General features: G+C 61.7%; 9 protein-coding genes across 12 annotated transcripts in view; 3 read left to right on the top strand and 6 right to left on the bottom strand.

Moving 5' to 3' along the window:
* Positions 1–5057: 5057 nt before the first annotated feature.
* On the top strand, positions 5058–6514 carry UTF1 (undifferentiated embryonic cell transcription factor 1). The gene is made up of 2 exons (XM_020880006.2): positions 5058–5759; positions 5900–6514. Exons 1-2 carry the CDS (start codon positions 5078–5080, stop codon positions 6385–6387), a joined length of 1170 nt encoding a protein of 389 aa, XP_020735665.2. The 5' UTR covers positions 5058–5077; the 3' UTR covers positions 6388–6514.
* Positions 6515–15637: 9123 nt separating this feature from the next.
* On the bottom strand, positions 15638–19098 carry LOC139035881 (basic salivary proline-rich protein 1-like). Its single transcript, XM_070469822.1, has 2 exons — positions 19006–19098; positions 15638–16465 (listed from the first exon to the last, which is right to left on the bottom strand). The coding sequence occupies exons 1-2, from the start codon at positions 19096–19098 to the stop codon at positions 15638–15640; spliced, it is 921 nt and encodes a 306-aa protein (XP_070325923.1).
* A 6446-nt stretch (positions 19099–25544) lies between these two features.
* Positions 25545–32429, bottom strand: LOC110128939 (uncharacterized). The gene is made up of 6 exons (XM_070469823.1): positions 32291–32429; positions 31646–31825; positions 30616–30812; positions 29877–30478; positions 29694–29796; positions 25545–27916 (listed from the first exon to the last, which is right to left on the bottom strand). Exons 1-6 carry the CDS (start codon positions 32427–32429, stop codon positions 27743–27745), a joined length of 1395 nt encoding a protein of 464 aa, XP_070325924.1. The 3' UTR covers positions 25545–27742.
* Positions 32430–32862: 433 nt separating this feature from the next.
* Positions 32863–44715, bottom strand: ADAM8 (ADAM metallopeptidase domain 8). Of its 2 annotated transcripts, none has more exons than XM_070470532.1 (24): positions 44524–44715; positions 43392–43495; positions 42443–42519; positions 42270–42348; positions 42106–42182; positions 41791–41974; positions 41468–41527; positions 40846–40914; positions 40400–40569; positions 40223–40304; positions 39733–39881; positions 39397–39574; positions 39080–39169; positions 38807–38996; positions 38638–38719; positions 38183–38345; positions 37683–37760; positions 37105–37189; positions 36359–36473; positions 35704–35881; positions 35227–35292; positions 35023–35073; positions 33684–33761; positions 32863–33328 (listed from the first exon to the last, which is right to left on the bottom strand). In XM_070470532.1, the coding sequence occupies exons 1-24, from the start codon at positions 44567–44569 to the stop codon at positions 33296–33298; spliced, it is 2484 nt and encodes an 827-aa protein (XP_070326633.1). In that variant the 5' UTR covers positions 44570–44715; the 3' UTR covers positions 32863–33295. The 2 variants fall into 2 exon arrangements, with proteins under 2 accessions (XP_070326633.1, XP_070326632.1); XM_070470531.1 differs by having other exon boundaries at positions 35023–35076.
* Positions 44716–46693: 1978 nt separating this feature from the next.
* On the bottom strand, positions 46694–68341 carry TUBGCP2 (tubulin gamma complex component 2). Of its 2 annotated transcripts, none has more exons than XM_020880022.2 (18): positions 68238–68341; positions 65614–65795; positions 62634–62729; positions 61851–62027; positions 60884–61043; positions 57818–58025; positions 57435–57634; positions 56954–57143; positions 56630–56775; positions 55082–55262; positions 53295–53475; positions 51527–51699; positions 51251–51379; positions 50921–51041; positions 50315–50458; positions 50031–50159; positions 49220–49383; positions 46694–46939 (listed from the first exon to the last, which is right to left on the bottom strand). In XM_020880022.2, exons 2-18 carry the CDS (start codon positions 65761–65763, stop codon positions 46804–46806), a joined length of 2685 nt encoding a protein of 894 aa, XP_020735681.1. In that variant the 5' UTR covers positions 65764–65795; positions 68238–68341; the 3' UTR covers positions 46694–46803. The 2 variants fall into 2 exon arrangements, with proteins under 2 accessions (XP_020735681.1, XP_020735680.1); XM_020880021.2 differs by having other exon boundaries at positions 62634–62762.
* On the top strand, positions 68338–71774 carry ZNF511 (zinc finger protein 511). Its single transcript, XM_070470536.1, has 6 exons — positions 68338–68545; positions 68734–68807; positions 69099–69300; positions 69445–69569; positions 70689–70823; positions 71462–71774. Exons 1-6 carry the CDS (start codon positions 68393–68395, stop codon positions 71538–71540), a joined length of 768 nt encoding a protein of 255 aa, XP_070326637.1. The 5' UTR covers positions 68338–68392; the 3' UTR covers positions 71541–71774.
* Positions 71775–78270: 6496 nt separating this feature from the next.
* LOC139035882 (homeobox protein MSX-3-like) lies at positions 78271–83486 on the bottom strand. The gene is made up of 3 exons (XM_070469824.1): positions 83296–83486; positions 81453–82783; positions 78271–81226 (listed from the first exon to the last, which is right to left on the bottom strand). Exons 1-2 carry the CDS (start codon positions 83484–83486, stop codon positions 82195–82197), a joined length of 780 nt encoding a protein of 259 aa, XP_070325925.1. The 3' UTR covers positions 78271–81226; positions 81453–82194.
* A 15516-nt stretch (positions 83487–99002) lies between these two features.
* LOC139036009 (uncharacterized) lies at positions 99003–106613 on the top strand. The gene is made up of 2 exons (XM_070470533.1): positions 99003–99085; positions 100383–106613. Exon 2 carries the CDS (start codon positions 100412–100414, stop codon positions 101651–101653), a length of 1242 nt encoding a protein of 413 aa, XP_070326634.1. The 5' UTR covers positions 99003–99085; positions 100383–100411; the 3' UTR covers positions 101654–106613.
* A 408-nt stretch (positions 106614–107021) lies between these two features.
* CALY (calcyon neuron specific vesicular protein) overlaps positions 107022–109901 on the bottom strand; it is a 10723-nt gene continuing 7843 nt past the window's right edge. For both annotated transcript variants that reach the window (XM_070470534.1, XM_070470535.1), the window contains exons 3-6: positions 109714–109827; positions 108987–109100; positions 107764–108128; positions 107022–107370 (exon numbers count right to left, since the gene is read on the bottom strand). In XM_070470534.1, coding sequence (XP_070326635.1) covers positions 107790–108128; positions 108987–109100; positions 109714–109827 — 567 coding nt within the window. In that variant the 3' untranslated portion in view covers positions 107022–107370; positions 107764–107789. The remainder of the gene's footprint in view (positions 107371–107763; positions 108129–108986; positions 109101–109713; positions 109828–109901) is intronic.

Below are 109901 nucleotides of genomic sequence, written 5' to 3' on the forward strand. Positions count from 1 at the left end.
GCAGGCTTCACCCTAACTGGAGAGGGGGTCAGCACCACGGCCCAGCCTGCAGGCATCGTGCGCCCTAACGTGCACTAAGCAGATGGCACATCACTTCTGGGGTCTCATCCCAGGCCCTCGAACCGCGGTCTAATCATGAGAAGACACTAGACAAACCCAAATTGAGGCGCAAGCCTCAAAATACCCACCAGTCTCCTCAAAGTGTCAAGTACATGGGGAAAAAGATCCAGAGGGGACCAGGGCCGGGGGCAGGCCGAGGGCACAGGATGACTAAACGCAGCTGGAGCGGACGAGCGGTGTGAGCAGAGAGCCTGCGGCCCTGCGGGTTAGTCAGGAGGATTGTGCAACCATTGACTTCTCGGCTTTGCCAAAGCTCCACGGCCGAGAAAGACATCAGGCACTCTTTGCTGTCTGTATAACCCAGGTGCAGACTTAGAATTATCCCACACCAAGGAGTTTTAAGAATCAAAATGGACACGAAAGGGAGAATTTAGTTCAGATGACCATTATATTTACTGTGAGCAGAATCCCTTAGAAGAACTGGAGGAGCCGTCAGAGTCAATTAGGAGTCCGAAACGCAGTGCTCGGGCGCAGTCTCAAAAACGACAGAAAATCTCAAAAACGACAGAGTGATCTCGGTCTGCTTCCAAGGCAAACCATTCACTATCACAGTAATCAGAGTCTATGCCCCAACCGCTAATGCAGAAGAAGCTGAAGTCGAACAGTTCTAAGAAGACCTTCTGGAACTAACCCCAAACAAAAATGTCCTTTCCACCATACGGGATTAGAATGCAAAAGTAGTAAGTCAAGAGGTATGTGCAATAACAGGCAAGCTTGGCCTTGGAGTACAAAATGAAGCAGGGCAACAGAGTTTTGCCAAGAGAACATGGTCACGGCAAACACCCCCTTTCAACAACACAAGAGACGATGCTATACATGGACATCTCCAGATGGTCAGCACTGAAATCAGACTGATTATATTCTTCGCAGCTGAAGATGGAGCAGCTCAGCAAAAACAAGATTTGGAGTTGACTGTGGCTCAGATCAGGAGCTGTTTACTGCAAAATTCAGGTTTAAATTGAAGAAAAGTAGGGGAAACCACTAGACCATTTAGCTGTGACCTAAATCAAATCCCTTATGACTATACAGTGGAGGTTACAAGTAGATTCAAGGGATTAGATCTGGTGCAGACAAAGTGCCTGAAGAACTACAGAGAGATTCATAACACTGTACAGAAGGTGGTGACCAAAACCACTCCCAAGAAAAAGAAATGCAAGAAGGCAAAGTGGTTGTCTGAGGAGGCTTTACAAACAGCTGAGAAAAGAGAAGTGAAAGGCAAAGAAGGGAAAGATATATCCAACTGAATGCAGAGTTCCAGAGAATATCAAGGAGAGACAAGAAAGCCTTCTTAAGTGAAGAATGCAAAGAAACAGAGGAAAGCAATACAATGGGAAAGACTAGAGATCTCTTCAAGAAAATTAGAGATACCAAGGGAACATTTCATGCAAAGACGGGCACAGTAAAGGACAGAAATAGCAAGGACCTAACAGAAGCAGAAGATACTAAGAAGAGGTGGCAAGAATACACCAAAAAACTGTACAAGAAAGGTCTTAATGACCCAGATAACCGCGATGGTGTGATCACTCATCTAGAGCCAGGCATCTTGGAGTGCGGAAGTCAAGTGGGCTCTAGGAAGCGTCACTACAAACAAACCTAATGGAGGTGATGGAATTCCAGCTGAACTATTTCAAATCCTAAAAGACAACGCTGTGAAAGTGCTGCACTCAATATGCCAGCAAATTTGGAAAACTCAGGAGGGCCACAGGACTGGAAAGGGTCACTTTTCATTCCAATCCCAAAGAAGGGCCATGCCAAAGAATGCTCAAACTACTGTACAGCTGCACTCATTTCACATGCTAGCAAGGCAATGCTCAAAATCCTTCAAGGTAGGCTTCAACAGTACATGAACTGAGAACTTCCAGATGTACCAGCTGGATTTAGAAAAGGCAGAGAAACCAGAGATCAAAAAGCCAACATCCAAGAGATTAAAGAAAAAGCAAGAGAATTTCTGAAAAATATCTACTTCTGCCTCATTGACTACCCAAAAGCCTTTGACTGTGTGGATCACAACAAACTGTGGGAAATTCTTTTTTTTTTTGGATTGGGCTAAGCGGTTTTATTAGAGAAAGTCAAGATGACAGAGGACTGAAGAGTTGCATCGGGACCTTCTTCTTCCCTAACGTGGGCACGACAGTGGCAAAGCGCTGGTTGCACTGCGTGTGCCTCTCGATCCGGCCCGTCTCCTTCTTCTTCTCCTGTTTGGCCACCTTGGGAGTCTGACCTCTTGCTTTCCTAGCACGGGCCGGGGAACCATGGGCTTTACCTCCAAGCATGCAGCCGACTACCTCTGGAGTGCTCAGAGCCTCCACCTTACACTGGCCCAGGGTAGTTTCATCCTCTGGGGGTGTACCTGCCAGGAGCAGAACTTGATTTTCTGGAGGGAAGCCCTCCAATGAAGCTACCTGAGCGGTGATCTGGGCAACAGTCTCCTGGTTGGTCACCTCAACTGTGTAGCTCCTGGGTGCAGGCAAAAAGTTGCATGTTGGTGACTAGATCACAGACACCATTGCCGTTACTGCGAAGATGGGAGTCAAGACAGAGCTGGAAAATTCCTAAAGAGATGGGAATACTAGACTGCTCTGCCTGCTGAGAAACCTGTATGCAGGTCAAGAAGCAACAGTTAGAACCAGACATAGGACAATAGACTGGTTCCAGATTGGGAAAGAAGTGCGTCAAGGCTGTATGCTGTCACCCAGCTTATTGAACTTCTGTGTAGAGCACATCATGGCAAATGCCAAGCTGGATGAATCACAAGCTGGAATCAAGATTGCTGGCAGAAATATCAATGTTGGACATGCAGATGACACCAGTCTAACGGCAGAAAGCGAAGAGGAACTAGAGCCTCTTGAGGGTAAAAGAGGAGAGTGAAAAAGCTGGTTTAAAACTCAGTATTTAAAAAACTAAGGTCACGGCATCCAGTCCCATCACTTCATGGTTAATAGATGGGGAAAAAGTGGAAGCAGTTGCAGATTTTAATTTCTTGGGCTCCAAAATCACTGCAGATGGTGACTGCAGCCATGAAATTAAAAATGCTTGTTCCTTGGGAGAAGAGTTTTGACAAACCTAGACAGCATATTAAAAAGCAGAGACATCACTTTGCCAAAAAAGGTCTGTCTAGTCAAAGCTATTGATTTTCCAGTAATCAGGTATGGATGTGAGAGTTGGACCATATAGAAGGCTGCGTGTCTAACAACTGATGCTTTCAAACTGTGGTATTGGAGAAACCTCGAGAGTCCCATGGATGGCAAAGAGATCAAACCAGTCAATTCAAAAGAAAATCAATCCTAAATATTCATTGGAAGGACTAATGCTGAAGGTGAAGCTGCAATATTTTGGCCACCTGGTCTGAAGAGCTGACTCATTGGAAAAGACCCTGATGCTGGGAAAGACTGAAGGCAGGAAGAGAAGGGGATGACGGAAGATGAGATGGCTGGAGGCACCACGGACTCAATGGACGGGAGTTTGAGCAAGCTTCTGCAGATAGTGAAGGACAGGGAGGCCTGGTGTGTTGCAGTGCATGGGGTCTCAAAGAGTGGCACACGACTTAGCAACTGAACAACAACGAGGAGTTTTATTAAACTACTGTAGTTAGCATGCTGCCGCTGCTGCTAACTCACTTCAGTCGTGTCCAACTCTGTGTAACCCTACAGACGGCAGCCCACCAGGCTCCCGCGTCCCTGGGATTCTCCAGGCAAGAACACTGGAGTGGGTTGCCATTTCCTTCTCCAGTGCATGAAAGTGAAAAGTGAAAGTGAAGTTACTCAGTTGTGTCCCACTCTTAGTGACCCCATGAACTGCAGCCCAAGAGGCTCCTCCATCCATGGGATTTTCCAGGCAAGAGTACTGGAGTGGGGTGCCATTGCTTCTCCGTAGTTAGTAGACACTAAATACAACTGATTTTTGTTCATTTTTGTATTCAATGACCTTGCAAAGCTCATTACTTCTGACTGTGCCTGTAGATTTTGCACTTTCCACGTGTACCACCATATCATGTGCAAGGAGAACTGTTTCACTTCTTCCCTGGCTATATACTTCCCACACCTTTTTGTTGGTTTATTCTCTGGCTAGGACTTCTAGAAGGCTGAGCAGAAGCTGTAAATTTGGGCACCCTTCTCTTACCCTTAGTATCTCAGGGAGTAAGGCTTAACACTCTAGTAAACAATGTTGGCGGTGGCCATTCTTTATCAGAATAAGAAAGTCCCTTTATGTGCAATGTATGTAAATTACGACACCAAGTTTTACCAATGGCCTAGCTCTCCATCAGATCCAGCAGACAGCGGTGAACACTACCGCCTCCGCAAACTAAAACCTCAACGGTGTTCGGGGGTCTGGTAGAACCAGAACACGACTGCATTTAGGAATACCTAGGGTGCACCAAGGAGAAGGCAATGGCAACCCACTCCAGTCCTCTTGCCTGGAAAATCCCATGGACGGAGGAGCCTCTTGGGCTGCAGTTCATGGGGTCGCTGAGAGTCGGACAACTGAGCGACTTCACTTTCACTTTCATGCACTAAAGAAGGAAATGGCAACCCACTCGCGTTCTTGCCTGGAGAATCCCAGGGATGGGGAAGCCTCGTGGGCTGCCCTCTATGGGGTCGCACTGAGTTGGGTACGACTGAAGTGACTTAGCAGCAGCAGGGTGCACCATGCACCAAAGGAAAAAGGAGCCTTTGGAACCAGAATGTTCCAGGGCTTCCTCTACGCAGCGGTGAAAGGGCACGGCACATGCGTAAACACGAATGGAACCTTGCGCGGCCGACACACGTGGCCTTTTTCTTTGGACTTGATCCAGCGGTTTAATAAGTACAGACAAGGCGGCTGGGCGGGCGCTTTCGCGGTAGGCGGGCGGGGGCAGAGCCTTACTCCACGAGACCCAGGAGCCCGAAGACTGGCCCGGAGACCAGGCGTTGCCGCGGTCGGGTTGAACTTGGCGCGCGGGGCGGGGCGGGGCGGGGCAATGGGAGGGCCGTGTAGACCCGGCGGGGCTTCCGCGCCAGCTTCAAGCAGGGCGGGCGCGTTGGGTCTTCCGAGCGCGAACGGGCGGCTTCTCCCGGGCCTCGGCCCCGACCCCGCCGGCCCTGGGATGCTGCTGCGCCCGCGGCGGCCGCCCCCGCCCGAACCGCCATCGCCCGCCAGCCCGGACCCCGAGCCGCGGCTGGCGGGGGGCGCCCCGGAGACCCCGCCCCGAAGGCCTGCCTCGCCCGGCGCGCTGGCGGCGCCCGCGCCCCCCGCCTCGCCCGCGTCCCCCGGCTCGCCCGTGTCCCCGGGCTCGGCTCAGCGCACGCCCTGGAGTGCGCGCGAGACGGAGCTGCTGCTGGGCACGCTGCTGCAGCCCGCCGTGTGGCGTGCGCTCCTGCTGGACCGCCGCCAGGCGCTGCCCACCTACCGCCGCGTGTCGGCCGCGCTGGCCCGCCAGCAGGTGCGGCGCACCCCTGCGCAGTGCCGCCGCCGCTACAAGTTCCTCAAAGACAAGGTCCGCGACGCGCACGGCCAGCCGCCCGGGCCCTTCGACGCGCAGATTCGCCAGCTTATGGGCCTACTGGGTGACAACGGGCGCAGGCGCGGACGCCGCCGCTCCCCCGGGCCCGGACGACCCCCGCGCGGCCGCCGGCCGGCCTCCGCCGCGCCCGCCGAGCCGGGTAGGTGGGCTGGGGTGGGGGAGGGCGCGCCGCAGACAGAGGAGCGGGGAGAGCGAGCGGAGCGAGCTGTGGGGAGCGCGCCCCAGATGGGGGAGTGGGGGGCGGGCGCGCCCCCGGCAAACCGCAGCTCCGCGTTCCAGGCGCCCCGCCGCTGCCCGCGTCCCGAGAGCTCGACTCGGATCCCGCGTGGACGCTCAGGTTCAGTCCGTCCCCGCCCAAGTGTGCGGACGCGCCCCACGCCCCAGGCTCCCCGACGGCCGTCTGCACCTTCACGCCGGCGCCTGGCCACCCGGAAGAGTCCGAGTCCTTCCGTGCCCCTGGCTCCCCGCCACCGCCGTCCCCGGGCCCCGCCCAGGAAGACCCCGACTCGCCGCCCGGCCGCCCGGAGGACCACGCGCCCCAGCAGCCCGCGCCGCCGCCGTCTCTGAACGCCGCCCTCGTGCAGACCCTGGGGCACCTCGGCGACATCGTGTCCATCCTGGGCCCGCTGCGTGACCAGCTGCTGACCCTGAACCAGCACGTGGAGCAGCTGCGCGGCTCCTTCGACCAGACCGTGTCCCTGGCCGTGGGCTTCATCCTGGGTAGCGCCGCGACTGAGCGAGGCGTCCTAGCCGACCCGCGCCCGTGAGGCCTGCCCCTCGGTGCTCCCCGCGCCGGAGGGCCGCCCCCTCAGCCCTGACCCTGCCTGCTGCCCTCCCCGCCCCCTCCCCCGAACCTAGGTGTGTTCAATAAAAAGATTGCTTTTTCTGACTCAATCCTGTGTGTGCAGGTTGCGCTCTGGGTAGGAGCGTCGGGCGGGAGATAACCGGGAGGTTGAAATGGCCTCGGGACCCCGGGGAGGGGCCCAGTTGGGATTCTGCCCGGCCCCACCAAGCCTAGGAGGCCCCTCTCCCGTCTGGAGAGGGCTCGGGGCCCTCATCGCATACTAGCCTTCTCCAGGTCTCCAGACCCTGCTTACCAAGACTTCCCACCAGCGCAGACCGGCCACCGTGGGCGAGCCCCTGCGAGCTGGGAGGAGGCCGGGCGCCACGGGGAGGGCCCGGGGAACCGGCGGGGGCCGGGTTCAGCCGGAACTGGTGGGGGAGGTGTGAGAGGTCTCCCGCTGCCCCCCGCGGGCCGTCCAGGGAAGAGCCTTGGGCCTAGCAGCATCCAGGGAGGAGGTTCCCGGGAAGGGGGTCCCCTCCAGTCCACAGAGGTGCGTGGACTGGGCGGGTCCGGGGCAGCAGGCGTGGCGGATCTGAGCTTTTCCACCTGGGCGGAGGCCTGGGTTCGTGAAACTTTAAAAGGACTTTATCGAAATCGCCCCAGGAGCATTTTCCAAGTCTTGACTGAGGGCCCCACCCTGCGCTGGGGGCTCAGACCCGGCAGGGACGGGGCGGGGCCGGACGTGCTCCCAGCCGGGTGGGAGGAGGAAGCGGCCAGAGGCGCGAGCCCGCATAACAATAAGCCTTCGGGCTGAATGCCCGGCGGCTTTTCAGCAGCTAGGGGCTCATTCAGAGGCTTAAGTGGTTGCTCTGGTCCGCGAGGTAAACGGGAAGCCTGTCTCCAAGCGCCCTGCAGTCCTCGCCCTCCGGAGGCTCCAGGCGGCCTAGCACTCAGCCCCTCCCCCAGCCCTTTTCTGGAAAAGTCTTCTAAGAGGCCCCGGTTGGGCCCCCAGCCGCAGGGACCCGGCAGAACAGAGTTGCACCCATCGTTCGGCAGGACTGGGGGCTGTGTATGGAAGGTTCCGAATCCTCGACGACACGGTGGCCTCCGCTGCCCCCTTCCAGTCCACCGAGGGCAGAACCTGCGGTGGGATTCTTGGCGTTTGTAAACGCCGGCACACCCTACACACTCCCAAAGGTAAGAGCCAAGGGTGGGGGGTCCGAGACAGCCTTGGGCCGCTTCCCAGCAAATCCCCAAAGCCCCGGGGGCAGGGGGTGATGTCACCGGGACCCTCTGCTCTGGGAAAGGGCTGTTTGGGGGTTTGAAGAGATCCATGTAAGCCTCTGAGTCTTTGGGGACCAAGGTATTGGGGTGCACCAAGGAGAACCTGTCTATCTTACGGCCCATGTTGCCTTGCGGTCTGGGGGCCATGTCCAGGGCCTTCTCCTCGGGGCCTGATGACCCTGCCCACCCCTTCCCAGGCCTTGCCAAGGTCTTCCAGTCTGGGGAGGGGCGAGCCTGTCTCACTCCAGCGCCTCAACTTGGGGCTTTACCTGTAACTTCAGCCATTCCTGACGCGTGGGAATGCTCAGATCCTGTCTCCCCGCCCTGCCCGTGACCCGCCTCATCTGTAGCTCTCCAGGGCTGGGGGGGGCGGGGTTAGGGTTAGGGTTAGGGTTGGGGGCGGGGGAGCTGGGTCTTCTGCCGGCCATCCTGGGTTTGCCTCAGCACGTGTACAGCGCACCTCCCAGTGGGGATGGAGGCCTGGCCTCGAGCACCTCTTTCCTGTCCCTCTGTGGGCATCGACCCAGCCGGCCTCCCGGCCTATCCTCAGGGGCCCCTCAGCCAGCAGGCTCACCCCTTCGCTTTCACTTGGGTGTAGCACATGGAGCGTTAAGTCTTCCGTCTAACCCATTTCAAGTGTGCAGCTCCGGCGCCAGGGGCGTTCACGTTGTGCAGCGGTCACCCCATCAGCTCCGGAACTCGCTCTTCTCAGACTGCACCACTGGACACTCACTCTGCAGCCCCTCCCCCGCCCTGGCGGGGTGCTCTGGTGTGTGCCCTGTCGCTCAGCCCTTCCGACTCTGAGACCTCGTGAACTGCAGCCTACCAGGCTCCTCTGTCCGTGGGATTCTCCAGGTGAGGATACTGGAGTGGGTTGCCGTGCCCTCTTCCCAACCCAGGGATCTAACCCACGTCTCCCGCGTTGCAGACGGATTCTTTACCATCTGAGCTACTGGGGACCTCAAAAGTGGGATCAGGCAGTATATGTCTTTTTGTATCTGGTTTATTTCACCTAGAATAATGTCCTCCAAGCTGTGAATAATGTACACAGAATCCTGCGGGTTTTCTTTCTTTTTAAAGACTGAACGATAGCCCACTGCATGGATGGACCACATTTTGCTTGTCCATTGACTTGGTGAACACTGGGCTGCTTCCACATTTCACCTATTGTGAATAATGCTGCTGCGAACATGGGTGTGCGAGTATCTTTCAAGACCCTGTTTTCAGTTCTTTGGGGTGTGTAAGTGGAATTAATTGACCATATGGTAATTCCATTTTTAATTTTTTGAGGAACCTCCATACTATCTTCCAGCCGCTGCCCCATTTTATATTGCCACCAACACCGAACAAGGGTTCCAATTTCCCCACATCCTCAAGCACACTTCTGTTACTTTTTTAAATCTCAGTCACCCTAGGGAGTGTGAGGTTCGTACCTTTAACAACCGGTGTTACAGTGCGCGGTCAGCAGTGTGACCGTTGACCTGCCGGTGCCCTCCTGTCCCAGTGCTCGGGGACCCATCCAGCTGCCGCTTGTGTCCGCACCACGTGAACTCACCGCACGCCTGTCCTGTGACACGGAGACCCTTGCACAGTGGCCTGTGGCCTCGCTGGCCTGGATGATCAACAGCGGGGACTGCAAGTGCCCCACTCTGGGCCTCGCCCCACCCCAACCCCGGCATCTGCAGGGCCCTGGGGCTGGCTTTGCTTTCCCCTTCGCCCCACACCCGGCTGGCGCTCCTGTGTGTGTGGACTGCCCTGGGCCCTCAGCCTCGTCCGCCCCGTAACACAGGGCTGCACCCGGCTGGCGCTCCTGTGTGTGTGGACTGCCCTGGGCCCTCAGCCTCGTCCGCCCCGTAACGCAGGGCTGCACCCGGCTGGTGTACCTAGCTCACCCCTGGCCCCAGTTTGTTTCTGTGTGGACCGCCAGGGGCTGGAATCCAGCTCCCAGCTAATTCAGCACCCTCGGCCTCCCACACCAGTTCCCTTCCCTCTGGGGCTGGGGCCAGAGAGAGCGGTTATCACAGCACGTTCATCAAGGGTCAATGCTGTTGAGCCCTAGAACAGCTATTCCAGTGACATGGGACACCTCATAGGGAATGCATTTTCCCCAAAGAGGCATTTGATCCTTTCAGTCCAGGGGCTCCCACACCCCGGACAGGGCTCCATTCCACCTGGTTAGCTCTGCCTGAGCTCCCTTGGTGTCCAGATGGTCCCTGAATGTAACTGAAGCGAGCTTCCCATACACCTTGTATTTCAGAACTGCCTGTCCTGATTCTCACGGCTCATCTTCCAGACCCCGTCTCTCCTACACATGCTCCTCTAACCACACCGTCCATACGAGGCTCTGTCCGTACGGGCGGTGTAAACAGCCTCCTCCCCGGGGACTCGAGGGGCGCCTGGCTGCAAGCCTGCACCTTTTTCCAAGTCACGCAGCTGGGGCCTGAGGACCTTAGGCGGAGAAGGAACTGAGTGGGCAGACGGGTCTGTGCTCTCAGCTCAGCGTGGCTCCCTCCTGCGTCTCCTCCACACCCTCACCAGAGGCCCCCGGTCTGCGTGGTTCTCCACTGTCTTCACGACACCACTGCGTCTGTAGTCTCTCCCCCACGTTGTGGGGGCGCAGAACGGGAAGGGGTGCCCCAAGAGACACAGTCGCGCTGCCTTCCTCCCATCCCTGTTCTGCGCTGGGCCAGTTTGCCAGAAACCACAGCGCTGAGCGTTACAGACCGAACGTGTCCTCCTAACTCCGTGCTGAGATCCCAAGCCCAGGGTGGTGCAGTCAGGAGGGCCCCTGGGAGGCAACAGGCCTTGAGGGTGGGGCCTCGCAGTTGGGGTTAGCGCCCCTGACCCCGATCCCCCCATGGGAGGCCACGGCAAGGAAGCAGCCGGCGTCTGCCCCGCAGCCCCCTGCCTGGCGTCCCTGTAGCAGGACAGACGGGACCCTGCCACCGGTGCTGGCAGGGTCTCCAGTGGACACCAGGTGCTGGCCTCTCCCAGAGCTGTGGTCGCTGAGGATCGGAAGCAGCTACTCAGGCGTGCAGCTCACCCCGCTCACCTGGCCCAGCCCCAGGACCTGCTGAGTCGCTGGTGTGGGCCCTGAGGGTGGCCCGTCCTCCATCGCTGATCAGCGGGAGCATCCGGGCCCATCACCTTTGGCCATTTATCTGCGTTAGCACCTCTGTGTGTTTCAGTCGGGTTTCTCTGCTCCTCGGGGGTCCTGCACCTTCAGGAGGCCTGCGGGCGCTCCCCTTTCCTTTGTTTTCTGAGTTCTTGGCGCTGACCTAATCCTCCAAGGACTCTCCTGACCTGCAGAGGCCCCTTCGTGAAGACCTCGGCAGTCATTGTTCCTCCTGTTCAGCAGGAGGTGCTTATCCGACTTCGCTTGGTTCATTCTTTGTAATGACAGCACCAAGCAGGAGCACTCTGGAGTGACAGGAACGTTCCAGAACGACTGTCCCACACGGCCGCCACCAGCCACAGGTGGCCTGTGCGACTGAGACACTGGATGCTTTATCTGAGTTAGTTTATACATGCTCAGAGCTCCACATTTAGTCCTTACATAAAACTGTTTTAGTTCCGTTGATTTCAGCTTCCTAGCTTCAGAGTCTGTTTCACCAAAGACCAGGGCCTGGAGTTAGACACTTCATAAAGGTTCCTTCCAGGGGCCCCTTTCAGAGTCCCTCAGACTGACGGGGGACCCACCCGCACCCCCAGTCTCGGCGGGACTGCTGCAAGGCCGCAGGGCCTGGCTATGGGTGGGGGCTTCTAGTTTGTCCATCTGTGGGCCTCCCAAGGCACCCCAGCCTGGCCCAGCCCCTCCAACCAGAGGTCTTCACGAGACTGGAGGTTGGCGGGGCCCCACCTGCCAAGGAGACATCGTGGGGGTCCCCAGGTGCAGGACTCGCCTCTGAGCTTCTGACCAGAGCAGGGCCAGTGAGACCTGGCCGGTGGGGAGGAGAGTGTGAGGCGAGGGGGCTGCAGCCTGGATGGGAGGCGGGGGTCTGCCCCCTGCCTGCCCACTCGGCCTGCCCTGCTGCCGCCTCTGCAGGTAGGACGGAGGGGCCAGGCCGGGACTAAGGCCCCTCGCACAGCAGCAGGAAGCTCTCCAACCTGACCCCCTAGGAAGGAAGGGGCCTGGGGATGGCACCCACCCAGCCGACGGGGAGGCCAGTCCTCATGGGCAGCCCCTTCCCTGACTCCACAGCTGCAGCCTGTGACCTGACCACGCTCTCGCACCGGCGCCCCCCTGCTGGGGTGGGGCATGCCCACCGCACCCCGATTCGCACACCTCTGTTTTCCCCGCCAGAAGCCCAGATTCTCCCTCTGGGCTTCAAGGAGGGGGGTGAGGGGCATGGTGGCTGCAGCCCTGACTCTGAGCGCAGCGGGGCGCGCGAGACGGGACTTGGGGGCCCTGGGACTAGGGGGCAGCGTCGGAGCCTCATGGGGCCTCCTGGCCTCTCGGCAGTGGGGGACGTGGACAAGGAGGACCCTCACTCACCTGTACTAGTCACGGCCTGATGGTGAGGGCCCAGCGGGTCCAGGGATTCAGACAGCTGGGCCGCTGGGGGAGAAGGAGCCCGCTGTGGGGGGTAGTTGGCAGGTCGCGGTCGAGTCGCAGCCTCAGGGCCCTAGAGTGTAGACGGCTGCAGATCGCAGGTGCCCAGCCCCCGCTCGCCCCCACCAGCCCCTGCCTGTGCAGTGGGACGTGACTCTGAGGGGCGCAGGTGCGGGATCCAGTGGGAGGTCGGCTGCCACCTGGGCCTGGAGGCCAAGGGCCCAGAGCCACTGTCACACCTGGATCCCGAGGAGGGCAGCATGCAGCCCGGAACACCAACACCAAGTGAGGAAGCTGAGGCCCCTCGGGGCGACAGCCGTCACAGAGCTGCCCGGGGTAGACGGAGGGGAGGGGAGGGGAGACCCCAGGAGCCCAGAGCCAGGTGAGGAGAGGGGGCCCAGCCCTCGGCAGTGCTGCAGGACGAGGAGAGTTCACACACACACACAGGAACTGGAGAGAGGAGCCGTCTGACCCGCGAGGGGAGGTCGGGGTGGGGGCCAGGAAGTAAAGGTGGGGTGGCTGTTAGAGGTGGGTCCCCTAAGAGAAGGGGTCGCCCAGCAGACTTGGGGTGGGGTTGTGGCAGATGGTGCCCTTGTGGGGCTGAAAGGCCAGTGGACAGGCCCTGAAAAATCAGAAGGAAAGAAATGCTAACCCTGTCTGGGTTTTGAAAGGCATGGTACATGTTAATGCCTGACATTTCACAAAGTACTGCTTTTAGCACTCAATGCAGTAATTCCCAACAAACTCCCCTTCATCTAAGCCAGTAGTCCCCAACCCTTTTGGACCAGGAACCAGTTCCAGGGAAGACAGGTTTTGCATGGAGGAGGCTGTGATTCGGGCGGTACCGCGAGGGATGGGGAGAGGCAGGTGAGCTTTGCCTGCGTCCAGCCGCCACTCACCTCCTGCTGTACTACCCAGTTGTAACAGGCGGCTCTGGTACTGGCCCATGGGCTGGGGGGTTGAGGACCCATGACCTAGAGGGTGTCTGTCCCGCGGGTTCTGTGAGCCTGGAGCAGTCACAGGGCTGCGGCTCCCTCCCTCGACCAGGCTGGGGAGGCATCGTGGCCGGCCCAGGGGCTCCAAGCCCCCGCAGCTCGGCTGCTGTTGCGGTGGCAGGACACCCACATCCACACCTGCCCACGAGCGTCCTGGGAGCACCCTGGGCACACGCAGCTCGCAAGACATCCTGGAGTCATCTCAGGAGACACCCCACCTGACACGGTGAGGGATTTAAATCCCAGCCTCACCCAACCAGGTCAGGGACCAAGCCGGCTGAGCCTGAGAGGCTCGAGGGTGAGACTGGTGTGTTAATCTCCCAGGCGGGAGGGCGTGGGCGGGGGGCGCCCCTGGAAGCCCAGGCTGCAGACTCACCCTGTCTGTTCCAAAGCCTTGGGGCTGGGGGCCATGTCTGCCTGAGGGAGCGGCTCCCCAGATGGGTCCCTGCAGCAGTACCTTGCCAGTCATCTAGGATGTGCCATGTATCAGTCTGCCGGTGGCATGGAGTGGGAAGACACGGGCCTGCCAGGGTTGGGGGAGAGAGGGCTGCCCCTAGATCTTGCCACCCCCTTCCCTGAGGCCAGCTGCGCATCAGGGACACGGCCGCATCCAGTGGAGAGTGAAGCACTGGGGGCACCAGGGGCGACCATCGAGTGACTGTCCATAGAGCAGCCCCTGCACCTGCCTTGCTACTGGGGGCAGGGGGGGTGCTGGGTAGCGGCCCAGCAGAGCAGAAGTTCAGGAGACCCTGTCCTTCCTCTCAGCTCGTCCCAGGAGCCGGGCACAGACATGTCCTTGCCCTGAACCAGCAGACTCCCTTCCTTCCTGCCACTCAAATCTGGGGGCAGCTCCTGTAACCAGAGTGAACCTCGGCAGAGCGTGTGGGCGGACCAGCCCCTCCCCACCCTGCCTGGCTCCTCACGGCTCACGTTCCTGCCGAGGCAGACACTGGCCGAGCCCACCTGTCCCAGGAGTGACAGTGCAGACCCCGGACTCCCTCGGGTGGGCAGACCTCCAGGGCGGGTTGGACAGCAGGGTGCTGGAGGGCTGGACCACCCTCACCCTCCAGCAGTCCCGGCCACGGGGCCAGCAGGGCAGGGGCAGCAGAGACCACGTAGCTAGTCCTTAGTTGCCGCCTCTGCTTTCTTGGCCGCAACCCCACCCCTCCCCCAGACCTCACGGAGCTGGAGGAGGTGCAAATGGCTTCCTTTGTCCCTCTGAATTGAAGGTAGTTAGGTGCCGTTTATCTGGGGAGGGAGGATTTGGGTCATCTAGGTAAACCCTCCTCCCACCCACCTCCTGAGCTTGTAGGTGCAGCCCAGCCCTGCCGAACGCTGTGCTCGACAGCCCCACCCAGCCAGCTGGACCCAGTTCCCAGGCCCACCGTCTGTCCAGAGCTGAGTCATGAGTGGGGCTGCCTCCCGCCTCCACCCTTCACGGCAGCTTCAGCCCGGTGGACTTGCTCTCCCAGAGCAGCTGAGCGGGGCAAGCGCACAACCAGGCCCACTGAGGTCTCCTGGGTGTACAGCGGGGAGCCCCCCAGACCGTGGGCACAGGGGCGCTGAAGTCCCCAGGAGTGTGTGCCCCGGGGACGCCCACACCTAGTGGATGTGCAGGGGGCCCCCCTTCCCCAGGCTGGGTCGGGAGTTGGGGCGGGTCCGGGAGAAGAGTCACCCATCCGTGTACTCCTGTCGCAGGGGGGTTCTGCCCAGGCCTGGGGCTGCCCCTCAGGCCCTTGGGACTCTTTCCCCCCACCCCCACCAGGAGCTGCCCTCACCCTCCCTGTGAACCACGGCCGACATCAGGGCTTGGTGCCCGTGTAGTCCAAGCCCAAGTCCTCGGAGCCCACTTCTGCAAGAGGGTTCAAGGTTAGCACGTCTTGCGCCTCATGAAGCCCGCTCAGTTTGGAGAGGTCACCGCGGCCCCTCCGCAGCGCCCGGCAGCTTCTTTCGGCCTCCAAACTCGGCTAGCTCACCGGCCACCTGGCATCCGGCGGGTTCGCCTAGGGGTGGCCGTGGCCCGGTGCCGTTTGGATTCTGTTCCCGTGAACATCCTGTGGCTTCAGAACCCCGAGGAGCCTCTGTCCGCAGCGAAGGAGACTCAGCCTGTCGCCCAGTGACTGACCACTGCGCTTCCATGTCAGGTCCTGCGCGGCCAAAAGTGCAGCTGGTGCTAACTGTATATTTCCATTTTTTAAAAAGTTTAAATAAAGAATGTGGAGACGTGTTCACCTCACGGGGGAGCTCGGTGCTGCCCCGTCTCCTACCTATAAATCAGAACAGACCCGCTGGACACACGGCGGCGGTCATGGAGCCGGGGCGCCCGAGGACGGGGCGGGAAGCGGGGTACGGGCTTGGCCTGGGTGGGCTTCGGGCCCCGCGGCACCCGCCCCGCCCCGGGGTCAGAGCTCCTCATCTACAGGTGACAGAAACTGCTTCCGGAAGGGGGCGCCTGCGTGTTGTGGGCAGAGGGAGAGCGGCCGCGTCCACTCTGTCCTTCCCCCGGCGTCCGCGCTCCGGAGCCCGGCCCGCAGGCCGGCCGAGGGCGGGCAGGAGCGTCGCCTCGACCCAGTGGGAGGCCGGCGGGCGGGCAGGCGGCTTTCCCGAGGCCCTGGCCTCTCTGGAGCTTCCTCCTGGGGGGCAGCCGTGTCCCTCCTGGGCGGCGCTTCGGCCGCCTGGACGTGGTGCCCCCCGTCCTCCCGCGGAGCCTGACCGGGAGGCTGAGGGGGCGCCCCGGAGCGCTTCTCCGCCCGGGCCGGCGGGAGAGAGGGCGGGACCGGACGAAGGGGACGCGACCGACGGGGGCGGGGCGGCCGTCCTCTCCGGCTCCAAACCCGTTCCTCGCGGGAAGGGGCGGGGCCGGCCTCTGGGGGAGGGGAGGGGCGGCATCCATGGGCGGGGCTGCTGGCGCCAGAGGGGGCGGGGCGACGTCCGGGGGCGGGGCGGGGCGGCCGTAACCTGGTCCCCTGTCGCCGTGTGAAACAGCTGCGCCCCCTGCAGGACTCCCGGTTTAGCGCGCGCCCCGCGCCCCGCGCCGCTGCCGCTGCGCCCCCGGGCCTCTGTCTGAGCCCCCTGCCCTGGCTCAGCCTCCGGGATTCTTCCTTCCGAGCGGAACCAGCCCTCGGCTTTGGCGTGGGCCTCGTGCGGCGGGCAGCCCCCAGCTTGCTGCCTCGCAGACGCCGGGACGGGGGGTGCCCGCCGAGCCGGCCTTGTCCTGGGGCGCCCGGGGCCTATAGGCCCCTCCAGAGACGAGGTCGCCTTCTAAAGGACTGTGGGCGCCCGGACGCCCGCAGCTGAGGCCGGCCAGACACCTGGGGTGTGCGGGGCTATGCCTGGTGTCTACCTGCAGAGACCGCGGTGCCTGGCGGTCTTGCAGCCCCCACTCCTCTTGCTGCTGGGACTGGGCCTTCTTGGCCTCTGGACTGTGGACAGTTTATAGTCGAGGATGTTTTAGAGCTGCTTCCTTCTTGAAAACAGCCAAAGGGTTGTGTAGGAGGGGACGGTCAGCGAGCCACCAAAGGCCAAGGAGGACAGGGCTGTGCTGGGCCCTCACAATCAGGGACAGCTTATTCCACAAAAGGTGCTGGAACCTGGCCTTCCAGTCTGAGTAGATTAAGGCAGATTCTTGTGCTGGGTGCTCCGAGCTTAATGCACGAACGTGAAAACCAACAGGATTAGGAGGAAGTGAAGGTGTTTGTCATCCTGGGTTTGAATCAATCTTAACAGTGACCACAGAGCTGAGGCCCAGAGGTGCCTGCCCTGCTGCGGTGGGGGCGGGGCCTCCGGGGGCTGCGTCCCCCGGCCCTGCTCCCCCCTCGCAGGGAAAGTGTTGGGAGCCAGGACCTATGCCTGCCCCCGCCCTCGCCGGCCCCGAAGTTCTCTGTCCTTGCTTCAGGACAGTGCCCATGGGGCAGGGGAGGGGCAGCAGGCTGCCGGAAGGAAGGCCCACGGGCGCGGCCGCTGTGCAGGGTTCCCACAGCACCAAGTTCAAGTGCTCACCCTACCCACCCCCCGCCAGCCCTGTTCCCAGTCTCCTTCCCGTTCTCATCCCAGGCTGTGACCCTGGGGGTGGGCGCCCGGCCCAGCCCTGCCCTGTGGAGGTGGACAGGCCATGACACAGATTCTCCGTCCTCCAGTTTCAGTGACACCTGGTGGCAGAGGACCTGCCATCCCCGACCATTGTTTTCCAGGGGTCAGGACCCCAGGGCCGCATGGCCTCCAGGGCTCCTGGCCTCTGCAGATGGAGGGCTGCGTGTCACCGCCTCCCCAGGCAGGTGAGACCCTCGTTCCCAGCCTTGGTGGTGACTGCAAGTGGCCAGGCAGCAGGTGGAGGGAAACCTCCCCAGGAAGCCACGCTGAGGTTTATGGGGCAGGATCATTCCCCCACCCCACCTTTTACAGGACAAAGCCCCGCAGGACTGACAGCCTGTCTGGCGTCACCTGGCTTTCCCAAAGGCCTCCCAGCCCCAGGCCTGACCCTGCTGCCTGTCCGTGCTCCTCTGGTGGGCTCAGCTGATACAGGACACACTGGCCTGCTCTTCTCCGCCTCCTGGTGGACACTCCCAGGCCTGTGTTCTTGCCCGGGGAGCTGCCCACGAGAGATGCGTCCCCTGCAGCTGGGACAATTCCAAAACGCAGAGGGAGGGTATGCCTGGCCGGCTGTGGTGAGTCTGCGGGGTTTCCCGCCCTGTGCCCAGGAGCCGTTCCCTGCAGCTCTGACGGGAGGATAATGATGGAGTACAAGGCACAGCCACTGACGGCCTGGATCCAGCCCTGCCTGCAGCCCATCTCTCTCCCCGTCACAGAAAACACAGGTGTCTGGCTCAATGCCCCTGTTACTCACGCACTGAGGGTGTCATACCTGCTTGCCTTCAACACTCAAGCGTCCCAGGGGAGCTAAGCCCACCCCAGTCCCCTGGTGAGGATGGACAGAAGGGAGCACGCGCTGGGGGTGGATGTCTGCCTGAGCCTGGGGCCTCCAAGAGCTGCAGCCCCCTTCTCCCACCCCCTACAGGACCATCCTACAGCTAAGCCTGGGACGAGAGCTGATAAAGGGCGTCTGTGAGCTGTGTTTGCTGGGCCAATTAGCTAATAAGCCCGACAGTCGTTGGACCCCCTCTGCCCCTTTTCCAGCCGCCCTTGCCAGGGAGCTCCCACCACCCGGCAGGTGCCCCGGGCAGTGCTGGGGGTGGACTGTCTTCACTGCAGCCTTGGGCGTTCTGGCCCGCCCGCCCCACCGTTTGGGAGTGCCCTGTCCCCGTGACCCTGGTTATCAGAAAGGTCGTCAGAAAGCTCCCCACCCACCGCCCTCCCAGCTGACGTGTCTAGGAGTCCTCTCACTCCCTTGTGTTTTTTTTTTATTAAGTTTTATTTTTATTAAGTTCCCCCAAGACCACTCTTACTGCTGCATGAGGGAAAAAACCACATGACGAGGGAACTTTGCTTTAAATGCACCACATCAACACTCTCCACACTGAACTCTACATGAAGTTACCTTTATTTGCATTACACTCATTATCACAGCACGATGAGCGTGGAGAAGCAGCCCCATGGCCACCCCGGCTGACACGTCCCACCCCTGGGCCGTTCCACTCCTGTTCCCGCATCTTCCATCCCCAGGGCCGCACCCCCACCATGCTCCTGGGTGCAGACCAGGAACGGGGCCTGGACCACACCCACAGCTCTAGGCACCCATGGAAGTGAAGGTCTCCCCATCCTGTCCCACAGCCCGTGACCCCCCCACCCCAAAGCAGAGGTCAGGAGCCCTGACCTGGCGTGCGGGATGTGGAGGCAGGTCTCGAGGCGGGTGCCCGGCGGGGAGCAGGCTCTGGCGCAGGGGAACCTCGGGGCCCCATTTTCCCATGCTCTACACCTCTTTAGGCCAGACCCTCAAAGAAGTATATGCATAGGAAAAAGGAACAGCGAGTGGCGTGGCTGCAGGTCCGGGGTCCGTGCCGGCTCGGGTCAGTCTGAAGGAGCTGCGGTCGCGGCTGCAGGGGTCCAGGTGTGAGCAAGCTGGGCAGTCAGCGGGCTGTGGGAGAGACCAGGAGGACCGTGTGCCTTACCTGGTCACGGTCGGGCTCGGTCTGGGGTCCCGGCGGCAGGCGAGCAGGGCAGCGTGGCGGAGAGCTCTGTGAGGACCGCGGCTCTGCGACTGCAGCCGCCCGGTGCCCTTTTATGCCAGGCGGAGACCTTGGTGGGGCGGCCCGGGCAGCGGCCGTCACGTGCGGTCACAGGCATGCTGTGCCAAGGACCCCAGCCGCCCCCGCACCTGGAAGGTTGGGGCACAAAGACCTGCTCTGAGCAGAGCGCCCGGCCCTAGCGGGCAGGACCCCAGCAGGCCTGGGACAGGGCCAGCGCTGGCCCAAGCCTCCTCCGGGCCTTATCTCCCTGCGAGCGGCCTGCGTCACGGCCCGGAACACGCGCGCGGGGGCAGCCTTCAGAAGCAGCATCTCCCCTCCTGCCTGGGCGCTGAGCCCCAGACCCGCCCCCCGGGAGCCCAGAGGACCCGCAGGCCGCCCCGTGCTCAGCTCTGCTCCCAGGACCCCAGAGGTCTTGGGGCGACACACAGGGACAGGTGAGGGAGTCGGCACCCAGGGGGGCCGACCAAAGACCCCAGGCCGCCTGCACACAATGCACTCTCCGCCCCCAGGCCCAGGGCCCCAGGAGGGCTCAGCTTCCTGCCCCTGGACGGGGCTGCAAGTCAGTACCATCTAGCAGGTGGATAGCTGATCTACGTGGATGGATGTCCACCGCCCTGTTCACAGACGCTTCCCCCCGTGGGGGATGACAGAGGGGTGATCTGAGTCTGAAGTGGACCGGCCATCAGGTGTCCCCACGCGCCCCTCCACCCCCACCTCATCCTGAGTCCCAGGGTCCTGCTGTGTAGCCCTCACGCCCTCTGCCCCCTCGGCCCTGGGGTGGCCTGCGCCCCCTGCACCCAGGATGGCCCCCTCCCTGCCCAGAGGTCCAGAAACGCCCCCAGCCCCACCTTGCTTTGCTCTGAGGTGGCTCTGGTGTGCATCTGTGCGTATGTGTGTGTGTGTGAGTGCCTGGTGTCTGTGTGCAGCAGCCCCTCACACTCACCCGACCAGTGGGCCTGGGGGCTGAGGGCTGGGCTCCAGGATGCCAAGGTGAGCCGAGGGCACATGTGGCCATGCGAGGGAGGCCAGGTGAGAGTGAGCACCCCCTGTGAACGTGCCAGGGCCTCTGCCATCCTGGCCCGGACCTTGCTGACACCCCACTGGGGCCTGGACCCCTCAGGGCCGGGGGTGTAGCTGAGAATCTGCAGACGCTGGGCTGGATACAGGGGGCCAGTGCCTCCCCCCAGGAGCCTGTCCACAACCCCAGGGCCTCTGGGGGGCCTTGCAGCCAGGCGAGGGGCCTGCCGACCCCAGTGGGCGGTCAGTTGTTCAGGGGTCTCCTGGGCAGTTGGAACGGGCCAGTCTCTGGGCTAGAGGGGCCACAGAGGGGGTGTCAGACCCCCGACTCTGCTGGGGAGGGGGCACCTTCGGTGGAAGAGGAGCGCCCCTTCCTGGGAGCTCAGAGGCTCGAGGGGGCCCCCTGCTGAGTGCCAGGCAGAGGGGTGAAGCCCCAACTCGAGCAGCGGCCCTGGGGCCATCTCCGTGGGTTCCTCATTCTCCAGAACCACTCAGGGTCCCCCCATCCCTGGGGCTCCCCATCCTGGCCCCCACCGCCATCAACCCTCCCCTTCACAGCTGCCTCCTTCGGCTTCTGGGGAGACATTCCTGCCCCTGCTCTTCGCTCCTCCGGCGGGCGGCAGGCCTGCGGGAGGGAGGCGGTGGGAGGCAGGTGGACAGGCAGGGAGGCCAGGGTGCGCGGCCTGCGCCCCAGAGCCCTCCAAGGCCCTCCTGGTCATCCTCTGACCTGACTGTAACATCAGTGCCTGCTGATTATAAGCCACACGAGGAACCAGAGAGGCTCGGCGAGGAGGCGGGGTGGGGGCAGCGGCTCTAGGCCTCGGGTGTGTGGACCCCGCTGGCCCTGCTTGGATGCCGGGGTAGCTGGCCCCCTACCAGCTGGAGCCTGGGGATCCTGGTGGGCTGCCAGCAGGGAGCAGGGGGCCAGGCCCACCGACTGGTTTTCCCCCAAGGCCCCTAAGAACCAGGTGCTGATCCGGTAGAGTCTGTGTGTGGAAGCCTCCCTCGGGTTGCCGGGTAGAGCTAGTCAGAGGGAGGCGGTGGCTGCGGGCTGGGCCTCCCACAAGGAGCTTAGTCCCAGCCAGCTTATCTGGCTGTGGCCCCCGGAGACCACAGCCCCTGGAGTCTCAGCCCCTGGAAGGCTCTCTTCTCTCTGTGGACTGGGGACGAAGGGATGGACGCAGGGCCAGCTTCCACCCAGAGTGGCCACAGGCAGGAAGGCCCAGCCAGGGAATGCTAGGGCGGCTCCCTGCCTGATGGGTGCACCCGAGCACCACCCTGTTGCCAGGTGCTGCACAGCCCCTCGGCAATTGGAGTGGGCCCCAAGCTCAGGGCGGGGACCTCGGCCCCTCCCTGCACTCTGGCTGTGGACCCTGCTCCCACCATCCCGGCACCATCAGACTAATGGGAGCCGCCTCCAGCCCCCTCCCCAGGCGGTGAGGATGGTCCCCAGGGGCAGGCACAGCGGCTGGCTTTCAGGCAGGCTGGCCTGGGACCCGGGCTCAGCTCAGGCAGAGTCCTGCCCCGCAGTCCTGCGGCCGCCAGCAGACACCCAGGGAGGGACACTGCACACTCGCCGACTCTGTGGCATCCACACAGGCCCATGCGGGGTCCTGGGCCCTGTCGCTGTCGGCAGGGCCCCCGCGAGCGGCCCCCGGAATGCGGAATGTGCTGGGCTGGGCTCCCCCTCTGCCCGCAGGACAGAAAGTATCTCTGCCGGCCCTGAAGGACGCGCTTGGCACACAGCAGGCCCGCGATAAGGGGCATCCTTCGGGGCCGCTCACTCCCTCCCTGCGTCCACTCCCGGTGGGGGGCTGTCCCTGCAGCTGTCTGCCCAGCTCGGCAGCTCCCAGCCCCAGAGGTGGCTGCGTTAACCCCTGGCGGGTTCCCAGACAGCGCAGTCTCGCCCTCTCCCAGCCGGCCCTGCACCCCGACCCGTGGTTCCCTGGCTTATGAACTGCGGGCGCTCACCACCCCGAGGCCGGGTCAGGGGCCTGTCCCATGAGCGGGTGGTGCCCCCCACCCCCCGGTTCAGCTTCCGCCGTCAGGGAGACACTGAACTTGGCCAAGCCCTCGGGGGCAGCAGGCCGAAGGGTGTCTGCCCGCGAGGTCTGTCCGCCCGAGGGGAGCTGCCCCAGACAGACTGGAGACCCCCGAGGGCCCTCGAAAAGCAGGGGGTGGGAGGCCCGCGGCCCGAGGTCCACAGGGAAGAACACACGGGAGCCAGGGGCACGCGGCCGCGGTGGACGCTGTGCGGTTGGTCTGAGCCCAGCCTTCGCCTGGCTGTCCGCGGTTTGTTGCTAAAACAGTGTCCCCACACCTGTCGGTGCAGAGGACAGGGGCCTGGAGTGCTGACGGAGAACCGTCTGGGCCGAGCCCCCGGCGGCTCCCGGGACCTCCTGGGCTGGGGGTGCCGGCCGAGAGCCTGGCCCAGGCTGTGGGCAGCGTGAGCGCGGTGAGCGGCCCCCGTGGCCCGGGGTGCCCATGGGCAGCACCTGTGGGTGCTGGGTCCCTGGGCAGGACCTGCGTGTCAGCCGGGCCGGGCCTGAAGTCTCTGAGGCAGGGAGACAAGGGGTTAAGGCTGGGCCCGGAGCCCCCCTGCCTCTGCGGCGGGGGTTTCAAGGCTGAGTCTGTGTGACTCCCTTACTGGGAGATAATCCTCTCCCTCCCGGGTGGATCAGAACGCTAGCCTGGCCATGGGAACTTCCCTCCACTCTCAAGGCCATGGCACGGGCGGCCTCCCAGGACATCTTGGCCTTCCCAGATCCTCCAGCCAGAAGAAGAATGTGGCCCCTTTGTCTGCACGACTGACCCGGCAGCCCCCACCCCAGCCATGGGGAGCCCCCTCTGCGCACCTGGACCACTGGGCCTTCACACAAGTGTGCACACGTGCCACACGCCTGTGCACATAGGGCTGGCCCCGGCAATCGCTGTTGTCCCTAACCCAGAAGCCCGGGTCTCTCTCTCACTGAGGGCCTTGGCCTCCAGGTCTGGGGAAGGATCTGTCACCTTCAGGCCGCCCCCCTTGGCAGCTACTGCCTCTACGGCCCTGAGTCTTCCAGGGCCCCCCAGCCTCCACGGCCCCTGGGGTCTCCTGGGTCCTCGGCCAACCAATCCACAGGCAGATGCTCCCCCTGAAGCCAGTTCAGTGTCCCTGAACCGAGGCCCCTCCGGGTCCCCACAAACACCAAAGGCCCCTTTGTAGAAGCCTGGGGGTCAGTTAGGTGCTGGGGATGCGGGGCTGGGCGCGGAGTCCGAAACTAGCCCCAGCCACCTCCATCAGCAGTGTTAGGGGTCAGTTAGGTCCTGGGGACGCCGCGAGTGGGCACAGAGCCTGAGACTGGCCCCAGCCACCTTCATCAGCAGTGTTGGGGGTCAGTTAAGTGCTGGGGATGCGGGGGTGGGTGCAGAGCCCGAGACTGGTCCCGGCCGCCTCCATCAGCAGTGCTCACCCCCATGGGAGGAGGAAGCAGGCCCAGAGCAGCAGGTGAGCTGAGCTTCCCAAGGACAAGAACCTGTGAAGCCCCAACCAACATCCTCCTGGCCCCAGGTGTTTCCCAAGGAATCCTCCCCATCTCCTGGTGGACAGAGAAGCCCATGACCTGGCTGGTGGGGTGGGGGCATGGGGTGGGGGCGCTATCCCCCTGGGAGCCCTCCGTTGAATGCCCCTTCACTCCTTGCCCCGGACCAAGCTGGGGCCTGGGAACGCGGCAGGAGTCCTGAGACCTCCTGCTGCAGGCAGCCTCAGATCGCAGAGAAGGCTTGCTGGAGCCCTGAGCGCTCAGCCTGGGGGTCAGAGCAAGGGCCCACAGGCAGTGCGAACAAAGGGGGGGAGCCCTGGGGGCTGAGTGTGAGCACGTGTGTGAGGACCCGTGACCTTGCAGTGGTGAAGGGGGTCCAAGGGGCCAGTGAGGAGCGCTTGGTCTCTCCTGGGGCCCGGCCTGGTGGGAGCCCAGAGAAGGCTCAGCACCGACCAGCCAGCTGCCTGGTGTGGCTGAGTGTGGGGGGGCTGGGTGGGCAGCACAGTGCCCCCAGGCTGGGGGGCTGGGGGCCGTCAGTCCAGGTGACTGCCGCTGTGGGGGTGTCCGGACACGCCCCCGCCCACCTTCTTGGCCTCTGCGTCCGCCTTCTGCCTGGACGGCCACTCCGCTGACTCGAGGGTGGAGTCGAGGGCACTTCACCCCACGTGGCTGTTACACTGGGGGACTAAGACCAACAGAACGTGCAGTGGGGGCAGAGGGGACTGTGCCTGGGGTCCTCTCGCCTCCCCTGGGGCGAGGCCAGGGTGCTCGGGCCCCCAGGGTCCTCACAGCGCCCCACAGGACAGCGGCTCTGCTTTTGCCGAAAGGCGAGAGGTGGAGCGTGCCTTTAGCTGCCGTGTTGGCTGGTTCTCTGGGGGGGGGGTCCTCTCTTTGAACAACGTGTCCTTTTCAGGGTCTGTGAGGGCACAGGACAGATGTCCAGTGTATGCATGGCCCAGAAGGACCGTGTCTCAGGTGAGCTTGCCAGAAGCATCCTTCTCTTTCCTGATTGTAGAACGCATTGCTCCGATGGAGCTGTCAGCAACACGGACGTAACCGTTCTCCCACACAAGAGCCATCGCTGTGAGCCGATGGGCTTCTGCCAGCCTGTCCTCCAGGCATCCTTTCACCGCCTTCTGCAAGTGAGCAGGTCCTGTCCAGGGCAGCCCCACCCGGCGGCAGTGGTGGGCCCCTGGAGGGCTGGAGCTGCCCCGGGGGGCACGGAGGGCCCAAGCCGCCTCGGGACAGCAGCCAGTTGCTATTCTTTCCTGTCTTTTTTCTGGGTTTTCATTTCTACTCTCGGTCAATTGCAATCTGCACTCATTTACTACCTGAATTTAATCCAAGCTTTGAGCTAAACAGGACTTCCCCGGTGGTGCAGACAGTAAAGAATCTGCCTGCAATGCAGGTGACTCAGGTTTGATCCCTGGATCCGGAAGATCCCTGGAGAAGGGAATGGCAACCCACTCCAGTATCCTCACTTGGAGAATTCCATGGACAGAAGAGCCTGGCGGACTACAGGTTGCAAAGAGTACCACCGGAAAAAAAACAAAAAAGAGTACCACTGAGTGACTAACACTTTCCCTTTTTGAGCTAAACAAACTTTACCTTCTGGGTGAAGCTCTAGGTCAGTTTTTTAATATGCTTTTTATTTGAAGAGTGATTACAATACTGCGACGGTCTCATGGAAGCTGTCACCAGTTCACTTTTCACACACTTTGTGCAGCCAGGGTGCTTTTCCCCCGAAAGGTGTTTCTCACGTGTCAGAGAACACTTAATACATCCACACCACCAGACCAGCTGCTGCCCCTTCTGGCGCAGAAATGCAGCCTGGTTCGCTCTCAGCATGATGCCAGGGAGCAGGAAGCCCAGAGTTCACGTCCACCCCACCCTCCAGGATGGCTCTGTGGCATTGTGGTCAAGCACCCGTGCCCCTGCCTTCTGAGTGAGCCCTAGCCGTGCGGCATCAGCAACGCCCACGAGGTCGGGCCCGCCTCCCAGGCCCGGTAGCCAGGGTCTTTGCAGCCTCAGCCTCGCCCCCGACGCCCCATGCGCCGCGTCTGAGCTGCAGCCCCTTGCTGTCTTCACACCTTTGCTCAAAAGTCACCCTTGCTGGGCTCCCAAGGCCCCGACTCCCATACGTCCGCCTGTTCTCACGCCCCCTCCCAGCTCTGTTTCTGGGCTCGCCCCGTCCCTGGCCCCCCTTCCGGGCAGGTGGCAGCCCCGGCCCAGCTCGCCCCCTCGGGAGGACCTTCCAGTGTAACTGAAGCCTCGGGAGCTTTGCGGCCGCATGGCCCCCGCCCCCACCCCGAGGCGCATCTACGGCAGCACGTCCAGCTCGCCGCCACCGTGGTCAGCATCGCCCCAGCGTCGGTGGCGCGCACTCGAAACCCATCTGGGAAGGAAAGGCTGCTTCAGAAACCACGGAAACAGACGAGCCAAGGTGGGGAGGGCGCCCTGGGGGCCGCGGGGGCGGCCACTGGCGTCTCTGTCTACACTGGGGCCCCGTGGCACAGTCCACGCCGCTCAGCTGTGCTCACGAGGGTCCCGGCTGACATGGGAATTAGCATGAAGCCCTCTGCGCAGGAAGGTCAGGAGGGCCCCAGGCCCTCATCACAGCCTCTTGCCTTTTTAAGGGAGGTCAGCAGGGCGTGATTCTGGCCCTGGCCACACGGGGCGTGCTTGGACCAGCCCGGGGCACTCCGGGGTGGTGAGGGCGTAGCCTCGCGGGCACCTCCTTGGCGTTTCCGGAGGAGACTGGCGAGGCCCAGGGGCCGGCAGCCTCTGCCCTCCCTGACGCTGGAGCGGTGGGGGCTGCTTGCAGCTTGGATCCCACAGCGGGAAGCCCAGACCCGCCCCCAGACACACATCCTGGGGCTCCTCTCCAGGGGTGAGGGTGTGCCCAGGAGAAATCTGAAAGTTGGCCCCTCCTAGGCAACGCCCCCCTCCCCAACCCAGCCTCCACAGCCCCTCCTGGGGAAGCAGACCCTCTGCTTCAAACCCCGGGTCCCTCCAAGCCTGGGGGCTGGACCCGTGCTATGGGGCCAGGGCCACATGTCTGACTCAGGGAGGACGTGGGCTGACTCAGAGCAACTCCAAAACCGACGGAGGTTTCTGCTCTGACGCTGCTTCCTGAAATCCTGCAGGGGCCCGGGGCGTGTGCGAGTATCGGGAAGGGGGCAGTGAGTCAGTTGGGGGGGGCAGTACCCTGGATGCTGGAGCAGGAAGGCGAGAATGCCAGGACACAGGACAGATAGGACACAGCCCCCTGCCCCCCAACCTCAGCATCTCAGGGAACCCTGGCCCCCACCCCGATGCCCCCCCCCAGGGCCAGGGCCCCACATGCACTGGGGGGAGCCCGTCCTGCGGGTCCTGGCTCTGCTGACCCCCAAAGCCTCTGGAGCAAGGAGGGGTGACTGGCCATGTTGGATGACCGTGAGGTCCCCACAGGTGCCCTTCAGGAAACACAACCTCCCACCGAGCCGTTTCCGCGGGGCCCCCAGGACAGCAGGTTGGCTGACTCGCGACGCTGCCCCCACCCCGGACCCCCCAGCACACAACTGCCTGCAGATATTCCGCGTTCACAGTGACGCCGGGACAGCTCAGGGGCTCCAGGGAACCAGGCCCGTCTTCATATCCAAACTGGTCTTGGTGGGGGAGGCGGCAGGGGGATGGGGGCAGCAGGGGAACCTCAGGCCGCATTGGCTGGGCACCCGGGATGTGCAGTCAGGAGGGGCCAGGGCTCTGCTTGTGGACACGCTGGCTCGGGCCCTCCTCGGCACTCCGAGTCTGATGGACAGTGCGTGGCCACTCAGAAACACCCAGTCTAGGGGATTTCCATGTGGGCTCGGGGTTGGAGTCTGGTGGACAGGGGAGGGGGCCCTTCAGGCCCCGGAGTACCCCCTCCCCGGGGCTGGTCCCCCTGTCGCATGAGCGCTCCGATCTGCTGATCCTTCAGTTTCACCAGGTGCTCCAGCCTGGCCACCTTCATCTGCAGAACCTGCAGGAACACACACCCGAGGGACGCCTGTCCGCGCTTCTGTGGCGGGCAGCTTCAGCCCCAGGCTGAGCGTCCAGCCAGCCCCCCTGCAAGGGCCACACCATCAGCGATCAGACCAGAGGTCCTCAAACAGGCCACTCTGGGTAGAAACAACATGGGTCCCTGAAATGAGTCTGAGACCCCAGGTGATGGAGGGCAGGCCAGGAGAGGGAGGGGCTGCCCTAGACCCACGGAGCCTCCTGGCCGGTTCCCTCTGCAGCCCTGCCCAGCGGCTCAGCCGGGCTGGGCAGGTCCTCGGAGCAAGCCTGCCAAGGAGACAGCCTCACGTGCCGGGGTCACTTCTGAAGGGAAACGGCCGAGAACATGTCCCTGTGCAGACAGATGGTCAGGACCACCTGCCTGGCGCTCCTGCTCAGCTGTCCTCAAGCACAGCCGCTGCTCCCCAGCCTCCCCCAAGCAAGGCCAAAGTCCCCCAAGCAAACTCCCCTCCTGGAAGGAGAGTGCCCACCATGCCCCAGCAGTAAGAGTGAATAGATCTGGAAGTTCGTCTGCCCCTGAAAGCCTGTCCAGAGGACAGACGGCTCCCGCTGGCTGAGGCAGGGAGCTGGCATCTCAGACAGACCCTCCGAGGGCCCTGAGCATCAGCACACCACCGGCCTGGCCGCACTGCCCCTTGGCAGTGAGCGTGAAGGGCAGGGGCATCCCGAGGATGGGCGCCGCCTTGTGCTGCCTTGTTTCAGCTGACGCTGCAGGCTTGGACCCCGACACCCCCCCGGGTCAGCTCCGGGAAGCTGTCCCTCCGCCCCCGCATGTTTTATCTGACGTCAGTGACAGTCACGGGAACAGAACTCAACTGTGTCACCACCAAACAGCAGGTGAGCTGTCTTGCCCTCTGGGTTTCAAAAATCAAATGAAGTTGGTCCTTGATCAATGTGGTAGTGTGGGGGGCCACCAACCCCTCCCCCAAGTCAGAACCAGACGGTGTGGCCATCGGTCTGCAGCGCAGACGGCAGCACTGTGGTGCCCACCTAGTGGAAAACACTGTGCGGTTCAAACGGTGTTGCTCTGCGGCCCACAGTGGCCGTGGCTCCGTGTCAGCACAGGGCCCAGATGGGCAGGGCGTGAAGGCCGCGACAGGCCTTGCTGAGACAGGGCTTCCTCCCTGCCGCCCAGCAGATGCAAACCACAGGATGACGCCACTTTCCTGCTTCCTCAAGAAAACTGCGTCAAGATTCGCAGAGCCAGCAGGAACCGCTTTGTCATCACCATTTCTACAGCTCCTCCGACCCCGAGGCCGTGTGGCCTGCACACCCCACCCCCACTGTCTCGGGTCCAAAAATGCAGCCTGGACGCCCAACGGAGCACGTGGTGGTTGCTACACGGCAGTGACAGGACCCGAGCAGCTCCTGAACCCCGGAGTGCTGGAGACCCTCAGCGAGAGGGGGAACAGGCATACACCCCCAGAACTAGGCTTGTGCCTTAGGGAGCTGCCTTCTGCTCCCCGACTGGGCCCCAGGGCCCTCAAGCCTGCCGTCCAATATGTCCGGGTACCAAGGCCTGTGAGTCTGCAGCCCCCGACTCGTGGTCTCTGGTGTCTGATGACAGGCAAGGCTGGGTGGTCAGTCTCCGAGGGGTGGAGGCTCACTGTACTCTCCCTCTGCTTCTGGGTATCTCTGGGATGTGCTCACGGGCTCCCCCGGTCAGGGGCCCTGCCTGGCCGCCCCCCGCCTCGCCACATGCTGGTCCAAGCTGCCTGGAGGGACGGCCAGGCCTGTACCTTGATGGTCTCCTGCAGGACTGCCAGCGCCTGCTCCTTTTCTTCCAGCAGCCGCTGCGGCAGCCCAGGGTCCAGGTGGTGCCAGGGCTCCCCGGCTGGGCAACTGAAAGGTAGACACCGGCCTTTAGCGCGCGGGTGGGCGGGCCAGTGGGGGGGTTGCAGAGAGTTCGATCCGGAGCCCACCCTCTGCATGCATAGTGGCCCATCTTCTCCGGAGCTCTCTGACTCCAGTGGGTCTCCACCCCAGAGCGCGCCAAGGGGCTCCGCAGGCCTGTGAGACCATGGGACGCGTCAGCTCCGGCCTTCAGTGCGGGCGGCCCGGCCGGCCTGAGCTGGTCTGCAGGCGAAGCCCGCCACACCTCTGAACGGCTTCCTCGTTCGGAGAAGCCACCCCTGAACCTGAACGATGGCCATTTCACGTGGCCTGTGGGCAGGGCCCCTTGCGGGGGTGACGGAAGCGGGGCTCCCTGAGCGAGGCGCGCCTCGCCCGCTGGGTGTCGCCCCAGTGGGGGACAGGGCGGTCTGCTGGGCGCAGGGCCCCACACGGGGTGGGGGTTGGGGGGCGGTCTGGACACCCCCAGCCCGTGCAGGGGAGGCGAGCCCCACCCACCAGCGTCACCACTGGAGCGTCCTGCTTCCTGCAAGGGGCTCCAGCGTTGGGCCCTGAGACTCCCAGGAGGGGCTGACCCAATCCTTGTCCGCAGGCCTGCGGGCGTCTCCCCGTCACAGACGGGCAGGGGGACGGGCTCCCTGGAGGAGGCAGCACGGCCTGGACCTGAGCGCTTCTGAAAAGGGATGCAGGCGGGTCGGGCACAGGGATACAGGGCTTCGTCCCCACTTACTTCCTGGTTTTACTCTCATCGGCAGGCAACAAGCCCGCATCCCAACACAGCAGAGGCCGTGGCCACGCGACGGTACCCACGTGTCCAGCCGTGCCGGGTGGGTCCTCACCGGCCTCCACCTTGTCCCTCACTGCACACAGGATGGGCTCAACGGCCCCAGGGGTGTTGACGACCACCTTTCGGATCTCTTCCTCTGAGACACTGAGACCCAGCTTGTGGAAGACTTTCCTGCAGAGGCAGCGGGTGCAGCCCTGAGACCAGAGGCCCAGTGGGGACACTCACCTTGTGCAGAGCCGCTGGACTGGGGTGCCTTCCGGCCCCTGTACCCACAGAGGCCCGGGGCCATCTCTTTCCCAGTCACCCCCCGCGGGTCATGGGACACAGTGGGTTGTGTCTTCAGGTCAGCTGAGTCCCAGGCTCACTGCCGCCTCCCTAGGTAGCACTCATCTTCCTGAGGCTCCTCTGCTCTCTGCAGGTGTCCTGTGCGTTCACCTCCAAAGTGCTCAGAGCCTGACCTCTCACACGTCTGCCTGCAGCTGCCATTCTCTCCAGGCTTTGGGGGTGGGGGCAGCCGCCCACCCCGCTTCCGTCTCCCCCAGTCTCTCTCCCCTCCGAGTAAGTCCCACTAGAACCTGCCAGGCCTCAAGCCAGCTAAGACACTGTCCCCTCGGGCAGTGTCCTGCAAGGGCCCTGGGTGGCTCGGCAGCGCTCCCCACTGCAGCCTCGCGTAAGACCCAAGTCCCCCCCTCAGGCTGCTCGCTTTCACTTCCTGTGGTCCTGCCTCAGTGTCCTCACGAGACTCGTCACAACTGATACTGGCCCCATCTCCTCATTTATCCGTCTTCCCTCTCGACTCGCTGGGCCCACTGACTGCCGTGTCTGCTGGGCCTGAGCAGTCTGTCACCCAGAATTTTTGGTGGGTGAGTGCATGAGAGGCGAGGTCAGTGGGCAGAATAATGCGCTGCAGAGCGTGTGTCATGCTGATTGTTGCTGGCCTCTTGGCGGGGAGCCCCCAGGAGCCTCAAGTGGAACTGGACAGAGTATCAGGGAAGCCCACGCAGGGACACAGCCTGAGAACCTGTCCCCGGGGTGGAGGCCACCCATGCAGGCCAGCCTTGGGGTGCGAGGAGTGGGCCCAGCAGGGAAGGCAGGGCGGGAAGCCCCGCTTGGAGCCCTGCCTGTTGAGAACGGTCCAGTTGCTGCGCTTCTGGCCAGTGTTGCAGGTGGGGACGTAGTTGTGCAGGTCCACTATCCGGGGGCGAAAGAGCTTCACGACCTCCGCCAGCATCACTGGGGTGAGGCGGGCAGGGTCGCAGGTGAGCCGAGGGGCCCCGGATTTTTGCATCATTCGTCCCCCAGGGCCTCCACATGGAGGATAGAGAGGGGTCCCGGGGAGTCCCCGCAGGGTGTGGGCGCCCCGGCGGGAGGACCGTGAGGGCCGGCGGGCTCCGAGGAGCTGCTAGGGGACCCCCGGGCAGGCGGGGGTGGGGCGTGAGGAACTCCTGGGCCCCCACCCCGCTTGCCGCCCCACTCCTCCTCCCAGGGCCATCTAGGCAGCGGCCCTCCTGCCCCTTCCCGGGGGCCTTCACGTCACGGCTTCGCAGGGAGCCCAGGGCGCGGAGACCTTGCCCGGGCCGCGGCCTTTGCCTGGCCGTCCCGCCAATCAGGCCCCGGGGCTCCCTCTGGCCGAGGAGGACGAGCGCTGGGCTCTCGGCCTGGACCCCTGGGCAGGCCCCCCGGCCCCCGGCCCCTCACCGCCGTCACTAAAGTCCCGGGCCAGGTGGCGCTTGCGGCGGCTTAGCGGCAGCGCGTCCAGCCAGGCGTAGAGGCCGTGGAGGGCGCCGGGCGGCAGCGGCGGCGGGGCCGGGGGGCGCGGCCGGGCTGTGTTCAGCATGGCAGCGCCCGGCGCGGCGCGGCACGACACGGCCGGCTGTTGGGCAGTTGCCGGGAGACGACGCCGGAAGCGCCTGTGGGCCCGGGATTCCGGGCGGGGTCGGCAGGGCCGCGACCGGAAGGGCGGGGCGCGCAGGTGAGGGCGCGGCCACGCTGGGCGCCAGCTGGAGGCCCGGGATGGGGAGCGAAAGTCAGACCCGACGCAGTGAGGCTGGGGGTCCCCGAGACGGTGAAGGGCCGGGAAGCCCGGCGCGCTGCCGTCCAGGGGGCGCAGAGTCGGACGCGACTGAGCGACTGAACAACGTTGACAGTAGGCTTCTATTTTAACAAGCGTTGAACTCTTAGGTCTTATAAATTAAATTCCATTGTTTCGCATGCAACACTTTACACTCATCTAGTAAAAACTTCCCGTCATTTAAAACTTGATCAATAAGTTAATCGTAAAATATAAACATTTTATTAAATTTTTGAGCCCTGCTAAATGTGCACCTGAGATTTTTGAGCCCTGCTAAATGTGCACCTGAGGTTTTCAGGTACCAGATAAGACACCAGTGGCGGTCTGAAGACACGCGGTGGAGGAGGGGCTGGCCTCCCCCAACCTCCTTCCCCAGGTCAGGACAGCAGCCGATGGCCCAGCTGGGAGTCCTGGGCCCAGCCAGGGAGTCCCGGGTCCGGAGGCGCTAGGCTGTGACCTTGAGACACGGAAGCGTGGTCTTGGCCCTGGGGAGCTGGCTCTTCTCTTAGGACAGTTCAGAGAGGACTCAGCCCCTGAGCGGGTGGAGGGCCTGGGGCCAGGCGGCTGCATCTCGCTGCTGCTGGCGAGGTCACGGGACCACACCCCTCAGGGTGCTTTGAGCTTGGGCCCCATCACCTCCTCTGGACAGGGGGTTTCAGAGCAACCTTGGGGAAGAAAAATGATAGTAAAGACCATCTGCTACAAAGCGCACAACTGAATCTAACTTCCTTTTACTTTTCTTAAAATTTGGATCCTCATTTCATCAAAAACATGACTGTGCTCAGAGCGGCGACAGCCCTGGATATTAACAGCTGATGCTTTATCAAGTCTATTCTCTATCCAAAAGCAGTAGACTTCTGTACTTAAACCAGTGCAGAAAAAGATGTTAGCAGCCAGAAGCAGCAGTAAGCATTGAAAAGTCCTCTGACAGAGTGCAGAGCAGAGGTTATGGCCTCCCCTGGGGAAGCGAGTTCGCTCTGCCCCAGCCGGTGGGCGCTGCTCTGGCAGTGAGGGCCTCACCTGAGTGGGTCCAGGCTGGGCCCCTCTCACTCCAGGCTTGACGGGTGGCACCGGGGGAGCGCAGGTCGGCTTGATGACCTGGAAGGACGGAGACACAGCTGATGGCCGGCAGTGCCCGGGCACTGTCTGCCCAGCACTTCTAGAAAGTTCCCTGGGTGCTGGGCTCAGCCTCGGACTGGCCTGCAGGCTTCTCTGTGCTGAGCGCTCTCTGCAGAAAATTGCCTTGACACCGCCCCACCCTGGCTGGTACCACCCTTGAATGAAACCCAAACATGGCAGGACACCATTCCTGGGCCTGTCGGATTACCTCACCACCCTGCCCTCTCCCTTAACTCCCCACCTCACCCCAACATTACCCAGGAAAAGTTCTTAAATTGCCAGAATGTGGGTCTTTGGAAGGTCTAAAACCAAGGATTCGCCACTAAAATGTGCGTTTGTTTGCATTTCAGCTTTCCAGGGGCAATCTTGGCTGGGGTGGGGAAGGAAGGTCTCTAGCAGGAGTCCTGCTCAGCCCAGGCCAGGGTGGGGTGCAGCCCAGCACCCAGAGGGCCCTGCTGAGTGGGGCTGGGGCGGCCTGCACTTTCTTCTCCAGCACAGTTCCCTGGCTGCCCCCACTTCCTGGACCGGAAATGTTTGCCCAACCCCTGTCCTTGTTTGGCCTGTCAAAACCCCTCCTAAAACTTTAATTAAAGACTTTTTTTTTTGTAACTTTACTATAATTCTAAAATTAACTCAAAATAAAAAGTAAAAAAGAAAAGAGAAATAGGGAATCTTCATTGAATAAATACTGCAGTAACGGTTGTCTCAGGAGAGATCCACCCACAGAGGCCCCATGGGTTAGCTTGAGGAGGAACCAGGCTGGCATCTCTCCAAGCACCTCCAAGCTTTGACCACAAGGGGAAGAGGGCCCTAACAGTGATTTCAAGTCCCCACAGACACCACTGCAACCAGTGATGACTCCACACCACCGGGGACAGACAGGCTGACACGGGGCCCATGGGACGCCTGGTGGGTGAAGCCGTGCCCCAGGAGGGGAGAGAAAGCCTGGTCTTCCAGGCCTCACCGTCTGTCAGAGTGGGGGAGCCCCCGCCTGCGGGGAGGTGAGAGTGTGTCCAGGAGTGTGTGGGGCCCTCAGCAGTGCTCCCAGCAATGGAGGCGACCCAGCAGAGCCGGACCTCACGGTGGGCAGAAGGGCCTCCCACACGCGCCCCAAGGCAGAGGGCCTGCTGGGGCGCCAGTGCCTCGCGTCTGGGAGGGATGGTTCCCAAACTGCAGAAGCCTCAGAAGGATGGAGTGGAGCCCACAGCGCCCCTGAGCTCCTCCCCCACGGCCCTCTCACCTGCTTTGGCTTCAGCACCGCAAGGGGCTTGGCGGGAGGAGCAGGTCTGAGCTGCTGGGAGTGGGGAGGAGTGGTCAGAACCCCCAGGCCTCGCTGGGTGCTGTTCCTGTCCTCGCTGCGCTGCGAGACTGGGCGCCTGGCCCGCCAGGCACAGCCACAGACCCTCCTCCCCTGGGGCCCGCCCTGTGCCCCCTCCCTGCTCACCTGGCCCGGGGCCTGCGGGGGGTACACAGGAAGAGGGGACGGCGGGCTGGCCAGGGCGGCTGGAGGCTGAAGGGAGCAGGTGTGAGCCTGGGTCTCCCAGGGCAACCGCCCCCAGAGAGGCCTGGCTCAGAGCTGCTTCCCACCCGCTGAGGACCCGAGGTTCTGGCCCCTCCCAGAGTGGGGAGGAGGCCCCAGGTGTGTGCACTGCGGGGGTCCCCCATCCTGCTCCGCACTGGGCAGGGCCTGAGCCACGACCCCCTCCCCCAGCCTTGGGTCCACATGGAGGTGCCGGGCAGCATCCTGGGATGGACGCTGCGGAGGCTTGAGCCTCAGGTTTGAGTCTGCTCCGGGCTCAGGTGGGTGCTCAGACCCCTCGTCCTAAAGCCTTGGTTTCACCTGCAGACGGTGGTCACTCTAAGCCCCATGGACCTGAGATTTGGGGGTAGCCAGGAGTCTGTTGGGATGGCTGGCGCTTACGGCAGGGGGTGGTCGCTTAGAGATCACTGAGGAATCTGTGGGCTTGGGGGGCTGGGAGGGAGGGGCCGGCTCTAGGGGGCCCCTGGGGGGAGCCTGAGCCCCGCCTTTCGCAGGTTTGCTGAGCCCTTCGTGGAACAGGGGGTTGGAGAGCCCTATGGCAGTCTTGGGTGCCACGTTCCTAGGAGAAATAAGACGGGTCAGTGCATTTTATTGTGAATCCCTTAGGATTCAGCCCAGGGAATTGAGGCTCCCGGGCATGGGGACCCTGGCCCAGCCCCAGATCGCTCAGCTGCAACCGCCCCAGGGGGTGTGCGGGCCACAGCCACACAGGGAGAGCTCTGGGGTCAGGCCAGGCCCGGGGCAGGGGGACTTGGAGTCCACTGGCAAGCGTGTCCTACTGCAGCCAGCACGAGGCGAGGTCCCCATACAGCAGGCTCAAGAGTGCAGTGTCACCCCCGGGCGGTGGACCGGTGCTGTCTTCTCTGAGCTTCCTCGTCACCAACCTGTCCCCACAGCCCAACCTGCTCCCACGGCAGAAGGCAGGGGCCCAGGGCAGGGCCGCCAGCATGGGGTCCCCTCTCCCTGCAACAGCGCCAGCAGGCGACTGGCCGTGCACACGCTGACGTCCTGCGAGCCCAGAGCACAGCTCCCCCACCTCCTTCGGACTGGGCTCCGGGCCTTGCAGTAGATGAGAACGCCCACCAGGATCAGCACCAGCACCACCAGGGCGCCCACGCCCGCCAGCACATGTGTTCGGAGGCTCCCAGGGGCTGTGGGAGCACAGAAGGCCAGGCATTACTAGGGCTGGACCTGGCTCAAGGCAGCAGGGACCGGCAGGGCCCGCCGGCAACTCAGCCCTTGCCAGGCCAGCCCGGAGCTGAGGAGCGGCGAGGAGGGGACCACCTCCTCAGCGAAGCCGACAGCCAGAGCCCTGGCCACACACCCCCACAGCCCAGACCTGTCTGAGGTGCTGAGACCCGGTACGTGACCCCGGCACTCTGGGCTCTCAGGGGACCAGTCGGGGGCTTGGTGGCGGGCGGCCCTCGGCCCTGGTGATGCAGGCGTGGCTGGGCCAGGCCCCGGCTGCCGCAGGTCTGTGCATGGCCTTGTGTTCAGTGGGGGACAGTGTGGGGCTGGGAGGCCAGTGTCCCGGGCCCAGGGCGGGTTAAGGCTCCAGCAAGGAGCAGCCCGTGCCGCCTGCAGCCCTCCTTCTGGGACAGGCCTCCCTCCCTGGGGAGGGCCGCCCTGGACTTGGGTCAGGCTGCAAGGCCACACCTCCCACAGGCCCCGCATGGCTCAGGGGCACACAGCCTCCTCCCAGCCCTGCCCAGGACCCCTGACCAGACCCCGTCAGGCTTGAGAACGCGTGAGGGGGCACCCAGGTGCGGGGGCCGAGCCTACCTGCGTGCGTGTCGGACAGCAGCTCTGCACAGTAGGGCGGGGCCCAGCCCGGGTGGCAGTGGCACTGGCCCTTGTGGTTGCACTCCTGGGGGACAGCCGGGAATCAGGGCCTCTGGACCTCCATGCGCTGTGCTGCCTGAGCCCCCCGACAGAGGATGGGTGGGGTGTCTGGGACCACCACCACCAAGGTTTCATCACAGGTGCCGAGAGCTGCAGCCCTACCAGACACTGTGGGGCTTTCTGAGCAAAGCAGGCATCGCCGCAGGAGGCAGGGCGGTCTGACAGTGGGCTGTCCTCCCCAGGAAGGAACACAGGAGGGCACAGCCCCGGAGCCCTGGCCTTCCCAGTGTCAGAGCTCAGAACCAGATGCTTCACACCTGACTATCCTGCCCACGTGCCCACCGGCTCTGACACCTGGGAGATCCCCGACAGTCCCCGCCTCGGGAGGTCCCGGCAGCTCCCGACGTCCCAAGGGCACCAGCCTTGGCCCTGTGTCTGCCTCGGGGCGGGGGCCAAGCATGGCCGGCGCATATGTCAAGCCCAGAGGACTTGGTGGGCTGTGCCCTGGGCCCACGTACCCCGTGGCCGTTGCACCGGGCAGAGCAGTTCCTGGATCTGTACACGTGCAGGTCCTGGCAGAAGCCATCCCAGCAAACCTGGAGGGCGGCGGGGTCTCCTGAGAAGGCCAGTCTAGACCCCTGCTCGAAGCACCCACTCTCCACCGTCAGCCAGACCCGCCCCCCAACTTGCATCTGGGCTCTGGGGGGCAGGCCATGGCCCCCACCCTCTCGACGGCCCCGCCTGCAGGTCATCTGCTGGCCAACCTTGGCCGTGGGGAAGGACCGTGCCCAGCCAGCCATCTGCGGCCACCAGGGCCAGAGGACCCCCCCAGCCCACCCCCAGAGCCCGCAGACCGTCTTCAAATCTGCTCACTGACGGGGGGCTTCTCCCGCAACCCTGTGCGCCTTCTGACTCTCTACCCGGGGCAGAGCGCTCCAGCAGCCGCCAAGGCCCTGCTCTGGGCCCTGCAAGCTCGCCCCGAGCCCAGCGGCCTGACAGGGAGGTGTGTCCGGCCCACCTGCTCCTCGCCGCACTTGGTGCCCTTGGGCACCGGCTCGTACGCGGTGCTGCCGTCCTGGACGGCAGCCCAGCAAACGCCTGAGGAGGTGGTGAGGCTGCAGTATCCGCGATCCGGGGGCTCCTGCCCCGCCTCGCAGAAGAGAGTGCCGCACCTGTTGACCCTGGGGACAGAGGGACGAGCGTGGGGCCGCTCTGCGGGGCCTCCTGCTCCAGGCTCAGCACGCCAGGAGCTCTGAGGCCACAGGCATCCACACCCCAGCCCCAGGGGCCCACCCTCCTACAAGGGCAGCACCTGAGGGTCCCGCAGGGCAGGATGGCCCCCTCCACCCCTGCCATCCGAGAGGCCCCGACTCAGCCCCAGACTCCTTTGTGTAGAGGACCTTCTTGTGGCCCCAGGGAGGGGGACATCCCGGTCCCTGGCCCTAGGGGAGCTGGGCCACGAGGGACGCTCACCTGCCGGACTGCAGGGGGACCCCAGCCCGACAGCCTTCGGAGATGCTGTAGCGGAAGCAAGTCTCCACAGCCACCCGCGAGCCTGAAGGCAGGAGTGGGTCAGTCCTCTGGCTTGGGACCCGCTGCCACCCTCGCCTCCCTGACGGTCCTGTGGCTGTGCCCGCCTCACCTGGCCCCCACAAGTCCTGGCAGCGCCGGGCCAACGTCGGGCAGGCCCCGTTGTAGCAGTAGCCCCCCGGGCAGGGCATGCCGTTCTCCCTGAAGGCGTCCTCGGGGCATGTGGGCCACCGGCCGTCACAGTGCTCGCCGAGGTCACACTGGTCCTTCGCGGGGCGGCACGGCTCTCCAGCCGGCTTCACCTGGTTCCAGGGAGCCAAGATCACCATGGGAACGGGAGGCCCCCAGCCTGCACGCCTGCCCTGAGCCCAAGCCCCAGGCTCACCCTGCACTCGTGGCAGCAGGCGCCATGGGCGCACTCAGCCCCCTCGGCCAGAAGGCATGTGCTGGCGTTGCAGCAGCGATTCTGACAGTCCTAGGGGCAGGGGCGACAGCGAAGGTCTGAGTGGGCTGCACGCCGGGCCCCCCGCCCCCGCCATGGGAGGACTGGTCACTCCCACCCAGCAGCCTTGCCGGTCGTTTTGGGAAGCATGGCCGTGAGTGCGCAGGGCACCCAGGGGTCAGGAACAGATGCCCAGCCTGCAGAGGCGGACTTGGCCCACAAGCACAGACAGCGGAGGGCGGCGGTGTTGGGCCCTGTACCTCCGGGTGGCCACAGTCACACTGCTCCCCGCGCTCCAGGAACCCGTTTCCGCACACAGGGCCGCCCACCAGCCGGGCAAGGTCCGGGGTGTCCACCAGGCAGGCCGTGCGGGGCTTCTCCACGAACGTCTCCAGGTCGGCCCGGCTGCACTGACTGAACTTCCTGGGGTACCGGGAGCTGTGGGGAGGGGCCCTTCCAGTTATCAGGAGGGCTCCCTGGGGTACCGGGAGCTGGTGGGCGTCCCTGTTATCAGGAGGGTGGGTGGAGCCGGCTCTGCTCACTGACAGCACCTCCCAGCCCCGGGCCCTGGGCCAGGCTGGACCGCCGAGCCTCACCCGATGCTGGCCGCCATCACGCAGCCGCCGCCCTCCCGCGGCACCGGGCAGTAGCAGCCGGCGACATTCTCGTCGTGGTCCATGCCCAGGTTGTGGCCCATCTCATGGGCCATGGTGCTCGCCACACCGATGGGATTCGGGCTGTGGTCCTGCGGGGGGGCATCCTGGCTGGGGTTGCTCCCAGGGCGGATGCCCCACCTCACTGCCCACTCCTCCCCCACTGTCCACCCCAGGGAGGCTGAGGGCCTTGGCGGTCCTCCCGCCAACGTCACTTTTCAAATAGTAGATATACGGCAATATTATTACAAATAACAGTAACAGTGTCAGTGCTGCTCAGCCTGCCAGAGCGCAGCAGGGGTCGGAATGCTGGACCTGAGTGCCCTGCCCCCCGCCCCCACATGCTCTGCACCAAACCCCAGGCCTCGTGACCACCCCTGCCCCCCGGGCCAGCTACAGCCTCGGTCCAGCACACCCGTGCAGAACCCCGCACCTGGTTTACAGCCCCCGAGTTCTGGGAGCACATGGCAGACACCTTGGCCAGTCCCACAGTGGTCCCGGTGAAGTCGACCCCGCTAGGAAGGAGAGCAGTGTCGGTCGGGGCCACCCCGAGCCCGCGCCCCAGGCCCCTCCCCGAGGGGTGGTGTGGCCCCGCCCCCAGCTCGCTCACGTGATGAGCTGCACGTTGTCGTGAGCCTCCCGGCCCACCAGCTCTCGAGTTCTCCAGGCCAGGAAGCTGTCCAGTGTGGCTTCGGGCTGGGAGCTGACCTGAATTTTGTCCCCACCATTCCACATCTCCAGGCCCACGAGCACCACGCGGAAATTGAGCTCCTGATAGAGCTGCCAGAGGACAGGGAACCGCGAGGGCCAGGCTCGGTGGTGAGGCTGGCGGAGGGCCTGAAGCCCCTCAGTGTCCACTATGATGCGAGGGGTCTCGAGGGCTGGGGCAGGGTCCCGGCTCCCCCTTTCCCCTGGCGGGTGGCTCTACCTGCAGCCAGCCCACCACCACGGGCGCCCCAACCCTCCACTCCATCGGGGTTTGTCAGGCTGGGCGTCAGCTGCCCAGGGGTCCCGGCGGCCCTTGCTGGAAGCCCCCAGGGCGGAAGTAGCGCCCACCTTGTCCACGTGGTTGACCACCTCCAGCACCCGCTGACGCACGGCCTCTCTGCTCCCAAACCGCTGGAACTGGAGGACGGCAGACCCTCAGCGGCAGCCTGGGGTCCCCGCCCGCCCATCACCCCTGCACCCCACCCCCCCGCCCATCACCCCTGCACCCTGCCCCCCTGCCCATCACGCCTGCACCCCCTGCCCATCACCCCTGCACCCCGCCCCCTGCCCATCACGCCTGCACCCCGCCCCCTGCCCATCACGCCTGCACCCCCCGCCCATCACCCCTGCACCCCGCCCCCTGCCCATCACGCCTGCACCCCCCGCCCATCACCCCTGCACCCCGCCCCCCTGCCCATCACCCCTGCACCCCGCCCCCTGCCCATCACGCCTGCACCCTCCGCCCATCACGCCTGCACCCCGCCCCCTGCCCATCACGCCTGCACCCTCCGCCCATCACCCCTGCACCCTGCCCCCCTGCCCATCACGCCTGCACCCCCCGCCCATCACGCCTGCACCCCCCCGCCCATCACCCCTGCACCCTGCCCCCCTGCCCATCACCCCTGCACCCCGCCCCCTGCCCATCACGCCTGCACCCCCGCCCATCACCCCTGCACTCCACCCCAAGTACCTCCGTGCTGTCCGTGACCACGAACAGCTCCACGTAGCGGGTCTCTCTGGGTTCTGACCACTTTTGAAAAGCGGTGACAAGAATCCGGTCAGCCACCAGCCACAGCCCTCCTGTCCTCAGCCTGTCTGCACATGCTGACCATCTCCCGGGCCCTAGAGCTGGCGCCCGCTCCCACCAGCGCTGGGTGAGCCGTCAGGGGTTGGGGACTCTGCCGCCGCAGGGCGGAGCCAGGCGCAGGCCCACCCCTCCCTCACTTAGCAGCCAGCAGCCTGGGGGTGCGCAGGCCCAAGCAGAGCAGCAAGAAGCGTTGGGCCTCCACTCACCCGGGGTCTGAGGGCTGCAGATACCCGCGGCCCCAGGATGCTCTCCAGGCTGCTGTCGTTGACGCCGCAGGTGCCAGCCTCCTGCTGCAGGTGCTGTGCCAGGTACAGGGCGTGTGGTCCTTCTTCCCCAGCCCCCGCCAGGGGCTCGATCAGGTGGATGACGGGGCCCGCCTGGAAGAAGCCCCTGAGGCAGAGGCGAGCGTGGCTCTGAGGCTGTGGCCCCAGGGACCCCTCTGCCGCGCCCAGCCGACCCCTTCCTCCTGGGCCCCGCTCACTCCTCTGGAAGGCGAGGGGCGCCCGGCCTGCAGCACCCACCTGAGGCCGGCACAGGTGCTGAGGCTGGCGGCCGAGTGTGGGTGCCCCTCCACGTGGCCCTGGTAGAAGCAGTGGTCCTGCGGGAGGAGGGTGTGAGGACCCCGCTCCCGCGCCCGGCTCCCCGCGCCCGCTGCTGGCCCAGGGCAGGAGCACTAGGGCCGTACCTGTCTCTGCAGCTGCTCTGTCACCTGGGAGCCATTGGCGGCTGTGTAGGTCTCTGTGTAGCCCGAGCCCACCAGGTCCCTGGAAAAGAGCCACCGTGGTGCCCTGGCCGCCCCTGGTACAGAGGAGAGGCTGGAGATGGCGCGGGGCGGGTGGGGGAAGGGTGGGCCCTCACCTGTTCTTCCGAAGGTGCAGGGTGAAGGTGTGCCCTCGGGCCCCCAGGATGTAGCTCACACTCTCTGGGTACAGGCCCTGGGCAGAGGGCAGGGAGGGGTCCAGGGTGAGGCCCTGCCTGGCCACGCTCACCTCTAACCTGGAGGGGTGGCGGGTCTTGGGCTGTACCCAGGGGTGGGGCAGGCTGGCAGCTCCACCCAGAGCTGGGCCTCAGGCCTCCAGGAGAGGACAGTGCCCCTCCCAGGCCACGTGTGGGAGGGGGACCCCGGCCCGGAGAGAGGACGCGGGGCCGGGCTGCCCTCCCTGCTCCAGCGGACTTGCTCCGGCGAAGCCCTGCCCCTTCCAGCCCCGGCCGACCGGAAGGGCGCATCCAGGCTGCAGCTGACGCCCCCCGCCCCCCCTCCCCGCCCCCGGACTGTGTGCAGGGCGCCTGCAGAGGGGGCTGGGGGCCCAGGGCAGTGGGCGGCTCCTCCTGGGACAGGGAGGTCAGGTCAGGGCCTCTCCACCCTCACAAGCAAGAATGCCCCCAGGCAGCCCCGGGGAATCCCAGCCCGGCCCCGCCTGTGGAGCCACCCCACGTCTCAGAGTGAAACCGGGCCGGCTGGCGGGCTCCAGAAAGGAAGACGGGGCTGCGCCAGCAGCCAGCCAAGACCACCCAAGGTTAGGGTTAGGAACCCTAACCCAAGGTGGCCCTGCCTCCGGGGTGAGCAGGACGGAAGAAGGTGAGGTCTGGGAGCGGGCGGGGCGGGTGGGGGCAGGCAGGCTGCTTGGGCGGAGGTGAGCTCCTAGGAGTCTGCCCAAAGGCCTGGAAGCCCCCGGCCCTCAGCCCCCTTACTACGATTGGGGCACACAGGGAGCTGTCACTCTGCTCAGAGTCGGAAACAGACTCTGAGGGCCCAGGTTGGGGCGGGTGGGGGGGACCCCCAGGCCAGCGTCCCGCCGAGACTTACCAGGCGGGAGGGCAGATCCCGCCGAGCGCGGGCTGCAGGCAGGCGCCGGGGCTGCACCACCTCGTACTGCTCCACGTGGGGCAGGGCGGCCCCCGGGGCGACCTCTGCGGGAAAGGGGGGTCAGCAGTGCACAGCACACCCTCCCACCCCGGGAATCCCTTCCCAGCCTGCCGTGCACGGCCCCTTCTCTGGGGGAATCACCGCAGACCCTGAGGTCTGGCTCCCCAGCCCGAGTGGGGGCCCTGCCTTAAAGAGACCACAGGACCCCCACCCGGGCAGTGCCCAGAGGCACTGCCCAGCACCAGCCTGTCTAGGAGCTTACCAGCTGCCACCTGGAGCCCAGGGTGGCCTGGATACCACCCCCCTCTTAGGGGTCAGGACGCACACAGGCCCTGGGGGGTGGGGGGAAGCGGGTTTGCCCGCCCAGCACTCAGAGCTGACGCTTTTCATCTCCATAATCACACAACTGCATCTAAAGGCAGAGCGAGAGCCCTCTTCCGCAGGATTCACCCAGCCTGGAGCTAGAAGCTGCCCTGTACCCGACCAGACAGTCCAGACCCAGAACTGACCACCGGCCTCACCCCTGAGAGTCTTCCTCTTGCCAGTGTTAGTGGTCGTGCCCCCGTTACACCGTCTGGCAAAGCTCCAGGACTGAGAGGTCGAGGGGAGGGCGCCTGCCTAGGAAGTGCCCTCACCCCAGAACCCCAGGAGGCTCTTGGGAGCCAGGGTGGGGGTAAAGGCTAGCAGCATGGCCAGCACCCCCAAAGAGAGGCAGGTCCCCAGGTGGCCGGGAAATTCCGCGGGGTGTCCCCGCCCCCCCAGCTCCAGGTCACCGCTCCTCATCCTCCCTTCCTCGCCAGGCTGGGGGGTCCCAGCAGAGGTGGGCAGTCGCCCCCAAGCCCTGGAATGGAGCGGGGGCAGCCGGCCCTTCACGCTGAACCTCCGGCAAGGCCCTCCTTCAGCGCAGGAAACGCCCAGGTGACCGTTTACCCACACAGTTCCCTTTTGCAGGTTCCCTGCGTCCACCGCCCGGGCCTCCCCGCTGACTGGCCGACTCCCCAAGACGAGCCCAGAGTTCCGCCCAGGGAGCCGCGGGCGGCGGCGCAGGCAGAGCGGTCCCGCTCTCACTCACCCTGCAGCCCCAGCGCGGCGAGCAGCAGGAGCCCAAGGCTGCGCATGGCGGGGATCCGACGGGCGTGGGGCGCGCGCCGGCCTTCTGGGGGCCGAGCGCAGGTATCCGGGGTCCGGGAATGGTGGTGAGAACAGGTACCGCCACTGCTGCGCCTACACTGAGGTTCGTCTTGCGCTGGAGTCAGGCTCGTTCCCGCGCGCCCCACCCGCAGCGACCAGCCCCCCGGTCGCGGCCAATCAGCGCCTCGGGTACCGGGAGGGGCGGGGCCCCCACCGCCTCCCAGGTCTCCCTGTAGTCCCCTGGGTTCCCGTCAGCGACCATAGCCAGTGCTCAGCACTGGGAAGTTTCCTAAATGTGAGCAGAATTAACCTGGGTCAGGTGGTCGGACTAACACGAGTCACCCTGCAACGCTGCGTCCCCCAGGCGCGTGAGGGACAGGCCGGGACTGCCAGGTGCCTGCTGGGATGGTGGAAGTAACTGACTGGGAAGGGCTGTGTGTGTGTGCGTGGGGGGGGGGGGTCTCTTGGGAGGGCATTCCCTCCAGCTTCCTGGGAACAGGAAGCCCCAGCGGCCCCCTGGGCAGCCCTGCGCCCAGGCCCTGAGGCCTCACCAGGGAGCCTGGCACGGGGCGCACCCAGGGGCAGCTGCTTCACTCAGGGCACAGACCCTGCACTATGGAGGGTGCATGCGAGGCTGCCTGCCCGGTGGGCGGCCCAGTAGTGGACCGCGGTGCCAGTGCCCTGCATGGTGGCTGGAGGCAGCCTGCCCGCAGGCGGCTCCCCTGGTTTCTGCCAGTCCTGCCCTCCCCTGTCCTGCAGGGCGGGGCTGCCCCCCTTTGGCCTCGTACCCAGGGACCCAGGCTTCCTGCAGCCGAGCCGTCCACGGCACCCACGTCTCCTTCTGGACGGGCTCTCCCTGACATGGTCAGACATCGGGTCTTGTCAAGGCCTCAGGTGAGATGGTGTGGTGCGAGTGGTTCCAGAACAGAGGTCAAAGTTCACCAGGCCATCACTTCCCCCCGAAGTGAATGGCAGGAAAAGGAATACAAGGTGGGACGGGCTCACACACACTTTGGAGAGTCCTGGGCGCAGGTGACAGCGTGGGGGCAGAGGTGGCTTCTGTCCCTGAGCTCACATCATAAAAACGACGCGTGTGAAACGCCCGAATCATCTGGCAATTTTACTTCTCTTCCTTGGTATTGCGTGTTACCTGATAGCAGAAGTTCAAAGGCAGCCTGACCCTATTTGGGCAAAAACACCAGCTGCTGGTACTACACGGCCCCCCAGCGAGCGGCCCAGAGCACAACAGGCGGTTCAGCAACAGGGGAAGCCCCGCCCCCTCGACGGCCCCGCCCACCAAGCCCACCGGTGTCCCCGGCCCCATGTGCCCCAGAGGTGTCTCAGGAGAGCCCAGGACAGGGATGAGGGCCTCGGGGCCAGGTGGGAGGCCAGCAGGTGCCCTCGGGCAGACCCTGTGCTGCAGAAGCCCCACGGGGACTGGCAGATAAACCTCCTTGCTCCAGGTCACGCCTACACACGACACAGCTCAGAAGAGGAAGCCGCCTTGGCTTGTCCAGCCCCCTGTTCAGAGAGCGCCGGGCTGAGTACCGCCCCCACCCCCATCCCTGGGGAACCCGGGCACCCATCCTCTGAAACAAGTGGTCAGAACTGGATTTTGAAAATGAGACACACGGAATTCTGCAGGAAGGGGCAGCTTTGTGGGGGGACGGGGGGCAGGGCAGCAGGAAGATGCTCACCACCAGACACACCCAGGATGCCCGGCCGGGCGGGGCCTCCCCTCAGGCGGCAGCCCCAGGCAGCTCTTGCACCCTCTTGGCTTCGGGCTGGTGACTCACCCGCACCCAGGCGGCTCCCGCTGCAGACCAGGAGCTATGCTGCCCCCTGCTGTCCAGAGCCAACCCCAGCCTGAAGGACCAGTGTGGACACCACACCTGGATCTCGCCCGTGCCCAGCACCTCAGTGACCATCCTAAAATTGTTCTAAGGCCATGTGTTTTCACTTTGCCTTATCTGAAGGCAAAAAATCCTTCCAAGTGAGTCTGCTCGATCTGGGAGAGGACGGCAGAGACCACGCCTGCCCTGCCCCGTGCCTGCCCAGACCAGCCGGTGCTCTGCAGAGAGTGTGAGCCCAAGAAGGAGACGAGACACGTACAGGTGTGTCAACTTTATGTTTGGACAGAACACACGGCACACACATCCCAGAGACACCTGGCGAGGCCTCAGCACACCCACCGAGGCTCAGCCGGGACAGGTGAGCAGCGTCACTGTGCGGGGACAGCCACTCTGGGCGCGGGAGCGGGGGGCCCCCGCGGGCTGGGCACGGGGGCTGCCACCTTCTGGCTCCTCTCTGCAGACAGGCGCTCCAGCCGCTCCGTGTAGAAGCCATTGAAGTCCAGCCTGTGGGGGAAGTGGGCAGGGTCCCTAGGGAGGCCTCAGTCACCCTGGCGACCCCCTTACCGCCCACGCGAGGCCCAGGGCACGCGAGTCACCAGCACACGTGCACACACACCCACACAGGCGCCACCTGCTCCAGCACCAGTGATGGCAAAGCTTGAAGACACAAGAAAACACCCAGGTCAAAGGGGAGACGAGTGTCTCCTGCCCCGGGGCCCTGCAGCTCTCAGAACACTGGGTCCCAGGACATCAGGGCCCTCAGGCAGAACAGAGCAGTCCCAGCGTCTGGCTGAACCGGAGGCCACCCAACAGGAGCTTCTAGATCAAGGACTGCCCCTCCTCCCCAGACCTCACTCACGGAACCCCACATGAACGGGCCCACCACGTCCCTCTGAGGAGCGGAAACTGCCGGCCCAGAGCCGCAGACCCCGCTGCTTGGCCCACGGGCCCCCACTGCCTGGGCCTCGGGCCCCGTGCTCCATCCTCCCCAGTCCTCCCCGCTGCCTGGGCCTTGGGCCCCATGCTCCAACCGCCCCATGGTCCTCCCCACTGCCTGGGCCTCGGGCCCCATGCTCCATCCGCCCCATGGTCCTCCCCACTGCCTGGGCCTCGGGCCCCATGCTCCATCCGCCCCATGGTCCTCCCCACTGCCTGGGCCTCGGGCCCCGTGCTCCATCCTCCCCAGTCCTCCCCACTGCCTGGGCCTTGGACCCATGCTCCATCCTCCCCAGTCCTCCCCACTGCCTGGGCCTCGGACCCATGCTCCATCCACCCCATGGTCCTCCCCACTGCCTGGGCCTCGGGCCCCATGCTCCATCCGCCCCAGTCCTCCCCACTGCCTGGGCCTCGGGCCCCGTGCTCCATCCTCCCCACTGCCTGGGCCTCAGGCCCATGCTCCATCCACCCCATGGTCCTCCCCACTGCCTGGGCCTCGGACCCATGCTCCATCCACCCCATGGTCCTCCCCACTGCCTGGGCCTTGGGCCCCGTGCTCCATCCGCCCCAGTCTTCCCCACTGCCTGGGCCTCGGACCCATGCTCCATCCACCCCATGGTCCTCCCCACTGCCTGGGCCTCGGGCCCCATGCTCCATCCTCCCCAGTCCTCCCCACTGCCTGGGCCTCGGACCCATGCTCCATCCACCCCATGGTCCTCCCCACTGCCTGGGCCTCGGGCCCCATGCTCCATCCGCCCCAGTCCTCCCCACTGCCTGGGCCTCGGGCCCCGTGCTCCATCCGCCCCAGTCCTCCCCACTGCCTGGGCCTCGGGCCCCGTGCTCCATCCTCCCCAGTCCTCCCCACTGCCTGGGCCTCGGGCCCCGTGCTCCATCCTCCCCAGTCCTCCCCACTGCCTGGGCCTCGGGCCCCATGCTCCAACCGCCCCATGGTCCTCCCCACTGCCTGGGCCTCGGACCCATGCTCCATCCTCCCCAGTCCTCCCCACTGCCTGGGCCTCGGGCCCCATGCTCCATCCTCCCCAGTCCTCCCCACTGCCTGGGCCTCGGACCCATGCTCCATCCTCCCCAGTCCTCCCCACTGCCTGGGCCTCGGGCCCCATGCTCCATCCTCCCCAGTCCTCCCCACTGCCTGGGCCTCGGACCCATGCTCCATCCACCCCATGGTCCTCCCCGCTGCCTGGGCCTCAGGCCCATGCTCCATCCTCCCCACGGGCCCCACCACTGCCTGGGCCTCGGGCCCCATGCTGTCCTCCACAGTCTCCCCACCTCCACTGCTTGGCCTATGGGCGCCCCCCGGATTCCACACTCCTGCTGCCATCACGCCTGCTACTCACTGCTTTTGGGGTCACAGGCAGCACACCCCAGGGGAGCACCGTCATGGCCCTGGAGGCGTGGCCAGCCTCACATGCCCACCATGGCAGGTGGGAGGGCACCACCCTGGCCCTGCCTGTGCTCCCAGCACCTCCTCACTGCCTGTCTGGGGACAGGGTGGTCCTTGTCTGGTCCTGGCTCAGGGCGCAGTTGCCAGTGCAGCTGACCCTAGCCTGGCCCTCGGAACACAGACCAACTGGGCTGGGGGAGGTGCTGACGCAGCAGCCTCATGCGTGCTGGCCCACATGTGCCCATGTGAGCACTCACGCGAACACACCCTAATGGATGTGCACACACACAGACGCGCACACACGTGTGAACACCCAGATGGCCTTCCTTCAGCAGGTGACGGGGATCAGCAGCAGCACACGGAGGCCAAGAACGTGGCCTCGGTCACAGCAGCTCTGGGGCGGGGGGCGCAGGGCAGTGCAAGGGCTCAGCGGGGCGGGGGCCCACCTGGAGATGACACTGGCCATGCCGTGCTCGCAGTCGCTGGTGCTGTAGACGCTCAGCCGGGCCAGGAGGTCGAGCAGGTGGGCTGAGAAATTCTTATCAAATTTATTGATGGTGGCCTCGAAGCTGGAGGCCAGCTGTGGCGCATCCACATGCTCAGCCAGGCACTGCAAGACACGGCGCCCAAAACAGCTGAAACCCCACTCCTCCTTTTAAACAGAAGAACGCATCTTAGAAAGTCACCAATAAAAGGTAAAAAGTTAGGGCATTGTACAAATTCCTGAGGGGGAGGACCTAGGTGCATCCGGGCAGGTGGCCCTGCGTCCCCAGCACAGGGAGCCAGGAGCCAGGACGTGGACCGCGGGGCTTCCTCAGGGAGCTCAGATTTTCAAGCTGCCCCTCGGCAAGTGGGCAACCTGGAAGTGCCCACCTGGGTCACCTTACCCCACCCCACCCCATAGGACACACACCTGCACCTGGTCAGGTGCCCAACTCTGCCAACTAGACAGACTCTGCTCAAGGGCCACAGGGCCCAAGCTCTGTGCCCACCGGGCCGCAGGCCTGTGGGATCTCCCCACGGCCCGGCCTAACCACACAACCTTGGATGACACGGCCCTGCCCTGGGAAGCTGGGAATGGAGATTTTCCATGGCTTGTGTTTGGAATGTAATTTAAAGATAGTCTTTTTATCAATCAAAGGAAGACAGGAACGGAAGGATGTAGCAAGCTGGTTTCTAAGCGCCGTGACCCGAACACTGTGTCAACTCCGAGGTGAGAAAGGAGGGCCTCGGGGACGGCCACTCGGCACCACCCACCTTGCGGGCGAGCTCCTTGCGGGCGCGCTCCTCGGCCCGCTCGGCCTCCGTTGGAGGCCCCTGCATCGTGCCATGCTCCAGTGTCAGGCGGCCCAGCTCGCTGTCCAGTTTCATGCTCTGCGTGAATCTCTTGGGGATCGGGAAGAATGCTCATCAGCCACGACCAACCTCCGCGAGGAAACGCAGCCCCTGTGCGGCCAGGATGGGCTGCAGACTCGGATCGTGGCTCCCGCCCCACGCCCGCCCCCGCCCCACGCCCACCGTACGCCAAGTCCCGGCGGCACCTGCATGCAGTTGGTGAACATGACGCACACAGACATGAGCTTGGAGAAGACGCGCAGGAGCTCGGGGTTGGTCAGCATGCAGTCCTTCAGGCAGCTGTCCAGGAAGCTGGTGTGGTGCCCCAGCACATCATCGATGTTGGAGGCCTGCGTGGGAGGCACCGATGGGGGGCGCCCGAGGGGATGGCACCACGTCCCCACGGGGCTGCTACGTGTGCTGCTCTGCTCCTCTTTTAAACAACCCTGGGGCCTTTTAGGGAAAACCTTTAAAATGTTGCTAAAAGAACACATTTAATGTGCCCCACAAGGTCTAAGATTTTGGTTTTAAAAGACAGAAAACAAGCAGAAAACACTGATCGCTGTACTTTTGGTCGTGAAGTTTGGTGACATGACCTTCTTGGCTGAAGGGCCCCAGGGCCCTGGACGGGGTGCCAGCGCCGAGGCTCTGAGGGAAGGACGTGCTCCTCCAGCAGCCTGAGCCCAGGCTGTGCGTCCTGGGAGCCCTGCCTCCCCTCCTGGGAGCTGTGGGGTCCGGGTCCTGCCTCCCTGACCCCTGACCCCGCTCTGCAGAACCCCCGCAAGGCATGTGGCCAGCGGGACTGAACTCACAGATCTCAGGTTTTTCTCTAGGACATGCCAGGTCGGCTCCATCACCTCAAACATCATGTAGTACTGGATGTTTTGCACGAAATTGAGCATCCGCTGTCGCAGGGTGAAAGCACCCGCAAACCTGCGTGAGGTGAAGGCGTCAGCATGGGGCGTCCCAAGTGCCCGGGCCTCCTGCTGCACCCACGCCACCTGCTCCACGCCCTGAAGGGGCCGGGGGTCTGTCTCGCGTGCATACAGCACAAACACGGGGCAGCGGAGGCTGCAGGCGCGTGCCGCGGGTCTGTGCTGAGTGTGCATAGGGCCTGCCCCACCCCGGGCGCCGGCACGCACCACTTGGCAGAGTGCAGGGAGTGCTGCTTGGCGGTCTTGTTACTGATCCAGACACTGCAGAGCTGCCGCTCCACATGCTTGCAGTAGAACATGTGTCTGAAGAGCATCTGGTAGCGTGTCAGGGCTTTCCTGTGAATACAGGACAAGGTGGGCTCCAACGGGTGCCTGGGAGCTGCTGCTGCACCAGACACCCCACGTGAGGCTCATGGGACAGAGCACGACCCAGGCAGCCAGTAACCCCCAGGGGCACGAGCAGGCATGAGAGCCCGACCTCACCTGTTAATGATCAGAGACAGGGGCCACTTGACCACATAGTCGAAGGAGAAGGCCTCCAGGCCGCTGAGTGTGAGCTCGGTGGGGTCGGCGTGGACCATAGCTTTCTCCTGCTTGGTCTCAATGGCCAGGACCCGCAGCAGCTGGGTGATGAGGTCGTGAGGCATCAGGTCAATCTTGGGGAAACAGACAGAAAGCATCATATCCTGACCACACCCACCCCTGCATCATGACTGGAAAACTTGAGTCCAGAGCCAAAGAAGCACCTCCAGACACAGATTCTAAGTCTGGGAGATGGCTTAATGCACCAGACATCCACTGACAAACTAATTAAAAAACTAAACTACTTCCCAATAAAGCAGAAAAAAGAGTACAGAGAAATTACTTTACAAACACCCCTGAGGGTATCGATGAGAAACAAGGGCAAGGGAGAAGCCCCGAATGGTGAGTTACCACCCAGCCCCATGCGCACAGGCCCAGCGGGGGGAGGGTGTGCTGAGGTGGGCATGGCCGCCTAGGCAGGGAGTGCAGCCCCCCACCTCTGCCACACACACGAGGGCCTCCCACGTGCCAGGGATGGCGGGATGGTAACTGGTAAGAAGGCTGAGAGGACAGAGAATGACGGACAAGAAAGAGAGGGAAGAAGCAAGCAGGAATTTCAGGTGAGCACACACATCTCCTGCAGAAACAGCCCTGGAACAGCTGTGCTGCCTCCCACCTGGGCTGCAGCCCCACTCTGAGGGGAGACCCGACAGCCCGCTATCCACAATGCAGACAGCCAGGCAGGCCAGGGACGGGGCACACAGTGGGCTGACTGACCCCGCAGGGCACGGCCCAGACACTAAACGCACCCAGAACACGCCCCACGACAGACCACAGGTGAAGCCACAAAGACCCAATGAGGCTGACAAAACAGGAATCCCACCATGCCCTCAGACGACAGCAGGGTGACGTCAGAAATCAACATGCTAAAACCAGAAAACAGAAGCAGAGAAAATGAAACACGCTCCTAAAAACAAACAGGTCAAGGAAGAAATCACAAGAGAAATTTAAAAACACCGTCACACGAATGGAAATGGAGACACAACAGCCAACACCACCAAAGCAGAGCTGTGGGAAATCCAGAGCCACAGACGCCTGTCAAAAGAAGAGCCTCGAGTCAACAGCCTCACTCCACAACTCAGGAAACTAAATAACAACAAACTAAACCCAAATCAGCAGGAAGAGAAAGACAGTAAAGATTAGAGCAGGAATAAATAAAACACAAGGAGACAAGAGATGAAACCAAGTTAGCTCTCGGAAAGATTAGTGAAATTGACAAGTTTTTAGCTATATTTAACTAAGAAAAAAAAGACACAAATTATTAAAAAGAGAAATCAAAGTGGGGACACTGTCAACCTCACAAAAATAAACAGGATTATGAGAACTAACTCCTACACAAATTCCTAGGTGCACATAAAGTACCAAAACAGACTCAAGAAGAAACAGAAAATTGGAACAGACCTTAACTGTGGAGGAGACGGAGGTAACAACTAAACCCTCACAATACAAGAAGCTTCCAGGAAGAATTAGCATCAGCCCCCCTGAAACTTCCAGAAAACGGAAACAAGCACCCATCCAGCTCCACATGAGGCCAGAGACGCTACCGAAGACGAAAGCCAGTGTCCCTGCCCAGAGCGGATGCAGAGGCCCATGGACAGTCAGAGGATCGACAGCCCAGGGGGCTCCTAGGAACGCTGCCCCCGCACGAGCAGCGCTCGCCAAGGCCCACCTTGAGGTCGTCTTTGAAGGGGTCGGTGTTGGCGGTGCTCATGCGCAGGGCCAGCTCCAACAGCGCCTCCAGGCGGGTGGGCGTGATGTCGTCCACCGGCTTCTTCAGCTCCTCCTCTGTGAGGTCCATGAAGTGCACGAAGAAGTCGCCCTGGTCCATGAGGAAGTAGCGCTTGATGGACCTGCGGGCGGGGGAGAGCCCAGACTCACCCAGTGCTCCCCACGGTGGGTGCCAGGTCACGAGGGGCTGGGTGGGGCAGGGAGGACGTGAGCGCCCCCACCAAGAAACACACTCACACGCGAGTCAGAGGCCGGCTCACAATGAGCGCAAAGGAATGGGGGGCACAGGCCTACTGCGCCAGGCTGTGCAGGAGAAGCTGCCAGAGGGCACGAGGGGGCTGCAGACAGGCCCCTGGAGGGCAGGGAGCCGCCGCAGTCGCGAGGACACGGCAGATGTGTCTGGGGGGTGCGTCGCTGAGACGTCAGGTGGGAGGACCTCGTGGGTCCCCAGCCGGCCAAGGCCCAGCGTCACGTGAGCCGAGCCAGCCCCTGACGCGTGCGGGCCATCGAGCTCGCACGCCTCAGGTGGGCCACGAGCCACTTCTCCCCATGAGGGAGCCGTGCACTTCAGATGGGCCGCAAGCCCCTTCCCCCCACGAGGAAGCCGTGTATCTCAGATGGGCCGTGAGCTGCTTCTCCCCATGAGGAAGCCACACACCTCAGACAGGCCACAAGCTCCTTCTCCCCATGAGGGAGCCGTGCACTTCAGATGGGCCGCAAGCCCCTTCCCCCCACGAGGAAGCCGTGTATCTCAGATGGGCCGTGAGCTCCTTCTCCCCCAGGAGGAAGCCACACACCTCAGACAGGCCACAAGCTCCTTCTCCCCATGAGAAAGCCACACACCTCAGATGGGCAGAGAGCTCCTTCTCCATGAGAAAGCCAACACCTCAGATGGGCCGTGAGCTCCTTCTCCATGAGGAAGCCACGCACCTCAGATGGGCCGTGAGCTCCTTCTCTATGAGGAAGCCGCACACCTCAGATGGGCCACAAGCTCCTTCTCCCCATGAGGAAGCCACACACCTCGGGTAGGCCGTGAGCTCATTCTCCCCCATTAGGAAGCCACACACCTCAGACAGACCGCGAGCCCCTTCTCCCCCAAGAGGAAGCCATGCATCTCAGGTGGGCCGCGAGCTGCTTCTCCCCCAGGAGGAAGCCCAGCAGCACCTCAGATGGGCCGCGAGCTGCTTCTCCCCCAGGAGGAAGCCCAGCAGCACCTCAGATGGGCCGCGAGCTGCTTCTCCCCCAGGAGGAAGCCCAGCAGCACCTCAGATGGGCCGCGAGCTGCTTCTCTCCATGAGGAAGCCACACACCTCAGATGGGCCGCGAGCCCCTCCTCCCCCAGGAGGAAGTCCAGCAGCACCTCAGGTGAGCCACAAGCTCCTCCCCATGAGGAAGCCGCGTACCTCAGATGGGCCGCGAGCTGCTTCTCCCCCATAAGGAAGCCACGCACCTCAGATGGGCCATGAGCTCCTTCTCCCCCATGAGGAAGCAACTCAGGTGGGCTGCAAGCCCCTTCTCCGCAGGAGGAAGCCGCGTACCTCAGATGGGCCACGAGCTGCTTCTCCCCCATAAGGAAGCCGTGCACCTCAGATGGGCCGTGAGCCCCTTCTCCCCCAGGAGGAAGCCCAGCGGCACCTCAGATGAGCCACAAGCTGCTTGTCCCCATGAGGAAGTCGCGCACCTCAGATGGGTCGCGAGTCCCTTCTCCCCCAGAAGGAAGCCGCGCACCTCAGGTGAGCCACGAGCTCCTTCTCCTCCATGAGGAAGCCCAGCAGCACCTTGCTGGCATAGCTGAAGGCCTTCTCAATTTGCTCCACGTACGCCCGCTCCTTCAGCGTGTAGATGACCTCTTTGGCTGCTGGACAAGTGACGTCATGACCACACTCTCTGACCACATTCAGGTATTTTCCTGAAAGGGATGGAGAAAAGCACACTGCACCTTTTGCCACACAAGCGACAACTAGCAGGCCTGAACCCAAGAGGCCGCAGACCCGACGGTGGCCAGAGGTCGGGAACAGAACCACTGGGAGAGAACGGTCCCAGAAACCAGCCCCCGCGCCCAGAGCAGAGCAGCACAGTACAGCTGTCACCCACCGAGCGCCGCGACTTCCTGCGACTCCTTACCCCAGACTTACCTCATCGAGGACACGAGAATCACTCCAGAGAGCCAGACCCTCCACCGCTTCCCAGCCCTGCCCCCAGCCCAGCTCTCAGAACCAACATCGGGGCCCTGGCTAGAGCCTGTCTCCAGGTAGCTCGTAACACACGTGTCTCTACACCAGGTTCCTGACCCACAAGGTGGTGACTGAAAGCACCGCCGGCCCAGCAAGGCCTGGGCCCTTTACTGCTCTTCCTCCGCTGGCCTGTGAAGCCAGGAGAAACAGGACACGCGCGTCTGGTCCTGCTCCCGGTCCCAGCACCGAGCACCTGGAACCCTCTCGCCCCACTTGACTTCACACCCACGAGGGGACTCTGGGCCGTTCCTGCGGACCTTCAGGGAGCAGGTCGGCGGCCGGAGGGACCAACCACATGGCAGGACAGTGAGGCCCTCAGCCCGGCCTCCGATACCTGGGGAGGGGAGGGGCTGGAGGTCCAGTTAGGGACCAACGGCCACGAGAGGACCAGTCGTGCCCTGTCCTGGAACCTACGTGAACCCCCTACAGGATGGGGCATGGAGAGCTTCTGGGCTGGTGAGCACGTCCACCTGCCAGGAGGGAGGGGCCTGGTGGCCCCCAGCTCCTCAGGGACAGACACTCCCATGTTTGGGACCCTCCAGACCTGCCCCACAGACCTCCTCATCAGGCTGTCTGTATCCGTTATAACATCCTTTTTAACAGACCAGCGTATCTGCTAAGTAAAGTTTCCCCAAGTCTGGGGGCCGTCATAGCAAATATCAAACCTGGCGAAGAGCCCAGGACACTGATTGGTGGCCACACTGGACAGACGTGCAGTGGCCTGGGGACCTGACACTCATGACGGACATCTGCTGGAGCAGGTCTCGAGGGAGCCCTGATCCCTGGGGCCCACATTGACCCGGCGGTTAAGTATCAGAGCCGAGTTCAATGGGGTGGTCCCCTGGCTGGTGTCCACAGGGGCGCTGAGAACTCGCTGTTGTGTGGAAATCCACGTGCCGGGGGTCAGAAGCGCTAAGAATTGCCTGTTGTGTGGGAACCCACGCGCCTGGGGTCAGAAGCACTGAAGACACAAAGTGGTTTCCTTCAGAGACCACGGGCCTGGGGAGCCCAGCGGTGGGGGGGCGCACCCACCCGTGCTCACCTGTGCTCAGCACCTTGCCCGCCATCTTCTGCAGGAAGGACGGGATGTGTCTCTGTACCACAGTGTAGCGCTGGTCCCAGTACTTGTCGTTGTAGTCCTCCTGGATCTTCTCCTTGCGCAGCTCGTGTTCCTCCACCATGAACTCGCTGCAAGGCAGGGTGCCTGACACAGGGCTCACCCCGCACGGGAGTCCCCGCAGCCCCCCGCACCTGCACATGCAGCCAAGACCCCTCGGGCAGGGTGCTCACTCCCAGGGGTGCAGAGGGTGGGGGTCCACAGAGCTGGACGGGACGCTACTCCCCATCACATGGCCCGTCGCCCCACCTGTACGGGTCATCAATGATGCCCCTGTAGATCCACTTCTCCAGGATCTCGAAGTAGGGCACGCTGGCGGCCGTCGTGAGGTACAGACACAGCTCCTGCGCCTGGCTGTCGCCTGTGTAGCTGAAGCTCCGGTCATGCAGGAGGCTCAGGGTCGCTCCCCCCACACACTCGCCTTTATCCACCGAGGTGGCTGCCAGGGAGAGGACGGCGCTCAGTGCCGAGGGCCCCTGGCCACGCTGGGCGAGAGCCCTCAGCTCATCTCCCACCTTCTCAGGGGACAGGTCCTCTTTCTGGGATAAATTGAAACTATGAAGCTGGGGTTTCTGGAAACTCCCAGAGTCTTCCTCTCGCAAATTCGTAAAACACAAAGCTATACGGCCTCTGACCTCTTGAAAAAATCAGAAGACAAGCACCTTGACCCAGGGGGTCCCTCCCGCCAGGCCCTTGCACCCAGGGGGTCCCGCCCGCCAGGCCCTCGCACCTAGGGATGCCAGGATGTCCACGGTGCGCATGGCTGGCTGGATGTAGAACCAGAGCTTCTGCAGGGACAGCAGGCCCTGCCTCTGCAGCTGCTCCAGCTGCGTGACCAGGATCAGGTACTCCTTGAGCAGGGTTCTCATGGCGGCGGCCAAGGCGTGGTTCACCTGCCCGTACTCGAAGGAGGATTTCTCCTCGATGAACCTGAGAGGAAGGTGGCCCTGAGCCCGAGCAGCTGAGAGCTGCATCTCAGGAGGGACGGCCCAAGGGCCTGTGGACACCACCTCCCTCGCTCCTCCATGTCTCCCAGCCCAGCAGGGAGGCCGACCTTTCCCCAGTAGGGCTCTGCGTGTGCTTTCCAGTCACTGCGGTGAGCCAGGCACCTACCTGGTCACGGTGGAGTAGCTGGCGGCCACTGGGAGGATCCTGCTCACCAGCTCTCGGATGGACAGGTCCAGGTTGGGGTCCACGAGGAAGGTACGGCTCTGCCTCCCTGTGAGGGGCTGGGCTGTGATGTACCTGCCGTCCACACCCACCAGCACGTACAGCAGGTCCTCCACGACAGCCGCTTCCTGGGAGGCCAGGGGCAGCGTGCCTGCGGGCGCAGATGCCAGCAGGCCTCGCCTCAGAGCCCCAGTCCACTGGCCTCCCTCTCCCCCCCACCTCTCTCTCTGTGACATCCCCCAGCACTGTGGGCGTAAAAACCTAGGTGACCGCCTGGGTTAACCGATCCTCTGTGACGTCCCCCAGCACTGTGGACGTAAAAACCAAGGTGACCGCCTGGGTTAACCGATCCTCTGTGACGTCCCCCAGCACTGTGGACGTAAAAACCAAGGTGACCGCCTGGGTTAACCGATCCTCTGTGACGTCCCCCAGCACTGTGGGTGTAAAAACCTAGGTGACCGCCTGGGTTAACCGATCCTCTGTGACGTCCCCCAGCACTGTGGACGTAAAAACCTAGGTGACCGCCTGGGTTAACCGATCCTCTGTGACGTCCCCCAGCACTGTGGGTGTAAAAACCTAGGTGACCGCCTGGGTTAACTGATCCTCTGTGACGTCCCCCAGCACTGTGGACGTAAAAACCAAGGTGACCGCCTGGGTTAACCGGTCCTCTGTCACGTCCCCCAGCACTGTGGACGTAAAAACCTAGGTGACCGCCTGGGCTAACCGATCCTCTGTCACGTCCCCCAGCACTGTGGGTGTAAAAACCTAGGTGACCGCCTGGGTTAACTGATCCTCTGTGATGTCCCCCAGTACTGTGGGCGTAAAAACCTAGGGGACCGCCTGGGCTAACCGATCCTCTGTGACGTCCCCCAGCACTGTGGACGTAAAAACCTAGGTGACCGCCTGGGTTAACCGATCCCATCAGGGGACCCAAGGCTGAGAGTCCGAAACCGCCGCCAGCAGAGGCGCTGCCCACCCGACAGGCAGGGCCACCGGCGAGCCTGGAGCGGACTGTCAGAGCCTTAAAGCAGGTGGCTCTCACACACACATGATCGCTTCATCTTCAAAGTGACAAAGCGCTTCCGACACGTGTTGTGCTCACAATGCTCACAACCTGGTGAGGCTGGGTCACTCAGCAGAAGGCCGAGACCAGGCTGTGCTGTGGGAGGGACAAAGATGGGCGCCACCGTCACCACGTGGCCAGGAGGAGACTCCAGAGAAGCTGGAGCCCATCGCGAATGAGGAAATCAGGAGAGGGATGTCAGACAGAGCGCTGGGCCACATGGGGCAGAGCAGATCCCTCCTTACAGACGGGGTCCCCCAAAAAGGCAAAACTTGACAGCTGGGAGCTCCACCTGAGGCCCCAAAGCTGGGGTGGGGGCCGGGGAGGGGCGAGAACAGAGCCATGTGCTGCTCAGACTCCCGGAAGCTGGCTGTGTCTGCAGGGCCTGACCCCGAGGCTCGGGGACCCAGCAGAAAGCACATGACGTCAGTGCCCACGGCCTCGGAAACAGGCCAGGAATTGTGAAGACACGAGTCTATGCCACCCAGCCATGGGCAGGATGGCCCAGACAAGCAGATGGAGCTGGAGGCTGGCGTGAGGAAGGACAGCCTAGTCGTGGGTGGGGGGCATGCCTCGGCTGTAGGAAGGGACTCGGATGGCAAGATGACTGTGGGGGGCACCCCGCGGCTGGTGGGGGACACCCAGCAGGGCTGCTGCACGCCAGGCGAGGAGGCAGGGCCCCCCGGGAGAAGCTGTGTCGGGGGACAGCAGGGAGGGCCAAGGATGACCGCGATGATCACAGGCATCTTGGCGCGGATGGCACCGAGGCCTGCAGTGCCAGGCCAGGGCGTGACGGAGGCCAGAAAGGTGACACAGGGCCCATGTGACAGATGCCGATCTCGCCACCAGTGCCCATGCAGTGTGGCTGCTGGAGGAAAACGGGCCAGGCCACCTGTCCTGGCCAAGTCCTCCCTGAAACAGCGTCACACGAGGTGGCCTCAGGGGCCCCCCTCAGGCACAGCTCACCCCTACCGGCAGGCAGCACAGCAACCCCACTACACAGAAAACCTGCCACATCAAACCCCATGAGCCCGCCCCGCCCGAGGAACCAGTGCCTGGCCGCCTCTCCTCCGCAGAGCCACACCCTTTCCCCCTCAACCCGGCAAAGCCTCCCCAGAAGGTTCCGAGCAGAGCCTCACGCGGGCCTGGAACCTACTGCATCTTCTAACTGATCCAAATGTTCAAACCAACACTCAGAGTTCACAACCTCAGGGAACAGGCTCCCTCAGGGGTTTTCCTACAAAACCTCTTTGGATCGTGTTGAACGTGCAGACGCCCCAGCCAGCTGCCCCAGGAGGCAGGGCCCTAGGCTGCAGCATCAGAGCTCCCCACCCCGCTTCTCACCCTTGGATGTGGCCCCGGGGACCCGGCTCCATGAGTCCCGCCACACGAGACTGCTGCAGGGCAGTCTCCTCTAGCACCTGTGAACACGGCCGTGCCTCCTGCCCGTCTCCCCTGTACACTGTGAGCAGGAGGCTAAGACACAGCTCTCTGCCCCCAGCAGGTCATAAGACATGGGGGAGGGGCACAGACACCCGCATGCCCCAATGTCCCACAGCGCTCGTGGCCGAGGCCGTCGTCCCGGTGGCAGAACCTGCAGGGACGTGACTCACTGTCGGGAAGGAGGACCCTGGTGATCCCGCCACCCCCAAGTCTGCCCGAGCCCCCAGACACACACGCTCTTGAGAGGCGGACACAAGCCAGCCCAGCCACTGGCACGTCCCCACCCACCGGTGGGGGGAGGATGTGGAGGCCAGCGGGCACCGCGTGCTGCCGCGTGGCCGAGGGCAGCGCGACACCACCGCCCAGCGCCTCCGAGGAGCTCGGCCGCCCAGCGCCTCCGAGGAGCTCGGCCGCCCTGTCCCGGCTCGGCCGCCCAGCACCTCCGAGGAGCTCGGCCGCCCCGCCCCGGCGAGGCCCCGCCGTCCCAGCTGTGCTCCGCCTACCGATGGGCACGGCCACGTCTGTGCTCGAGCCCGAGCCGGCCAGGAAGTCCCCGAGCAGCGTGGGCCTCTCGTACACCCACGAAGGGAAGACTGGGAGGCGCTGCCCTGAGTTTTTTTTGTTCTGCTTGTCTCGAAGCATCTTTCTCGTGAGTTCCAGAGACTGGTGGCGGGGTTTTTAAAGACAGAAAGAAAACACACACCTTCAGTAGAAACACTTAAAAGTTAACACACCTACCATATGAACAGACACATCCCTGAGCACGTGTGAGGAGCAAACACACATGGAAGCAAAACACACGTCCAGGCCCATCACGGCAAGGGGGCCAGGGCCAAGGCAGCAGGGCCCAAGGTAAAGCAGAAGCCCGTCCAGCACACAGGCCCCCAGGCCCCTCAGCGCACCCTCACAGCTTCCCCTGGTCCCCGGTGTGGACCCGAGCTGCCACTACGCAAAGTGCCCAGTGAGAGCTGGGCCGGAGAAGGCGTGCCCACACCTGGGCCCCCTGGGCTGAAGCAGGGAGACGTGGTCCCCGAGAGTGCCCCGCTTCTAAAAGCACCGGGGGGGAGGGGACTGAGGCGCGGGCAGAGCTGTGAGGAGCCACAAGGTGCTGGACACAGAACGTGCCCAACCCGCATGGACCTGCGGCTCAGACCTCAGGGTGTGGCTCTGAGGGGCTCGAAGGCCCAGAAACAAGATAGGGGGAGACACCCAGACAGCCGACCAGGGCCGGAGACAGAGTCAGAGGAGCAAGAAGAGAGGGAGATAGAGCATCACCTCAAACCAGCTGCCCACGTGCCCGAGGGAGACAGAGCCGGGGTCCATGCTGGCCGAGCCTACAGTGCAAGGGGCAGCAGGCGCCCCCCGCCCCCAGGGCTGACCAGAACCTCTCGCCCGGGGCCCAGGACCCCATCCCAGAGCCGGTACCCCCAGGCGAGTCTCCACACGCCAACACCGTGGCCCCCTGCTCACCTGCTGCCACGTGGGGCCTGTGGCCACGCTCCCCAGCTGCTTCCTCAGCTCCTCAAGCTCCTGCATGGAGATCTTGGAGGCCGTGGCGGGGGCACCGAAGCTGGCGGCGCTGCTGGCTGCAGCGCTGGCCGCGAGCTCAGCTCTCTCCTTGGCGTTCTGCTGCAGGTACTGCAGGGTCTGAAAGCACGGGGCCCCAGCATCACGCTGGCCGCACAGGGGCACCCCCGCCGGGCACGGCCGCCCCGCCGCACTCCCGCAGCTCGGCCTGCAGGTCCTGCAGCTGCAGCCTGGTCTCCTCAGGCTGCGCGCCATGAGCTGCCAGGACCCCACACCCGTTTCCCGTAGCTCGGCCTGTTCTCCGCACGTGGCCGGCCTCCCCTGCTGTGCGAGACCACATCCCTTCAAGGGTCCCGGCGTGGGGCCACCAGGTCCCCTGAACAGACCCTGGGCCTTGTGACTCGAGAGGGAGCACTGAGCAGCCCCGCACACCCGGGGGCCACAGCTCACACTCTCCACGTGCACGTCTCAGTGCACGACTGACACACACTCGATTTAAGAGGACACAGTCCCTCAGCCCCATAGGTCACCGGGAACACTCCTCGTGCTTATCACCATCAGGAGCCACTTCCGCTCAGGTGCACGAGTTATCTCAGTACCGCGGGCCTGAGGCTGACGGTCAGCAAGGGGCCACCACCAGGGAACAGGAGAGAACACGGGCCAGGCAGGACATCCGTCCACCCAGCCCTCAGACTCAGACAGGCTCCGCCCCTGCCCGGCACGCACCTCCCTGTCCTCTGTGAGCTTCGAGAGCAGGTACACCAGGGGGTCCAGGTTCCTCGTGTTCTTAGATTTCAGTTCATCGTATTTCTTCAGAAAGTCCTCAGGAGTACGAGAAAATTCTGCTATTTTAACCTCAAAAGCATATTTGGAGTGATTTAGAGACCATAACCAGGAACTTTACAAGGCTGTGAAATAACTAACCTCCCCCGCAAAAAAACCTAGAATGAAGTTAAGGAGATGAAATATTCATCCATCTCTGAAATAAAACTAAGAAACAATTTGTCAGACTTGCCATCATCTCCTCTGTGGGTCCCTCACTTTATCCTTCCTAAGCAACTTACAACCACATGTTTTTGTTAGTAGTTAATGCATTCATTCTTCACATTTAATTTTATTCCCTCTGGAATTCATCACTACCCACAGGTTCAGGAGTTATGTGTTCTCACTGATCAGTATGCCCCTCCTTTATAATAAAGTAGATGCAACTGTGTGTTTTCAAATTCTATTCTACTCAGTAGGTTTTCTGAGTTATCCTTGTACCATCATTAGGCTGTCAAAATAAATGAACTCTCATGATGTTTTGTTTTAAATATTCATATTTACTTACTTGGCTGCTCAGTCTTAGCTGAGACAGGCGGAATCTTTAGTTGTGGCATGTGGGGCCTAGTTCCCTGAGCAGGGATTGAACTCCTCGCACTGGGAGTGCAGAGTCTTAGCCACTGGACCACCAGGAAAGTTCCAACAGTGTTTTTAAGATAGACTTCAAAATTGTCTTTTACAGAAAATCTATGATTTTAAATTGCACATTAATCAAATTTTTAAAAATCTACTTTATAAGGATTTCAACATGGCTAAAGCTGGGAGCTTGCTTTTCCACCCAGAAGAGAATCTGTGCCATGATGTGAACAGAAACCAGGACCATGTGGGCCTCCAGACGGAGGTCAGGCTGCCGGTGCAGCGCTCCCCAAGCCTTCACTCTCTCATCAGTGCACCCGGCGGGGGGGGGGCGGCTGAAGAGCCACTGGAGCAGAGCTGGGCAGAGACTCGGTCCACAGAGAGCATCCAACATCAGACGGCACCGCTGCGGCCACCCAGTGAGGACGGTAAACTCTGCCCCACACAGCCCTGGGGGCGGGACCACCTCGTCCACACAGCCCTGGGGGCGGGACCACCTCGCCCACACAGCCCTGGGGGCGGGACCACCTCGCCCACACAGCCCTGGGGGCAGGGACCACCTGCCCCACACAGCCCTGGGGGCGGGACCACCTCAGCCCACACAGCCCTGGGGGCGGGACCACCTCAGCCCACACAGCCCTGGGGGCGGGACCACCTCAGCCCACACAGCCCTGGGGGCAGGACCAGCTCAGCCCACACAGCCCTGGGGGCGGGACCACCTCAGCCCACACAGCCCTGGGGGCGGGACCACCTCGCCCACACAGCCCTGGGGGCAGGACCAGCTCAGCCCACACAGCCCTGGGGGCGGGACCACCTCAGCCCACACAGCCCTGGGGGGCGGGACCACCTCAGCCCACACAGCCCTGGGGGCGGGACCACCTCAGCCCACACAGCCCTGGGGGCGGGACCACCTCAGCCCACACAGCCCTGGGGGCGGGACCACCTCAGCCCACACAGCCCTGGGGGCGGGACCACCTCGCCCACACAGCCCTGGGGGCGGGACCACCTCAGCCCACACAGCCCTGGGGGCGGGACCACCTCAGCCCACACAGCCCTGGGGGCGGGACCACCTCAGCCCACACAGCCCTGGGGGCGGGACCACCTAGCCCACACAGCCCTGGGGGACGGGACCACCTCGGCCTACACAGCAGTGGGGGACGGGACCACCTCGGCCTACACAGCCCTGGGGGACGGGACCACCTCATCCACACAGCCCTGGGGACGGGACCACCTCGTCCACACAGCCCTGGGGGCGGGACCACCTGGCCCACACAGCCCTGGGGGCAGGACCACCTCAGTCCACACAGCCCTGGGGGCAGGACCACCTCAGTCCACACAGCCCTGGGGGCAGGACCACCTAGCCCACACAGCCCTGGGGGACGGGACCACCTCGCCCACACAGCCCTGGGGGACGGGACCACCTCGGCCCACACAGCAGTGGGGGACGGGACCACCTCAGCCTACACAGCCCTGGGGGACGGGACCACCTCGTCCACACAGCCCTGGGGACGGGACCACCTCGTCCACACAGCCCTGGGGGCGGGACCACCTGGCCCACACAGCCCTGGGGGCAGGACCACCTCAGTCCACACAGCCCTGGGGGCAGGACCACCTCAGTCCACACAGCCCTGGGGGCAGGACCACCTCGTCCACACAGCCCTGGGGGCAGGACCACCTGGCCCACACAGCCCTGGGGGCAGGACCACCTCAGTCCACACAGCCCTGGGGGCAGGACCACCTCGCCCACACAGCCCTGGGGGCAGGACCACCTCGTCCACACAGCCCTGGGGGGCAGGACCACCTCGCCCACACAGCCCTGGGGGGCAGGACCACCTCGCCCACACAGCCCTGGGGGCAGGACCACCTCAGTCCACACAGCCCTGGGGGCAGGACCACCTCAGTCCACACAGCCCTGGGGGCAGGACCACCTCGTCCACACAGCCCTGGGGGCAGGACCACCTGGCCCACACAGCCCTGGGGGCAGGACCACCTCAGTCCACACAGCCCTGGGGGCAGGACCACCTCAGTCCACACAGCCCTGGGGGCAGGACCACCCTCAGCCCACACAGCCCTGGGGGCAGGACCACCTCGCCCACACAGCCCTGGGGGCGGGACCACCTCAGCCCACACAGCCCTGGGGGCGGGACCACCTCAGCCCACACAGCCCTGGGGGCGGGACCACCTCGCCCACACAGCCCTGGGGGACGGGACCACCTCGCCCACACAGCCCTGGGGGACGGGACCACCTCGCCCACACAGCCCTGGGGGCAGGACCACCTCGCCCACGCAGCCCTGGGGCGGCACTCACCTTGGCGCTGTGTGCAGACACTGTGGTTGTGACATACGGGGTCCTGTTCTTCTGCAACAGATCAATGTAGACCTCGGCTCCATCTCCCCCATGCACCCGCAGGAGGCTGAGCAGTTCATTGACATCATGGTGAATCCGAAATTCACTCATGATTTTGGCTCTGAGACATTACAACGTGTCCCCTAAAGGTAAGAGACAAGCCATTTATAAAAACAAATCCCTATAAATAAAAAAAGCTTAAAGCAATCAAATTAGGCTAATGTCACCTCTTGAGATGCCAAACTGTCACATGGGCTAGCCTGGCTGGCCCACAGGCTCCCCAGGCAGGCCCCACCACAGCCTGCGCTGACCAGTCCGTGGGGCCCCTTCCTGAGGAGGCTCTTCCGCCCCCTGCTGGTGGGGGCTGTCTCAGTGGGCAGCTCTGGGGGAATCGGAGCCCTGACTCAGAGCCTCAGCAGCTGCGGCCAGCGTCCAGGCTGCTCCTCCGCTGGGGGCTGGCACACGCACAGACAGCAGATTCGGCCTGAAGACCTGGGCCTCCTTCCTCTGGGAGCTGCTCCCTCGGCTGGCGGCCAACACCTTCTAGCCCCAGCTGCGCAGACACAGCGACCCCTGCCCTTCAGGGGTCCTGATCACACAGGGAGCCCTGCACAGGCCTAAGCCACTTCCCACCCCGGCTCCCGCCGCAAGGCCCCGGCCACCGCTCTGGGAACCAAGGTGCTGCCTCTGCTCGCCCAGGCCAGGTGTCATGTCCACCATGCACTGTAGCTGGGTGGGCTTCCCGTTCAGTTCCACCTGTCAAGCAGATATCCGAACGTCTTCTCACTGGATATATAGCCTTCCAGGGTCAAAACTGTAAGTGAGATCCCGCCAAGCAGACAGTGGTGGCCTGCATGAGGACTTCTGTTCTCCCACTGATGACCGGTCCAGTTAGCCATTATCATTAACACTAAGACAACGACAGACAACTAGATTCAAAAGACAAACACGAGCAGGCTTTACGTGCTTCACATAAACGTTTGGACATACCTACGCAGGGTTCATAATTTGGGATCATGAACCACAGGAGACTCTTGGAAATTACAGACAAGGTCATTTCTGATTTTTATGAGGAGGTCTTTCAACAGATCCTCAAAGACTCCATGACCCTAAGATCAGAACCACTGTGTCAATAGCTCCAGTGAAGACAAGCTATGAGAGAAACATCAGCTGGGGGAGCCTCAGCACACATACCCACAGTGTGAATGTTGATTTGTAACCACACAGAGAGAGACTCTAACTCCAAGTGACAGAAAACAAGTTCCCAGTACACGAACATCAGTCATCGGACAGAGACATCCAACACTGGCCAGAAGCAGAGTATCTCCAGACAAGAAAGCCAACAGCAAGGGTGAGCAGGCATGTAAGTCACCAGCACATGTACTTTTCACATCAGGAGGTGCTCACAGGACCACGGTCATGGGGCTGAGGCTGAACCCTGACTTGGGGCTTCCAGGCTGTAGGACCCTGGACAAAAAGCCTGTCCTCTGTAAGCTTCTTCCGAAAGGGGGTGAGTACTAGGTCCTACTCATGAAGCTGTTGTGGAGATTTAATATGGCACCTAAGAGCCTGCACTGTCGCTATCAAAAGAACAGAAATGAACACTGCTGCTGCTGCACATGGCCAATCACTGGAAATGGCTGTTACCTGAGAAATGGAAAACTGGCCATGAATCAGAGCCAGCACCCTAAACCACGGTTACCTTGTAACCAGTCACAGAAGGCAGGAAGGAGGCACTGGAAATGACAAGCAAACCAGAAAAGACAGCACAGAGCTCTCCCGGGGCCTCTTCAATTCCAAGAGCTTTTTTTACCCACATTCTAAGAGGTTCCCTAGGACTGGGGGTGTCCCATAAGAGCGAGCCTGAGGATCACTTTGGACACATAGATGGCAAGGTCACTGCATTTGCCACCAGGAAGAGACTCAAGCGGGTGGACGGGGCTGTTGTGAAAAAAGCTCATGTAAGCAAACGTTTATGTAAAAACTACCTTCGTGAAACCTCACACCTGTGGGAGAAACAGAGCAGACGTTCCACATCACAAGTACTGAGACTCCCAGGAGCCTGGCTTTAGGAACAGTTCCCGCGAGCTCTGCTGCTCTCACCGGCGGGCAGCACCACCCTGGGAGGACTTCTGGCTGTGGCCTCGCTAGAAGGGTGCTCCTGATACTCCCTGGGCAAGAGGCCGGGGGGCCAAACACCAACCGAAACCCCCCCCCCTCCACAGTGCGGCAGCGCCCCGCTCAACACAACTCTAAGAGCACCTAGGTCATCTTGCTGACGCTCCCGAGTGCTTCTCCCTGTTGGCCGCCGCCAACGGACCCACAGACCCCGGTGACAGAGACTGAGCTGCCGGGCGCCGAGGGCTCTGCAGAGCAGAGCGACACAGCGGACCGTGCATCTCCCGGAGACCACTCGGGCTGTGTTCTGGGGCCAAGGCCGGAGCGGAGGCCGCAGCAGCCCTTCGGCGGGACGCGAGGCGGTGGGCAAGCGCGACGGCGACAAGGGCTGGAAGGAGCCTGCAGTGCTCGGGGCCGGGAAAGGGACCCGAGCCACCCGCGGGAGAGTCGCCCCCAGGCCGACTCACCACAGCCGCGCGCCGGAGCCCGAACCGGAGCCCGCCAAGCCCGCGGCGCCGCCCGCGGCGGCGGCGGACGTGCCGCTTGACGTCACGTCCGGTCCCGCCCCGGTCGGCTTGCGGACGGTGGCCGGGAGGCCGTGCTGCCACCGGCGCGCAGGGCGATGCAGCTGCCGCCCGCGCTGCACGCCCGCCTGGCGGGAGCCGCTGGGGAGGCCGCGCCGCTGCCCGTGCAGCGGGACCCCCTGGCCGGGAACGCGCCCTTCCGCTTCGCGGCGCGCCAGGTGCGCTTCCCGCGGGAGCACGAGTTCTTCGAGGTTCGTGAACCGACGAAAGAAAAGGCGGTTGCGGGTTGGGGCGGAGCGGATCCCAGGTGGGCGGGGCCAGGACTCGGGGCGGGGCCCGGGTCCTAGGGGAGGGGCCGGGGCCCTAGGGGCGGGGCCCCGACCCGGGTGGGCAGGGCCCCAAGCGGGCCGAGGTGAGCCCGCAGAGCTGTCTTCTGCAGGACGGGGACGTGCAGAGGCACCTCTACCTCCAGGATGTGATTACGCAGGTGGCTGCGGAGCCAGAGAGGCCCAGGTGAGTTCTGTGACCCAACTCAGGGCCCTTCTTGCCCTCTCCTCACCCCTCCCTCTGCTCACCCCTCCCTGGTGTCTGCCCTGGACCACCAACGAAGCCAGCATGGCTGGCCTCGCCACCACCTTGCTTGTCCGTGAAGATGTATTTGTAATGAAGGCAGGGCTTGAGCTTGCAAGAGAAAATCCGAAGCTTTATCAACTTTATCCGCAGCCACTTAAGGGGAGTGGTGACAGAGAGCTTGACGTCCTGTCCTCCGAGGAATTGCATTCCCACCAGGCGTTTTTCTGCCAGGGTGCCTGAGTTCACCTGTCAGGTGGCTGGCTGCTGCCAGGTGTTTGACGCCCTGGAGGACTATGAGCACCACTACCACACTCTGCACGGAAACGTCTGCTCCTACTGTAAGCGGGCCTTCCCCTCTGGTCACCTGCTGGACACACACATCCTGGAGTGGCACGACTCACTGTTCCAGATCCTGGCCGAGCGGCAGGACATGGTGAGTGATGCTCACCCACTGAGGCCAAGGGCAGTCATCACAGGGCTTGTCCCCGAGCCGTGTGCCTCATGGTGCTAGAGGCTGGGGTCCCGACTGGGTGAGGCAGTGGTCCCAGCGTCAGGGTGGTGACACTTTCTGTTGTAGTACCAGTGCCTGGTGGAGGGCTGCACGGAGAAGTTCAGGAGCAGCAGAGACCGCAAGGAGCACCTGGTGGTGCATCACCTCTACCCTGCAGACTTCCGCTTTGATAAACCGAGGAAGGGCAGAGGGTATGTGGTGGTGTCCGAGGAAGCCGCCTCCTGAGCTCAGCAGGCCTGAGAGTGTGCAGACTCAGAGGGTGTGGACGCCCTCGTGCAGCACTCCTGTCACTTAACGTCACGTTTAGTTGTGGGTTAACCCTGTGAGTCAGGAGTTACTAAGCCGAGAGGGATTGAGCAGGTGGAGGTGGTTTTGTACGTGGCCATTCTGTCTGCAAGGAGGACAAGAAGGGGGGAAGCTGCCTTCCTGGGTCTGTGTGGGCGGTGACCGGGGTGCCGTCACAGGGTCTGCTGGGCGTCCCTCTGCGCTCACGCTTTGCCTCCGCTGCCCCATCACCTCTCCTCCGTCCTCACATGGGCCCCACGGGGGTTTGTCCCAGCCCGTGAGCCGTTTCCCACACATGGAGTCCTTTGGCTTTTCATTTGTCCTATCAGTACATTTACAAGCTTGACGACAGAGCTGTGTAATATTGTTCAGAATGCACTGTGGAAAGTGCATCTGGGAACTGCCTTTAAGTTCGTGTTTTCTTTGCTTTTTCATTAACTGACCTTCTCAGGGAAAGCTTTGTAACCATCTAAAGATTGCCCTGATTGAAATCATTTCAGACTAAATTGTTGTCCCCAGATAGGACTTTGCTGTTCAAAGTAGAATAATCAGGAGAACCCACTTCAATATGGGAGATTTTTCTAAGACTTTGAGTATGAGGTAACTGCTTCCTTTCCAAGGAATCATTTTAAGGAGAAAAAAATCATGCAGTGCTGGATTGAGACAGTGGTGTTAAGGAGGAGAAGCTCAGTATTGTATGGCTGGCTTTAGTGAATTTCTCAGTTATTATGGAAAGACACTTGGTATTGTTGATAGTCATTTACCACATGACATCATAAAGGTAGTATTTTAAAAGATGAAGTGTGACTGTTGTACCTAAATTCATAAAACGTGGTGTATGTCACATTAAGTTACCTCTATTTGTCCTGGAAGTCCAGTAGCCTGGAATTACCCTAACAAAACAGCCATAAACAGACTGGAATTACTCTGACAAAACAGCCAAAATAGCTTTGCGCGTTCACTCCCGAGGGAAGGTGGGGCTGCAGGAGCTGACCCTGGGAGAGCCCGCAGCCTGTCTTCCTCAGCCCAGCCTCGCAGGTGTCGACAGAAGCCGTGGGGGAGGACCAGGCACCCTCGGAAGGAGAGGCCATGGAAGTCTGCTCTGAGCACGCAGAGGCCCACCCAGGACCTCCAAGAGAGAGGCGGGTCTACGGCCACAGGTCAGTACCTGCCCTCTTTCTGAACCAGGTTCTGAACTTGTGCTTCTGGAGAATTCTGGGTTTGACTCTGAGCGTCCCCACTGAGAGAAGCCGCACTGGGTTGGAGTGTTGGCTTCAGGGGGAGATGAAAAGGCTGACCACCCTGCTGCCCTCGGTGACCTGGGGCCCTGGGAGCACAGCCTCCTCTGACCGTGGCCTGGGCGGGGATGGAAAGATGCAGGATGTGACTGCCCGGGGTACAACCTACCGCCTGTCTTTCTAGTGTTAATGGTGTTTTTGTTGGGTTAATTTGATTTCAAGTCTAATTTGGGGGTCAATGTTGGAGAAATGGAAAAAACAACCAACAAGCCTACCCCGTCTGGGAGGACCTGGAGGCCCTCCGCAGCCTGCCCGCGGGTGTAGTCACTTTGGCCTGAGTGAGCTGGGGAGGTGGGAGGCTCAGGCTCCACGGGGGGCGGGCACAGGGGGCGGAGCGTGCCCGAGCGGAGCTCCCACCTGAAGAGCCCGTGGCCGCCCTGAGGTCCGCTGGGGAGGAGGGAGCATTCGGAGCATGAGTCAGGCCCCAGGAGACTGCTGCTGCATTGTGCCATCTGTGGGCAAAACCATAGCAGTTTTGTGTGGACGTTTTTCTGTTTCAGGATACCATCGACCATCTGTTTCGGGCAGGGTGCCTCTCGAGGATTTAAAAGCACCAAGAAGAAAAGCAAGCGCCTGTGACGGCGGAGCCCGCCCGTTGCCCTGCTTGTCCCAGGCCGTGAATAGCCAGCTGACCGAGGCCGTGGGGGATGCATGGGATCCGGGAAGGGATCCCTTGTGGGTGACTGGAGTGCAGAGAGCAGCCAGCACCCCTCACAATGCCCTTCGGAGACACGTGGGGTAAATGGTTTTCCTTCAGTGCTGTGAATAGTTTGAGACGTGTGGAGTAAAGGGTCTTCATTCACGTGAAGTAAACGGTTGTCCTTCTGTGCTGGGTGACAGTGAGGATTTCGTCCTCAGTGGCCACTTCTCAGAGGGGGCGATGGGCTGACAGGTCCCCGGGGGCTCTTCCTAATTTTGGGGGGATGCCCGCGGCCCTCGTGCCTGCGCTCGGGGGAGACTTCGGCCTTGGGCGGGGCTGCAAGGCCTGTGGAGCCAGAGGGACGTGGCCGGGCAGGTGGCCGGTTTGGCCCCGGTTTGGCGGTGCAGGCCTGCCCCGCTGAGCCTGGGACCGGGGACCCACCGGCTGGCTGTCCTCTGGGGCCCGTCCCTTCAGGGGCCCGTTTGGCCCTTCTCGCTGGGCGCTTGGGCCTGGGGCCTGGCCCGGTCAGCGGGTGCTGGTCTGGCCCCTCTGCGCCCCGCGGAGCCCTGCGGCCCCGGCAGCGCTGTGCTCACTCCTCAGCCCGAGGGTGGCTCGTCTCCTCCGTGCTTTGCCGTGGCTCCGCTGGTGCTTCCGGCAAAGGCGCTCATCACCCTGCCTGCTCCACGGAGGGTGTTCTGAACCTGGGCTTTTCTCTCTTCAGTTGGCACCTCTGCCCCATTCTCTGTTCCTGCTCCTCCTAAAGCCCCAGAAAATGCATCAGACGCCCTCGCTCCGCCTTCTAACAGCCCTTCCCTGTCTCCTGTCCCTTATCTGTCTTTGCTACATTCTGGGTAATTGCTCAAGATCCATTTTTCAGTTCACTGATTTCCTTATCAGCTGCTAGCAGATGTGTTGTTGAACTCATTTACAGTGTTTAATTTCCAGAGTTATGATTCTCAGTTCTTTTAAGCGCTGTGTTGTTTTTCTAACTTGCTGGACTTTTGTAGCTTTTGTTAATCTTCTCTTCAACTCATTCTTCTTAAACATATTGAACTTACTGTACATTCTCTGATTGATAGCACCAGTATCTGAAGTCGTGGGTCTGATCCCTCCATCCTTCTTTCGCTGCCTCACTCATGCTGCCTAGTTTCCTGGGGAACGTTATGAGTTTTGGCTGTGAGTTTGTATTTCTTGGAATTTATCACTGGAGTTTCTCTGACATGTCTAGGTTCTAGCTAAAAAAATGAATATTTGTTTCTGCCATATGACTGCAGATCTATGATCTAGGACCACTTTAAAATAAATTACTAGAAAAATAGATTGTTAAAAATTACTAGGTATGAATTTTCACCCCAATTCACTTTTCCACCCATGCCCTTTCTGTGTTGCCTTTACACAACCTTAGCCAAAGCAGAACATCTGAGGGGCAGAAACTGACCCCTCAGTTCACTCAGAGAAACAGAAATAAAAATGCACAGAGACCCGTTCTTCTGCATCCAGTTGACAAAACCCAAAGGTTAGATGGCGCACCCTTTTGTGTGTGAAGTGGCATCTCACATGCGGTCAGTGGCGGTGCTGCACGCTGCAGCCCCTAGGAAGGGGAATTTACCAATACCTAACAAAGTTACTTCTGCACATACCTGTGACCGAGCAGTCCCACTTTTAGGACTACATTCTGAACCCACGTTGCAATACTTCAAAAGATTTACCCAAAAGGCAGTTTATTCAGTGAAATTTTTAATAACTAAATACTGAGAACAACTCAAATGTCCCAATTGCCAAATGACCTGAGTAGTTTTGAGAACCGAAATTTTTTGACTTGGGAAAAAGTAGATTTGGGAGCATTGACATTAAAAACCCATAATCCTGAATTTGAATTAGAAGTACTGTTGTAAGCTATAATGTATATACCATATTTACTAAACCTACAGCTTTACTGAAAGCCTAGATCAGTCTTTTGAGATCAAGGAAGCTATTGAGGAATACCAAGCTTGGGCCCAGGAGGCACCCCAGAAAGGAGCTGCCGGTCAAGGGCAAGACAGCTGGAGTGGACTGTGAACAAGAACTACAACCGGAAGAAACACATCAAATATCCTTACCTCCGTGAGTTCATAATGTCTCTTTAAAGACAAAACATGCTTCCACTGCAGAGACCCTGCTCCAGGGGCTGCAGCTGAGGACTCAAGGCTTCCTCCCCCGGCTCCTTCCCCGAGGAGTGGGACCAGTGCCTGCCTAAGTGGGGGTGAGGGATCCCTCCTGCCCTGTCCCCTCTTGGCAGGCAGGCTCCACCTTGGCACCACTGAGAGTGCTGGGCTGCTGGTCACTTCCCCAGCTGTGGGGCAGTGTTTCTCACCAGGAGAGATGGCGGAGAGGACCCCAGGCTGGCGCCCCACCACTGAGCTCCTAGAGCAGGGGTATCACGGAAACGTCTACCGTTGTCCTCCCCGCCGGCTCCAAAGTCACAGCTCAGAGACTGGGGGGCAGGGGGATGAGCAGTCAGAACACCAGATCGCTTCTAATCTCTTCCCAGAGGACTGACTCTGTTTGCAACATCCTGTGGAAAAGTTCAAACGCAAGTTCTCAAGTTTCATGAGGTAGTGGTGGATACTCGGGAGGAGATTCGAGATAAGGCCAAGCTGGAGGCTGGTTCACAGGACAGAACCAGGGAATCAGAAAACCAGGGGAGCCCTCATGGGGTGGGAACATGAAACACCAACGCAGAAAAGCTTGTATCAAATATCATATATTAATGTATATATATATGGAATCCAGAAAAATGGTACACACAAACCTATTTCCAGGGCAGAAATAGAGACACATAGAGAAGAGGCTTATGGGAATGGGGGGGGGGGGGAAGAGAGGGCATGATGAATTGAGAAAGTGGCATTGACTTATATGCACTATGATGTGTAAATAGCTCACAGGAGAGCTCAGTCTATACTCTGTGATGACCAGGAGGGGTGGGATGGGGCGGGCAGTAGGGAGGCTCAAGAGGGACGGGGTGTGTGTACTTACAGCTGATACACTGTTGTTGTACAGCAGAAATTAATAGCATTATAAAGCAAGTATACTCCAGTTTAAAAAAAAAAAGATTGTGTCAGACAGGCCGGAACTGGATTGGATAAGTTTTAAAGGAAGTTATGCCCAGAGGATTGTTGAAATCAGTAGAGCAGTCAGCTGGCAATTCAGTTCAGTTGCTCAGTCATGTCCGACTCTTTGCGACCCTGTGGACTATAGCACACCAGGCTTCCCTGTCCATCACCAACTCCAGGAGTTTACTCAAACTCATGTCCATAGAGTGGGTGATGCCATCCAACCATCTCATCCTCTGTTATCCCCTTCTCCTCCTGCCTTCAATCTTTCCAGCATCAGGGTCTTTTTCTATGACTTAGTTCTTTGCATCAGGTGGCCAAAGTGTTGGAGCTTCAGTTTCAGCATCAGTCCTTCCAATGAGTATTCAGGACTGATTTTATTTACCATTGAATGGTTGGATCTCCTTGCAGTCCAAGGGACTCGAATCTTCTCCAACACCATGGTTCATCAATTTTTTGGTGCTCAACCTTCTTTATGGTCCAACTCTCACATCCATATGTGACTACTGGAAAAACCATAGCTTTGAGTAGATGACCTTTGTCAGCAAAGTGATGTCGCTGCTTTTTAATATGCTGTCTAGGTTTTCATAGCTCTTTTCCAAGGAGCAAGCATCTTTTATTTTCATGGCTGCAGTGACCATCTGCAGTGATTTTGGAAACCAAGAAAATAAAGTCTCTCACTGTTTCCATTGTTTCCCCATCTTTTTGCCATGAAGTGATGGGACCAGATGCCATGATCTTTGTTTTTTGAATGTTGAGTGTTAAGCTAGCCTTTTCACTGTTCTTTTTCACCTTCATCAAGACATTCTTTAGTTCCTCTTTGCTTTCTGCCGTAAGGATGGTGTCATCTGCATATCTGAGGTTGTTGATATTGCTCCTGGTGATCTTGATTCCAGCTTGTGCTTCATCCATCCTGGCATTTTGCATAATTTACTCTGCATATAAGTTAAATAAGCAAGGTGACAATATACAGCCTTGATGTACTCTTCTCCCAATTTGGAACCAGTCTGTTGTTCCATGTCTGGTTCTAGCTGTTGCTTCCTGACCTGCATACAGATTTCTCAGGAGGCAGGTCAGGTGGTCTGGTATTCCCATCTCTTGAAGAAATTTCCACAGTTTGTTGTGATCCACACAGTCAAAAGCTTTGGCATAGTCAATAAAGCAGAAGTAGATGTTTTCCCAGCAACAGAATGGGAAAGACTAGAGATCTCTTCAAGAAAATTAGAGATACCAAGGGAACATTTCATTCAAAGATGGGCACAATAAAGCACAGAAATGGTATGGACCTAACAGAAGCAGAAGACATTAAGAAGAGGAGGCAAGAATACATAGAAGAATGGTACAAAAAAGATCTTCATGACACATAGACAACTATGATGGTGTGATCACTCACCTAGAGCCAGACATCCTGGAGTGTGAAGTCAAGTGAACCTTAGGAAGCCTCACTACAAACAAAGCTAGTGGATGTGATGGAATTCTAGCTGAGCTATTTCAAATCCTAAAAGACAATGCTGTGAAAGTGCTGCACTCAATATGCCAACAAATTTGGGAAACTCAGCGGTGGCCACAGGACTGGAAAAGGTCAGTGTTCATTCCAATCCCAAAGAAAGGCAATGGCAAAGAATGTTCAAACTGCTGCACAACTACACTCATCTCACACAGTAGCAAAGTAATGCTCAAAATTCTCCAAGTCAGGCTTCAACAACACGTGAACCTAGAACTTCCAGATGTTCAAGCTGGATTTAGAAAAGATAGAGAAACCAGAGATCAAATTGCCAACAATCATTGGATCATAGAAAAAGCAAGAGAGTTCCAGAAAAACATCTACTTCGGCAATTGGTGGAGTTTAACAGCGGGGTGTGGCCCCAGGGCTGTGTCTCCCTCAGCACAGCACTCACCACTGGTGGGGAGGTGGGAGGGTGGGGGTGTAGCAGACAGTCTTCACTAAAATAATCCAACCAATCACCAGAAAAATAAATAATAAGGCCCAGATGATGCCACTCTAATGACAGAAAGTGAAGAGGAACTAAAGAGCATCTTGATGAGGGTGAAATAGGAGAGTGAAAAGCCTGGCTTAAAATTCAACATTCAAAAAACTAAGATCATGGCATTTGGCCCCATCACTTCATGGCAAATAGATGGGGAAACAGTGACAGATTTTATTTTTCTTGGCTCCAAAATCACTGTTGACAAGCACTGCAGCCATGAAATTAAAAGATGCCTTACCTTTGGAGGAAAAACTATGACAAACCTAGACAGCATATTAAAAAGCAGAGACATCACTTTGTTGACAAAGATCTGTATAGTCAAAACTATAGTTTTTCCAGGAGTCATGTATGCATGTGAGAGTTGGACTATAAAGAAGGCTGAGTGCCAAAGAATTGATTCACTCAAATTGTGGTGCTGGAGAAGACTCTTGAGAGTCCCTTGGATAACAAGGAGTTCAAACTAGTCAATCCGAAAGGAGATCAATCCTGCATATTCATTGGAAGGACTGATACTGAAGCTGAAACTCCAACACTTTGGCCACCTGATGGGAAGAGCCAACTCATTGGAAAAGACCCTGATGCTGGGAAAGATTAAGGGCAAGAGGAGAAGGGAATGCAGAAGATGAGATGGTTGGATGGCATCACCAACTTAGTGGACATGAGTTTGAAGAATCTCTGGGAGATAGTGAAGGACAGGGAAGCCTATGTGCTGCAGTTCATGGGGCTGCAAAGAGCTGGACACAACTTCGTGACTGAGGAACAAATACCATGAAAGCTATAGAACACTGTTCAGATAAAGAAGAGTTAAATAATTAGAAAAACATCTCATGCACATGATTAACTTAACATTGTTAACATGGCAATATTCCTTAATTTACAGATTCAATGCACTCTCTATCAGAAACCTAGTGGACTTCTTTGTAGAAATTGACAATCTGATTCTATAATTCATATGGAATTGCAAGGACCCCAGAATAGGTCATTCTTGTCCTTGAAAGAAGAGCAAAACAGTAAGATTTCAAAACTTACTACCAAAAAAAGAAAAAAACTTACTACAAAGCAACAGTAATCCAGACACTGGTACTGGCAGAGAATAAATATACAGATCAATGGAATAGAACTGAAGGTCCAGAAATAAACCCACACACCTATGGTCAAGCGATATTTGAGGGCATGCAAAGACAATAGGGATAGAGTAGTCTTTTCAACAAATGGTGCTGGGATAGTTGGATAACCACATGCAAAAGCACCAAGTTGGATACTTACCTTACAGAATATTAAAAAAATGGATCAAAAGTCTAAATGTAAGAAATACAACTATAAAACACTTAGGGAAAAACCAGAGTGAATCTTCATGATTGTGGGTTTGGCAAAAGATTCTTAAGTATGCCACCACAAGCATAAGCGAGGACTTCCCTGGCGATCCAGTGGCTAAAGACTCCTTGCTCCCAGCAAAGGATGCCCCGGGCTGGTCCTGCAACTCAGAGTTAGCATGCCACAAGTAGAGATCCCACAGGCTGCAACTAGACACCCTGCAACTAAAACCTGGCCCAGCCAAATCAATTTTTTTTTAAGTGCAAGCAACAAAATTAAAAATAGCTATAATGGATTTAATCAAATTAAAATCTTTTGTATTTCAAAGGACACTGTCAAGAAAGTGGAAAGAAAACCCACATAATGGAAGAAAACATTTGCAAATTCTATATCTGATGAGGATTTAATATCCTGAGTATATAAAGAATGCTTACAAATGCTCAACCCAAAGAAAACTCAACTAAAAACTAGGCAAAGGACTTAAGCGGATATTTCTCTAAAGAAGATACATAAAAATGGCAAATGAGCACATGAGAAGATGGTATCACTACTAAACACAGATTAAAGTCTGAGGCTTCACATTCACTTGGCTGACTGCAATCAAAATGTCAGATAGAAACAAGTGTTGGACATGATAGGGAGAAACTGGACTTTCTGCTGTTATTTACCATGTTAACAAATTCAAAGGGGAAGCAACTGATCACCTAAATATATGCCAAAAAAGCATTTAATAAAGTGCAACCTTCACTGATATTAAAACGCCCTATTAACTAGTTGGAGAAGGAAACGTAAGGCACCTGAAAACCCTGCACACATCATGCTTATGGTGAAACGGAGAAGTGTTTGCTTCAAAAAGCAAGAGTGAGACGAAGATGCCTCTTCTGGAAACTTCTGTCCACACTCACACTGCAGGCTCTAGCCAGCCCATAACGCAGGAGAAAAGTGAGTGATGTGTACCGCTGCGTTTTGTTTCAGCTCCATTTAAGGAAAGTTAATCCTGCCTCCTTCAGGCGCTGGGCGCTGCCCCTGGGCCTCTGGGTACAGCATTCACCGCCCCATGTTGTGGGCACAGGGCCTCACTGAGCGTAGGCATGAGCACGAAGTTCCTCATTCTACAGATTTTCAAAGTCAACCTGGAAAAACAGTGACATCATTCCTTGAATGTTTAAAGGAATAATGCAGCTGTCTGGTGTGGTTTTTAAAAACACATGCTTCATACATGCTGAGACATTTCCTGTCCACATTTTACTGCCTCTGAAATTTTGCATCTTATCATCACGGACCATGCTGGTTAATTTGTTGTATGGTTATTTTTCCTAATCGTCTAATTGATGGAAATACAGCACAACACATAGACTATCGGAAACAGCAAAACTGTGTGTACTTAGTTAATGAGACAACACTTGTTTAAAACTCATATGAAAGTCCCAGAACTCTGGGCCATCTGGGGAGCATTACGCACTGTCACGCCGGGACTCAGGTGTGGTGTGGTCACTGAGAAGCACTTCTGAGGGTGTGCGCAGCACTGGCCGGGAGGCCAGAGAGAACCTGCCCGTGCCCGCTGCTGGCTGTCTCCAGCAGCGCGTGACCTCAGGTGATACAGAAATGGCCTCATTCTTTACAAGGCGATCATTTTAGCCTTCCAGCCTATCGGGGTGAAGTACCTCGGTAGTGTTTTCTTGTAGTGAAATGTTTCATGCTCACAAAAGCAAATGTAAAATCGCCTGCATGTTCTGGCAAGGACAGCAGAGCCCACAGCCCCCCAGCCCAGCTCAGGAAGTGCCCGGTGTCAGAGGAGCCCCTTGAGGGGGTCTCTATCCTCCTGGCAACTGCTGTCTGTGATCATTCAAGATCCATGTTTAGACGGTGCAGTCCCTCCCCCGGAAGTCCTGAAGCAAGACTGAGCCAGCCGTACCCTCAGGGGTCCACGCCTGGAGTGGGCTGGGGGCATCCCCCCAGACACAGAGTAGGCCAGGCTGGTTCAGGGGCCAGCAGGGGCCCTGGAGCTGACTGGGGGTCAGGTGGGACCCTGGGGCCCAGCCTGATCCCACCCAGGCAGCAGAGGTGACACTGACGTGGGAGCCCGAGACTCGGGCTTGGCGAGCGGGTCACGACCTGGGGTCCTCCATGGTCCCACCTTCCGCGATCTGCACTTCCAGGGGTCGCCCAGAGTCCACACCTTTGCACAACTCTGCCCACCCTCTGTCTCTGGATCAGCAGGCCCTGTACCTCCAAAGAGGCGTGGTCTGCCCTGAACTGCTGTCCTGCCCCTCTGTCCAGGGGGTGCCCCACGGGAGGGCTGCTGTCTCCAAACCCGAAGACAGGAACCCGGCATGCAGTGAGGGGGCAGGGCGCTGCAGCTTGGAGCCTTCCATGCAGGGTCACGACAGGTGAATGCTCCCACACTGGCTCCAGTGGGCTCCTGGCTGCTCGAGGCCTTGAAGACACAGTGGCCGAGGAGACAGCCACAGTGCCCCCGGGCCCCGAGACCTGCCCAGAGCATTCAGGGGCCCAAGCAGAAGTCCACGGGCGAACTGCCCTCTCCCGTCCTGCGGGGGACCCTATTCTAGAACCACCAGAACAATCTTGGAAAGTCTGCCTCAGCCTTGCCCAGCAAGGGCACCCAGCTGGTGGGCTCTGGGCCCCATGGAGCCTCAGTCACCCTCCGGTAGTCTGGGTGCCAAGCCCTGAGTTGGACAAAAGAGGGCCAACCACCTCTGTGGGGACCTGAGCGGTGAGGCCCCCCGGGGCGTCTTGGTAAGAACCTAAGAACCGGATATGGAGACGGAGCAAACCAATGCGGCTGGCTCCTTCCTGAGCCCGGGCTGCCTGGTGCTCTGTGCTGCGGAGGAAAGGATCAAATATCGACCGGCCTTAGAAAGCAGCACGTGCACTTCTGCGGGGGCCTGAGCAGACAGAACCCGCTCCGTGGCCGCCCTCGGGCCCCCAGCCCCTCAGCCAAGCTCCCTTGGTGCAGGGACCCTGCCCGCCTTCTCGGCCTTCTCCACATTTCCAGACCACCCCCTTGAAAGTCGTGACTGGAGTTGGGTTCCGAGTTTAAAGAGCACAGGTTCAGGACTCGCTGGTCCACATCAGAGGAGAGGTGGGCTGCAGCTGACTTCCTCCTCCCATCACCAGGCCTTCATCTCCAGCAGCTGTGCTTCAAGAACTCGGGTAGCTTCTCTCTCAAGTCCTGACTTTGCATTTTTCCAGGAAACCGGGGGAGAATGCCTGCTAAACACAGAAATTAATGCCGCACCACCCTTGCTTCCTGCTGCCTGAAACTCCATCTCCTTCCTCTTCTCCAGGCGGCAGGACCCCAACTCTGCAATCCTCACGGAAGGAAGGGCTGGGAATTCCTTCCCCTGGGGGCCCGGAGCAGCCCATGCCCCCGCAGCCCAGGCGGTTTGCAGTCCGGGTCCCACCTCCAGCTCCAAGGGTCAGCTCCTCTTCTCACCTGGCGCCTGAGCACGATGTCCAGAGGCAGTGGGAGGATGAGGATCAGGTCTCCTGATGTCCACCAGCCATCCCGGGCAGTCGTTGGGAAGTTCTGACCGCAGGCTCCGCCGGTCCTGCTGTGGGTGCGCCTGACACCCCGGACCGCCGTCCCCCTCGGGCTCCGTTCTCGCGGAAGCCAAGCGGCCGCGCCAGGCCCGCGCTCCGCCCCGCGTTCCGCCAAGGCCCGGAGGCCGGCGGCCGAAGCGTGGGCGCCCTGCGCATCACACACGTTCCCGTAGACAGTACCTCGCCTCTGGTGGAGTGGAGAAAATAAATTAACGTGGGGAAATTGCCTTAAAATAAACGTGGAAGTTTTCAGTCGGCCACGACGCCGAGAAAGTTCGTTAGTGAAAGCAACCGGTAAGTTTCTCTTTAGGAACCGCGGCGCCAAACTATCATTGTCTTGTCTCTGTACGGAATCGGCTTCCGCCGCCGCAGCCAGAAACAACCTACTAGGTTCCGAGCCCCCGCGGTTGCTGGAGACAGGGTCTCAAAATGCTTTACTGGCTGCTTTGTACACAGAGAGAAGCCCTATTTCGGTCCATTTCCACACTATAAAACTATGTTCACTGTTTTTCAGGAAAATTTGTACAAACATGACTTTTTAAAAAGCTTTCAAATATCCGTAAGATACCCGTAAGATAGGTTTGTGCATCAATTGCAACTCTACTACAAGAAAACACGAAAACCTTAAAGACAAGTCAAGTAGAGGACCCCAGACGCCCGCTGCGCAGCAGCGAGATCCCTCCTCCTTCCCGGCGGCGGAGGTCCACCGGCCCCGCCCCGCCCTTCCTGCCCAGCGGACCCCAGCCCCAGGGTCTCGAGGCTCTAGGCCAGTAATACAGGCCGTAGGCGGCCACGGGCTCGGCGAGGAGTCCGGGCATCTGCAGCTGGGCGGCGTGAAGGCGGGTGCCCAGCGGGAAGAGCAGGGAGCACGGGGGCAGCAGCGGCCTGGCCGTCAGCTTCAGCTTCTCCAGCTCAGCCTCCTGCAGTCGCTTGGCCTTGGCCCGGCGGTTCTGAAACCAGATCTTGACCTGCGTCTCGGAGAGACAGGCTGCTGGAGAACGCGGTGCGCCCCGCGATGGACAGGCACTGCTGCTACCGAACCTGCGCTCCAGCGCCAGCAGCTGCGCGGTGGTGAAGGGCGTCCGCTTCTTGCGGTTGCTCTTTTGCTTCCGGAGGGCGCAGGGTGGACCTGGGGGGGAAGAGCACAAAGAGGGCACTCGGACGCACTCCGGGATCGCCGCCAGGGCCGATTCTGGATGTGAGTCCCGGCTCCATGACCGCGAGCTTCAGGTGAGACGGGACCCCGAAAGCCTTTGCGGTAATGAAGCGAGGCACGGGGGGGAGGGGGGACTGCGCTCGGAGCGGGGCGAAGTGGACTGGGGCTCTGCTCCCCAGGGAGGAGGGCAACTCTGCCCGCTTGGAAAAGCGGGAAACTTGAGCACGAAGCTGCAGCAAGACCTGAGCGTTGAGCGAGGAGGGGAAACAGAGGTCGGCCGTGGCCGGAGACGGTAGGGTGCGCGGCCGGAGAGACTCTGAGACCAGAGGCCCTGCGTCTGGGGTTGCGGGCCCGCCCCCAGGGTAGACCTGTTTGGAGGGGACAGAGGGGACAGGACTCGCGCGCCGGAGGGCTTGGGCGGGCTCTCGTGGGCTGGTTTCTTTCTTTGCACTCAGGCCGGCGCGTTAGTGGATGGCTATTTCCGAAGTTACGAACGACAGCGCCTTTCCCGCCCTGGTCCTCCGAGCCCGGGCCGAGCAGGCTCCTCTCTCAGCTCGGGACCGCGCGACAGAGCACTTACGTGGGGGCGCTGGAGGGGGCGGCCGGCGGGAACCAGGTCCGGGGTTCCGCGGTGCCCCGCAGCCTCTCCCGGGGTTGCACGGGCTCCGAGCCCGGCCAGCGCTCGGTCTCCAGCAACGACTCGACGCCAAAGGGCAGCGGGCCGGGCCTCGCACGGTCCCCGTCGTACGTCCTAAGCCCAGCCGGGTTCATGCCGAGCGAAGCGGGGCCATGCCCTGGCCGGCGGGCGCTGGGCTAGCGGAGCCCGGCGGGTGCAACGTGGGGGCAGCATGACGCGAGACTGCCGGGGGCTCCGCGGCGCCCCCTCCCTCGGTTCCCTTTTTATAAGAAGCAGCGCCCCTTTCACACCCAGCTGTCAAATCGCCGCAGTGGCTGCCACGTGGGTCCAGACGCCCATTGATTTCGCTGACCCGGGAGGAGGGCACGGGCAAGGAGGGGCGGGGCCGCCGGCCAAGCCCAGGACTGCGACCCGTGCGCCCCAGCCCCGGCCAGTCCGGCGCACCCCGTCGATTTCCTGGAGCCGCTGTGGCAGGGCTGGGATGCGGCTGGGGCACCGGGGAGCATGAGGAGCTGGCCCCAGCCTCCTCGCGTGGAGGAGCCCACAGTGGGCGCGACGGGGTTGAGCCTCGGTCCGGCGCCTCCCGCCGTGTCCTCGCCCGCGGGCTGCTCATCCCGCTGCGCTGAAGCCCGGAGCCAGAACCATCCGCGCGGGCCTGCCTTGTGGCACTTCCAGGCACTCTCTCCAAAAACCCTGGGGACCACTTTTGACTGACCTTGCGCCCGGACTGGAGACTCTGCTTCGGTTGCCTGGAAGTCGGGCCACGGCGCCCTGAGCCTGGGTGGCTTTTCAGGCGCCCGTAGCTGCCGGGCGCTCTCCCTGGCGTCCCACAGCCTGGCCCCGGGAGCGGCCGGCGGGGCGCGGCGAACGTCCCAGGGCAGGGCCGGGGGCCGGCCGAGGCGCCCATGTCTCACAGGCCTCCGACGCGGGGCCTGGGACACAAGCAGGGCGCCTCGGGCCGCCGGTCGCGAGGTCGGTCACTGGGCGTTGGATTCACCGTCAGCCTCTCCCGCTCCGCGCTTGCTCGGCCCAATCCTCGGAAAACCCGGGCCCTGGGACCTGGGAAAAGCCCTGCGACGCTAGTTCCGACAGATCCCTGCCGCGTCGGTCGAGCTGCTCCCGATACGCCGCGACCAGATGGAGCCGGATCCCCGGCCGGGTTCTAGAAGGAGCCAAGGTCCGACAGAGACTAGCACTTATTGGGACTCTTTCTCCGAAACTGGACCGATCTTTGGTTTGGAAACCTTCTTGAGTGCTTCAGACAAGGCACTTCTCTGCAGTCTTTCCGCGAACGGAAGAACCTCGCATGAATTTTAGAATAAATCACAAGATAGGTTTGCCAGTAACGATTTCATGTCGGAGTAATAACCCGGAACGCAGAAGCAGCAAACTAAATCGACACATGTTTATTTTTGAAAAACCAAAGTTGTTTAAGGAAAGCTAGCTTTGGGTGATGCTTTGTCCTGTTAAGCTAGAGAAATTTACTCAGAAAGTTTCTCACCATGCAAATTTAGAAGCAAGACTGAAAGGGCCAGAGCCCTCTGGCCAGGCGTGTGTCTGAGGCTAGACCAGCTCTTTCTGCATTCCTAGATAAATTGCCTTTTTCTCATGTAACAAAGATGTTCTGAGTTGATTGAAAATAATTGCATCATTAAAGCACTTTCTTTGAAGGTCTTTCTCCTGATAGTTTAACAGGCCACTCACTGGAGCCTTTGAAAAAGAATTTTAATGAGGAAAACAGCCAGCTCCCTCGGCCTGCTCCTTGTCCACTCAGGATGGCCCAGAAGTGGCTTCTGGGTGGATGCCGCAGGGCCTGGGCTGTGCCTGGCTGGTCTGGGGTGGGAAGGGGCTGTGGGGCGAGGTACAGGTGCTGACCTTCAGGAGGTCTCCCTGGAGGCATCTGGACTGGTGTGTCTCCCTTTCAGCAAGGGGAGCCAGTGCTGACCAGTCTCCTGCCTGGCCCAGCCCCAGGGCTGGAGGATGGAGGAGAGCCCCTGGGCGTGGACAGCAAAGCCAGACCCCAGCACCGAGCATGAACAGGCTCTGGCACAGTGGCTTCTCCAGCCCCACTGGGGCTGGAGGTGGGCAGGGGAGGTGGGCAGGGGTGGTGGGCGTGAGAAGGACAGGATCCCATTTCCGTCAACGTGCGGGCTTTGGACACAGAAGCCTGGACCCAGCTACAGAGCCTGGGCACTGTCTCCCGTCACCAGAAGAGATGAAGACACCTGCGGGCACCTGGCTTTCCAGTGGCTCAGAAGCAGGCCAGCCAGGCCTATGGACAGGAGACCAGGCCCAGACCTGGCAGTGGCCCCTCTTGAGGCTGGTAGGTGCTGAAGTCAGTGCCAACTCCCCACCCCATCTCAAGTGAGCCCCTGAAATGATAGCAAAGCCTCAAAGACCGGCCCGCTCAGTCCGCACTGGGGCAGACACTGACCCCAGTCTGAGCGACGTTGTTCCTGCAGTTTGCTCTGAGCCCTGAGGGGCCAGGAGGTCAGCAAAGGCTAGACACCTGTTCTTCCTGTGTCCTGGTACCTCCTTTTGGTGCTGACTTCACAGGTTGAGCACATTCCAGAAACGAGGGACGAGTCCAGACATGGGGATCGGACACCGAGAGGCCTCCTGTCAGTGCAGTCAGCGTAGGGAGGTGAGTTCTGAGAACGGATTTTGTTTTGTAGGACTCATCCAGCGGGGTTTGGATCTGCACGGGACTCAGGAACAGAAACGCTCTCCCCGTCTTAAAACCTGGTGGAGGGGAGGGTCTGCTGAAGTGAGAGAAAGTAAGTCACGCTCACAGCAACGGTGCTGAGGGAGGGAAGCTGGCATCACGTGACTGAGGACACTGACCGTCCCCTTTTGCACGTGGATGGAGGCAGCTGGCGTGGTCTCCATGGTGGCTTGCAGGTGGGGCGCCATTGCTGGCCCGTGGCCTACAGACAGCTGACTCCTGGTCTTGCTCCAGGGCAGCACCGCCCCTCCTCTGGGCCCCTTCTAAAGGCCGCGCCTTCCAGACAGTGCAGTCTGCAGGGAGCATGGTGCGGCTCTACCGCTTCATGCCTCACCCTCTGTCACCTCTCTCAGCCGAGGCCCCCAACAGCCTCCCTTTCATCCTGAAAGGCTGGGACCACTCTCCTTCTCAAAGGCATCTGTGCTGGTTCCTTTGACTTTTTCCTTCTCAACTTATTGGAAAATTGCTCCAAATACAAATGGTACTTTCCATGACTCTGGCCAGAAGAGGGCTAGATGACACTCTCCAGCAGCTGGTGGGTGTGATGAGGGAGAGGCCAGCGGACAGGAGATCCGTCTCCCCAGGTGGATGCTGCGGTGTCGCTCAGGGGAGGACCTGCTCCAGGTCGGATGAGGCCCATGAGATGGGGAGGGCTCAGGCGAACGTGGGGGCTGAGGAGAGAAGGCCCCGGGACTCATCCTGAGACCCCTGTCACTTCAAGGTGTCTCCCCACGTCTTTCCTTTTCTCCTGTTCCCGTCTAACCTCTCTGCCAATTCACCTTCATGTTTATCCTTTACGTGCAGGACTTGGAAACCTGGGCACGCCTCCTGGAGAGGAACCAGAGGAGGAGCCCATTTTTATCGAGTGACGCTCTGTCCAGAGCAACAGGTGCGAGTAATTTTGTCCGGTACAGAAGGACCCCTCCCCACCCCTACCGCTGCTACCTAATCCTCAGGACCCGGCAGTATGTCACGGTATGTGGCAAAGCTGGGATTGAGACTGTTCATCAGCTGCTTTGGGATGGCTAGAGCCTTCTGGAGCATCCAGGGAGACCCAGTCTAATTGTGAGGGTCCTCGAGAGGCCAGAGGGGCAGTGTGGGACGGACTGAGCTCGTCACAGCTGGCTTTGGCTGTGGCCTCTAGAGGACCCAGAGCCTCCAGCAGGACCAGCCCAGGCTACTCACACCTGATGTAGCCGAGGGAGACCCACCTGGACTTCTGGCCCCAGGTCTGTGCAGGGGTGTATCTGGGCTGTCTGCAGTCGGGAGACAGTGCCTCTGGACAGTGCCTCTGGACAGAGGCAGTAGGGAGCTGGCATCCCCTACCCGGCACTTCTTATCATCCCCACTTTTGTGGGAGAGGAAACAGGCTCTGAGGGAGGCGATTTGGCAGGGGTCCGGCGGGATGGGCCCAGCCGCGAGTCACTCTCATGTCCGTGCTCTGTCCTCTGCACACTGCCTGGGGTGGGGGCCTGGCACTGTCTCCATGGGTCAGAGGTACCTGGGCCTCACTGTGGCGCCAGCTCTTGCAGAGTCCAGGCCCTGGGCATCCTGAGCCACCTCCCTTGCTCTGCCTGCCCCGCCCTGTCGCCAAGCCCCCACGTGGGATGCGCTCAGGTCCCCTCTGCTGGCAGAGCTGGGAGTCAGACTGTCTGTGCCCGGTGGAGGTGGGGCTCTGTCTCCTGGGGGAGCTGGCTGTGGGCGTCTAACTGCAGAGACCAGGTGAGCTGGAGGTCTCGGTGGACACAAGACAGCAGCAGGCCAGGGAAGTCCTTGCCTGCAGAAACAGGGGGCCCTAGGGACAGCTTGCGGTGCAGCCCAGACGTGGACCTGAAGCGTAGGATGGGTGGGAGAGTCCACAAAGCTCCGCAGAGAGGATGCTATTTTGGAATTACTGAATTGTAAATATATATATATATTATTCTTAAGAGTGAACAACTTTGGAGATGCTTGAAAAAAGGAAGGGCATGGCGGGAAAACACCATTCAGGAGAAGATGGGGGTGAGTGTAGGATGGCTCTGGAAACAGGAGCCAAGCTGCCACTCCAGGCTTGATGCCCTTCGGCTCCAAGGCCCAGAGGGGACAGTGATTAGACCCAGGGCCTCTGGTTGGCGCTCCAGGGCAGGCGATAGGGCAGGACCGTGACCCAGGGGTGAACTACGAGGGCCACGAGAGTCCCCTGGCGCTAGCCCTTTGGGCAGTGAAGGCTTATCAGTGCCCTGATCTCTAGCAACCAGCTCTGAGATTCATTATCTTTATTGTTTCCTGCTTTCTATTTCATTGCTCTTTTCGTTTCCTTTACTTAGTTTACATTTAGTTTGCTCTGCTTTTTCAAGTTTCTCAGTGTGGAAGCGCTCATGGATTTCTAACCTTTCTTCTTTCCTGGTGTAGCCGTCAGCGCCATGAAGTTTCCTGTAAGCACTGCTTTGGTGCGTCCTACAATTTCGATGTTTTCATTCTTAGTTCAAAATATTAATTCTCTCTTTTAAAAATTTTTTTTTATTAATTCTCTTTTGATTTCCTCTTTGACCCAAGATCACTCAGAAGTGTGTTACTGAGTTTCCAAGTATTTGAGGTTTTTTCAGGGATGTTTCTGTATCTGTTTTCATTTTACATCCATTTGGTAGCACACACTTTAACATGTGTCCTTGGCCTTGACTGGGGAGGAGGGAAAGGGAAGCTGGGATGGAGAGAGATGTTGGGGGCAGAGGCCAGGGCCACAGAGCTCAGAGAAGGGACCCTAGGACCCGTGAGGCCTGAGGGGCCATGGGACTCAAGGACAGGGATCCCAGGACTCTGAGCGACTGACTCCACCTCTCCTGGGAGTTAACGGCCCACCCAGAGCCTCAGGACCCTCTGACTGAGGAGGGACTGGGGGGAAGTCAAGCCCCCGGAGCAGAGGAGACCCTGTGTGGCCTGAGTGCAGGGAGCCAGGGGAGGGCAGCAATGGGAGCAGTGGGCAGTTCCAGGGCCGGGCGCGGCGGGGTCACGCTCACTGCCCAGCAGTGCCTGGGACCTGGCTCATCTCCGTGCTGCTTGCCAGCCTGCTGCGAGGACTCTGGGAATCCACAGGAGTGTCCCCGTGGCACCTGGGCAGGGGGAACCTGGAGTCCAGCCAGGAGCCCCGAGGCAGCCCCTGGCTCTGGGCAGAGGAGGGAGGCATGAAGGAGCCCAGGCACAGGGCCTCATTGCCCTTCTCAGCGCTACAGGAAGGGCTGGCTCGGGCCCCCCGCCCCGTACCCCACTGGCCTGGGAGACAGGTGGTCCTGGTTCGGAGAGGGCGGTGGGGGGCCCCCCTGGCCCCCCCAGGCAGTCTTTTGCCCTACTCCACAGGCTGTCGCACTGTGGAAAGGGCCTCTCGCCAGCCACGGGCACTGTGGACGGAAGTGCTGGTGAGGGCTGTGGGCTTGTAGCATGGATGGGGAAGGCCGTGGCCCCAGACCCCATCCTGGGAGAGACGGAGGGGTCCTCCTGAGTCTGGCCACTCCCCCGGGAAGCTGGAGAGGGTCCTATTCAGCCAGGCCATGTATTTCCTCCCAAAGGCCTTCTCCCTGCCCAGCCCAACTGCCCAGCACACGGCCACCTCTGAATGCCCAGCCGGGCCCTTCAATCCTGGCCTGGCCCCTCCCCAGGGCCTTAGGAGTGTTCAATGGGCCTGAATAAGCAGGCGGGGCGTTTGGGGGACAGCGGGAGGCCTGGCTTGTCTCCAGGCGAGACGGACCTGTGGGATCCTCTAGCTCTGCTCCGTGCAGGGGACGTGTCTGTGCCAGGCTTCAGCTGGTTAATGAGCTGGAGAATACAATCACGCCTCCCTGGCTGTGAAAATCGTTTCAGGGACTGCGGAGTCAAGTTCGTTGCTGGGAGAACCCAGAACTGATTTCCTCTGTCTGGGGTGGCCCAGCGTCTAGCCACCCTGCAGCAGAGAGAGGGTCCCTGAGCACAGTCATGAGGATGAACCGTGTTCTAGAACACGCAAGGGGAGTTCTCCTTTTCCCCTGGTAATGAGCAATATCAGACTGTCCTCACAGACAGCAAGAAGCCTGGGGGCGATGCCTGGGAGCCCCTGCTCCAACAGCCCAGCTACCCACCTGCCCATGGAGCCCCTTGTACTTAGGGCAGGTGGAAGGTTCTAGATGCTAATGCCTGTAGGCAGGAGTTGGAGGCCCACGTCTCACACCCCACCCACCCTGAGCTCCGCCCCTTGCATGATGCAGCACTGCATCACCTGTGTGATGCCCGCCCTCCTGGGCTCAGAGCTCACCTGTGGCAGAGGACCAGGGCCGTGAACCTAGTGCCAGTTACAGGTGGGTCTTGAGGGGAAGGGGGGGTGAGGGAGGGTGAAGGGGGAAGGGGGGGTGAGGGAGGGGGAAGGGGGAAGGGGGGGTGAGGGAGGGTGAAGCGGGAAGGAGGGGTGAGGGAGGGGAACGGGGAAGGGGGGGTGAGGGAGCGGGAAGGGGGAAGGAGGGGTGAGGGAGGGGGAAGGAGGGGGAAGGAGGGGGAAGGAGGGGTGAGGGAGGGGGAAGGAGGAGGGAGGGGGTGAGGGAGGGGGAAGGAGGGGGAAGGAGGGGTGAGGGAGGGGGAAGGAGGAGGGAGGGGGTGAGGGAGGGGGAAGGGGGAAGGAGGGGTGGGGAAGGGGGAAGGGGGGTGAGGGAGGGGGAAGGGGGAAGGAGGGGGAAGGAGGGGGAAGGGGGAAGGGGGGTGAGGGAGGGGGAAGGGGGAAGGAGGGGTGAGGGGGAAGGAGGAGGGAGGGGGAAGGAGGGGGAAGGGGGAAGGGGGGTGAGGGAGGGGGAAGGGGGAAGGGGGGGTGAGGGAGGGGGAAGGGGGAAGGGGGGGTGAGGGAGGGGGAAGGGGGAAGGAGGGGTGAGGGAGGGGGAAGAGGGAAGGAGGGGTGAGGGAGGGGAACGGGAAAGGGGGGTTGAGGGAGGGGAAAGGGGAAGGAGGGGTGAGGGAGGGTGAAGGGGGAAGGAGGGGTGAGGGAGGGGGAAGGGGGAAGGAGGGGTGAGGGAGGGGGAAGGGGGAAGGGCGGGTGAGGGAGGGTGAAGGGGGAAGGGGGGGTGAGGGAGGGGAAAGGGGAAGGAGGGGTCAGGGAGGCGGAAAGGGGAAGGAGGGGTCAGGGAGGGTCAAGGGGGTCTGGGACTCGCGTGCCTGGTTCCAGACTTGGCTCTGCTGAAGGGCTGTGCCATCTGACCTGGCATCTTAACCTCTCTGGGCCCTAGACTCCTGCTTGGTCTCCCCCACATAAGCCAGAGCAAACACACAAAGAATCCCCTTGGTCATGGTCATCAAAGCCTCTGCCCACTGTCCTTGCACCCCCTCCAGTCAACCAGGCACAGAGGCCTGGGGGAGAGCAGGTCACCAGCCACGCAGGTGGCCTTAGGGGGAAACAGGCTACTGGGTCGGCTGCTCAGGGGAGGGAAGGGGTCCGTCTTGTCCCAGGCCCTCAGGGCTGATGGTGCCCGCATAGTTGCCCGGGGCCTCGAGAGGGGAGGGACCTCTGGCTAGTCTCAGGGTCAGCTCTGTGGTGAGAGACCCTCTCTCCACTGAAGTGGGGGTTCTGCCAAAGTGCTGTCAGCCTTCCCCAACCCTGTGCAGCAGGACCACTCCCAACAGGGCAGGCAGGCCTCTGAGTCTCTGTGGGAGGCTTCTGGAGTTTGTAATCCTGCCTAATCCTGCTTCAGATCCCTGTGGGCAGGAGGAAGGCCACACGCTGCCGACTCAAGCCAGCCAGCAGGTCCTGGTCCCGGGGACAGGTCGGGGGGTAGCCCTCTGTGGCCCTGTGCTCAGGCATGAAGCGGAAAGATGGAGGTGCCCGCCTTGCCTGCCTCTCTGGGGCTTCCCCTCAACCTGGGCAAGGTCACACACAGGCCGCGTCAGCCAGCCTGGTCTGGGTCCAGGGCCAAAGTAAGCCAGAGCTGGGGCGCCCCCAGACGGGAGCTGCAGGGGACTTTCAAGGGTGCTCTGGCACTTGTGTTCACACTGAACAGACCCTGCCTCAGGAAGTTCTCTCTGTGCTGATGGCCTTGCTCCTGAACATGGCCAGGCTGGAGGCCAACTTGCAGTGAGGGCCAAAGGGACCGGCCCCAGAAAGTGCATCCTCCCGGCCCGTGCCCTGTCAAGGGGAAGGAGGTTGCTTGCACCCTCCACAGTGGCTGCTGGGCAGTGCCTGGGGCTCTCCAGGGACACGGAGTGAATGAGAAGCAACAAGGGGCCCAGGGGTCACACAGGGCATTTCCAGTGCATTCTCCTACAGCCATGATGGGGCCTGACACAGGAGAGGGACGCTTAAGCGGCCTGGTCAAGGAAACTCAGCATGAAATCTGAGCAGAGACTCCAAGGCCAGGAGCACTGTGGGGACAGAGGCGGGAGAGGCAAGAGGACCTCAGTCATCACACCCAGGGCTGAGACTGAGTTTTGTTCTAAATGCGTCAGGGCAGAGTTGGGCATGAAGCCTCAGAGGCTCAGACCAGAGGAGGTATGACAGTCTCTATTCCAGCCTCACAGATTCCTCCAGCACGGTGGGTGGGCTGCAACCAGGAGCTCTGCAGAGACCATTGGCGGGGGCCGACGAGGGCCTGACTGGAGCCAGTGGGATTCTTCTCGATCAAAGCTGGTCGGCAATGTGAACTGTGTGTGTTTGAGGAGGCTGTGTTTGGAAACAACATAGGATAGCGGGTAACTAATAACAGCATCTAATTTAATCCTGGTCTGAAAGCCTATTTAGACCAAGCAGCTGAACGAACATTTTAGCAGTGGGTCTGACCGCCAGGTCCTGGGCAGGGTAGCTGTCAAGCCAGGTCTTGAGTCAGGAGGGAACCAGGGTTGGGTACCCCCAGACTGCCCCAGCAGAATGAAGCGCAGCTCCCAGACTCCAGAAGGGTCGGGGTGACAGGCTCATTGTGGGGAAAGTTCACGGGCATGGAGGGAGCACCTCCCAGGAATGGCACAGGCTCCGGGCAGCCACCCTGGCCCCCGACCCTGACCCACACCTGCGGCCTCGTGAGGTGGAGCCTGGCTATTTCAGGGCCTCTGTGCAGTGGGCCAACAGAGGACTGGGCCTTGACCAGAATAGAGGGATCTTTACTTCCCTGGTGGCCAAGCCTGAGTTGGGGTCCCATTCTGTGCCCCTCAGCCTGGCACTGAGTCAGTGGACCCTCTGGGGCACGTGTGAGATCCTGGGGGTGTTCATCCCACCTGGAGCCGGTGGCGAGGAGCCCGGCACGCCAGGGAGCTCTGCAGGACTGAACGCTCCCTGTGCTCTGAGGGGTGGGGAGACATGCGGGGGGTCGGGGCAGCGGCAGGACCCTCAACCGAGGCCCGAAAGGGTCTGAGGCAAAGCTGAGGGATGTCCCAGCTTGAGAGCTCCTAGGATCCAGGCACTCCCTGCCATGTGGCCTCGGTCACCCAAGATGAGCCTGTCCCCACCCCCCCCCACCCCCCACCAGGTCCGGGCTGGGCAGCCTGTGGCCACACAAGACCCAGAAAAGGACAATGCTTCCCAGGTTGTCAGCGGTAAGGCAGGATGGGTCCCACCACAGCCAGTCCCAGTCCTCTTCCGGAGGCAGTCACGCCCTCTACCACCCGAGGAAAGGCGCCCAGGACCCTGAGTGGTCCCCACCCGCCGACAAGGGGCAGAGCAGGGCTCAGGCAGCCCGCTGAGGCTCGGTCCCAGACCCCTGGGCAGTGGGCCAGTGCTCCTCCCAGGGGGGGCTCTCTGGTGAGGAGCATCTTCACAGCCCTGCCTCTCCCCGGGGGGCTCGCTGCCCACCCTTCCATACCCCCTCGTCCACCAGGTGTGGGGCTGGAGGGAGGTTGGGCTGAGCTGCTGCAGGCGGAGGTCCACGCAGGTCCTGCTCCTCGGACCCGGGAGGGTGAGGCGGAGGGGCAGGAAGCCGCGGGCCCTCAGCACCCCGTGGGGGAGGGCTCCGCCCTGTGATCCTCGGTTCCCACAGCGGCCGAGGAAGCCAGGCTCCCCGACTCAGAGGTGCTCTGGCCACGAGGGCCCCCAGCCCCAGACTCTCCAATCTGGCCCTTCTGGCTTCGGAAGCGCAGGGCAGGCGCCGGCTGGCAGCAGGCTTCCCACGCGAGGGCCGGATCCACGTCCCCGGCTCCCCACAGGAGCCCCTCGAGGTCGGGCAGGGGCGCGGCGCCTCTATCGTGCACACGAGGGCGTCCCCGGTCACCGGGGAGAGGCGCGCTCCTCCCGTCGGCTGCCGGGACTCACGCCAGCCGCCCCCGTCGGCCTCCCAGGCAGAGAGCCCGGCCCAGGCTCCGTGCCCTGGGTGCCCGGGAGGCTTCTGGAGCGTCCCGCAGCGGAGTCCCCGGGCCGGCAACGGCCCTCAGACGCCACGGCCCGGCGGGGCCTCGTGGGGAGGCCGGGCAGGTCCCGGGGAGGGCGCCGGGGCCGGTCCTGCGGCCGCTCCTTCCCGCCGCCCTCCCCGACCCGGCCTCCCGTTCCCCGGGCGTCATCTCGGGCCGCTTCCCCTGGCTCTCCCCGCCCACCACTGCCTCCCCTCACACCCCGCCTCTCCTTTCCCCACACACTCCGCCTTTCCTCTCCTCTCTTCTCCCCAACACACCCCGCCTCTGTCCCCTCCCCGCCGCCTCCTCCCCGGCCTCCCTCCTCCGTCTGCGCCCAGGGTTTTTGCCCTTTTGACGCCCCCGCCGGCTTCGCGGCGTCCTCAGCGCTCCCACCCCGCGCGGAGCTACCGTCTGGCCCCTCGAGTTCAGCTCCTTTTCATCCTTTCCTTTTCAACTTGATCAAAACCCGCGGAGAAACCGAAGCCCGGGGGGAGAGGTCAAGGTCGAGGGGGCGGAGCCTACGCTCTGGGAAGCCCCGCCCCACCCTGCCCTTCCCCCGCCCGGGCCCCTTTGTGCAGGAGCGCGGGGGCGGGATCATGGTTGCGGGGGCGGAGTCTACGCTCAGGGAGGAAGCGAAGCTCCGCCCCTCCCCGGGCCGCCTGGTCCCGTTCCGCGCCCCTTTGGGCTGGCGCGCGGGGACACGGCCCGGCCTGTTTCTGCGCGGCCGTGCGTGACCAGCCGTCCTGACCCCACTGTGACCAGGTGCGTCTCCCAGATAGTGTTGGGTTGTTTTTAGTGTTTGTTGAAAGAATGAGACGGAGAAGGAGAGAAAATTCGGATAGGTTTAGGGGACAGCCCGCCAAGACCCCATCCCAGTCGTCCTGGAGCTCGGGCCTCCGAGGCTGTGCTGGGCCCGCCTGGAGCGGGTGGTGTGAAGGACCCCATAGGTCCTGCCCCGGGGGGCTCGAGCTGATGGCGGGGGCGGGGATGGTGGTGGAGTAGTGCCCTTGGGGGCCAGCTCCTGTTCCCTTAGCCCCCTGCTCTGCCCGCGGCCGTGAGGGCCTGGCCAGCAGACATGTGGGTGGCAGTCGGAGTAGGGCACTTTCCGTTTGCACACGTCTTCCTGGGGTGTCTGTTCTCTACCTGGAACAATCAGCTTTTCATGCAAGGGGGCAGAGCCGGGATTTAGACTCGCTTCATTCGTTCATTCCCTCATTCATTCATTCATTGAAGAAATAGCTGTGGGGCTTTTTCAGGCTGTGGCCTGGCCCTGGAATGCAGCCCTAGGGAGCCAGGAAGGAACTCTAGAGAACAACTCCTTGGGGCCCCGCCCCAGCTCAGACTGAGCCTCCCCAGGCCGTGCTGTGCTTCCCCCCAGCCCAAGGCTGCATAAGGGATCTTCAGGGCCTGGGGTTTGAGGCTGGAGGTGACATGAGGGGTCCCGCTGCCCTGAGACCTCAGGGAGCAGGGCTCCTGCTTGTCACAGGGTGTGGGGGACTTCTGAGGGGCTCTGCAGAGTGGAGCCCGTCCCTGGGCCTAGCGCCACAAGAAAGCCTGGGTCCCCAACTCCCCTGTCCCCTGGGCCTTGCAACTTCCTCCACCTCTCCTTCAGCAGGCTCTGGGAAGGCCTCTCCTTGGCATGGCCTCCCCTTCGGCCACACCACCCACCCTCGCACATACACAGACAACGGATTCCCCCCCACCCACCTGTGGTTCCTGGAGCCCAAAGACCTGCAGTGCGGGGGCTGGTTCCACTGCGCTGGTCCTGCTCTCAGCCGGGCTGCCAGGCCCAGGGTCCTCGGGGACACCTGTCAGACTGGGGCCCTCGGGTCTCCTGCTGGCCTCCACCTTGTGATGAGGCCCAGACACCAGACCAGGAAGGGCTCCTTTGAAATCTGGGGCCGTGAGTGCAGAGACCTCACCTGGCCAGGGGCCTCCGTGGGTGAACCTCAGCCTGACCAGGTGAAGCTGCAGGACAGCTATGGACACGTCTCGTGCTGACCGGCACCCTCGCCTCCCCCGGGCCTCAGCTGGGACTGTGGCTCTCAGGTTCCCTTCTCCCTCACCCCTGTGCAGCACCCCTGGGAAGCAGGACCACACCCAGGACCGGAGGCTCTCCCTGGCCCCCGTGGCCCCCACAGTCCCTTCGGGGTCTGTTGTGGGCACAGCCCTGCCGAGTGTCCCCCCACCCAGCAAGGTCTGTCTGTCTTTTCTAAAATTGAACTCAGTCTCCGCCTTGACCTGTGGGTTCCTGCCCGGTCATCTGCCTGAGGTGCCTCAGCACACAGACTGGCAGGAAGTCAGGAAGCTGCCGCCACAAGGACCCCCCCACTAGCTGCCCCCTAGGAAGTTCCAGATGGGGTGAGGGAGTTGGGCCAGCATCCTGTTATTGCCTTGAAAACGGAAAGGAATGGAGTGCCTGGCTGGCTGCCCAGGCGTGAGCTCTCAAGATCAAGCAGGTGGGAGGCACGGTTCCATCTGAGGGGGGCACATGTCTCCCCCACCCCCCAGCCTGCTGTGCGGAGTTGGGGGCCTGCCCTCCCTCTGAGCTCTGGGCGGTGGGCCTGGCCTGCTTGAGGCTCTCTGTGCCCCCGGCCAGTCACAGCTGAGCACAGAGCCGGCCACCAGCACCATTTCCAACCCCAGTCAGAGGGCCTTCCACCTGCCCTTGCCTGAGGCTGCCGTCCAACCTAGACCCTTTCTGGGGTTGTCGGCATGCCCGGGCCTGGGGAGTGGGGACTAAAGGCCCCACTTGAGGCCTTCCCTGGGCCTCGAGCTGCACCTGGGGTGGCCATAGTCCAGGTGTGGACACGGTTGACCCAGGGTAGAGGAGCCTGTCATGTGGGAAGCTGACCTGAGCTTGGTTCTCCCTCCCTCTCGTCCATCTCAAATACGTCTGCTGCTCGGCAGGCTGGACACACGAATGCCCACTGTGTCCACCTCCTAACCTTGCCGAGCAGGGCCAGTGAGCTGGGACACAGCGCCTGTGCTGGAGGCCCCTGGGGAGGGGGTGAGACTCCAGGGGGGCCTTATTCAGAGGCCCCCCTTGAGATCTGGAAGTGAAGAGGGAAAGGATGACCCGCAGGGGCGATGGAGGCTGGCTGTGGCTGGGGCCCTGGGGCTGACCAAGGGGCCACAGGAGCTTGGGCGGAGCCATCTGGGGACCCCGTTGGTCAGCAGGGCCCACTCCTCCTGGCAGCACCCGCGCCTGTCCAAACACCGATCAAAGGCTCAGACAGCAGCCGGCTGGTCCAACCAGTAGTCCAGCCTTGATGGGAAGGAAGGAGGGAGCAGCCCTGCCCGTCCCTGAGAGAGCAGGGAGCATGCGCCAGGGTCGCGGGGTGTCGGTTCCCTCCCTCTTCCTCCAGGTCGAGGGTGCTGATAGCAGAGCAGGACCCCAGCCCGGCTGGGGCAGGAGTCCTCTGGGCTCTGCCCCAAGGAGAGCACAGAGCCCCAGGGCGCCCCTGCGGGGTTCCGGCCAGGAGCATCCCATCCTGCACAGTCAGCATCTGTGGTCAGGGCCGCGGTCACGCGGAGCTGCTGCTGGGGCTCCCAAGCGAGTCTGAGCTCACAGCTCCGTTCCCGTTTTCGGTGCTCTGGTCACCAGTGGACTTTCTCTATCTCTATCCTGTCCATGTGACATTCAGGTTTTTAAGTGGAAAGATGGGTCAGATGGTAGAGTTCGCCTGCTAGCGGGAGACCCGGGTTCGATCCCTGGGTCAGGAAGATCCCCTGGAGAAGAGCATGGCAACCCACTCCAGTATTCTTGCCTGGAGAATTCCATGGGCAGAGGAACCTGATGTGCTATAGTCCACGGGGTTGCAAAGAGCAGACATGACTGAAGTGACTTAGCACACAGCATGTTGATTTAGCTTGTGTTTCTTCCTCGGGTATGAAGCTGACAAGCAGTTTTTTCCAAGTGATCACATTGTCTAGTGGCCCAGATCGGAGAGGAGCGTTTGGGGGCCGGCTTCCCCAGGTGGGAGGGAGACGTCGAGGCCCGGAGGGACACAGGTGGCCCTCCCCGGTCACTGGGCAGCACTGGGGGCAGGAGGGAGGGTTTCCAGAAGCCACAGCAGCGTGGGGCCGCCCGGTCCCCGCCCCCAGGGCGAGGATCCTGGAGGAGAGCAGCTGTTTGGGGAGAGTCACCAGCAGCTGGGACCGTGCCTCGGAGCAGGCGGCCAGCCCCAGGTACCGTGTGCACTCCCTGTCCCTGACCCCAGCCTGGCGTGCCCTCCTGAGAACGGTCACCACAGTGCTTTCCATCGCTGCTTCTAGCGGGAGGATCCGGCCCAGCCTCCAGAGAGTTCCAGGCCCCACCAGGGCCTCTTGCTCTCCTGGCACCAACCTCAGGTGGATTCCAAGCGAGCCCTTGCCGTCCCGCCTCCGGGACCAGCTGTGCCCTTTCCCAGCGGCAGCCGCCCTGGCCACTTCTCCTGAAACCCCCTCCTTCCTCAATTTGTTTCCTTTTTTCATTTTCCCGCTGTTCATCAGATTTAGCAGAGATGTCTCAGAAAGCGGTGGCTGCAGAAGTCCTTCTGTCTGGGGCAGAAGTGCCCCGGCTGCTCCCACGCCTCCTCTGAGGACGGGGGTGGGGAGCGGGCAGCGTGGGCACCACAGTGGAGGCCCTTGGTGCCCAAGAAGCACAGCAGCAGCCTCTGCCTCCCGGACGCCTGGACGCTGCGGGGGAGCACCCTCTCCCTCTTGGAGGTGAGAGGAAGCCGGGGGTGTTCCAAGCGCCAGGCTTCTCCAGAGCGTCCCTCAGAGCCTCAGCACCTCCTCCCCTGGTTCTCAGCTGCCTGGCCGACGCGTGGTGTAGGGGCCCTGTGGGAAGGGCAGGGAGGGCCCCCACAGGGGGCTTCCCGAATTGACCTGGCCCTCGTGACCCTCACGCTGTTCGCCCAAGTGGGGAGGGGTCCGAGCTGGAGGCCCCAGAGGCCGTGAGGTCACAGCCTGCCTTGGGACTTCAGGGTTGAGGGCTGCTTGCTGGGACTGACACGGGGCTGTGGGTGCGCGAGGAAGCCTGCAGGACTGAGCCGTGGAAGGAGCTGTTCTTGGGGACAAGCAGGCAGGCCCGTGAGGGAGGCCCAGGCTCAGCTCTGACTCCTGGACGGCGCAGCGGGGCCTCAGTGGGAGGCTGTGTGCAGAGGTAGGCAGTCCAGGGCCCCGCATGGCGTGACCACTCCCTGGGGCACGTTGCTGGGAGGACCCAGCCAGTGCACTCGCTGTGCCCCCAGCCCCGCGGGAGGTGACTGCACAGCCTCGGTGCCCTCCCACCGCCCCGGAGGCTGGAAGCTGCAGGCCTTGGGCCTTGGGTATGGCTCCCTGAGGCCCGCTCCTGGCCCCTCGACACCAGGTCCTCGTGCAAGGTGGGTGGGGGCGGCAGGACTCCATGGGGTCTCCTTCAGAAGGACACTGACCCCAGCCTGGGGGCTCCACCGGTGACCTCGTCACTTCCCCAAAGCCCCACCCCCTTAGACCATCACCTTGGGGTTAGGATCTCAGCACAGGAGGTCAGGGAGGGCACAGACATCCAGCCTCCCATGCCTATGGATTCGTGAGCCACAGGGGACTGGAAGGTGTGGCCACCGTGAGCCCTAGCCCTTTTGGAGCCAGATGTCCTGTGGATGTCCCCAGAGGCCCTGAGTGGGCACCGCAGAGGGCAGACCCCCAGGGTGTGCTGGAGCAGGGTCCCAGTCACTGGGGTTCGGTGGAGACCCCAAGGCAGGCCGCAGAGTGGGAGGGGCTCAGGGCCCCCCCGGGAGGCTGGGTCCTCAGGACGGGTTAGGGGCGCCTGTGACTTCCTCTGGTGGGTCCCGAGTTGGGAGGGTAAGGGTGACCGTCACTGACTGCACCCTGGCAGGTTTCAGTGGTTGGTGGCTTCCCGGGCTGGCTGCGGCCTTCTGTATCCGCGGTTCCACCTCTGCAGAGGGTCGGCCGTGGTCCCTCTTCTGAGTCAGCTCGTCCGTCTCCACCTCCTGCAGCCTAAGGGCGGTTTTCTTCTCAGGGACCAGAGGCAGATCCGGGGAGGCACACATGGCTTCCTGCGCTGGGGAGGAAGGCGTGGCCCCGGCCATCCCCCCGCTGAGGCCCAGCGATCAGTTCCACCTGTTTGTGAGCTACAGCAGCGTGGACGCCGTGTGGACCCACGGGCTCACTGGCCGCCTGGAGGCCGAGCTCCCGGGGCTGAGGGTGTGCCTGCACGAGCGGGACTTCACGCCCGGCAGGAACGTGCTGGAGAACATGGCGGGCTGCATCCAGCAGAGCCAGAAGGTGCTGCTGGTGCTGAGCGAGGACTTCGTGCAAAGCCGCTGGTGCCTGCTGGAGGCCGACCTGTCCCTCGTGGGCTCCTGCCTGGAGAGGAAGCCGGTCCTCCCCGTCCTGCTGCGGCCCTGCCGGGTCCCGCTGCACCTCAGCCACCTGACCTACCTGGAGGCCACGGACGGCCGCTTCTACCAGAAGCTGGTGCAGCTCCTGTGCACCCCCAACCAGCGCCTGGCGCGCCCCCTGGCCCTGCGCTCGGCCCCCGCCCTCTACAGCGGGAAGGCCCTGCTGACTCTGGACTGCATCAACAGGGACAGCCTGCCCTCGTGGAAGGTGGGCAGCTTCAGCACGCTGGCCGTGCCGGACCCCCTGAAGGAGGTGCTGGAGGACCCCGAGCTGTACAAGCGAGCCGTGGGCATCCTGAATGGCGTGCGCTCACCCCACTGCCTCCTGCGTTATCTGGGCTGCAGGGTCCTCCTTGCCATAGTCCTGCTTCTCCTCTCCGTGGTCTTGCTGTTCTTACCCGTCATCTTTGGGGCCCGGCAAAAGCAGCCATTTCAGCGGTTCCTCGTGATCAGCGCCAGTGTATTTTTCGGCCCCTTTTTCATGATCTTAAGCATCAACACCCTGTGCTGGTTCCGAAGGTCTTCCAAGAGGACCCTGCGGGAGCTGGCGTGCCGCGTCGGGGAGGCCAACCTGCTGCTGGCGCCGCACTCGGTGCTCATGGGCTGCGAGACCAAGAACAAGCTCTACTTCGTGTACGTGCTGCTGGGCGACTGCAAGCGGGCCTTCCTGGGCACCCCCGAGGGCGAGGCCGCGTTCCAGGAGGCCATCCTGCGGTTCGCCTCCAGCTACGCCTGCTGCCTCGCCCACGGGCACTTCCCCCAGTGGGAGGAGGCCGCGGGGGGCTCTGGCCACCTGGAGGTGGGCCTGTGCTTCTGCCAGTTCGTGTCTCTGCAGCTGAGGAGACTCGGGGGGCAGGGGGGGCAAGTTGAACCCTGTGTGACGGTCTGAAGGCAGAGGCAGGGCCCCTTGCTGGACACCCGGCCGCACCTGGGGGGCCCTGCGGACTGGGCTTCCCTGAGCCCGGGGGGCGCACACAGGCTTCCCTGAGCCCCGGGGGCCGCACACAGGCCTCTCCCACGGTCCGCTGTGCGCCCCGCCCAGTCAGACCCAACTGACTGCACACTTCCCTCCAGCTGCCCCAGCTCCTGCACTGCGGACCTGCCGCCGGCAGAGGGCGTGTCTGGGGCCGCCGCGCCCCGTCCTGAGAGGAGGTGTTCTCAGAGGGCTGGTGTCTCCCGAGCACACTGACCCCGGAAGCGAGCTTCCTTTCCGCGGAACCAGTTCCTCCCCGGGAGAGTAGCCTGGGCGTGGGGACAGCAGGGCGGCACCTGAGGGCCCTGGATGAACGGCGAGGCCCCATCGCTCTGCAAACACCAAGCGAGCGGGACTCTGGCTGGGGCCCCCGAGGTTCCTATACACCAGGGCAGGACCGCGGATATGTGCAGTGGATCTCGGTCTCTGCCCTGGCCTTAGCTTACCGATCTGCAGGTGAGCAGCTGGCATCCAAGTCCAGTGCTGGGCAACTGCTCCTGCCCTCCTCGGGGAGCCCGCGGTCCAGGGCCGGGTGCGGTGATGGCGAAGGCTCGGCTAAGCCCCGCGTGGTATTGCAGCCCCGCAGCCACTCTGACTGGGCAGCCTTGCAGTCGGTCAAGCACAGCCCGGGACAGCAGCCCCAGAGTCGCAGGCAAATGCAGCGCCTCAAGGGGCCTGCCCAGCCGCCCCTGAGCCCCTGCGCCCTCCCTCCCAGGCCTGCCGGGCACCCCTTTGATGAGGCCTCCAGAGTCGACCTGCCCCCCCCCCAACCCAGCCCAGGCCGGGGACCCCGAGGCACTACCCCCAACCGGCACTCAAGCCGGTGCTCCCGTCCCGCCCGCCCGCCCCTGCAGGGACACGCCTCCCTGTCTCATCGTCCCCTGTGGTCTGTCGAACTGCAAGGCAGCTCTGAGGCTTCACGGGTCACCTCGGTCCTAGAGCCGGGGTGGCACAAACAGGGTCCCCCAGCGGGAACTGGCCAGTGTGCGAGGCCCCCGAAGAGGAGGCTCTGGGCCAGGGGCAGCGTGAGCACAGGCGCCGGGCAGGGGGGGCCTTGACCTCGGGGGCCCCGTGATGGGCTCCAACACAGCCTCTCTGCGGCCCGCGGGACCTGGACCCCCTGCACGTTAAGGGTTGGGGCTAATGGAGCAGCGTGGCCAGGACGTGGCGATGGACGCTACCCAGGGGGTCATGTCCTGTGAGCCCCGAGCGTGCCGAATGGCCTTGGTGCCAGAACATTCCAGGGGGACAGCGGTGAAGCAGCTGGACACTGCCCCCACCTCCCCAGGGGTCCCAGCACCTGGCCTCTGAGATGCCCAAGACAAGGGTGCCACTTGGGCCTCATGTGGAGAAGCAACCTCAAGGAGCAGTGGGGACTCCTGCTGCCTTCCCAGGGACCACCCCCCCACCACCACCGACTCCACTGGGTCCTCTGTCCCTGGCAAAGTCTCAACTCGTGTCCATCACACCGGCTCCAGGCCAGAACTGCTTCCCAGATTGCACAGGTGGCACCCGCAGGCCACACTGGCCGCACCTGACCAGCCCTAGTGTCCACTCAGCGCCCAGGGCATCTGTGCCAGAGAGCACGAGCCCCAGGTGCAGAGCTGGGCAAGCGGTTGCCCATTTGTGCCAGACTCCTGAAGACAGCACGGGGGGCTGGGGCTGGGGGCAGGGGTCCAAGGCCCTGCTGTGGGCACACGCGCACACATATGTGTGTGCACCCACAGGTATGCATGCCTGTGGCCCCATGGCTCCTGATGACAGCAGCATTTCTGCCCTGCAGTGCCAAGCCATGGCAGATAGGCAAAAAGAAGGGCAGTCTGTCACTTCAAAGGGCTGAGATCTTTCATCATGAAATAGCACATCTGTGCAACAAGAAAGGGAAAATGTTCAAACGATCCATTCCACGGAACTGTCTCTCACAGGGCGTGTAGGAAATCCCAGCCACTTTTGGACCACGTGTGGGGCAGGCAGGCCCTGCCATAACCAGCCCTGGAGGCTCTATGGGGCTCTTGGGAGTTGGCCCCTGCCGCCCCCACCGCCCCGTTCCTGTGCAGATTTCACCATTGGGGCTGGGCAGCATCAGGTGTAGGGGTGCTAGACCTGGAGGAGTGGTCCCCTGAGAGTGCCCCTGGTTTCCAGGGTGTTGGGGGCCCCCAGGGTGGTCGACCTCCAACACAGCCCCCCAATCCAGGGCTGCGTGACCCAGGCCTGCTGCTCCAGGATAGCAGGACCCCCGCCCCCCATCTCCGCAGCCTGGATCCAGGGCTGCCCAGGGTCACACTGCCTGCTCTGGCCTCTCAGCCTCACCACCTAGCATCGCCAGTGGCTAGAGGGTGTGGGGCACCCGGGAGTGGGGTCTTCACGGTGGAAGCAAGAGGTGAGGACCCCCACTCTGGGCAGGTGAGGGGTCTTTGTGGGCAGATGCCCTGGGAAGCGCTTCCGCTGGGCCTGGGGCTAGCGCTCAGTGCAGAGACAGGCAGGGGGGGCGCTGAGGCTTTGCCCAGTGCTGGGAGCCCCTCACAAGGCTGCTGGTCACCCGGCCGGCATGCCACCTGCTGGTGTGCACCCCACAGACTCTGCAGAGACACCCACCTTGGCCCCAAGGTTTCCCATGGGACAAGAGAGGAAGGCATCCAGGGTAAGGTGGCCACGTCCTGAGAGACCCTCATCCCAGCTCAGGCCTGGATTCAGCAGGTGTGAGCTGGGACTCTGAGTGATCAGGTCCCTGGGCCCCATAGGACCCTCCAGGGCCTTTTAAGACCCCTGATATTCCCCAAGGTTTTCTAGGCCCCTCCACTGACCCTCCACCTGGCTGGATTCTGCCCTGTAGGTCAGGTGAGCTTTACCAGGGATGGTTGGGATGAACCAGAGCTGTCCTTGCCATAGTTTTCCCCCAAGGGGACAGGGAGGTGAGATTTGGCCTGAGGTCAGCAGAGGGCTGTCCTGCACCTGCTCTGGGTGTCCTGGGCACTGTGTCGAGGCCGTGAACCGGGGTCCTCTCCCCAGAGGTCCATCCCAGGGGGGAGCCTTGGGTGGGGCCTGGAGGCAACAGGTGAAGCTGGGACAGAGAGTGAGGGCAGGTCCCAGCTGCCTCGTCTAGACCGTCCCCATGGGTCTCAGGGTCCAGCCGTAGCTGAGAGATGTCTTGGCCAAGGAGACAGCTGGGCTGCCTGGTGCTGCGGGTGCCCACACAGGTGACTGGGCTGCTGTGAGGACGAGCAGCAGCGGAGGTGGGCTGCAAAAGGCACCCTGGAGCTGGGAGCTGGCAAGGTGACCCCAGGGGCCTGGGAAGCCTGGCTCCAGAGCGAGTGGCCCACGTGCTTGTCGGACCCTGCCCCAGCACCCCAATGTGGGGGGCTTGCCCGGGTCCTAGTTTTACAGACAAGAAAACTGAGTTTCGGGGGGCTGGCCCCAGAGACTGCGCAGCTCCACATCCCCATGGCAGGGCTGCAGCCAACTCCTGCTGCTGGCCCTGGTCCCTGCCCCGGGGTCCCGGCTGCTGGGTGAGTGGCAGGAAACCTGAGGGGGGAATATCCCACCTGCGGATGCGGCCACCAGCCTGCAGGTTTGGGAGGCCAATTCTGAGGGGAGTCCCCGTCCAACACCCCAGGCTGGCTGCCCCCTCTGCCGACCCCCACCCTCTGCCCCAGCTGGGGAAGGACGGGGGTGGGGTGTGTGTGTGTGTGTGTGTAGGGAGCTGCATCGTGTGTGTGTGTGGGTGTGTGTGTGTGTAGGGAGCTGCGTCGTGGACACCTGGGGGGAGGTGGGAGTGCGTGTGCACTGTTGGCATGTGAGCGTGTGCCTGTGTACATGTGATAGTGTACCCTTGGGTTCTGCATCCGAGGATTCAAGCAACTGCCCATCAGAAATACTAAAGAAAAAAAATTCCAGAACGTTCCAAAGAGCAAAACTTGAATTTGTCAAGCTGGCAACTATCTACATAGTATTCACATGGTATTAGGTATTATAAGTAATCTAGAGATGATTTAAAGTAAGCGGGGGTGGGGGGGAATGTGTGTAGATTACATGCCAGTATTACACCATTTTCGATAAAGGACTTGAGCATCCCTGGATTTTGGTATCCACAGACTTCACTATCTGTAGGGGGGTCCTGGAACCAATCCCTGAAGTACCAAGGGACGACTGTATGTGTGCATGAGTACGTGCACACGTGTGCAGACAAGACCCTTGAACGGTCACTACCACATCGTAGCGCAGGGAGGCAGGGCAGAGGGGTGAGTCCTGGCTGCCTTGTTCTACTGCAGGGTCTGCACTGCGGGCTGGACCTACTGCAGGGTCCCCGGCAGGCCACCTGGATCCGGCTCCCAGCCCACACCCTGACGCTGGCCCGAACCCACGGCCCTCTTGGTCTGAGTCCATCTTGGAAGCATCTCCCGGAGCCAGCAGGGTGCTGCCTGCCCCCTCGGGTGAGCCCGGTGGGCTGAGGGAGCCCGCAGGATGTGCGGGGAGGGTGGAGCCCTGCTGTGTGTCTCTCTCCGTGTAGGTGCACCCAAGGGGGTGAGGGAAGCATCAAGATGTTTGCTATTGAAAACCCAGGAGGGCCTTAAGAGGATGTAGCACAGGTGAATTGTTTTAATTTGAAATGGTTTGAATTTAATCTCAACAACCTTGGGTTTTAATTCTAGGAGGTGAGGGAGTTTCAGTTTAAGATCTGACTCTGACCTAGTGGTGGTGTTGGGCGGTGTCCTGAGAAGCAGGATGTTAAAACGTTCTGAAGATTCCTGGGGTTTGAAACCCTTAGGAAATCTAATTAAGAAGTTTGTCTCCTTGGGGAAATGTCTTATAAAGTTCAGAGGGATTAAATATACTAAATGGATAAGACAATAAAGAAGGCTGAACGCCAAAGAATTGATGCTTTTGAACTGTGGTATTGGAGGACTCTTGAGAGTCCCTTGGACTGCAAGGAGATCCAACCAGTCCATCCTACAGGAAATCAGTCCTGAACATTCACTGGAAGGACTGATGCTGAAGCTGAAGCTCCAATACTGTGTGGCCTTCTGATGCGAAGAGCTGACTCACTGGAAAAGACCCTGATGCTGGGAAAGATTGAAGGCAGGAGGAGAAGGGGACGACAGAAGATGAGATGGTTGGATGGTATCACCGACTCAATGGACATGAATTTGAGCCAGCTCTAGGAGGTGGTGATGGACAGGGAAGCCTGCCCGGCTGCAATTCTTGGGGTCATAGTCGGACACAACTTAGCGACTGAACAATAACAATGACATATTAACTCAGGAATAAGTGAGGGCAAATACAAAGGTTACTAGATTAATACATGTTTTTAAGTTGAGCTTTAAAACGTTTTTTCCAAAGAAAAGCCGGGTAAACGGGACACGAGGAAGGAGGGCGCCCAAATGGGGTGCGGGCCACAAAGCGGGAGCGCGCCCGAATTGGGGGGGGGGTGGCGGCAGGAAAAAGGCCGAGGACGGAGGATACTCAGGGGACCAGGTGGATGCGAATCTTTACTCAGAGAAAAGCGACAGAGCTACAGGCTCACGCGGGGCAGGAGGGGCGGCAGCAGTGGGGCCTGGGAGCAGGGGCGCGACCACAGCGGCCACAGCGGGGGCGGCTTCGGCGAGGGCGGCCACAGGTGCGCGCGGCGTGGGGCGCTGCGGAGACAGACCGAGGAGGGGTGAGGGCGCGCCGCGCACGGCGGGCGCAAGAGCAGCCCATCGCCCACCTGCGGGCGGGGACCGCGAGGCTGAGCTCCGTCCTCCCGCCTCCTGGTCACCTGACGCTGCGCCCCGCCCCGCCCACATCCCCCCGCCCCGCCCCATACCCTCCATCGCCGCACCTCCCCTCGCCCCGCCCCGCCCACATTCCCCTCCCCCACCCACGCCCCCACCCCATTCCATCCCGCCCACGCCCTGTCCCTGCCCCGGGCCCCAGCCTCGCGGGCGGTCCCGGGGGTTGCCAAGGGCGGAGAGCACCCCTGCGTAAGCCTCTAGCAGACTGGGCCGGCGTCCCCCAGGGCCTCGTTCCCTATCTGGGGGCACACATACCCGGAGGGGCTGCGACTCAGAGGCCCTCACTGAGGGGCTGGGGGCGGCGTGCTCCCCGCCACCTTCTGCGCAGCCTCCTTCTCTCCCCGCAGCGCGGCGTCCCCGGGAGGCTTCCCGGAGGGCTTCCCGGTGGGCTTCCTGGAGGGCTCGGTGACCGCCGCCGCGGCCGCCGCGCGGGCTTGCGCCCTGGACGCCTTCCGGGGCGCCTCCTTGAAGGCGTGGTAGCTCGCGGACAGCCAGGGCGTCTCCGTGCCGTGCTTGCGGCCCACCGGGTAGGCGCCGATGGCCGCCAGGAGGCTGCGGTGGTGCTCGGGGTCTAGCTCGGTGTAGTACATCTCCAGGGTCAGCGGAGTGCAGATCTTGTGCTGCGGGAAGGGCAGGTCAAGGGCGCGAGCCGGGCGCCGTGAGGGGCGGGAGCGGTGGCAAGCGCCGCGCCCCTGGGCTCGGGCGGCCAGGTCGGCCGGGATGCGGGAGGCATGTTCCAGGGCCACCCGCGGGTGGGCGGTCACCTTCTGCTTTTGAGCAGTTCGATAATACTGGAGGCAGGGCCCCTAAATGCATTTGTTTCTGCCGTAACTTCAAGTCACCAAGAGGCGGCCTCCGATTCAGAACTGAAGGCGCCACCGGGAGCCAGCCCCGCACAGAAGGCAGGCTACTGACCCGCCCGCATCCCGCGGGTCCCCAGGGTGTCCCAGCGAGTGCAGGGCGTGCAGCCTGGTGCAGCTCTGGACGTACAGTGAGGATTGGTGGCCACTGTGGGGTGCGCTTTCACCTCGGAAACCACGGGGAAAGGGGAAGGATTTAACTACTGTAAACTTAAGAGTCTCTGAAAGAAATACACTGAAAATGATTTTTTTTAAAAATTTCATAAGGAAAGCTGAGAGAGGAAAACAAGGAAGGGGAACCCCTGCCAAGCGCGGAAAACTCACCATGGCCACCTCCTTCCTAAGGCTTCACTGTTTAGATTACAAGGAGAGAAAATTTCTTGCTAAAGCCCCTTTTCTTTGGATTTTTCTAAAGGCAAAACTTGACTATTCCTGGGAGGTGATGTTCCCACAGAGCTAGAAACACCCATTGCCCTCCTGTCTGCAGGGGGTGGATACTCAGGGCAGTGGTGGAGAGGCCAGTCCTTCCCCTGGACTCCCTGTGGGACCCTCGCTGGCACACTCCCTGGGGGGCTCCACAGTCCTTCCCAACCCCGGTGCCCAGAGTGCTGGCCTTACCCGAAGCAGGAAGCCGTCGGGGCAGCTGAACTGGTCGTACCAGATGGCCTTGTACATGATCAGGAGGCAGCCCATGAGCGCCATGGTGAAGGCGATCATCCGGCCTGTGGGCATCTGGGAGTGGACAGGTTGGAGGGAGAAGGGAGGGTGAGGCTGGGCTGGGGTCGGGGGTGGGGGGGGGCAGTGACCTCTCAGAGAGGAGGGGAGAGGAGGTGCAGATCTGTCACTGAAACATGAAAGGCTCCAGAGATCACTCATGAGTCTGAGCGAACTCCAGGAGATGGTGGAGGACAGAGGAGCCAGGCGGGCTCCGGTCCTCAGGGCCACAAAGAGTCCAACCCGACTTAGTGACCTAACAACAGATTATAAAAGCTGTCAGTAGTAAAGAGCTAGAAACACATTTGCCAGATACACAGCAGGAAAAGTGACTCTGCATCGTATGTGGGAAACCTGGGAGTCCTGGAGGAAGAGACACAGAGGACCCCCTGGGGAGGGTCCCGGGCGGGAGCAGGCAGCACGTCTCAGGGCAGGAGCTCCTCGGAGGGCAGTGGCTCCCCCCGGCTTTATGGTGCTGCCCAGGCCTGAGCCCCCACCTCTGATGGGGTGGTCAGCAGGACGCTGACCAAGGAGCCCTGGCCCACCCACCCAGCGCAGAGTCTGGGTGCCTGCAGCTGGCAGCACCTGTCTGCCCCTTGCCCTGACCCCCAGGGACAGGCCGGGCGCTTACCCTGCTGCGCACATCCTCCGGGCCGCCGCTCAGCTTCTGGCCCTCCAGGTCGGAGAACTTTGTCGACTGGTCCCCGGAGGACAGCTGGTATTCCGTCTGCGTCTTAATGACCACCTGTGGGAAGGGATGATGCAGGAAGGCCCAGAACTAGGGTGGCTGGGAGGGAGGGGGCCAGAGGTCAGCGGGCC

The sequence above is a fragment of the Odocoileus virginianus genome, chromosome 7 (assembly GCF_023699985.2).
Source record: "Odocoileus virginianus isolate 20LAN1187 ecotype Illinois chromosome 7, Ovbor_1.2, whole genome shotgun sequence".
Lineage (NCBI taxonomy): Eukaryota > Metazoa > Chordata > Mammalia > Artiodactyla > Cervidae > Odocoileus > Odocoileus virginianus.

Bases quoted from the DNA above. Each gene is read 5' to 3' on its own strand.
- UTF1 (XM_020880006.2), top strand. From the start codon at position 5,078: ATGGGAGGGCCGTGTAGACCCGGCGGGGCTTCCGCGCCAGCTTCAAGC. The intron at 5,760-5,899 runs GTAGGTGGGCTG...TCCGCGTTCCAG, and splicing joins CGCCGCGCCCGCCGAGCCGG to GCGCCCCGCCGCTGCCCGCG.
- LOC139035881 (XM_070469822.1), bottom strand. From the start codon at position 19,098: ATGGGAAAATGGGGCCCCGAGGTTCCCCTGCGCCAGAGCCTGCTCCCC. The intron at 16,466-19,005 runs GTCAGGGCTCCT...AGGGGCCTATAG, and splicing joins CTCCACATCCCGCACGCCAG to GCCCCGGGCGCCCCAGGACA.
- LOC110128939 (XM_070469823.1), bottom strand. From the start codon at position 32,429: ATGCTGAACACAGCCCGGCCGCGCCCCCCGGCCCCGCCGCCGCTGCCG. The intron at 31,826-32,290 runs GTGAGGGGCCGG...GCCTCACCCCAG, and splicing joins CCGGGACTTTAGTGACGGCG to TGATGCTGGCGGAGGTCGTG. The intron at 27,917-29,693 runs GTACAGGCCTGG...GTGTTCCTGCAG, and splicing joins TCCTGCAGGAGACCATCAAG to GTTCTGCAGATGAAGGTGGC.
- ADAM8 (XM_070470531.1), bottom strand. From the start codon at position 44,569: ATGCGCAGCCTTGGGCTCCTGCTGCTCGCCGCGCTGGGGCTGCAGG. The intron at 43,496-44,523 runs GTGAGTGAGAGC...CCTTTCCCGCAG, and splicing joins CGCCGCGCTGGGGCTGCAGG to AGGTCGCCCCGGGGGCCGCC. The intron at 40,570-40,845 runs GTGGGCGCTACT...GTCCTCTGGCAG, and splicing joins TGGTCAACCACGTGGACAAG to CTCTATCAGGAGCTCAATTT.
- TUBGCP2 (XM_020880021.2), bottom strand. From the start codon at position 65,763: ATGAGTGAATTTCGGATTCACCATGATGTCAATGAACTGCTCAGCCTC. The intron at 55,263-56,629 runs GTGAGCACGGGT...CATCCCTTTCAG, and splicing joins GGGCAAGGTGCTGAGCACAG to GAAAATACCTGAATGTGGTC. The intron at 53,476-55,081 runs GTGCGCGGCTTC...CCCCGCCCGCAG, and splicing joins GAGCTCGTGGCTCACCTGAG to GTCCATCAAGCGCTACTTCC.
- ZNF511 (XM_070470536.1), top strand. From the start codon at position 68,393: ATGCAGCTGCCGCCCGCGCTGCACGCCCGCCTGGCGGGAGCCGCTGGG. The intron at 69,301-69,444 runs GTGAGTGATGCT...TTTCTGTTGTAG, and splicing joins TGGCCGAGCGGCAGGACATG to TACCAGTGCCTGGTGGAGGG. The intron at 69,570-70,688 runs GTATGTGGTGGT...TGTCTTCCTCAG, and splicing joins AAACCGAGGAAGGGCAGAGG to CCCAGCCTCGCAGGTGTCGA.
- LOC139035882 (XM_070469824.1), bottom strand. From the start codon at position 83,486: ATGAACCCGGCTGGGCTTAGGACGTACGACGGGGACCGTGCGAGGCCC. The intron at 82,784-83,295 runs GTAAGTGCTCTG...TCTCACCTGAAG, and splicing joins GCCCCCTCCAGCGCCCCCAC to CTCGCGGTCATGGAGCCGGG.
- LOC139036009 (XM_070470533.1), top strand. From the start codon at position 100,412: ATGGCTTCCTGCGCTGGGGAGGAAGGCGTGGCCCCGGCCATCCCCCCG.